The sequence below is a fragment of the Lithobates pipiens genome, unplaced genomic scaffold (genome assembly GCF_037356315.1).
Source record: "Lithobates pipiens isolate NorthernLeopardFrog02 unplaced genomic scaffold, aLitPip1_a1.2 Scaffold_13, whole genome shotgun sequence".
Lineage (NCBI taxonomy): Eukaryota > Metazoa > Chordata > Amphibia > Anura > Ranidae > Lithobates > Lithobates pipiens.
The window spans coordinates 533,238,304-533,362,619 of NW_027507718.1; the positions used below are offsets into that span (position 1 = coordinate 533,238,304).

The 124,316-nt window shown below is 46.0% G+C and overlaps 3 protein-coding genes across 4 annotated transcripts; all 3 read right to left on the reverse strand.

Annotated features, from left to right (window-relative positions):
• Positions 1–614: 614 nt before the first annotated feature.
• LOC143975703 (resistin-like beta) lies at positions 615–14,637 on the reverse strand. Its single transcript, XM_077478198.1, has 4 exons — positions 14,407–14,637; positions 13,261–13,458; positions 2,255–2,332; positions 615–968 (listed from the first exon to the last, which is right to left on the reverse strand). The coding sequence occupies exons 2-4, from the start codon at positions 13,376–13,378 to the stop codon at positions 835–837; spliced, it is 330 nt and encodes a 109-aa protein (XP_077334324.1). The 5' UTR covers positions 13,379–13,458; positions 14,407–14,637; the 3' UTR covers positions 615–834.
• Positions 14,638–57,631: 42,994 nt separating this feature from the next.
• LOC143975704 (uncharacterized) lies at positions 57,632–117,891 on the reverse strand. 2 transcript variants are annotated; one of them, XM_077478199.1, is made up of 9 exons: positions 117,744–117,891; positions 110,879–111,199; positions 106,395–106,586; positions 105,158–105,352; positions 102,603–102,642; positions 84,558–84,706; positions 84,107–84,159; positions 72,444–72,512; positions 57,632–60,986 (listed from the first exon to the last, which is right to left on the reverse strand). In XM_077478199.1, exons 1-9 carry the CDS (start codon positions 117,784–117,786, stop codon positions 60,903–60,905), a joined length of 1,146 nt encoding a protein of 381 aa, XP_077334325.1. In that variant the 5' UTR covers positions 117,787–117,891; the 3' UTR covers positions 57,632–60,902. The 2 variants fall into 2 exon arrangements, with proteins under 2 accessions (XP_077334325.1, XP_077334327.1); XM_077478201.1 differs by lacking the exon at positions 72,444–72,512.
• Positions 117,892–119,493: 1,602 nt separating this feature from the next.
• On the reverse strand, positions 119,494–121,549 carry LOC143975961 (CMRF35-like molecule 7). Its single transcript, XM_077478489.1, has 2 exons — positions 121,430–121,549; positions 119,494–119,858 (listed from the first exon to the last, which is right to left on the reverse strand). Exons 1-2 carry the CDS (start codon positions 121,470–121,472, stop codon positions 119,494–119,496), a joined length of 408 nt encoding a protein of 135 aa, XP_077334615.1. The 5' UTR covers positions 121,473–121,549.
• Between the last annotated feature and the right edge of the window lie 2,767 nt (positions 121,550–124,316).

Sequence of the window (124,316 nt, forward strand, 5' to 3'; positions counted from 1 at the left end):
TTTAATATTTTCTAGCAAAGAGCGCAGTTTAGGGAAGTTGGTACAAGTACAGATGTCAGTGTGCCCATCAGTGAAAAGTACAGGACCAGTGCAGGGACCCGGAGGTATGTGTGAGGGAGGATGGGGCACTCCATGATATTAGGGACACCTTACTTTTTCCCCATATCTGACCCCAGTGACCTTCATGCCTGACCTGCCACCGTGTGGTGGTAGTGAGGAGGTCAAACAAACTTCAGAAGGAACTTTTCTACCCCGCTACTACAGTGCCTGCAATATGTCGTACACGACCATTTCACAGAGACGACACTTGTAGGATATTTAAACCAAAGCATCTGTAAAGGGATGGACGGCACACCAGACACAAATAGGAGGTGCAATGGCTCCATATTTTACCTAACAGATGATAAATATGAATTCAGACTGAGGGCCGTGCAGTGATCTGATAGCTGATTGGTACACACATTTCATCCAGTCAGATACAATGTAATGTGCAGCTTCTGGGTGTGTCCACATACGCCCAGCTAAAACTGAGGAAAACCTGTGATGTCACCCCGACTCCACCCTCCCACTGTTAGGAAGAATAAAAAAGAATCCAAGTTTAGGGCAGAAGAAAATGAAGGACAGTTTCAGGAAAACTTTATTTGCAGCAAAATAAATCACAAACTATAAACTTTTATAATCGGACACTGTAAGCTGTCATATAATAGGTGTGATGTGCAGCTCCGGGCCATGGAGAGCAGAGATATATACCTTCAGTGAAGTTGATTATGATAGAAGAGATTATTTAGCGGTGTCACTCCCATGTCTGAGTGTCCACCCTCTGGTGGTCAGACTCTACTTAGATCCGACCTTGCAGCAGCGGGCCGTTGTCCAGTCCATGGGTTTACACTGACAGTGACAAGTGTTCTGAGACTGGATGTCCCACGAGCCACATCCCATCCCACAGGCACACCCCGTGCAGGCGTAATCTGACAAAATTGAGAAAATATCTGATTATAACTTTTCTACAACCATACATATATATATATACACAGCAATATGCAGAAGTTTGGAGCCCCCGAGGTTTACCCCAAAATGACCTCATATGGAGGCTTTGGGTGAATGTCCAGCACTCCCCTCATCTCATTCATTATGTCTTCTGGGGGGTGATAGCGGTCCTTCTTCTCATATTGGGTGTGAGATCTCTAGGACCTCAGGGGTGGTGTGAGATCTCTAGGACCTCAGGGGTGGTGTGAGATCTCTAGGACCTCGGGGGTGGTGTGAGACCTCTAGGACCTCATGGGTGGTGTGAGATCTCTAGGACCTCATGGGTGGTGTGAGATCTCTAGGACCTCATGGGTGGTGTGAGATCTCTAGGTTCCTCATGGGTGGTGTGAGATTTCTAGCAACTCATGGGTGGTGTGAGATCTCTAGCAACTCATGGGTGGTGTGAGATCTCTAGGACCTCATGGGTGGTGTGAGATCTCTAGGACCTCATGGGTGGTGTGAGATCTCTAGGACCTCATGGGTGGTGTGAGATCTCTAGGACCTCATGGGTGGTGTGAGATCTCTAGGACCTCATGGGTGGTGTGAGATCTCTAGGTTCCTCATGGGTGGTGTGAGATCTCTAGGACCTCATGGGTGGTGTGAGATCTCTAGGTTCCTCATGGGTGGTGTGAGATTTCTAGCAACTCATGGGTGGTGTGAGATCTCTAGCAACTCATGGGTGGTGTGAGATCTCTAGGACCTCATGGGTGGTGTGAGATCTCTAGGACCTCATGGGTGGTGTGAGATCTTTAGGACCTCAGGGGTGGTGTGAGATCTCTAGGACCTCAGAGGTGGTGTGAGATCTCTAGGACCTCAGGGGTGGTGTGAGATCTCTAGGACCTCATGGGTGGTGTGAGATCTCTAGGACTCTCATGGGTGGTGTGAGATCTCTAGGACCTCAGGGGTGGTGTGAGATCTCTAGGACCTCAGAGGTGGTGTGAGATCTCTAGGACCTCAGAGGTGGTGTGAGATCTCTAGGACCTCAGGGGTGGTGTGAGATCTCTAGGACCTCATGGGTGGTGTGAGATCTCTAGGACCTCATGGGTGGTGTGAGATCTCTAGGACCTCAGAGGTGGTATGAGATCTCTAGGACCTCATGGGTGGTGTGAGATCTCTCGGACTCTCATGGATGGTGTGAGATCTCTAGGACCTCAGGGGTGGTCTGCAGTGAAGTATATGTCTCTCTCACACTGATACTGAGCTCTATTCTATTCTTATGGTCATTTACCTGTAGGACAAGTAGCGTATGCTCCTGTATAGTGGGCATCAATGCAGACAATTTTACTGTTTTCCAGGACCTCAGAAGCTGAAAGAAAAGACAGAGATATGAAGAACCTGCAAATGTAAATGGTCAGACAATATGGCTGCCTCCCAATACTATCATTTCCCTTATTGACTATGCAACCAAACATAACCTACCCTTACACACGTTATCTATCAATGCCTAAAAGGTGTTGGATCATCTTGGCTGGACCTTTTTGTGTTTTTACCCTCCAACAGATTTGGATCCTGCTGGGTTTCTCAACAAAATCTCTGTATGACTAGCCAATGCCCGTACTGTGAGTATACGGCTCAGTTTCAGGCCCTGTCCATATGAATAATGGCACACGTCAAGGCTGCTCACCTTTAGCCATGGAGTACTGGGCTAGCACCCCTTCTACACAGGACATACTGTCATTCTGCTGAATCATTGTCACATACAGTTGCCAACGGATGACCTACTGAAATATATACTTTATAATCAACCCCAAATTAGCATGTCCTTCTTTACTGAAGGATTTCCAAATCGTTGGGTGTTTCAGCAATTTTAAGGTCAATTCTGCAAAAGTCTATTGCACTTGACATCTCGAGTTCAACTAGAAGAACACCAACATCTCCAAACTACTTTTCCCCTTCAGTTGGGCTCTTTAGCCATTAGGTATCTCGGGGTTCACATTCCCACTAATCTTGAAACACTTCTGGTTTGGCCACATGGCCCCTTTCAAGATGGAAAATCCATGGAATATCATTGTCTCTTGTATACTCTACATCTTTCAAGCTATGCCATTTCTGCTCCATAAAAGTTTCTTCCTATATTGTAAAACCACAGTACTGAAATATATCTGGGCTTACTTATGACACCCCCCCCCACTCCCACTCCCAGTTGTGATATAATATCTTTGCCGGGTAAAAGTCTACTGGTGGTGTTTGGACTCCCTCACACGAAATCCGTGAATGGATACATCATTGCAAGGACAAGTTATGGCTCACAATTGATAACCATTTATCACTGATCACTGACTTCTCTTCTTTGGAAATCACCCCAAGAGCTCCCCCAACTTTTCACTTGTACCATTGGGATTTCTCCTCTCCTAAAGGCATGGGACACCTTTTTTAAACTTCAATATTCGTACCCATATGTAAGACCATTCACTCTTAGCCCCTGTACACACGGGTTCGGAGATTTTGCCAGCCAAATCCGTCGGATTTAGTCCGTCGGATCTTGTCGGAAACTGTTGCATACACACGGTCGGACAAAGTTGGCGAAAAATCTGATCTTTCAGAACGTGATGACGTAATTTAGTTACGATGGGACTACATTCAGGCTAGTAGCCAATAGCTTTGATGTAGGAATTTGATCTGAGCATGCGTGGCACTTGGTCCGATCAAAATGCTCTACACATGATCGGATTAGGTCCGACCGGCCCAGTTGGTCGGGAAATATTTCCAACATGTTGGAAAATTGGGTCAGACGGAGATTCGGACGGAATCAGTCCGATGCATACCACACACAGTCGTATTATCCGATGACACGGTCCAATAGGACACATTCCGACGGATTCTCCGACCGTGTGTACAAGGCTTTATCCTGGGCAATCCCAAGTTCTCACCAGGTCTCAATCCTGCTTTCTTAAATGGACATGTACAAGTCTCTACCCAATCTCTAGAGCCACTCACCACAATAAATGTCCATCTTTTATACTATCACATCCAACTACAATTCACCCCTTGATGTTGGCTCCAGTACTTTCAACTGCATGGTTTTGTTACCCAACTTAAGTAAAGTTTAAACCTCTAGAGCAGATTTTCATAACTTTTTCAAAGCAGAAGAACCCTTGAAATAACTTTCTGGTGTTAAGGGACCCCTACTAAAAATGACTACATCTACAACTCATGATAGTGTGATGGTTAGTGGGAAGAATGTTCCTTGCTTTTATGGTCATTGGGAAGAATTCCCCCGTTACAGAGAGCTAAAAAGATCAATGGAGTCAGTGGGAACTTATCTGAAAGGCAGATATTGCTCATGGAACCCAGAGAAGCTACTCGAGGAAACCTGGTTGTGAAACCTGCGCTAGGGACTCATTTTGAATAGAGCACACACTGCTTTAGCACCTTATAACAGAACTATACAACATTCTATTACACAACTTCTACTCCCCTATCCTATACTAACTCTTAGGCCGCGTACACACGGGCGGATTGTCTGCCCAACTTAGTCCGCTGAACCGTGTTTCAGCGGACAATCCGCTCGTGTGTGGGCTTCAGCGGACTTTTTCAGCGGACAATCTGACGGACTTAGTCTTTCGGAATTTCCGTAATTTTGTCCGTCCAAACTTGGTTTTGTCCATCCAAACTTGGTTTCAGCGGACAGTCCGCTCGTGTGTAAGCAAGTTGGACGGACTAAGTATGGCGCATGCTCAGAAAGGATTTACACGGCCGAAGGTTGCATTGCAGTGTATTGGACGTCGTTTTTCTAGTCCCGTCGTACGTGCTGTACATGTCATCGCGCAAGTTTTCAGCGGGCTGTCTGTTCATCGTGTGTGGTCAAGTCCGTTCATTCAAAATTTGGACGGACTGTCTGTCGGATTGTCTGACGAACTTAGTTGGGCAGACAATCCGCCCGTGTGTACGCAGCCTTAGAATGGGAAAAATAAATGAGCCATCTGTTTCAGGAGCACAACATATTCAAGACTTTTACTCTCACCCGTAAGACCAGTATCACCAGCCCGGTACAAGAACATAACTACAGACACAACTACAGTATAAAATTCAGACACATTGGTAACATTGCTGTTATAACTTAAATACATTTTCCCTAACCACATCTGATTACTGTTGGAGAATGGAGATGTAATATGACAGTAGGGACAATGCTTTACATATAGTGGCAACACCCTTTAATCTATCATTTCTGGACCAAAATCATCAATATTGATAGGCAAGCCACTAGCTCTGACATCCCCATATTTCTTCCCCCTCTATCTGTTCTCATGGGGTCTATCTCTAAAGCCAAATATGACTTCTCACATTCTTCCTGTAGACAGCACAAGCTGTGGTCCTCCACTATTTGAAATCCACCCAATCCCTGACTATCTCCGAGATACTCTTCTAATATGGCTACACGGGGTGTCTGGGTAGTTTCTTTGGGTTCTACTCAAATTATGGCCACTTAACTACACCTCTATGCAGTTGGGGTCATCAATTTTCCCTGTTTGTACTCCCTCACTCTTTGCTCTGACTTTCCTGTCTTCCCCTATCATTTTCTATATTTCCCATAAACCACTTTGAGCTATCCACCCTACAGATCACATCTCTCAATCACATCGAGGGTCTCTGTTTCTTACTGACTAAGAAACTTTTACCATTTAAAAAAAGATGAAAACAAATGTAATTCTTTCAAGTTATGTGGTATATAGTTTTGTTTAAGAATACATCTGAGAACATTCTGTTGAAGCTCTGAGGGGTCTATAGATCAGTGCTTTCACACAAAATTCCCATATTTTTTCTGATGAGGTCTTGGATGAACGTTGTGTGAATCTTGGATACAAACTGATAAATATCACCAAAGGATAGCTAAAATTTCTACAAGAGAAGCAGCCCCCTCATTTTCCAGCATAGGCTACCATGGGCTCATGCATATGCATCTATTGGGAATGACCAAAAATCAAACATTTCTGGATCGGTGTCTACCAAATCATTGGCTCAGTCATGGGTAGAGGCAATCAGGAAAACCCCCTGGGAAGCCCTCCTGAACTAAATCCTTAAGACTTTATTTTGCAGCAGCCAAACAAACCCTAGCAAAAGCATGAAAGCTGGCTATGTCAGCTGTTTTATAGGTCAAATTGAAAATATTTTGGTACTCAGCTAAAAACTGTCATCAATATTAAGTGACTCCATGTAAAAATTCCAAAAAGTTTGGACATGATGGGTCTCCTCTATATGCCTCCAGACCTTTGCAGGATATTTATACCACCTAGCTTGTTGAAAACAATATGACTGCAGATTTTGGTTCCCCTGGGCCCTTCCTCTCTTTGCCTTACCTTCTTTAGTCCCACGTTTTCCTTCTCCCCCTACCCCCTTTTATACAGTATCTACTACTAGTGATGGACGAACGTTTCGCCCGGCGGTCGTTTCGCGGCGAATTTCCGACTTTCGCCGTCCGCGGGTTCGAACGCCTTTTTCCGTCGTTCGCCCCGGCGGACTTACGTGTTTAATGTATACAAGAACTTTAACCTTTCGTGACACGTTTATCATGTGTTACAGGACAACCAATTGAGACATGACAGCTCATGGACACTTGGACATTCCCCCTAACCTATAAATACACCCGATCCGGTGGCCATTTTACATTCTTTCTTCTGTCACTGTAGGGAAAGGATCCTGTGTGGAGTAGGGACAGAGAAAACGCTAGCTATTTGGTACACAAAAGTTCTTTTCAGGACTGGTATAGGTGTTAGGTCAGCAGCCTGAGTTTCTTTTGTCAGTTTAGATAAAGGGACAGAGCGCTGTATGCTGCTATTTTAGGGACAGCTCAGCCAGATTAGTCTTTCTTCATCATCATCATCATCATCATCATTAGCTGTTACTATCAGGTCCACAAAAGAGCTGTTCCAGCTAATCGTTCCAGCCTACTCTTTTTTGCCAATTTGTATAGGGACAGGCAGGAAGCAGTGTGTCAGGCAGTGAGGATAATTTTAAAGACTTGCTGTTACTATTAGTTCCACAAAGGTTCTTTTCAGGACTGGTATCAGTGGTACGGTAATAGGCTTGTACACGTATAATATTCTTTCTTCCAAATATAGAAAGAATATTATACTTGACTGCTGCCCTTCTGCTGCAGTCTGCTAATCATTCACAACTCACTTGTTCCACAAAGCTCTTTATCAGGACTGGTAACTTGGTCTGTCTAGGGTGCTACGGTACATAGGCTTGGGTGCGGTACAGTCTGCTGTTCTGTAAGGACCGCTATCGGTCCACAATACATAGGGTTGCCGTGCACTACTGCTGACCGCTGCCCTATACTGCAGCAGTCCTTCAGCGGTATAGGGACTGACGCACAGTCTGCTAAACACTAATACACAACCTGCTTGGTCCACAAAAGTTCTTATAAGGACTGGTAACTTGGTATAGGGTGCTACGGTACATAGGCCTGAGTGCGTTACAGTCTGCTGTTCTGTAAGGACCGCTATCGGTCCACAATACATAGGGTTGACGTGCACTACTGCTGACCGCTGCCCTATACTGCAGCAGTCCTTCAGCGGTATAGGGACTGACGCACAGTCTGCTAAACACTAACACACAACCTGCTTGGTCCACAAAAGTTCTTATAAGGACTGGTAACTTGGTATAGGGTGCTACGGTACATAGGCCTGAGTGCAGTACAGTCTGCTGTTCTGTAAGGACCGCTATCGGTCCACAATACATAGGGTTGCCGTGCACTACTGCTGACCGCTGCCCTATACTGCAGCAGTCCTTCATTGGTATAGGGACTGACGTACAGTCTGCTAATCACTAACACACAACCTGCTTGGTCCACAAAAGTTCTTATAAGGACTGGTAACTTGGTATAGGGTGCCACGGTACATAGGCCTGAGTGCGTTACAGTCTGCTGTTCTGTAAGGACCGCTATCGGTCCACAATACATAGGGTTGCCGTGCACTACTGCTGACCGCTGCCCTATACTGCAGCAGTCCTTCAGCGGTATAGGGACTGACGCACAGTCTGCTAAACACTAACACACAACCTGCTTGGTCCACAAAAGTTCTTATAAGGACTGGTAACTTGGTATAGGGTGCTACGGTACATAGGCCTGAGTGCAGTACAGTCTGCTGTTCTGTAAGGACCGCTATCGGTCCACAATACATAGGGTTGCCGTGCACTACTGCTGACCGCTGCCCTATACTGCAGCAGTCCTTCATTGGTATAGGGACTGACGTACAGTCTGCTAATCACTAACACACAACCTGCTTGGTCCACAAAAGTTCTTATAAGGACTGGTAACTTGGTATAGGGTGCTACGGTACATAGGCCTGAGTGCGTTACAGTCTGCTGTTCTGTAAGGACCGCTATCGGTCCACAATACATAGGGTTGCCGTGCACTACTGCTGACCGCTGCCCTATACTGCAGCAGTCCTTCAGCGGTATAGGGACTGACGCACAGTCTGCTAAACACTAACACACAACCTGCTTGGTCCACAAAAGTTCTTATAAGGACTGGTAACTTGGTATAGGGTGCTACGGTACATAGGCCTGAGTGCAGTACAGTCTGCTGTTCTGTAAGGACTGCTATCGGTCCACAATACATAGGGTTGCCGTGCACTACTGCTGACCGCTGCCCTATACTGCAGCAGTCCTTCAGCGGTATAGGGACTGACGCACAGTCTGCTAAACACTAATACACAACCTGCTTGGTCCACAAAAGTTCTTATAAGGACTGGTAACTTGGTATAGGGTGCTACGGTACATAGGCCTGAGTGCAGTACAGTCTGCTGTTCTGTAAGGACCGCTATCGGTCCACAATACATAGGGTTGCCGTGCACTACTGCTGACCGCTGCCCTATACTGCAGCAGTCCTTCAGCGGTATAGGGACTGACGTACAGTCTGCTAATCACTAACACACAACCTGCTTGGTCCACAAAAGTTCTTATAAGGACTGGTAACTTGGTATAGGGTGCTACGGTACATAGGCCTGAGTGCGTTACAGTCTGCTGTTCTGTAAGGACCGCTATCGGTCCACAATACATAGGGTTGCCGTGCACTACTGCTGACCGCTGCCCTATACTGCAGCAGTCCTTCAGCGGTATAGGGACTGACGCACAGTCTGCTAAACACTAACACACAACCTGCTTGGTCCACAAAAGTTTTTATAAGGACTGGTAACTTGGTATAGGGTGCTACGGTACATAGGCCTGAGTGCAGTACAGTCTGCTGTTCTGTAAGGACCGCTATCGGTCCACAATACATAGGGTTGACGTGCACTACTGCTGACCGCTGCCCTATACTGCAGCAGTCCTTCAGCGGTATAGGGACTAAGAGTTTTGTCACAGGGTGATTTAAAAAATGACAGGCAGAGGAAGAGGCAGGCCCTTCCGCAGGGGTGGTAGGGGTAGGGCAGGAGCAACAGCCTTGAGCCAAAGTGGGAAGTTGCAGAAGGTGCGTTCAATTACTTTAAAGGACGCACCAGACTTGGTTGAGTGGCTCACTCAGCCTTATTCTTCTGCACCCTCCTCATCCTCTCGATCTGCACCCTCTTCTTCACTCTCTGCTATGTGCACCCCCAAAGACACTACCACCAACAACACCACCACCACCACATACCTTCCGCTTGAGTGCAAATGGGGGCCTTCATGCTCCAGTGTTTTAATAGGGACCCCCGTATAAAAAGCATGAGGGTCAAGGACCAGTACTGGGTGGCAACGTACTTAGATCCCCGGTACAAACACAAAATGGCGGAAATGTTACCGCCGTCGCAGAGGGCTGTCAGAATGCAGCACTTCCAGGCCTTGCTTCGAGAAATGCTGCATTCTGCTTTTGCGTGCGCTGGCAGAGGAGCAATTCCCACTCCCAGAGAAGGATTTGCGGGTACCAATCCAACAGCGCCTGCAAGAAGAGGCCGGTTTGAAGATGTGTTGGTGACTTCGGATATGAGGTCATTCTTTCAGCCGACCCATCGACAGGTGTCATCCGGATCCAGCATCAGGGAACGCCTAGACCGTCAGGTGTCCGACTACATTGGGTTAACGGCCGATGTGGACGCTCTGAGGAGTGATGAACCCCTAGACTACTGGGTGGGCAGGCTTGACCTCTGGCCAGAGCTTGCCCAATTTGCAATCGAACTGTTGGCTTGCCCCTCATCCAGTGTCCTGTCCGAAAGGACGTTCAGCGCAGCAGGGGGGATTGTGACCGATAAGCGTACTCGCCTAGCTCACGACAGTGTTAACTACCTCACATTTCTAAAAATGAATGAGGCATGGATCTCGGAGGAATTCAACACATGTGATCAGTAGACCATGTATATGTCTATAAACAATTTTTGGAATCAAGCACACAGACCTTCTTAATTCATTTGGCTCACTTCCCTGACCCAAAAAAGCACACCGTACTATATGCCCCTACCCTCCTCTTTGAAGAGGTTGAGCGGTGTCATATTTCTACTGGGGCTGCTTATTATGAGGGGTTCCCACCATCCCTGTGCTGTGCTGACTTCCTCCTGGGTGTTCTTATTATGAGGGGCTCCCACCATCCCTGTGCTGTGCTGACTTCCTCCTGGGGGTTCTTATTATGAGGGGATCACACCATCCCTGTGCTGTGCTGACTTCCTCCTGGGGCTGCTTACGGTGCTGCTGTCAGCGCTGTATGTCACGGAGCTGCTGTCAGCGCTGTATGTCACGGAGCTGCTGTCAGCGCTGTATGTCACGGAGCTGCTGTCAGCGCTGTATGTCACGGAGCTGCTGTCAGCGCTGTATGTCACGGAGCTGCTGTCAGCGCTGTATGTCACGGAGCTGCTGTCAGCGCTGTATGTCACGGAGCTGCTGTCAGCGCTGTATGTCACGGAGCTGCTGTCAGCGCTGTATGTCACGGTGCTGCTGTCAGCGCTGTATGTCACGGAGCTGCTGTCAGCGCTGTATGTCACGGAGCTGCTGTCAGTGCTGTATGTCACGGAGCTGCTGTCAGCGCTGTATGTCACGGAGCTGCTGTCAGCGCTGTATGTCACGGAGCTGCTGTCAGCGCTGTATGTCACGGTGCTGCTGTCAGCGCTGTATGTCACGGAGCTGCTGTCAGCGCTGTATGTCACGGAGCTGCTGTCAGTGCTGTATGTCACGGAGCTGCTGTCAGCGCTGTATGTCACGGAGCTGCTGTCAGCGCTGTATGTCACGGAGCTGCTGTCAGCGCTGTATGTCACGGTGCTGCTGTCAGCGCTGTATGTCACGGAGCTGCTGTCAGCGCTGTATGTCACGGAGCTGCTGTCAGCGCTGTATGTCACGGAGCTGCTGTCAGCGCTGTATGTCACGGAGCTGCTGTCAGCGCTGTATGTCACGGAGCTGCTGTCAGCGCTGTATGTCACGGTGCTGATGTCAGTGCTCTGTATTACGGTGCTGCTGTCAGTGCTCTGTATCTCCTGCACCCTCTTGTTTGCCTACCCTGGTCCCTGACCTTCCCTCTCCTCCATTGCCTTCATTAGCTCCATAGTCCTGAATTGTCAGAACAATTTCCCAAATAAAAAAAAAATGCTTGTAGTTATCGATCCCAAATTCACCTCATACATGTATTATGCTATTGTCCAGGTGGTGGGACTACGTGCTACCCCCTAATAATTACCCCGTGGCCGCAAATTCGACCTAAAGGTTTGCGAAATTCGCCTCCCATTGAAGTCAATGGAGCCCGCGGCGAACGGTCGTTTTCGCGAACGTTTGTGTCCGTTCGCGTTTCGCGTTCGCGAAACGTCCCGTCGGAAGTTCGTCCATCACTATCTACTACTATTCTTGCTCTCCTACATGTTTTACCTTCACCCTTCTGTTCTCTTTGTAGCACCATGCCCCAGTTAAGTTAAATCTCGTTTTTGGCTCCGCTGTACTCAGTGGAGTAGTAATCTGTTTTTTTGGTCAGGTCCGGTTTCACTAAGCTTGATGGTCGACCTCTCCTGTGAGCTTCTGGAAGAAGCTTCCAGAAGATAGAGTAGAAGGATCAACCACTGAGTTATGAATATTTAGCAGACCTCAGCCAAACCCTGGGAATGGGAACCCAGAAGGTAGCTGGAGAGATGATAAATGTGTTAGACACTTGTTCAGGGGGTCTTCTTCTCCTTGGGTTGCTGCCCCTGTGAGGCAGCTGTGCATGTTCTCAGAAGACTTTCTCCTGGGTCTCAACATGTGCCTAGCTGGGGGCCTGAAGGAGATGTGATTAAAGGGACATTTGTTGTAAGGTATCACCTATGGAGGCTGGTCTGGGGAAAGATCATTTTCTCTCTCACTGAAAAGTGGGAGTTGGAATGGGCCACAGCTTTGCTAGGACATTGTGAGTAAGACCTTGATTTGGTTCCCAGGTGTGCCTGTGCTCAGGGAAATACGTGCCAGACATTTCTGTAAGGACTGGGACTTCTAACATCGGGTCCTAGATTACCTGGCCCATTCTCTTTTACCCCCAACAAAGTCCACTACCAGAGGATTCAGCCTGGAATGTGTCCTCCTGATATTTGCTGCTAACATTTTGGAGTATCCTGCACCCTATATCCCTTTCCCTTATTAAAGATCTGCAATAAATCCACAAAAACACGTCCCCTAGACTGTGCCTGTGTTTGTCGATGTGCTTGGAACTGTGTCTGGAGCTAGCAGCCTCTGTACCATTGTGGGAGAACCTATTTTCAGCAGCCCCTTCCGGGGGGACACTATATCTACAATTGTTCCACCAGTCTTCCTCCAGGCACTGATGTTTAACACCCAACTCAATTTATGAGCGCTACATTCAGCTGTCCAACCAATGGAAGTTCACCACCACTGGTTCTACAAGCAACCTCAAAAGTCCTTTCTTGCACTCAGCCTTGTAACCGCCCATTATTCTGGTTGGAATTTCTATTTTATTGAAGAATGTAGGTGCTCTTGTATTGTATTTTAGTACTTTTAAAATCAATAAAAACTTATTGTAAAAGAAAGTTGATCAATAAACCTCTAAGTGATGTAAAAGGATACCTCTGCCTTGTGGGCTCTACCTTCCTCCTAGACCAGTGATGGCAGAACCTTGGCACCCCAGATGTTTTGGAACTACATTTCCGATGATGCTCAGCTACACTTCTGGGTGCATGACCATCATGGGAAATGTAGTTCCAAAACATCTGGAGTGCCAAGGTTCACCATCACTGTCCTAGACAGTATTTTACCAGACGAAAGCCGGGTCTGTCCCAACAAGGTGTAGTAAGCAGATGCATAGCAGATTAAAAAAATGCGTTATCATGAAGAAGTTAAAAGCAGATGACCTACCCATAGATTTCATGAGGTTTGTGAGGGAGACGACATCTCTCAGACAACTTTGTCCAGCGCAGGTTTTGGTGTCTGCCGTGACCACCGACAGGAAAAATAAACAAAACAGAAGCTTCATCTTCCAGAGTCCAGGAACCCCCGAGAGGGATTGAGAATGTGCGGAGAATGGGATGATATATCTCCACAAATAACGATCCTCTATACAAACACAGCCAACAAATATCTGGCATTAATAACAGTTCACATCCATCTATACCAGGATTACGGGTTATAAGAACACTTTTACTTTTTTTACTGCTACATTTTTCCTACTCCATCCCCAACGTGGAGAAGTTTCACCAGGAACTTGAAGCACCAGTTATGGTGAAACGCTCCTTCTTTGGCTTCCTCCATTGAAAATAATTGATGTCACCAACTTTATGGTGGAGCAAAAGGATTGAGCCTGGAGCAGCTTTATAAATGGAGTTTTATACCAGCAGAATACATCTAAGCCTTGTACACACGGTCGGAGATTCCGACAACCAAATCCGTCGGATTCTGTCCGTCGGATTTTGTCCGACAGCTTTTGTCCGAAACTGTTGCATACACACGGTCGGACAAAGTTGTCGGAAAATCCGACGTGATGACGTTATTTCGTTACGACGGGACTACGTTCAGGCTAGTAGCCAATATCTTCGGTGTAGGAATTTGATCTGGGCATGCGTGGCACTTTGTCCGATCGGAATTCTCTATACATGATCGGAGTATGTCCGATCGGAGCATTTTGTCGGAAAATTTTACCAACAAGTTAGAAAACTTGGTCCGTCGGATACTCCAATGGAAACAGTCCAATGGAGACCACACACAGTCAGAATATCCAACGAAACGGTCCGATCGGACACATTCCGTCTGAATCTCCGACCGTGTGTACAAGGGCTAAGAAGATTACAAAGGAGGAATTTGTCTTGTCTCAGGTCTTTGTTGATGTCTCAGGTATAGGTAGTGTTAAGACTTCCAATAAGCGAATAATAATAAGTGACCATGCTCCACTCCTTTAGTAAACCCAACTTGAGCTCTATATATGGTGCTGTAACCCAGTAACTCATCATTATCCCAGTGATATAAAGATTGAGGACTGCACCTTCAACCCCGTCCCATTACACTTACCTGATGGATATGAGAGAACTTCTACATGACCTTGAATGTAAGAGGACACGTATATATCTTATGGGAACCGACCTTCCTCCAATCACAGCCTGTTATTGGGAGTTGTCTTCCCAATGAATCCTTCCCCTGCTGGAGTCCAGCCACCTCTCTTGCATGGAGGTGGATGGGATGGGTGTTCCCCAAGAGGTCATCTCCCTTTTGTAAGCCCACAGGACCGACATGCCAAGATTTCACATAAACAGGAGGGTGCAAATCATGGTGGGGGTGCAGCCAAAAAAAAAAGAAAATATAGAAATACAGTTAATAAAGAAATGTCCAGTAATTCTGCTTGGGGAGGAAGGGATTTTTTTTTAAAAAAAAATCCCCTTTTGGGAGTTAGATTCAGATTTTCTGGCCATTGTTTAGGCTAATAGGCAAGTGGTTGCCAAACAGATAAAATGGGGGAGCTGAGCGCCGCCCTGGGGACATGTACCAAAGCAAAACTATGTTTTAAAACATTTTGTTTGGCCGGGGCCCGGGAGCAGTGTTTTTAGTAATGCTTGAAGTCAAATATTAAAAATTCCATTAAATAACATGTCTGGGGGTTACCCCCGCCCCTGTCTGTGAAGTGGCTCATCTGTACAATGTATACAACCTACAACAACACACAAAAATCAAGAAAAAAAAGCATGAGATCCCCCAAAAATCCACACCAGACCCTTATCTGAATGTGCAGCCCAAGAAAGGAAGAGAAGATTGGCCATTCCCTCTCTTGAACTGTACCAGGCTACATGCCCTCAACATGGGGGTGAATATTGCCAGGAAGGCCCCCTTGTAATGCAACTTTTTTCATGTTGGTATGGATTTTGGGGGGAATCCAATCAATTTTTTCCTTGATTTTTGAATTGGGTTTCTCCCTTAAAGTGGAAGTAAACCCATTGATTTAAACAGTTAAAAAAAAAAGGCATGCCGGGAATGCTAACTGCACATTGGCTGTGCTCTCAGCCAAACTATCAAACCATCCAATGGCTGGTGTCATAACGAATCACATGTGCAGCACCATAGCAGTTGAAGATTAAGCAGAGGCAAAGATGGCAGCTTCCTTGGCTGAAAACGATAGGGGAGTTTACTTCCACTTTAAATCCATACAAGACCTAAATAGACCTCTAACTCTGGAGCAGGCTCCCTCTTTCACTCCATTGATTCCCAAGATTGAGAGGAGCCTCTGGAGCCAGACTATAATTATTCTGACCATTCGTACCCTGACCCTGACTTCTGCTCAGTAATCTGCAAATTACCCTGGCAAGAGTAGTGCCTCCGGAGCTGAGAACAAAACTCCTGCATTGGGCCCATGTCTCAAAGCTTTTCAGGCAGCCAGGTGTCCAAAGAACTCCCATGGTTCTTGTACTGGTGACTAATATCCATAAGGATGTATAGGACTACATGAAAGCTTGTATGATTAGTGCCTGTACCAGGCCTAAACCCGAATTACCAGCAACCTCTGTTCCACTGCTTCCCATTCCCACCATGAACCATGGCACCATTTTTCAATGGACTTCATAATTTATTTCTCACTGTCCTATGACTTTTCGGTACTTTGGGTACAAAGTGTACCTCTTTTGCTGCATTGAGGTGCACTGTGAATCCTCAGACCTCATGGCATGCCTACCTCATGGATTGTGGGGTCGTGTTTACCTCCGTCTTTTGAAAAAGCCTCTGTAAGTCTCTGGACATCTCTTTACAGTTTGTGCTCTGGTGTCTGCCTACCATGATTATTACTGAATGTTGTCAATGTCTCCTTACTTAAACCTTTGGTCCTGAATAGGTTTTCCATCCTATGTCTCTTGCTACACCTTCTGCTAATCCATCACAAGGTTACAAAGTTCATCAAATTCCAAGATTTCTCAAAGAAAATGTCAGTACCTAATTGACTGGAGGGGCTTCAGTACTGAAGAAAGATCCTGCTGTCAGCTTCCCACTTCCATGTCTATTTTCCATTGAAACCAGGACCTCGATGGGGTGGATATACTACATAAAAATTAGGATGTGGGGTTAGGTTACACTCACCTTCTTCTTCTTGATCTAGCTCTAGGACTTCTCTCTGGCACACAGCCACAGGCACTTTCGGTTAGGTTGTGTCTCCAGTGACCCTTGTGGCGGTGCTGTGTCCAGTGACCACCTTTCCTGAATCTTCAGTGCTGTCTTTGTCTCCTGTGATCCCAGTTACTGCTGTGTCTCAAGCAAGGTGTCACTATGCCATAGTTGTGCCCCCTCCTGCATTTTACCTACAGCTCCAGTGACCCCTATGTCTCCAGCAACCATTGTGGCTCTGCTGTCTCCAGTGACCCCCTTTGACTTCTGCATCTTCAGTGCCATCTTTGTCTCCTGTAACCCCAGTGACCCCTGTGTGCCTCTGTGTCTCCAGTGACCCCTGTTTGCTCCTGTGTCTCCAGTAACCCTATTGCCCTCCTGCGTCACCAGTAATTCTATTTCCCTCCTGTGTCTCCTGTGACCCCTCTGTGCTTCGGTGTCTCCAGTAATCCCATTGCCCTCCTGTGTCTCCAGTGACCCTGTGTGCTTCTGTGTCTCCAGTGACCCCTGTGTGTTCCTGTGTCCCCAGTGACCTTATTGCCCTCCTGTTTCTCCAGTGACCCCCTGTGTGCTCCTGTGTCTCCAGAGACTCCATTGCCCTCCTGTTTCTCCAGTGACCCTTGTGTGTTCCTGTGTCTTCAGTGACCTTATTGCCCTCCTGTGTCTCCAGTGACCCCTTGTTTCTCCTGTGACCCCTGTGTGCTCCTGTGTCTCCAGGGACTCCATTGCCCTCCTGTTTCTCCAGTAACCCCTGTGTGTTCCTGTGTCTCCAGTGACCTTATTGCCCTCCTGTGTCTCCAGTGACCCCTGTGTGCTCCTGTGTCTCCAGTGACCTTATTGCCCTCCTGTGTCTCCAGTGACCCCTGTGTGCTCCTGTGTCTCCAGTGACCTTATTGCTCTCCTGTTTCTCCAGTAACCCCCTGTGTGCTCCTGTGTCTCCAGGGACTCCATTGCCCTCCTGTTTCTCCAGTGACCCCTGTGTGTTCCTGTGTCTCCAGTGACCTTATTGCCCTCCTGTGTCTCCAGTGACCCCTGTGTGCTCCTGTGTCTCCAGTGACCCCTGTGTGCTCCTGTGTCTCCAGTGACCCCTGTGTGCTCCTGTGTTTCCAGTGACCTTACTGCCCTCCTGTTTCTCCAGTGACTGATTTCTCTGTGACTTCAGTCTCCAGTCACCCCTGTGCAGTTGTGTGTCCAGAGTATTCTGCGTCAACCTGTGACTCCATTAAAGCCTCCATGACATCCATATCTACATGTAGCCTCAGGTACCCTCCAGTATTTCCTGCACTGTCCTTCTCTCTGTAGATATGGACCTCTGTCCATGACAGGTAGATAGAAAGAGGATTGCAGCTCACACGGAATAGAATAATGCAGTTGATAATGGGTGAGGCTAAAGCGTGATTACAGGAATTTAGTAACATTATTTAATATGAGAACATTATTTACACTGAGAAGCTGTAATGCTGAACAAATAGCCCGCGAATCGCAGCCGTTCTATGAGCTCTTGTGAAATATGAGATCTTGTTCTTGATGGTGTTTTTCCTCATTACTTCCTGGATATTAGAGACAACATCCTTATTATAATTCTTATCCTATCCAACGTCTTTACAATATTTTCTAATATGGAGGATATCTATGACGTGTGTGTATGGGTTGACAGTAGACAGGGGCGTAACTATAGGGGGTGCAGCAATCGCGACTGCAACTGGGCCCTGTGATGCAGGGGGCCCATGCAGCCCCCTCTACATATGGCCGCCAGCAGCATAGACAGCTAGCACACACTATTACATACCCCTTCCATATCCCCCTGGGGACAGGGACCCTTCTCATGTGGGGACAGGGACCCCCACCTCCCCTGGCGACAGGGACCCCTTCTCACCTGGGGGCAGTAACTTCATCCGTCCTGGAGAAAAGGACCTCATTTCTTCTGGGGACAGGGACCCAATCTTGCCTACGGACAGTCCCCCAATGGGGCACCTAAAAATGTAAAAAAATAAATAAATAAAAACTACTGATACCAGTGGTGGAACTACAGGGCTCACAAAGGTCTTACCTGTGACCACGCCCTGGAGGGAAGGGCCCTGGCTTGGGTTCAGGGGGGCCCTTCATGGTTTCTTGCATCGAGGCCCTGAAGGTTCTAGTTATGCCACTGACAGTAGAGGTACCCCAATCTAATGTTGTTTAAAGCACATTATACAAGGTCATAAGAGAAAACCAAAAGCAGTTCAAATTGAATATGTAAGTGTGAGGAACCCTTGTCCGCCAGTCAATGCTTCCTCCGTCCAGAACCAGCACTAAAATTCCAGGGCCCATAATCAGAAGACAGAGAGGCCAGCATTCAGTCCTCTCCAAAAGCCTCCGTCCCTGCTAGGTCTGTCACACATCTCCCCTATCGGGAGGGGACTAACGCAGGAGGAGACCCCAGACCCCCAATGCCGGTATCCACACAGTAACCCAAATAAATTGTCCCAAACAGAGCATTACTTACCCAGCCAACCTCTGCCTCTCTCAGAGAACGTACCCGCTGCCGGGGAGAGGCCTGGACTGGCCCTTCTCCCTGAAGTCCTTTCAGCCGTTGGAGAGAAGACAGGGTGGCTGGGCTCCCTCCATCATGCTGTTGGGTGATATGGGCCGATTGCCCAGCATCCCTGGGGCCAGGGCAGGACTTACCATTGGGCTTGACTGGGCTCAAGCCCATGGGCCTCACTCAATAGGGGGCCCTGCCAAGATACATAGCCGTGTGTACCCGGCTCGGCTCCGCTCACAGTTATGCCCAGTCCCGCCCTATGATGGACATAACACAGGGACTGGGCGTGACTGTGAGGCGAGCCGAGTACACTCGACTACTCTCGGCTCTGCTAGGGACTGCGAGAGGGCCCGAGAGCCGCCGAGATACACACGACTCTGTATCTCGGCAGCACCATTTTTAAACTTCAAGACTGCAATGACAAGCCTGCAAATGACACTGACAAGGCTGCAATGACACTGGACAAGGCTGCAGATGGATGGGCAAGATTGCAGATGGACACTGATAAGGCTGCATTGATGGGCATTTAAATGTACGTTTTTTCCTTAAACTTCCCTCTTAAAAGTTTTTTCCTTAAAATTCCCTCCTAAACTTGGGGCGTGTTATATGCCGATAAATACGGTAATGTATAGAAGGTAGGGCCCGAAAGTGACTCAAGCCCAGGGGCCCCAACCACCCTAAGTCCTGCCCTGCCTGGGGCATACAAGTGGGAACTGAAGTCCCTTCCACTTTTGGTAGGGGAAAATCGCCCAGTGCTTGCAAAGCAAGGCTGACATCCTCCTGTCTCACCAGTTTCTGGGGTTGTTCAGTGGAGACCGAAGTCCCATCCACTACCAGAGAGACTCCCTCTTTTGTTAGTTGAGGGCAGAGGCCAGCAGCACTCTGCCCAGATGCCAGCCTTCTGCTGGGGACTCTACATTAACTGTTGTGGCAGGAGGCTGGCTTCCTCCACTCCCAAATGGTGTAGCTGCCATTGGGGAGGTGAGCCGGCTGCTTCCTTTTCCATTCCTTCATCTGGCTGCTGGGATGACATTTCTCTATCACTGTCTTCCAGGTGCATGGATCCTTGTTGGGGAGAGACCACCCTGAGCCTCCGGAACTGCCGCATGTGTAGGGAAGAGGTCTTGGACCCTCTGTCCGATGACCAGCGCTTCAGCTGGAGGAGTCTCTTGTAACTCCACAGATACTGCTGTTGGTGCTTGGCAGAGCACAGTAAAGTTTGGCCCAAATACCAGCTCTTCTGCTGGAGGCTCACCAAGTTTTTCTTCCTCAGCAGAAAAGTCTATCAAATCCCCTGTCTCTATAACAGGTGTCTGGGGGGTAGAGGTTCACCATCTGTCTGTGGAACCCATAAGATGTTACCGTGTTGGGCAAAGGTTAGCAGAGCTCTGCCCTGTTGTCAGCACTTCAGCTTTGGGGGATGGCAATCTCCAGATTTTCCACTGCTGATTCTCTGGCATGCTGCTGGACAGGCACATTCCTCCATCCAACCTCGTCTTGTGCAGAAACAGGATCATCAAGGTCAGTCAGCACTTGCTGCATCTGCCATAAGACCTCCGCGTTCATAACTGCAGGGGCAGGTTGGCAAAGTACACTGTTACTCTGCCACATTGCCGACTCTTCAGCCAGGATTTCAGAGTTGTCCACTGGTATTTCCTGATAGTCTCAGGCAAAGGGAGCCCAGCCCTGGCATTAAGCAGAGTCTAGCAGCCGTCTGTAGGCGATCTCCAGCTCCCATTTCTGAATGGCCAGAAACTCCAAATCTTCCAGTGCCCAGTGCACTTCCGAGACGTTCAGTCTTTGCTCTCTCTGCTCCATTATTTCCTCCAAACGCCACTCCAGATTACTCCCAAAGTCAGGGTCCCTGGACAGCTTCCAGTACAACAATTCCAGGCCGCTGTAGTCAAAGTCTTCTGTGGGGCTGTCATCCACTGACCACGGGCTACATACCACTGGAGGGCTCTGTAGCTCTCCTCCAACCGCATCTCTGCCCGGATCAGCCTGCTTAACTCCGCTGTCCACTCCTGGTTGGGTTGTTCCCCCAATAACAGCAATCACACCTCATGCTGTGACCAGTACCTTACATGGATGGAGGGGAGAACGTTTCCCTGGTGTCGCTGCTCACGGGCTAGCGCTTCCTTCCAGAGTTTGCAGCGGATAGAATCAAACCATCCCAGCAGGACCTGCTCTGATACCGGTCCTCTGTGCTGTAGCTGCATCTCTCGCAACCTCCTTCTGAATTCCTCTTCCATGGTGGCCGGTATCTGTACCTCTCCTCTCCTGCTATCCGGACCTTGGATCCAGGTGATGGTTTGGATGTGTTCACGGCAAGGAAGCACGATCCCACCGCTGCCACCAATTGTGGAGAACCCTTGTCCGCCAGTCAATGCTTCCTCCATCCAGAACCAGCACTATCCAAGACCCCTTAGATCACCCAGTCACCAGACAACACCGATGTAGAGTGGAAAACAACAAACTGATTTATTATCACACATGGACACAACAGATAAAATAACTCAGAGACTCTTTTCCCCCCACCCTTAGAAAACAAGGTGGGGTAAACTGTCCAATGATAATAGACACACAGGTCAGGTGTGTTCAACTTCTCATCAGTAAACAGTCTTATCAGGGGGGCTGCTGGAGGAATCCCCCCTCCCTCCATAAAGATAAACATCCCATAATATCCAGAGCAGACAGACACAATAGAACATTGGAATACAGCCACACCCCAAACGATCACAGCAAAGAGTGCACAACAAAATGAGACAATATACAATATATACATATATACAAGATTGAGTCCGATTAGTACAGATCAGCCTGGATTTCTCATTCACCTCGCAAAGAGTATTGTTCCCTTACAATCCAGGGCCCATAATCAGGGGCCAAGAGACCAGCATTCAGTCCTCTCCAAAAGCCTCTGTCACCGCTAGGTCTGTCACAGTAAAGTATATAATCTAAAGAAATTAAAAATGTTGAACTGACAGCTGATGTCAGAGTTTGCAAACAGGGGGATAATATCCCGCTCAGTGGGGACCCCCATGTACTTTGCACGCGCTGCGACAATCAAGGAGCACAGAGAAAGAGCGCACAGAAGCGAGTCACACAGAACCCAGTGTGCTGGCGTTTATTGGGGAACTTGAGTGTACGAGAATGGTAGCAACAGGACACAACACAAGGAAGAAATCCATGGAATGGCAATATGGGACAGCAACGGGGGACCCAGGATGACAAGAGGGGCCCTGCAAGGGGGAATGATCCTCAGGACTTTAAAACGGTACAGCAAAGGGGGGCAGGAGGGTTCAGGGACTCGCACTGAGGATGCCCTACGGTTGCTGGTGGGTGGATCTGGGTGCTGGGTGGCTTGTCCTAGAAGGTCCATGGGGGCAGGTGCTTGTGGGCCTGTGTCAGATCCAGGGAGAGAGAGGAGCAGGAGGTGCAGAGGGAGGACGGGGATCACTAATGGAGACCTGACTTCAGTCTGGGCTCCTCACACGCACAAGTAGCACATGAGACGTGGGCTGTTTTCCCCAGATCAGGTAAATATACCTAAATATACCTGAGCTGGGCACAATCTCATAGAATCCCCAAGCAACAGACTCCACCCCCCGCATGGTCGCATCAGGTGTGTGGCTGGGGGTGAGCTCTTTACATAGTTATATAGTAGGTGAGGTTGAAAAAAGACACAAGTCCATCAAGTCCAACCCATGTGTGTGATTATATGTGAGTATTACATTGTATATCCCTGTATGTTGTTGTTCTTCAGGTGCTTATCTAATATTTTTTTGAAACGATTGATGCCCCCCACTGAGACCACCGCCTGTGGAAGGGAATTCCACATCCTTGCCGCTCTTACAGTAAAGAACCCTCTACGTAGTTTAAGGTTAAACCTCTTTTCCTCTAATTTTAATGAATTGCCACGAGCCTTTGTTCTCCAGAAGGTTACAGCACAGGAAGAAGAGCATGCTGTGTTTTATAGACCTGGTGCCTGGGGGGGGGGGGAGGGGGAGTCTGTGGTCATTGTGAAGCAATCAATACACTCGCTGCATAAGGAAATCTGACCGCCTGGTGCCTCACACATGGGAGTTGTGGATCGGTGGGAACTGTGTGAGACGGACCGGGTACCAGATGCATGGTTCCCCACACGTATGTGGCATGGAGAGGTGGGAGGTGTGTGAGAGGGGTGCGGGGAGTAGATGGGGCAGCTGGGGCACATGCCAAAAGCCATAGAGATTCTTTTGAACTCAAAATCTCCAAGAGGTAGAGTTTTTGACATGCAAAATAGAAGTGTTTCCCGTCTCCTGGTGATTTTTGCTGTTTACATCCCATCTCTATTCTTGGCTTGCAGAAAACACAATGAGTTACGCAGCCCATACATGACACAGAGGGGTTGAGTAAATAGAAAGGCCCCCCTTCCCTCAGAATACACTGATGAACACTGTTGGCTCTAGCTGGCAGGAAGTCAGGTGCCGTCTACTTTCTGCACTGTTGGTGGTGCCCGTCTGTAGCAGCAGTGCAGTTGGAGAGGAAGTCAAGAAGAACATGGATCCTCTATAGTTTTCTGGGTCATTAGGGATGCTATCACATTGGATGCTGCTGCCCCATGTGACTCTAGCAGCTATCCTGGATCAGGCACAGCCTATTTAGGGCCCTGGATCCCAGGCTTGGCACCTATTTTGCGCACTTGGTAGCTTGGGGACAGGTGCCCCACCTAGCGGCAGGGGAAAGTTTCCAGATGAGGAGGGAAAGTGTAGAGTCGCAACTCTTCTGGACATCTTCCTTATTTGGTATGAGATTGCCCCTCCTAATGAGTGCTGTCAGATCGGCTGAAACCTGCTCTCTACACGCTGTAGGAAATTGTTCCCTGTTGCGTTGCCTTCCCTCTGGGTTTATTGTGAGCTGTCTTTGCCTTACTTCAATACAAGTTCTTTGCATTGCACCTGGACTGTGCGCGTTATTGCTGGAGCACCGCACTGCGCCCCACCTACAGGCAGTGATGATCCAGAGGAGGACTATCGAATGGCTGGACCGACTTCTGTACAACCAGCCTGCCCATACTGTACATGGATGGAAATATGGCCCATCCCTCCGAAACTGGCCAAATTTCGATCCATGTATGGTCAGCTTCTCTTCACTTCTCTCCCCCCCCCCCCTTTTTTTCTTCCCTCTTTCTATATCTTTGTACATATTCATGCAATTTTCCTACTTCTTCTTTAACCCCCCCCTCCCTTTCCTTCCTTTCCTCCTTTGCCCCCTTCCCCGTCCCCCCCCACCTTTTCCTATTCTCATTTCCTTCCTTTCCCTTTAGAATGTCCCTGCAAGTCACTCACCCTGGCTATCGCCCATATCGGTGCTGGGTGTTTGTCCACCTCAGCTGCCGGTTGGAGCTGTTTTCCGGACCGCTTTTTCAGTCCCATTACCGCATCGGCTACACAGCGAATTCTAGTAAGTTAGCTTTGGTTGGGGTAATTATTTATTCAACCTTGCTTCTTTAGTCATTTATATAAAGAATTTTCTTTATATATTTAATTAATTTTTCTATTCTCATATAAAAAAAATTCCTAGATCCCATATATGCTTGCTCCTGATGAGTGGCGGTTAAGCCACGAAACGCGTAGAGCCACCGGTTTCTATGTATTTACCAAATTGTATTAAGACCTCTATGTCATTATAGAATTCTTACTCCCCCTTCAGTTTTAGTGAGGTCATAGGTCCTGCGGATTTTACCTCTTAAGTATTGTCATATACCATGTCTTTTTGAGACGAATGAGGAAATATTTTATTGTTTACATCATATGAATTCATTATTTTTATCTATATTTATATTGTTTTGTCTATTTTATATTATAAATGCACTTAATTGTAGTGTATTTTAGTGAATTTATTATCATATGTATCATTATATGTATGTTATTTTGCATTACTATTCTGTATTTATTTATTTGTACTATTATTATGTATTTTTGTATATTTAGATTGATGTATCAATAAAACTCCTTTACATTTTATTGTTCTGCTTCCATGTGCTGCATTTAAAGTCCCACCTCCCTTGTAAATTATTCCCCCCCCCACCCCCTTGTTGGTTAGGTAATTGGGATGGATATTCACGACCTTACCAGGCCGTGTTATCATTTAACCACTTCAGCTCCGGACCAATAAATACCTTAAGGACCAGAGGTCTTTTTGCAATTTCGCACTGCGCTGCTTTAACTGGTAATTGCGCGGTCATGCAATATTGCACCCAAACGAAATTTGCGTCCTTTTCTTCCCACAAATAGAGCTTTCTTTTGATGGTATTTGATTGCCTCTGCGATTTTTTTTTTTTCCGATATAAATGGAAAAAGAGCGAAAATTTTGAAAAAAAAAAGATATTTTCTTCTTTTTGTTATAAGAAAAATCGAATAAACTAAATTTTAGTCATACATTGAGGGCAAAATTTATTCAGCCACATGTCTTTAGTAAAAAAAATGTCAATAAGCGAATATTTTTTGGTTTGCGCAAAAGTTATAGCGTCTACAAACTAGAGTACATTTTCTGGAATTTACGCAGCTTTTAATTTATGACTGCCGATCTCATTTCTTGAGGTGCTAAAATGGCAGGGCAGTACAAATCCCCCCCAAATGACCCCATTTTGGAAAGTAGACACCCCAAGGAAACTGCTGATGGGTATGTTGAGCCCATTGAATATTTATTTTTTTTGTCCTAAGGGATTGAATAATGACAAAAAAAAAAAAATTTTTTACAAAAAGTTGTCACTAAATGATATATTGCTCACACATGTCATGGTTATATGTGGAATTGCACCCCAAAATATATTCCGCTACTTCTCCCGAGTATGGGGATACCACATGTGTGGGACTTTTTGGGAGTCTAGTCGCGCACGGCACCCCGAAAACCAATCACCACCTTCAGGATTTCTAAGGGTGCAAATTTTTGATTTAACTCCTCACTACCTATCACAGTTTCGAAGGCCATAAAATGCCAAAATAGCACAAAACCCCCCAAAATGACCCCATTTTGGAAAGTAGACACCCCAAGCTATTTACTGAGAGGCATGTTGAGTCCATGGAATATTTTATATTTTGCCACAAGTTGCGGGAATATTACAAACTTTTTTTTTTTTGCACCAAGTTGTCACTAAATGATATATTGCTCACACATGCTATGGGCATAAGTCAAATTACACCCCAAAATAAATTCTGCTGCTTCTTCCGAGTACGGGGATACCACATGTGGGGGACTTTTTGGGAGCCTAGCCACGTACGGGACCCCGAAAACCAAGCACTGCCTTCCGGATTTGAATATAAAATGCTACCAAAAAACCTGTTAGCGATGGCAGGGATCAGGCCTGACTCTGCGATCGCTGCAGTTATGTGTTTAGTGTTTTGTAAGTGACAGTGATCGATCGATACTGCACTTGGGTGGGCTGGGCGGAGGGGCAAAACGCAGGTGCCAGCAGGTATCTGGGCTGATCCCGCTAACAATGCGTTTTTTTGGAACCCTAAACTGCTGGGGACGCTAGTATAGATCTGATCAGATCAGATATTGATCTGTTCAGATTCTATATCACTACGGGAGGTGTATGCTTTGTGTGTGGGTGTTAGCGGTACTGGCACTAACCTAGCGCTGCCTGGGGCGACGCAGACCCTGACCCTAAAACCTAATTGATATCACCCGCCGGGTGATCAGGGGGTTAAACCTTTATTGGGTAATAAATGGTGGGTGCCCTGATGCTATAAAAAACAAACTAACCAGAGTCACCCGTAACACTTATACGGTGATCAGTGGTGAAAGGGTTAACTAGGAGCAATCAGGGGGTTCAAATTTTTATTAGGTAGTATATGGGGGTCCCTGGCGCTATATAAAAACCTGACGGGGAACCTAAATAACTAACTGGCTAACCAGCGTCACCAGTGACACTTATACTGTGATCGCTGGTGAAAGGGGGTGAAAGGGTTAACTAGCAGCAATCAGGGGGTTAAAACCATTATTGGGTAGTATATCGGGGTACCTAGCGCTATAAAAACCTGGCGGTGAACCTAAAAAAATAACTAGCTACCTAGCGACACTAGCGACACTGATGCAGCGTTCAGAAAAATTATCGCTTAGTGACACTGGCAAAAGGGGGTGAAAGGGTTAACTAGCGGAAATCAGGGGGTTAAAACCATTATTGGGTAGTATATCGGGGTACCTAGCGCTATAAAAACCTGGCGGTGAACCTAAAAAAATAACTAGCTACCTAGCGACTGTAGCGACACTAATGCAGCGATCAGAAAAACGATCGCTTAGTGACACTGGCAAAAGGGGGTGAAAGGGTTAACTAGCGGCAATCAGGGGGTTAAAACCATTATTGGGTAGTATATCGGGGTACCTAGCGATATAAAAACCTGGCGGTGAACCTAAAAAAATAACTAGCTACCTAGCGACACATGCAGCGATCAGAAAAATGATCGCTTAGTGACACTGGCAAAAGGGGGTGAAAGGGTTAACTCTAGGGGCAATAAGGGGGTTAAATCTTTATTGGGGGGTGGTAGGGGGCTACCCTGGACCTAACACTAACTGTCCTGACAGTTTTTACTGTCACAACTGACACTGAATGCATTGATCAGTAAAGAAATGATCAATGCAATCAGTGACACTGTGACTGGGGGGGGGGGGGGATCGGGGGGCGATCGGGGGGGGGGATCGGGGGGGGGGGGGGGGTTTGTGTGCCTGTGTGTACCTACATGTCAGTGTAGTGTTGGTGCACACTTACTTTTACTCTTCTCCTCGTAGTCCGGTCAAAAAGACCGCCCCGAGGAGAATGACATCACTTCCTCCTTCCTGTGTAAACAATACACAGGGGAGGAAGCTTCTCATTGGCCAGGAGCGATCCAGAGGGGGTGGCCGAAAACCAACGGCCATCCCCTCATCACGGAGCGCTCCTGGACCGAATCGGACCGCCGTAACCAGCGGGAGGGGGTCCGATCGGACCCCCCACCCGCTGGAAGGCAATCACGTAGATGTACGTGATTGTGCCTGCCTGTGCCATTGTGCTGACGTACATTGGCAATACGGCGGTCCTGAAGTGGTTAAAGTCCCTAGGGATGGAATTATTGGGCCTTACCAGGCCTTGTTTTCCTTAAAGTCCCTACCTCGTATAAAATGTCTTCATGACCAGCTTTACCTTTAGAGACTCCCCAGCTGCAAATGCTAAAAGTCCAACACAAGAAGATATCTGCTAGCATGTATGGGATGAAAAGTTTAGACATTAACAGTAATTATCTGAAACTGTACGGCACCAATGTGAAGGAGGAAAACGCGGGACTATTGAAGGTGTCATTTCTATATAGAGAGATGTTCTGTATATTATCTTTTTTACTATTAAATAAAAAATGCATTTTACTTGTTGGTTTTTGCAGTATGTTGGATGGTCGCCATGTTCCCTCTGTAGTGTTTTCCTGGCTCAGCTGGGATATTACCCAATACAATGTGTGCCGATAGCAGCAGGACACATCTCATGGTGTTTACCGCCAATTTCCGGGAATTGTTTCTCTGGTCACATGGTCGGTAAGTCTTATCGCTCTAATACGCTCTGCGGCTTTCTCTTCTTATATTTACACATGAGATGATATCATTCTCTGGTATTTATTATATTTACAAAAGGATATAAACAATACAGAGCACTCTATGTACTACTAGACAATACAATACAAATTCCAGTCGGTATGGACTGGGTGGAGGTATGTTGGGCAATCAGGGCAGGGGGTCAGTTTGGAAATAACAATAAGCCCTCAGTCTGGGTTGCACAATCAGGGTGATGTAGAGGATACGGCATCTTTATACACAGCACACAGAAGATCTATAGTAGATGAAACACCTTCATACCACCATATCATAGAATGGAAAAGATTTATTATTCCTTTGCAGATCTCCTCATGGTTCAAAAGAAGATTTAGACCTCATTCACACGGGGTGTACTATATCCTATTCCCAAGAAAGGCCGTGCTTACCCATTTGGGGATGCACAGATCTTCTGTTATCTTCAGGTTACCATCCTGGATCTTGTCATATTCGGTATACTACAGGTTACCTTTGGGTTGCCACCCTGGGACTTTGTCAGAAAGTGTCGCCTCTATAGATTAATAAGATATAGAGTAGTGGGTACCATCATCCTATAATAATGTAATAAGGAAAAGGGGGGATTGGACAGGGGCTACTCCAAAAATTGCCCTCAATCACCTATGATGATGTTGTTATATCTCTTGATATACTTTGTTATAAACTCTACTCTTATCAATGTTCTTCTGTATATTTGGGTACCGTGATAGTCCTAATCATCATAGGTGATTGAGGGCAATTTCTGAAGTAGCCCTTGTCCAATCCCCCCTTTTCCTTATTACACCCTGGGACTTTCATTATTTGTCATACCCCAAGTTATCTTCTAGTTACCACTATGTCACTTTCCATATTTCTAATACCCTGGGTTATCTTCGGGTTATCACCCTGGGACTTTACATTTTCATCATACTCCAGGTTAGCTTCAGGTTACCACCTTGAGTCTTTCCATTTCTATCATACTTTGGGGGACCACCTAGAGTCTTTCCATCTCTATCATACTTCAGATTACCATCTAGAATCTTTCCATCTCTATCATACTTCGGGGGACCACCCTATGTCTTTCCATTTCTATCATACTTCAGGTCACCACCTTGAGTCTTTCTATTTCTATCATAGCCCAGGTTAATTTTGGGTGACTACCTTGAGTCTTTTCATTTCTATGATAATTTGGGTAACCACCTAGAGCCTTTCCACTTTTATCATATTTCAGGTTACCGCCTTGAGCCTTTCTATTTCTATCATGCTTCGGGTTACCACCTGGAGTCTTTCCATTTCTATCATGCTTCGGGTTACCACCTTGAGCCTTTCTATTTCTATCATGCTTCGGGTTACCACCTATAGTCTTTCCACTTCTATCATACTTTGGGTTACCACCTAGAGTCTTTCCATCTCTATCATACTTCAGGTTACCACTTTGAGTCTTTCTATTTCTATCATAGCCCAGGTTAATTTTGGGTGACTACCTTGAGTCTTTTCATTTCTATGATACTTTGGGTTACCACCTAGAGCCTTTCTACTTTTATCATATTTCAGGTTACCACATGGAGCCTTTCCATTTCTATCACACTTCGGGTTACCACCTGGAGTCTTTCCACTTCTATCATACTTCAGATTACCATCTAGATTCTTTACATTTCTATCATACTTCGGGTTACCACCTTGAGCCTTTCTATTTCTATCATAGCCCAGGTTAACTTTGTGTGACTACCTTGAGTCTTATCATTTCTATGATACTTTGGGTTACCACATGGAGTCTTTCCATTTTTATCATACTTCGAGCTACCACCTTGAACCTTTCTATTTCTACCATACTTCGGGTTACCACCTTGAATCTTTCCACTTCCATCATACTTCAGGTTACCACCTGGAGTCTTTCCATTTCTATCATACTTCAGATTACCATCTAGAGTCTTTCTATTTCTATCATACTTCGGGTTACCACCTGGAGTCTTTTAATCTCTATAATACTTTGGATGACCACCTTGAGTCTTTCCATTTCTATCTTACTCCAGCTTAGCTTCAGGTCACCACCTTGAGCCTTTCTATTTCTATCATAGCCCAGGTTAACTTTGGGTGACTACCTTGAGTCTTATCATTTCTATGATACTTTGGGTTACCACCTTGAACCTTTCCACTTTTATCATATTTCAGGTCACCACCTTGAACCTTTCTATTTCTATCATACTTCGGGTTACCACCTTGAGTCTTTCCATTTCTTAGCTGCAGGTTATCACATTGAGTCCATTTCTATCTTACTCCAGGTTAGCTTCAGGTTACCACCTTGAGTTTTTCTATTTCTATTATACCCCAGATAAACTTTGGGTTACTGCCACAAGGCACCACATAGATGCAGGAACTCCCCTTTGCTGAGTCATCCCTTTTCTCTGCCCCTACCCACCTCCGATCACCGCTCCTTGGTTCCACCCCCTACCGACCTCCGATCACCGCTCCTTGGTTCCACCCCCTACCCACCTCAGATTAGTGCTCTTTTAGGGAATAGGGAACCAAGTATCCTTGTATGGTGATAAGTAATTTGTATGGAATTTGTTAATGATAAAAAAAAATCTGTAAAATGGATTTCCTGTAGCCAGTAACAAAAGAGCCCCCTCCAGCAAGAATAGATCCCCCGACATCAATGTATAGTGTATATACCTGAGTATACAGTATACACTCACCGGCCACTTTATTAGATACACCTGTTCAATTGCTAGGTAACATAAATTGCTTTTCAGCCACTCACATGGCAGCAACTCAATGCATTTAGGCATCTAGGCGTGGTGAAGACGACTTGATGAACTTCAAACCGAGCATCAGAATGGGGAAGAAAGGGGATTGAAGTGACTTTGAAGACGGGCCGGTCTGAGTATTTCTGTGATTTTGGGATTCTGGGGAAGTTGGTGGTGGCAGACGGGCTGGTCTGAGTATTTCTGGTATTTTCACACACAATCATCTCTCGAGATTACAGAGAATGGTGGGAAAAAGGAGAAAATATCCAGTTACGCCTTGTTGATGTCAGAGAAGAATGAGCAGACTGGTTCCAGATGATAGAAAGGCAACAGGAACTCAAAAAACCTCTCGTTACACCCAAGGTATGAAGAATACCATCTCTGAACACACAACACATCCAACCTTGAAGCAGATGGGCTACAGCAGCAGGAGACCACACCAGGTGCCACTCCTGTCAGCTAAGAACAGGGAACTGAGGCTACAATTGGCACAGAAATCACTAAAATCGGACAATAGAAGATTGGAAAAACTGTTGCCTGGTCTGATGAGTCTGGATTTAATCTCCGACATTCAGATGGTGGGGTCAGAATTTGGCACATAGATCCATCCTGCCTCGTATCACCGGTTCAGGCTGGTGGTGGGGGTGTAATGGTGTGGGGGATGGGGTATCAATGGTTCAGGCTGGTGGTGGGGATGTAATGGTGTGGGGGATGGGATATCACCGGTTCAGGCTGGTGGTGGGGATGTAATGGTGTGGGGGATGGGGTATCACCGGTTCAGGCTGGTGGTGGGAGGTGTAATGGTGTGGGGGATGGGGTATCACCGGTTCAGGCTGGTGGTGGGGGGTGTAATGGTGTGGGGGATGGGGTATCACTGGTTCAGGCTGGTGGTGGGGGTGTAATGGTGTGGGGGATGGGGTATCACTGGTTCAGGCTGGTGGTGGGGGTGTAATGGTGTGGGGGATGGGGTATCACTGGTTCAGGCTGGTGGTGGGGGTGTAATGGTGTGGGGGATGGGGTATCACTGGTTCCGGCTGGTGATGGGGGTGTAATGGTGTGGGGGATATTTTCTTGTCACACTTTGGGCCCCTTAGTACCAATCGAGCATGGTTTCATCACCACAAGCTACCTGACTATTGTTGCTGATCATGTCCATCCCTTTATAACTACAAAGGAAAAATAAACTGCGCTTGGGTGAAACAAAAACAAACAAAAATTACTAATAATCTATAAAGAAGGCAGCAGCAATAAATGGGATACAAACACCTAACAGCAATAAGAAAATACAAAAAGCTGCGCCAACAAAAATAATCTATAAGTAAACTCCCCAAAAAGAAAAATATAAAATGAAGAATGTGAATAGTTGATATATTCAAAACTTATAAATAAAGAATAACAATTAATATGAATTTATCATAAAAGAGTCCATAAATGATCAACAGTTGCGGTCCTAAGTGAAAACACCACGGTGGTTGAACACACTGAGATGTGCACAAGTGCCCGTCACCATATAGTGAGTGCGCTTACCAGATGGAACCTTGGTTAGAGCGTTGTAACTATATCCTCAATCACATCAGAATATTCCTCCTTTTAGTAGATCAGCTCACCGAAATGAACAACAGCACTCTTAAGGCCCGTACACACGATCAGACTTTTTGACAACAAACATGCAAATTAGCTGTTTTGGAGCAACATCCGACCGCGTGTACGCTCCATCAGACAAACTTTTTTGGTTTTCATCTGACTTTTGTTGGCTGTGCGAACGGACAAACTTTCTGGCAACAAAAGTCAGATGGAGCAAAGTCTGATCGTGTGTACAGAAAACCATAGGACTTTTGTACAAAGTACAAACAGGCATGCTCAGAACCAATGCAAAAGATCAGACAACAATACAGAAGTTGACCAAAGGTGGCGGTAAAGAGCAGAAAAACCACATGATTTGGTGAAAGTTGGCTGAAAAAGTCCTGCTGTGTGTATGCAATACAAGTTCAGGGCCGACGCCCTTTGTACAAAAATCCAAGGGAAAGTTTGTACAAAGTCCTATCGTGTGTATGAGGCTTTATAAGCACATCTTAATCAACGATCCCAAAAATTACTATCAGTAGCTCGAGGGAAGAAGAGGAAATCAACATAGTGTGATACTGTTTGGAGGATTTATTGAAGTAAAAAGTAGCGCACTTACATGAGCATCGAATCAATACAGCATGCATAAATGGAACATAAAAAGCCGGCCCATTTATGCATGCTGTATTGATTCGATGCTCATGTAAGTGCGCTACTTTTTACTTCAATAAATCCTCCAAACAGTATCACACTATGTTGATTTCCTCTTCTTCCCTCGAGCTACTGATAGTAATTTTTGGGATCGTTGATTAAGATGTGCTTATAAGAGTGCTGTTGTTCATTTCGGTGAGCTGATCTACTAAAAGGAGGAATATTCTGATGTGATTGAGGATATAGTTACAACGCTCTAACCAAGGTTCCATCTGGTAAGCGCACTCACTATATGGTGACGGGCACTTGTGCACATCTCAGTGTGTTCAACCACCGTGGTGTTTTCACTTAGGACCGCAACTGTTGATCATTTATGGACTCTTTTATGATGAATTCATATTAATTGTTATTCTTTATTTATAAGTTTTGAATATATCAACTATTCACATTCTTCATTTTATATTTTTCTTTTTGGGGAGTTTACTTATAAATTATTTTTGTTGGCGCAGCTTTTTGTATTTTCTTTATAACTACAGTGTCCCCATCTTCTGATGTCTCCTTCCACCAGGATAATGCACCATGTCACAAAGCTCCAATCATCTCACCACCGGACAATGAGGTCCCTGTCCTCCAATAGCCTCCACACTCACCACTAGGGATGAGCCGAACACCCCCCTGTTCGGTTCGCACCAGAACCTGCGAACAGACCTAAACTTCGTGTGAACTTTAGAACCCCATTAAAGTCTATGGGACTCGAACGTTCACAATCTAAAGTGCTCATTTTAAAGGGTAATATGAAAGTTATTGTCCTAAAAAGTGTTTGGGGACCCGGGTCCTGCCCCAGGGGACATGGATCAATGCAAAAAAAAGTTTTAAAAACGGCCGTTTTTTCAGGAGCAGTGATTTTAATAATGATTAAATTGAAACAATAAAAGTGTAATATTCCTTTAAATTTCGTAGCTGGGGGGTATCTATAGTATGCCTGTGAAGGGGCGCATGTTTCTGGTGCTTAGAACTGTCCCTGCACAAAGTGTCATTTCTGCAGGAAAAAAAGTCTTTTAAAATCACTTGCGGCTAAATTGTCGGGTCTCCGTAATACAGAGAACACTCAATGAGTGTTCTCTGTATTAGCCGACAATTCATTTATTCATTGATTAAAAAAAAAAAAAGCGTGGGGGTTCCCCTAAATTCAATTACCAGGCCCTTCACGTCTGACATGGATATTAAGGGGAACCCCGTGTCAAATAAAAAAAAAAATTGACGTGGGGGTCCCCCTAAATATCCATACCAGACCCCTCAGGTCTGATATGGATATTAAGGGGAACCCCGCATCAAATAAAAAAAAAAAATTGACGTGGGGGTCCCCCTAAAAATCCATACCAGACCCTTTATCCGAGCACGCAACCTGGCAGGCCGCAGGAAAAGAGGGGGGGACGAGAGAGCGGCCCCCCCTCCCTCCTGAACCGTACCAGGCCACATACCCTCAACATTGGGAGGATGCTTTGGGGGTCTGTGACCCCTCAAAGCACCTTGTCCCCATGTTGATGAGGACAAGGGCCTCATCCTCACAACCCTGGCCGGTGGTTGTGAGGGTCTGCGGGCGGGGGGCTTATCAGAATCTGGATGCCCCCTTTAACAAGGGGACCCCCAGATCCCGCCCCCCCCTGTTTGAAATGGTAAGGGGGTACAAAAGTACCCCTACCATTTCACAAAGAAAGTGTCAAAATGGTTAAATAAGACAAACACACTTTTGAAAAATTCCTTTATTAAAAATAAAAAAATAAAAAAAAGATTCCAGCAGTGCTAATCCACTCTTGCTATCCAGCGACGGGTCTCCGGGGTCTAGCGATGGATGATCATATCCAGCGACGGGGGATCTCTCAGTCCAGCGATGTCCATACATCCGTCTTCTGTCTCCACTGTGGAGACACTGCGGAGATCCCAGCGCTGACGTTTCTTATATTAGGAGGGCAGGCCACCCGTCACCTGACCCCGCCCCTCTGACGCTGGTGAAGGGAGTCAGGGGTTCCCCAGTGACGTATGGGTGACCCCGCCCCCTCTGATGTAACGGAAACCTGCGTTACATCAGAGGGGGCGGGGTCACCCACACGTCACTGGGGAACCCCTGGCTTCCCTCTCCAGCGTTAGAGGGGTGGGGTCAGGTGACGGGTGGCCCCGCCCTCCTAATATAATAAACGTCAGCGCTCGGCTCTCTGCAGTGTCTCCGCAGTGGAGACAGAAGAAGGATGTATGGACAGCGCTGGACTGAGAGATCCCCCGTCGCTGGATATGATCATCCATCGCTGGACCCCGGAGACCCGTCGCTGGATAGCAAGAGTGGATTAGCACCGCTGGAATCTTTTTTTTATTTTTTTTATTTCTAATAAAGGAATTTTTCAAAAGTGTGTTTGTCTTATTTAACCATTTTGACACTTTCTTTGTGAAATGGTAGAGGTACTTTTGTACCCCCTTACCATTTCAAACAGGGGGGGGCCGAGATCTGGGGGTCCCCTTGTTAAAGGGGGCTTCCAGATTCTGATAAGCCCCCCGCCCGCAGACCCTCACAACCACCGGCCAGGGTTGTGAGGATGAGGCCCTTGTCCTCATCAACATGGGGACAAGGTGCTTTGAGGGGTCACAGACTCCCAAAGCATCCTCCCAATGTTGAGGGTATGTGGCCTGGTACGGTTCAGGAGGGAGGGGGGGCCGCTCTCTCGTCCCCCCTCTTTTCCTGCGGCCTGCCAGGTTGCGTGCTCGGATAAAGGGTCTGGTATGGATTTTTAGGGGGACCCCCACGTCACTTTTTTTTTTTAATTTGATGCGGGGTTCCCCTTAATATCCATGTCAGACCTGAAGGGCCTGGTAATTGAATTTAGGGGAACCCCCACGCTTTTTTTTTTTTAATCAATGAATGAATGAATTGTCGGCTAATGCAGAGAACACTCATTGAGTGTTCTCTGTATTACGGGAGCCGACAATTTAGCCACAAGGGATTTTAAAAGACTTTTTTTCCTGCAGAAATGACACTTTGTGCAGGGACAGTTCTAAGCACGGGAAACATGCGCCCCTTCACAGGCATACTATAGATACCCCCCAGCTACGAAATATAAAGGAATATTACACTTTTATTGTTTCACTTTAATCATTATTAAAATCACTGCTCCTGAAAAAACTGCCGTTTTTTAAAACTTTTTTTTGCATTGATCCATGTCCCCTGGGGCAGGACCCGGGTCCCCAAACACTTTTTAGGACAGTAACCTGCATATTACCCTTTAAAATGAGCACTTTAGATTTCTCCCATAGACTTGTATAGGGTGTTCCGGCTTTTCGAATTTGCTGCGAACAGCCCAAATTGTTCACTGTTCGCTGAACAGGCAATGTTTGAGTTGAACATGAGTTCGACTCGAACTCGAAACTCATCCCTACTCACCACATCTCATTCAATAAAGCACCTTTGGGATTCTATCATGTCATTATGGACCAAAACCTCTGAGGAACGTTTCCAACACCTTGTTGTATCTATGCCACCAAGAATGAAGGCAAAAGGGGGATCCAAGCCGGTACTAGCAAGGTGTACCTAATAAAGGGGGATCCAACCCGGTACTAGCAAGGCATACCTAAGGGATCCAACCCAGTACTAGCAAGGCATACCTAATAAAGTAGGTCTAACCCGGTACTAGCAAGGCATACCTAATAAAGGGATCCAACCCAGTACTAGCAAGGCATACCTAATAAAGTAGGTCCAACCCAGTACTAGCAAGGCATACCTAATAAAGGGATCCAACCCAGTACTAGCAAGGCATACCTAATAAAGGGATCCAACCCAGTACTAGCAAGGTGTACCTAATAAAGTAGGTCCAACCCGGTACTAGCAAGGCATACCTAATAAAGTAGGTCCAACCCAGTACTAGCAAGGCATACCTAATAAATGGATCCAACCCAGTACTAGCAAGGTGTACCTAATAAAGTAGGTCCAACCCGGTACTAGCAAGGCATACCTAATAAAGTAGGTCCAACCCGGTACTAGCAAGGCATACCTAATAAAGTAGGTCCAACCCGGTACTAGCAAGGCATACCTAATAAAGGGATCCAACCCAGTACTAGCAAGGCGTACCTAATAAAGTATGTCCAACCTGGTACTAGCAAGGCATACCTAAGGGATCCAACCCAGTACTAGCAAGGCGTACCTAATAAAATAGGTCCAACCCAGTACTAGCAAGGCATACCTAATAAAGGGATCCAACCCAGTACTAGCAAGGTGTACCTAATAAAGTAGGTCCAACCCGGTACTAGCAAGGCATACCTAATAAAGTAGGTCCAACCCGGTACTAGCAAGGCATACCTAAGGGATCCAACCCGGTACTAGCAAGGCATACCTAATAAAGTAGGTCCAACCTGGTACTAGCAAGGCGTACCTAATAAAGTAGGTCCAACCTGGTACTAGCAAGGTGTACCTAATAAAGTAGGTCCAACCCGGTACTAGCAAGGTGTACCTAATAAAGTGGCTGGTGAGTGTATATTTAAGCTTGAAAGTTTTGTAGCCACTGGAAAGTTCAGACACTTTTGGGCATTTAGCCAGATTGGCGTCTCACAATATATCTGTATATACAGGACGTCTGTCTGATGTATGGCACACTTATCAGATGAGAATCAGCCCACAAGGAAATGACGTGTTTAATATTGAACCATAACTCCCATATTACTCACATCGGCTTTCAGACGCCGGATTCCGGTACAAAGCTTTGCAACCCCTATCTACAAACCAAATCAAGACTTCATTTTTTTATTTTTATTTTATGGAAAAGAATTACCGAGTTCACACTGAAGGCATGCATGATCAAAGCAAGGCCTAACTAATCTCCACGCAGGGAGAGGAGGACAATGGCCACATCCATGGAGGAGATAGAGAATGACGGAATCAGCATTGTCACCTCATATCCAACATAAGAGATTTCCCATATTACTCCCAACATTCTGATAAAATCCGATCAATGTATCCTTTGTATTGCTTCTAAAACCCATTTCTTTTCATTTAAAAAAATGGTAAAATAGAAGAAAAGAAAATTTCGCAACACGTCAAACTTAATTAAAGTGGAAGTAAAATCCCCTCTACGATTTTTCCTTGTAGGTAAGTCTATAATAAGGCTCACCTACAAGTCCAGTAAATATCTCCTAAACTTTCACAGTTTCTGAGATCTCTACTTTACATGCAGCCGGTGACATCAACAGTGCCATAAACAGTGACATCATCGGCGGCTCGGCCATTCATATCGCGGAAGCCTGCAAACCCGGAAAGGAAGACTAGGTGAGGATCAGGGATTGGGTGAACAATTTGGCCTGGGCATGAGTTCGGACTTAACATTTGCCTGTTTGGCCGTTTGCCGAAAAACAACCGAATCTGCGCGGTGTTCACTGGGATGAACACCCTGCAATGCCTTGAGCCCTGCACAGTGCATTCTGCGCCCTGATTGGGCAAAGCAGCTTTTTTGCGTAAGCTGGTTGTTAAAGCGGAGGTCCACCCTAAAGTGGACCTTCCGCTCATCGGAACCCTCCCCCCCCTCCGGCCCCACAATTGGCACCTTTCAGGGGGGAGGGGGGTGCAGGTACCTGTACAGTACAGGTATCTGCACCCACTTCCGGCATAGCTATCTGCGGAAAGGGGCGTAGATTACACCCCTTTCCGAAAGTCCCCCGCTGCCTGCTGGGAAACACACGGGTCCCAGAGACAGCGGGGACCATCCTTATTGCGCAGCGCGACTCGCGCATGCGCAGTAGGGAACCAAGAAATGAAGCCGAAAGGCTCCACTTCCTGATTCCCATACCCAAGATGGCGGCGGCAGCACCCGAGAGACGATCGAGAGATCGGCTTCGGGTGCCGACATCGCGGGCGCGCTGGGCGGGTAAGTGTCCTTATTTTAAAAGTCAGCAGCTGCAGTATTTGTAGCTGCTGGCTTTTAAAAAAAAAAAAAATGGCGGACTCCCGGCGGACTCCCGCTTTAAGGAGCTGGTGCGGGAATCCAGCTGCGGCATCGATGAGTCATCAGCTGTCAATGTGTTTCCCCACTGACAGCTGAATAAAAAAAACAAACAGCATTGGCGTCCGCCTCCCACCACCCAGTCCATACCAGGCCCTTCCGGTCTGGAATGGATTTTAAGGGGAACCCCATGGCAAAAAAAACGAGCGTGGAATCCCCTATAAAATCCATTCCAGACCCTTATCCAAGCATGCAGCCGGCAGGCCAGGAAGGGGGAGGGGACGAGCAAGCAACCCCCCCCCCCCTGTCCAGAATCATACCAGGCAAAATGCCTTCAACATGGAGGGGTGGGTGCTTTGGGGCAGGGGCACCCCCAAAGCCCTTTGTCCCCATGTTGATGGGGAAAAGGGCCTCTTACCAACAACTGTGGCCAGTGGTTGTCGGGGTCTGTGGGCGGGTGGCTTATTGGATATCGCCCCCCCCACCCCTATGTGAAAGGGTATCAGGTACATCGTACCCCTACCCATTTACCAAAAAAGTGTAAAAAAAGACTAACCACAAAAGACAGTTTTTGACAAAGTAAAAAATTATATCCCACGATGTAAATCCACTGTCATTCGCACTGCCCGCCGAACCCAAAAAACAGAACGTGGCATCAGAAGGGGGGCGGTGCCACCAGGTGACGTAGATGGGTGGCCCCACCACTTGCCTATATAAGAACTGTCAAAGCACAGAGCGGGCATAAAGCGCAATGCCTCCCATAGACTTCAATGAGGTTCGCTGTTTGGATCGGAACATTTCCTCTGTTCCGCAGTTCTGCTGCGAACCAAACAGGGGGATGTTCGGATCATCTCTAGTGAAGATGAAAGCGCCTACAGCAGTGACATCACGACGCTGGAGGGCTACCTTCCCAGGTAAGTCTGTCATAATCTGCAATGCATACTAGCACATTATGACTTAAGCTGCCTGGTGGCTATTTTTTATGTGGCCACTTTTAGTAACAAGTGAAGTATAGCAATCTAAGTGGTTGTTAGGTGCCCCTCCCCGGCCATAGCTGGGGGCACGTCAGGGGCAGATAGTCACCAGGAAAGATCCAGGGTACAAAGTAAATAAGGATGGGAGGTGGGGTGGGGGTCACTGTGGGTTGTTCAGGTTGGTGTCACAACTTAAGGCTCTAAGTAAAGATTTTTTTTCCATTTTTGCATGTACAGTATCTCACAAAAGTAAGTACACCCCTCACATTTGTTGTAAATCTTTTCTTCTCTCTTTTCATGTGACAACACTGAAGAAATTACACTTGTCTACAATGTAAAGTAGTGAGTGTACAGCTTGTATAACAGTGTAAATTTCCTGTCCCCTCAAAATAACTCAACACACGGCCATTAATGTCTAAACCGCTGGCAACAAAAGTCAGTACACCCCTAAGTGAAATTCTCCAAATTGGGCCCAATTAGCCATTTTCCCTCCCCCGGTGTCATGTGACTCGTTAGTGTTACAAGGTCTCAGGTGTAAATGGGGAGCAGGTGTGTTAAATTTGGTGTTATCGCTCTCACTCTCTCATACTGGTCACTGGAAGTACAACATGGCACCTCATGGCAAAGAACTCTCTGAGGATCTGAAGATAAGAATTGTTGCTCTACATAAAGATGGCCTAGGCTATAAGAAGATCGCCAAGACCCTGAAACTGATCTGCAGCACGGTGGCCAAGACCATACAGCTTTATAACAGGACAGGTTCCCCTCAGAACAGGCCTCGCCATGGTCTACCAAAGAAGTTGAGGTCACGTGCTCAGCGTCATATCCAGAGGTTGTCTTTGACGTATAAGTGCTGCCAGCATTGCTGCAGAGGTTGTAGGGTTGGGGGGGGGGGGGTCAGCCTGTCAGTGCTCAGACCATACGCCGCACACTGCATCAAATTGGTCTGCATGGCTGTCGTCCCAGAAGGAAGCCTCTTCTAAAGATGATGCACAAGAAAGACCACAAAGAGTTTGCTGAAGACAAGCAGACTAAGGAGATGGATTACTGGAACCATGTCCTGTGGTCTGATGAGACCAAGATAAAGGTATTTGGTGTCAGATGGTGTCAGGTGTGTGTGGGGGCAACCAGGTGAGGAGGACAAAGACAAGTGTGTCTTGTCTACAGTCAAGCATGGTGGTGGGGGTGTCATGGTCTGGGGCTGCATGAGTCCTGCCGGCACTGGGGGGCTACAGATCATTGAGGGGACCATGAATGCCAACATGTACTGTGACATACTGAAGCAGAGCATGATCCCCTCCCTTCAGAGACTGGACCGCAGGGCAGTATTCCAACATGATAACCACCCCAAACACACCTCCAACACCACCACTGCCTTGCTAAAGAAGCTGAGGGTAAAGGTGATGGACTGGCCAAGCATGTCTCCAGACCTAAACCCTATTGATCATCTGTGGGACATCCTCAGAGGGAAGGTGGAGGAGGGGAAGGTCTCCAACATCCACCAGCTCTGTGATGTCATCATGGGGGAGGGGAAGAAGACTCCAGTGGTGACCTGTGAAGCTCTGGTGACCTCCATGCCCAAGAGGGTGAAGGCAGTGCTGGAAAATAATGGCGGCCACACAAAATATTGACACTTTGGGCCCAAATTGGAGATTTTCACGTAGGGGTGTACTCACTTTTGTTGCCAACGGTTTAGACATTAATGGCTGTGTGTTGAGTTATTTTGAGGGGACAGGAAATTTACACTGTTATACAAGCTGTACACTCACTACTTTACATTGTAGACAAGTGTCATTTCTTCAGTGTTGTCACATGAAAAGAGAGAAGAAAAGATTTACACAAATGTCACGGAGGGGTGTACTTACTTTTGTGAGATACTGTACATGATGAGGGGAAACATGCAAAAAAATAATGTACAAAAAAAAATGAAAACAAAAAAAAAAAGATTATAGTGGTTGTAAACCTCAGACATGAAATCTGAACAAAGCCTATCCCTCTATAGTGTGTACTTGTCTCAGTCCAGAGCTCTAAGTGTCATTTCTGTCTGCTGCCTTCTTCCTCTGCTATCTGCATGAGTCAATTCTGACAAGTTTTCCTGACACCAAGAGATGAAAGGTGACAGGGGAAGGGAGACCCAGCTAAATGAAAGCCTCAGCTCTGTTCCTGTGAGCTGTGTGGAGGGGGGCGTGTCTTTTCCCTCTAATCAGCTGTCAGAGCTCTCCACACCGAGCTCTGTAGAGTATGACTTGTTGTGGAAAATTTTGTGAAGATGTATTGGATGTATTTTAATATGTATCGTCATAAGAGTCCCCCCCCCCCCAGTTTTCATTCTCCCCCAGGCCGCTCTAAAGAGCTGACTGGGGCAGACTGACGCTGGGTGAGATCCATTAGGTAGTGGAGAACTTCCTGGGATTGGAGAGAGGTGATTGCGGAGTGGGGGGTATGTCCGCCAGCGAAGGGCCCCTGTGCATTGCACAGACGATCGTCTGGGGGGATAGGTTTGCTCTGCACAGATGGGTTATGGGCGGAGGTACGCTCATTGTCTCTGCTGTGTCTGATCAGCACATGTCGGGATTCGCAGCTTACATCTGCAGATCACCTTCCATCCACAAGGAGGTGTAGAATAATCCAGGTATAGATTGTTCTCTGGAACAATGTATATTAAGGATCACTATCAGCGGAATTGTAGTCATCGTTCATTGGTTATTGTATAAATGCATTTATTCTGTGTCATGTCCTTATATGGTCATGCCCTTATATGGTCATTAACATCCTGTGTTGTTCATCTTCCTGTGAGGTCACAAACTGTGTAGGAGGGGTTTAGCTGTTGAAGGCACACCCTCCAGGGCGTGGCTTCCTGTTTATGTGTAAATAAAAGGAGATGCACGGCTCAGGAAGACAGAGATGCTGACTGACCACTGACCATGCTGAGATGAGGACGTAAGAATGTGGTAATGTCTGATTACTGGGATGAGTGGGTTGATAGGTAAGGTGTTATATCATTAAGACGAAATATTATTATTATGAGAAACAGGAGATGTGGCTGTGTGCATAGCATACATCCAAGTCTCCATGACAGACTCAGCTCTCTGCCCCCCCCCCCCCCCATTTTCCTGCAAGCCCAGACAAGCCTTAAAAATTCAGAACTTTGAATGGATGTAGAGAAGAGAAGACAGAGAGTCCCGGAGCAGAAGGAGAGGAAAGGATTGGCGTAGGGACGGCATGACAGGTGTGGACAGCACAGTCATGCTTTTCAGAGAAAAAGTTGTCCCCTTTAAGGAAGGGGGAGTGGCCACAGCAGGGAAGGCGCTCAAGTTAGGAAGCTATGAGGAAGAAAGGGGAGTGACTAGGGTTGCCTTCTGTCCAGGATTCACCCGGACAGTTCGGGTTTTGAATCATGTGTCCGGGTTTCAGTCCACTTGAAACCTGGACACAATATTAAGGCAGTAATGCAGCGCAGAACAGTGAGGGTGAGGGGGCACTATGCAAGCCACATTACTATTCTCCTTGGAGTGCCCAAAGGTGTCCTAGGTCTTTTGCAATCCTTTACAGAATCCCCCCATAATAGGGGCAGTAAGGACAGCTCGTGCAGTGGTTGGGGCTTTGGAGGAGGAGAATATGGATGTTGTATGCTTATATAACATGGTTGGTACAGATCTGTGGTATGGGGTTAACATGGTTGGTACCCATCTGTGGGATGGGGGTTAACATGGTTGATACCCATCTGTGGGATGGGGGTTAACATGGTTGATACCCATCTGTGGTATGGGGTTAACATGGTTGGTACCCATCTGTGGGATGGGGGTTAACATGGTTGGTACCCATCTGTGGTATGGGGTTAACATGGTTGGTACCCATCTGTGGGATGGGGGTTAACATGGTTGGTACCCATCTGTGGGATGGGGGTTAACATGGTTGGTACCCATCTGTGGTATGGGGTTAACATGGTTGGTACCCATCTGTGGTATGGGGTTAACATGGGTGGTACCCATCTGTGGTATGGGGATAACATGGTTGGTACCCATCTGTGGGATGGGGGTTAACATGGGTGGTACCCATCTGTGGTATGGGGTTAACATGGTTGGTACCCATCTGTGGTATGGGGTTAACATGGTTGGTACCCATCTGTGGTATGGGGTTAACATGGGTGGTACCCATCTGTGGTATGGGGATAACATGGTTGGTACCCATCTGTGGGATGGGGGTTAACATGGGTGGTACCCATCTGTGGGATGGGGATAACATGGGTGGTACCCATCTGTGGTATGGGGTTAACATGGTTGGTACCCATCTGTGGATGGGGGTTATCAGGTACCTTCCGGTTAACGAGGGGGTAACCAGGAAGGGGTAAAAGGTGGGTCACTGCGAAAGTTGAGTACCGTCTCCGGGTCAGGGGGCTTGCGACCGGAGGCCTAAAGTTAAAGGAAGTTTGGCGCAGTGACCAGTGGTGGGCGTTTCCCTCAAAAGACCCTAAATGTATATAAAAGTTGGTTAAGAGTTATTTAAAATGTTATTTATTTAATTGTTAATAAAAGGCCGTCAAGGCCATTTACTCCAAAATCTCGTCATGTCATTTGTGGGGGGGATTTGGAGGGGGGTTAAATATTATGTTTAACGGGTGGCTGAAGTGACTGTGGGTTAGATCCTTCACATGTCATGCAGATAAACAGGTACAACTTGTGTAGGAGGATTAGTTTCATCTCTGTGCATAACCTGAGGGCCAGTCACTTCACTGGGGATATGGAGGGTTAACAACCACTTTATATATTAAGGGTTAAAAATGGGAAAATAGCATAACAATAGCTGAAGGCCAAGAGGAAGAAGTCATCAAATAAGGTTTATTAAATAGGAAGATGTTTCATTTACATTCATATTTACTAAACGTCCTTATTTAGGACACAACTCAATAAATGACAGACATTTGGACACATCGTTGCTCCAGAGGAAACAATGAACAACGGGCTGCATTGTGTATTAAGCATCAACATCCTGGTCCCTCATATATCTAATACGAGATTTGCATATATGTCTGTACTGGTGCCGTTTCCTCGTTCTGTTTTACATGTGGGGAGCGATTGCTCGAGATGTTTGGCAGCAACAAAAAAATCCAAAGACTAATGCCCTGTACACCCGGTCGCAAATTCCGACTGAAAAAAGGTCCGATCGGATTATCTTGTCGGAAAATCCGATCGTGTGTGTGTGTGTGTGGGGGCGCTCTATCGGACTTTTTCCGTCGCAAATTCAAACGGGAAAAAAAAAAAATTTGAGAGTATGATCTAAAATTTTCCCGACAAAAAAAAAATCTGATCGGACTTTTTTCCGATCGTTTGTAGAGAATTCCGACGGACAAAGTGCCGCGCATGCTCAGATTAAATTACGGGGACCAAATCTAATGGCTGCTAGCCTCGACATAGTCCCGTCGTAACGAACGATTGGATTTTCCGACAACTTTGTGCGACTTCGTGCGTGTGCAACACCAGTTTTGGACAAAATCCGTCGGAAAAAAATAAATAAATCCAATGGATTTTGTGGTCGGAATGTCCGACCGCGTGTACAGGGCATAAGACTTGCACGGAGCTCCGCCACCCTCGGCACCCCTGCCACTCGGTGTCCCCACCAAGTCTCTGTTTCCATCTCCAGAGGCTTTAAAGAGGAAGTAAACCCTGATGAGTGTTACTTCCTCTTTCATTCCCTGCAAAGGTAAAGCATAATGGACTACTATGCATCACATCGCATCGCATCGCATCGCATCGCATCGCATAGTAGCCCATTATGTGTCACTTACCTGACACAGGAGCCAGTGATGTCACCGCTGTCCCCTGTAGTCCGGCGCATCCATCTTTTCGGTGGGGTCTCGCAGCTCCGCCGCTGTCATTCGGCGAAGCCGCGGTGACGTCACTCCCGCGCATGCGCACGGGAGCCAAGACACGCGCGTTGTTGGAAATGGCGCGCTCAGTGCGCCTGCGTGCCGCTGTCTACGGCGCATGTGCCTGTCTTCGGGCAAATATCTCCTAAACCGTGGAGGTTTAGGAGATATTTCTTGGACCTACAGGTGAGCCTTAATCTAGGCTTACCTGTAGGCCAAAGTGGTTTGTAAGGGTTTACAACCACTTTAAGGACCCGAGGTGCAAGGGAGGCCTCCCCGCTACTTCGGTCTCACGTCAGGTACGTGGCCCCCTTCGGGACAGCGCCCCCATGGAAACCAGATGTGTCTAAACTTCTCCTCCTTTTTATAAGTGGGGGCGGTTGAGCCTTCAACCTCATAATTTCATTGGTTTTGCCAAACCAGAGAGAGAGAGGCGTAGGGTTCAGGTTGTGGGAATCTTCCATAGGTCAGTGATGTACGTGTATTATTAGGAAAGCTTTGTAGCGTTTTCTTTGGGAACACATTAAGCTGAAGCTGAAGAACTGGTTGTTAGACTTCCTTTCAGAATGGGTGGTCTAAGCAGGGCCCTTTTTAAGGCAGGGCAAAAGGGGCCTGCTGCCCTGGGCCCCATCATCATTGTGGGGCCCAAAGCAGCTGCCTCATACTTGCCAAATATCCCAGTTTAAATTCCCTTATCCCTTGAAGGTTTAGTCCCGCGCTGTGTCCCGATATCTCCGTGTAACGTTTTGTTGCTGCTGCCCAGCTCTGCCATTTTTGCCATGTACAGATGACTCACCTGCAGACCCAGTGTTTACAAGTAAATAACCTGCATTGATATGTAAATAGTCATGGACCGCAGCATTGATATATAAATAGAGGCGACATTCATATGTCTATCATGTTCCCCTGAGGTCATATCTACCATCACTTCTGCTGAATGCTGCCCACTGGGTAGGTAAAGGAGCATGCTTGAAAGTCCTGCCCACAACTATAGTCATTAAGCCGAACATCAGCCTGTTCTGCAAAGTTAAGGAAATTGGAGGTGGAACCCTTTTTCAAAATAAATGCTGCCACAGTACCCTGAATTTTGGTGCATGTGAACAGTCATTGCGCGGTAAAGATATTCAGTAACCTCTAGGAACCAATCAGTGAGCAGTAATAATGTGCAGTAACCTCTAGCAACCAAATAATGAGTGATATAGATGTCCAGTAACCCCCAACAATCAATAAGTGAGCAGTATTGATGTACAGTAATCTCTAGCAACCAATCAACAAGCAGAAGTCATGTGCTGTAACCTCCAGAACATAGACAGTGAACCATAATGTGTGCTGTAACCTCTAGCAGCCAGTCAGTGAGCGGTAACGATACACTGTAACCTCTGGCAACCAATCGCAATCGCTAGCCTGATCTGATTTAGTAAACTGATTTTGAGTCTAGCTGCCATTTATTGTATCAGAGCACGTGGAGAGTGAAATTGCATGGAAGAGAAGGGTCAAGAAAATGTTTGCCCAGGGTCCAATCTATAATAAAGATGGCCCTGGGTCTAAGGGGCAGCTCCAGAAAGTTTGAAGCTGAGGAACATGAAGTAACTTCAGCTCAAGTACAGCTGGACAGGTTCATGGTTGGGCACAAAATCCTGGCGTGAGATCAATACATAGGTGCAGCCTCGCATAAAGTAATCCAGCATTCAGTCCCAGGAGCGCCCAAGTCAAATAGACCCCCCCCCCCCCATATTAGCAAACTGATCCATTCCCTCAGGAGGAAAAAAAAATGCCATCTCCTTAGGGATCCAGACTATTTAACAGCATCCCAGCCACCAACTGGGCACACCCTACCAGAGATTGGTTAGGCCCTGCTCAATATTCAGTCTGTTCATTTGAATTTTCCCTACCCCCAAGCTCCAGAAACTTCTTCTAGAGGCAGGGGGAAGAAATCAAACAGACCAGACCAAACGATTACTGCTCCTTTGGTAAAAAAAAAAAAAAAAAAAAAGGGGGCCAAAAACTAAATTTACCTAGCATCCTAACTAGGAGGGTGCTGCACGTAGTTGTAAATGAGATTTATATTTTACCTTCCCAGTGTGAATGTATGGAGGCGCAAACCCTCCGCGAGGAGCGGATTAAAGCTTGTAATAACAGAGGAAATGGGACAATGGAGAGGTGACCCTACAAAGATGGTTGGTCTCATAAGTAGGTCTTGTCCTCATCCAAGGGAGGAGATGTAAGATTATGGATCTGTTCCTGGCTTGGCCATCCAGTCGGGGTTGGGAAGTGGAAGAGTCAAACTTTGCCTGTGTCCAGGAAGCATTTGAGATGTTTGTCAGAGGGAAGGTCATGATGACCTGGAGCGTGACCCCCTATTGGTGGGTGAGATTTTAACCACTAGAGACCCGCGCTATAGCCAAATGACAGCTACAGCGCGGACCTCCTTTGCCGGGACTACGTCTATTGACGTCGTCCCGTGCACGAGCGGCCTGCGTGCCCCCTGAGGGGAGCATGCAGCGCGCTCTGTGATCGGCGAGTCTACGAGACTCGCCTGATCATGGATCCGTGCAAGGGGACGATCCTGACCCCTTATCACGTGATCAGCTGTCAGCCAATGACAGCTGATCATGTGATACAACGGAGCCGGTAATCGGCGATTTTTCTTCCTTGCGCTGACAGCGCGAGGAGAAAAAAAAAGAGCCGATCACCGGCGGCCGTGATCGGGACATCAGTCCCGATCACAGCCAGCTTACCAGTGCCCACCTGCCCCCTGCCAGTGCCACCTCAGTAATAAATAGGTGCCCCCCATCAGTGCCATCAGTGCCACCCAGCAGTGCCCATAGTGCCACCCAGCAGTGCCCACAGTGCCACCCAGCAGTGCCCACAGTGCCACACATCAGTGCCCACAAAGTGAAACCAATCAGTGCCCACAATCTGCCTCAACAACGGTGCTGCACCCCAGTGCCACATATCCGTGCCCATCAGTGTCATCTACCAGTGCCCATCAGTGCCGCCCATCAGTGCCCAGCAGTGCCACCTATCAGAGCCCCCTATCAGTGGTACCTATCAGAGCCCCTTAGTGCCACCCATCCGTGCCGCCCATCAGTACTGCCTTATCTGTGCCTATCGGTGCCACCTTATCTGTGCCTATTAGTGCCGCCTTAACTATGCCTATCAGTGCCCACCAGTGCAGCCTATCAGTGCCCACCAGTGCAGCCTATCAGTGCCCACGAGTGCCGCCTCATCAGCGCAATTCAATGAAGGAGAAAAATGACCTGTTTGCAAAATTTTATAACAAACTATTAAACATGATTTTTTTATTTTGCATCTTTTTTTGTTTGTTTAGCAAAAAATAAAACTCCGAGCTGTAATTAAATACCACCAAAAGAAAGCTCTATTTGTGGGGAAAAAATGATAAAAATGTCATTTGGGTACAGTGTTGCATGACCGCGCAATTGTCATTCAAAGTGCATCAGCGCTGAAAGATGAAAATTGGTCTGGGCAGGAGGGGGGTTTAAGTACCCAGTAAGCAAGTGGTTAAGGATCTGGTGTTACATGGGAGGCACCAGAGGGATATATGGATACTGTCCTGCTCCAACTGGACCCCTTGTCTGGTGTTTACTATTCAGACAAGATGAGGTGCCTTGTAGTACTGGGACAGGTCAGGAAAGCCTAGGCCTCTGTTGTGCTTAGTGCTTGTGAGTAGAAGTAGAGAGGAATGTGTACAGTGGGGTTGTGGTCTTAATACCACAGTGGGGTTGTGGTCTTAATACCACAGTGGGGTTGTGGTCTTATATAAATGTCAGTAGCAGAGAATGTAAGTGGGAGAACTAGAACGGCAGACTATGGTAAGGTACCATTGTGATAAGGTATAAGATTTGGGGTAAAGTCACCTTCAAGGTGCTACTTCTCCCGATCCATGTACAAGTCAGTGATTGCCAGTGTCAAATGGCCTTGTGTTAAAAAGTTATCGTCACACAATTTACTTCACTGGTATGTAGGACTACAGTAGAAAGTTCCCAACAGAAAGGGATGTCCTTCTTCAATATCTATAGTCTGTCTAAGGTAAAATAAATGTTATGGACCTCCAATCTGGGGAAATTGATTGTCAAATTGGAAATTGTCTCCATGTTGCTTACAAAGCACCAGTAGGTTAGGAGAGATCAATCTTTGGGTTGGATATGAAAAAGAGAAGGGTGTCAGCATATACTGCTATTGTATGATGTGCATGAGGCAGTGACAGACCTTGACTGGTCTGATTTACTCTAGAGGTGCATAAAGTGGTTCCAGGGTAATGTAAAAATAAATGGGAAAGTAAACATCCCTGGTGAGCACCATTAGAGGGGACAAAATAGTCTGGACAAGTCTCGTTAATTCGGACTCCTGCCTTAGGGATTGGAACAGAGGGATGAAATCTAGGACATGAGTTCCCAGGCCAATGTATGACAGGGTGGACTTTAAGAAGGGACTTTACTCCCCTGTACATTGTTCCCCCCCCACCTTGTCTGCTGGGTTGTGCTCAGAAAACATACATACCCAATGAATCTTGCGTTGTCCTGCTGTGATGCCTTGCTACATGCTGGGTCCCATGCCACCATCTTGCTTTGTGATGTCATCGGGAGGTGGCTGTCTCCTTCCGGTTCAGGCATTTGGCCCCCTGATGACACGTCCCCTCTCCTGAGCCGATGCGTTCCTGGGATTTTTGATGTGCATATCCCAGGAGGCTTCAGGAGTGGAAGAGGCTAGAGTGGAGGCAGGGGGCGAGATAGAGTGTGTAGCGGATGACATTTTGGACAAAGTGTCATTCATGTGTAAATTTAGTTTTTTGCCTCAGAACGGTAATGGGGTTCTGAGGGTTAATTATGTAGGTGTAACTTTGACGTCAGTTTGGGTGGGCTGTGTTAGAGTTCTGCCTGGTCATGTGTACAGTGAGGGGCACATGACGGGCCAGAACCAGGCCTGGTTGGACGTTTTGGGTATCAGCTTCCTCTGAGCCAATCAGTGGGTGTGCCGGGCTGAGGAGTCTGGGGAGGGGTACTTAAGATGTTGAGGTCACGTGTTAAGGGTAGTTCGTTCGTAAGGCCCTAGCGGTCTGTTCCTGTTTCTAGACCGGGGTAGCCTGCGAGGGGTCCCGGTCATGGGAGCATTCATCGCTTTGGTTGTTTACCCCCAATAGACCCGCCTCGTCTGGAGTAAGGATCCATCTGTTCCCGAGTCTCGGAACCGGCTGGTCCGAGGCGCAGTAACTGAGGGAGGATTTAAGGAGTCCGGTTGTGCTCTTGGCTTGGAGGGGCACCACAGCTCGTGCAAGTGACCGGGGGAGGACTCTTCGGAGGAGGAGGGCCAACAGGCTGGCATCCTGAGAAGTGCCTGGTTACTGAGTTGTGAAGCACATTGACGAATGCGCACTTTTTTCAGTACTACCAAGGAGACAGAGAACGTTCCGGGTACTGAGGAAAAAGGTTCCTGTTCACTTTCAGTTACAACTTGTTCAAGGTCAGAGATTTCACAAGTTCTGAATCAAAGTGCTGACTGTCATAATCTCTGGCTAGAGATTTGTTCAGCTTTAAAGCGCCCAGCTGCGAGTGGCTACTCTCTGGGTGGTATTAGAGACTTTGTTATATCTGCAGTTCAAGGTGCCTGAGTTCTTCACCCCGTGCCCTCTCTTCCCATACGAGACTGTGTTGTTGGACGTTACCCCTGCAAATAAAGGGGCTTTATTATTGGTTTCAGCATCCAAAGTTGTTGGGTACCAACCCTGGGAACCCCTAGACATGTAAGAACAAGCCAAGCGGAGGTAAAAAAAAGTTATGGCTGCCCTGCAAAGGGTTATGGCTGCTACAAGTGTAAAAACAAAAGTAAGAAACAAAAAATGTTTTTTCAGATTGTGGAGAGGGGAGGATTGAGGTGTTTTATATAAGGGAAGGTCTGATTTAAAGAAAAAGTCTCACTGTAATATTTTCTGTGCATCCAGGAGACGTTTGTATATCATTTAGTCCCATTCTGTCTGTGTTAGCTGTCAGCTCCACCCCAGACTGAAACCCAATTTATGGTCATTCTTATTGATGAACTACTAACCCCCACCCCCTCTCCACTGTGTACTATATGTGACCTTATTGTGTGCTCTACGCTGGTAGTCTCTGATTTACTCATTACCATTATTATCTCAGGAGAGGCTCTGAATCAGGGATATCCTAGCTGGTACAAGTCTAAGTACAGTTGTTACTGAATCTCTAGGCTTAAAATATTATTAGGCTACTGAAATAGAAAAGAATATATTTAGAGTACCTTCGTCCTATAAATGTAATAGAAGCCATTCAAAAAATGAAGAGCGCTGGGTAGGCTCTGAGAACCGGATCTCTGTATCGCTGGGTCAGCAGATGGAGGCATAGCCGGGACGTAAGCCAGGAGGTTATCAACGGCCAAAAAGAGCAAGTACCAAGATGAGAGGCAGAATCTGGACACAGGCCGGGTTCAGTACACAGATGGGCAGCAAGGTAAGGAACATCGGGCAGAAGCAGAGTCAAACACAAGCCGGGATCAGGTAGGTAGGCAGAGGTCAAGGAGAAGGTTCAGATGAAGCCGGGTCAAGACACAGGAAGCTGGAACAGAATCAGGTAAACAAACACTAACTGAAAGACCACTCAGCAATCTTCAGTGTTCAGTTTACATAGGCTTACTTGGCGCCCATACGTGCACGTGCTCCTGTGCGCGCCCGTGCATGCGCCAATACAAGTCCATCTTTTTACACACACTGGTGTGCCTATGCTTGTGCGCAGATGCGTGTCCGTTAGCCGGACTTCTCTTATGCCGCGTACACACGTAGCCAACTATCCGGCGGACTTAGTCTGGCGGACTTCCGGCCAGACTGTCCGTCGGACTTTCCGAACGGGCTACTTGCCCACACACGGTACTTTTTCAGCGGACTAATACGGCGTACTAAGTCTGGCGTACTAAGTCTGCCGTACTATCCGCCGTACTTTTGAAATGAACGGACTCGCCCACACACGCGGAGGTAAGTCCGCTCATTTCGAGCGTGTCTCCAGGTAGGCGGGGCCCGCGAAGGAGACGTCGCTGGCCCCGCCACCTCGTATGGACTTAAAGGGGAACCCCAACGCCGAAAAATATCGGCGTGGGGGTCCCCCCAGGTCCACATCAGACCCTTGTCTGAGCACACTGCCCGGCCGGCCAGGAAAGGGGGGGACGAGCGAGCGGCCCCTTTAAGTCCATACCAGGTGGCGGGGCCAGCGACGTCTCCTTTGCGGGCCCCATCTACCTGGAGACCCGCTCGAAATGAGCGGACTTTTCTCCGGGTGGGAAAAGTCCGTTCATTTCAAAAGTATGGCGGACTGGCATACACACATGGAAGATTGGAGTGCAAAACTACTTTCTAAGTCCGCCGTACTTTCGGGTCAAAAAAGTATGCCGGAGGCTACACACGGTGGGACTTGAGTTTGCCGGACTTTTCCACCCGATTGTTTGATCGTGTGTACGTGGCATTACAGATATAGACTCGCAATACTGAAACAGTTTTATATAAAAATACAAATTTATTAAACAAAAAACGATTTAAAAAAAGGTATATCCTCAACAATGGACATATAATATACAAAGGGTTCCAATTATCCCATAACAGAGGGCACATATAACAATTTTCTCTGACATAAACTGGAAAATAATAAGTGTGTTAATCCGTAATAGAAAATATGGTATTCGTCTTTATCCAGTTGTAGACTCTACATGTTTTTCGGGGTGACCCGCTTCTTCAGGAAACTGATTCGGAGAAATATTGTTCACCAAGGCCAGTACCAACAAAACGAAGCGTCTCAAGGCCAAAATTTGCAGTCTCCCGGGCGAGTGTGGGAACCAGGTGAAGGTAAGATGGTATAACGAAAACCACAGTATCTTCATAAAATGATATGTAGCAAGGGCAGGGCTGAGGAGAAAGCAGTCCTCATTGGAGGGCTTGGAACTAGTGGTAGACTAAAGGCCAGTAGAAATTGAAGGTTCTAAATCAAGGGTTTCATGAGTAAGAAAATCGGTCATTCAACTTGGACCGGGAAAGTATATCATAACTAGAAACCAAGTGTCCAACCAGGGGTCTATTAGCAAATGGTAAGTACTGAGGCTAAGGATCACTTTAAGCCATGCACATAGCAACCATCAATACCAAGAAGCCTACTCCACAAAGAAACCCCGCCGCCATGCAGACCGCCGCTCACCATACGTTTTTGAAGATACTGTGGTTTTCGTGATATCATCTTACCATCACCTGGATCCCACACTCACCTGGGAGACTGGACATTTTAGCCTTGAGACGCTTAGTTTTGTTGGTGCTGGCCTTGGTGAACAATATTTCTCTGAATCATACTCCTGAAGAAGCGGGTCACTGCGAAACATGTAGAGTCTATAACTGGATAAAGACTAATACTGTATATTCTATTATGGATTAATGCACTTATTATTTTCCAGTTTATATCAGAGAAAATTTTATTGTTATAGGTGCCCTCTGTTATGGGATAATTGCCACCCTTCGTATATTACATGTCCATTGTTGAGGTTATATATATATATATATATATATATATATATATCTTTTTTTTGTTCAATAAATTTGTAATTTTTATATAAAACTGTTTCAGTATTGTAAGTCTATATCGTACCATGAAAGTCCAAAATGTCCTAGATTTTTTGTGGTTTCGGATCTCTAGGCTTGTCTGTGTACAGTGACAGCATAGCTCCCTATACGGCTCAACAAGCATGTAGGCAGGTGGAGTTAGCAGCTTTCCAACTAGTTGGCTCTGTATCAACATAATGTCAGTCACAACAGCCAGTGTAATCAGGTGTTAGTCCCCTTTTAGGTAGATCCCTCCTGCAGTGATATCAGGGGTGAGTTAGCACCCATATAGAAATCAGGTAGGGAGCACACACAGATTTGGGGCACACCTATGTGGATTAAACCAACACATGTAGGCCCTGGGAAGGACGGGAGGCCTGGAGGAATAGACCTGCACCCAGGTAGTCGAGCTGTAGACTTTCTGTCCCATATGGAGGTAGGGGCTAGGGCGGATTGCAGAAAGCCTTGTGGGTCAGTCCAAGAGTTCCCTGTATGAGGTTGCTTCCCTGGAGGGTCCCAGGAGAGGTGTACCTATGGAGGAGGTGCCCCCTGGGAGAAAAGTCCTATGAGTACTAATAACACCGGAAGCCTCCCTGATGACCAGAGGTGGCCAACACCTGTTTATACTATGTGGAAACCTTGCATGTGTACAACAAAGAAATGCTGACATTTCATAGCAGATCACCTGTGTAGTCATCCAGTGCAAGATCTTCTCCTTCATCAAATCACCTGTGCAGTCATCCGGTGCAAGATCTTCTCCATTATCTCCAATTAGGGGTACACCTGTGACGGCACCTCTGGTTTCTCTGTTCTCTCCAGTGCTGTGTCACTGCTCTAGACATGTGCTATTTGTTTCGTTCCAAATTCGTTTTTTAACAAATTTTGACAAATTAGTTAATTCCCGAATTTCCGAAAATTAGTAACTTGGAAATTTCGTATCTTGGAAATTTCAGAAATTCAGAAATTGGAAATTCAGAAATTAGATATTTTGGAAATTCTGAAGTTCGGAAATTCGAAAATTCAAAATTAGTAAATATGAAAATTCTAAATTTCAGAAATTTGAAAATTTGAAAATCCAAAAATAAGAATGAATATCTGAAAATATTGGAATTTACTTTCAAATTTGGCTGTTAGTGAACGTAATGAGTACGAATTTATCCAAAGTCACGAATTATCTGAAATATCAAATGATGTATATAAACAAATGTAATGTAATGATCTAATAATAATAAATAACAATAATAAAACCTATTATTATTATTTATTATTAATTTGTTCCATTCCATTTGTTTAGATGCGGCATTCATTATTTTGGATAAGTCGTAACTTCGGATAAATTTGTATTCGTTACGTTCACTAACAGATAAATTTGAAAGAAAATTCCAATACCTATAATTTAATAGTTAGTTATTATTAGTTATTATTTCAGATTTTACTGATTTTCTCCATTTTTTGGGGGATTTTCAAATTTTCAAATTTTAGAATTTTCAAATTGTGGAATTTCTGAATTTTTGAAATTTTAAAAATGTGAAAACTTGAAAATCCGAAAAAAATGGAGAAAATCAGTAAAATCTGAAATAATAACGAATAATAACTAACTAATAAATGATAGGTATTGCAATTTTCTTTCAAATTTATCTGTTAGTGTACGTAACGAATACAAATACAAATTCGAAATCAGAAAATTTCAGAAATTCAAAAATTTTAAAATCCGAATTTCTGAATTTCCGAATTTTTTAAAAAAGCAAAAAAACAAATGAAACGAAAATGAACAAATTTTTTGTCAGTTCACATGTCTACACTGCTCCCCCCTCCCCCCGTGTGCTGTCTGTCCCTATATCTAATTATATACAGTATTCATCGCCTTCTGAGCAGCATGTTCAGAATGGGCTGCCCTAATACAACACGTTAATGTTCCTTATAATAGGTTCTATTGCATATGCACCAAGGCAGTGTTTCTCAACTCCGGTCCTCAAGGTGCCCAGACAGGTCGTGTTTTCAGGATTTCCCTCAGATGAAACGGCTGTGGTAATTACTAAGGCAGGGAAACTGATCAAATCACCCGTGCAAAATAAGGGAAAGCCGGAAAACATGACCTGTTGGGGCGCCTTGAGAAAAAACTGTACTAAGGCACTGAATGTTTCAGAAGTCAGCTGAAGGTATGCAGGGATTTCCTACTTATGTTTACTGAAAATTTGCCGTTTCTTTCTGTTCAAATGATTCTTTTTCTTTTTATTGTTTGGCCTTTTATGTTTTATTTGTTTGTGGTTTTCTCCATACTCCATGAGCGTTCCTTAGTAGGATTGATGAGATAATAAAGTGGAGGAGCCTATCAGAGAATCTCTGCAACTGTTGGCCAAGGTTATTATATACGCTCCACAAGCCCCCCACCCAAAGTGACTCCCGTCACATACTCAGTACATAGAATTGTCACATTCTGTTATTATGAAATAATAAAAATACTTTATAGTGAAAGAAGAAGAACCTACAAAACATAACAAAATCCCAAACAAACATAACAGAGTGATGACTGGAAAAAAGGGGAGGACACTTGGGACTTTAAAAGGGGGCGGTGACCTGGTGAAGTCTGTTGCCTCCATACCTATCTAAATGAAACGCGTGGGTGGGGGGGGGCAAGGAGTTGGGACTTTGAATGAAGCACATAGGTAACAAGTACAATTTTATTGGAAATCGGTATAGTAATAGATAATAGTGATCATCAAAGACACAACATATAATGTCCAATACAATTCATAAAGATCAATGTACATACAATAAGGGCAGCCACATGATTGCAAACAATTGGTAATACATATACTAAAAATGATATATCCAGTAAAACATGTAATACATGAGAACACGGCACATAATAGATCAGGGATATGCAATTAGTGGACCTCCAGCTGTTGCAAAACTACAAGTCTCATCATCCCTCTGCCTCTGGGTGTCATGCTTGTGGCTGTCGGAGTCTTGCTGTGCCTCATGGGATTTGTAGTTCGGCAACAGCTAGAGGTCCGCTAATTGCATATCCCTGTAATATCTCTATGCATTTTGTGGATGTATCCACTCTCCAGGAACATAGACGTGAATTGGATGAATGTAATATGATGGAGATAAATTCCCTGCCAAGGAGAAAAAGGTATAAAATAAATAGACTATAAATAAAAAAACTGTATAGACTCCACTCTCTGAAGTATTTACAAAATATACCTGCATGATAGAAGTGTGGCACTAAGAGCCAGAGATCCCCCAAGGTAGGGTGACCACCAGACGTCCTCAGTTTCCGGGGACAGTCCCCTGGACTGGGGGCGCTGTCCCCGGAGCCGGTCTGTCCCCGGATCTGTCCCCTGGATCTGTCATCTCAGCGGGGGGGGGTCCAGAGGTAGAGAGCGGGCGGGGACTCCCAAATCCTGTCCCCCAATAAGCTAATCCCCCATGGTGTGGCTTTTTTACAAAACGAACGTTTGCGGGCCCCCTGTGCTCAGTGGGGGAGGGGGGGACAGTAAGCGGAGTATTTCTTTGTTTTCGGGTTTAGAGGGATTAATCCGCCACAGCGCGCTACACAGTTGAAGCCCCGCCTCTTCAATATGAATCCGCCGCAGAGACCCCTTTTATCTGAAAGCGGAACGCCCGTTAAAGAAGAAGATACCGGGGTTATGCTAGCTGCTGCCATAGCATCCTCTTCAAACCGCCGACGTATAAGGATGGCGGCGGTCCATAAGTGATTAATCACAACGTACAATATGTCCTTGTCATGGTTATGCAATAGAGTTGGTCTGCTTACCTGTCTCCATGTGTTCATCTCTAGAGACCAGCCGACCCTCACCTGACTGCTTTTGTAATCCATCCTCTGGCATGGCTCCACCCTAGCTCCTATCAGAGAACTCTATATTAACCTGTGCACTGCAGGCCAGCCCTGCTAATCAACCATTGTGTATTCCTTTGTGTGTTTGGCTTCCTGTTACCTGCCGTGTGCTCTTCTGTTGTTCCGTTACTGACTTTGGCGTGTCCTTGACTATCCCTGTTTGCCTGTGATCCTGACCTATTGGCGTGTCCCTGACGATTCCTGTCTGCTTGTGGCCCCGACCTTGGCTTTATCCCTCACTATCCCTGTCCTCCTGTTGCCTACTGTGGGTGCGAGCTGGGGGATCCTGGGGGTCGCTACCTGGAGCCAGTTGCAGCCAAGTCCATCCTCACCACTAGAGGCGCTGGTGAACACCTGCTGGCTCTTAGACTCCGTGCCCCAGGGAATCTTATGCTCTAACCTCGGTGGGATCGGTCTCCCGTCCGCAGCAGTCAGCCGTAGGGTCCACAACCTTGCGGTGCACTCCGGATCCCTTCGGTGTGCATCTGTCACCTCGCCTCAAGGTGACCTGACAGTCCTATACTCGGCAAAGGATAGCACAAGGGGAAAGTGAAGAGTATCAGTCCGGTCCGAGCTAGTATAGGTTTAAAGTGTTGAAATAATTAGAAATGAGAAACAAAATCACCAAACAAAAGAGATAAGAATCAACCTAAACGTGCCAATAAAAACTGATGATAAAAATGAGTGATAATTTACCTGAGACTAGCGCATAGAGCCCTAAAGTGATACATAGGAGTAAACCAGTGTGATAACACTGCCATTGTGAAACACCCGCCCCGGATGAAGCCTATAAGGGCACAGCCGCCACGCCCACCAATGCCACGCTGGCGAGTAATTGTGGAGGAGAGGCGCCTACAACTGGGTGGACAAGCCGCCCAAAACCGGCACCAATGTCATTGATAGAAACAGCCACGAGGGGGGGGGTAAAACAACTCTGCGTGACATTGATGCACGGCGGGAGGGACGTCCACCCACCCTGGAAGGAGGGGGGAGGAGGAAGGCCTGCGGGACTCATTGCAGCTCCCGGAAATGATGGAGCCGAGGACTCCTACCTGGGCAATGCACCACACAGAGATAGCTATATCTAATAACGGGATGGGAGATGGCAATAGGCGGGGGAGATGGGGTTAACCCAAGAGAGAGAAGACAATAGGCAAGTTAATGAAGTCATATAAAATAAAAATCTGGATTAATCAGACCAAACTAGAAAGAGACGATGTGCTTCCACCCCTGTATGAATGAAAAAAAAGAGACTTCAAATGAGGCGATGACCTGGTAAGGTTGGTTGCCTCCATCCCTATCTAAATGAAATGGGGGGCAAGGAGCTGGGACTTTGAATGAAGCAACGCAGTGGTGATGTCCATCGGTGACATATAAGTCACATCCAACGGTGACAGATGAGTGACATCCAACGGTGACAGAAGAGTGACATCCAATGGTGACAGACGAGTGACATCCATCAGTGACAGAAGAGTGACATCCATCGGTGACATATAAGTCACATCCAATGGTGACAGATGAGTGACATCCAACGGTGACAGAAGAGTGACATCCATCAGTGACAGACGAGAGACATCCAACGGTGACAGAAGAGTGACATCCATCGGTGACATATAAGTCACATCCAACGGTGACAGAAGAGTGACATCCATCAGTGACAGAAGAGTGACATCCATCGGTGACAGATGAGTGACATCCATCAGTGACAGAAGAGTGACATCCATCGGTGACAGACGAGAGACATCCAACGGTGACAGAAGAGTGACATCCATCAGTGACAGAAGAGTGACGTCCATCAGTGACAGAAGAGTGACGTCCATCGGTGACATATAAGTCACATCCAATGGTGACAGATAAGTGACGTCCATCGGTGACAGACGAGAGACATCCAACGGTGACAGAAGAGTGACATCCATCAGTGACAGAAGAGTGACGTCCATCAGTGACAGAAGAGTGACGTCCATCGGTGACATATAAGTCACATCCAATGGTGACAGATAAGTGACGTCCATCGGTGACAGACGAGTGACGTCCATCGGTGACAGACAATTGGCTCTACACAAGGAGACACGTAAACATCTCAGGATGGGGTCACCTCCATGTTCTCATAGATCAGATCCGGATCATCTTCTGTGCCCGTGGAGATCTTCTGATCTTCAGTCACCTGGAAATAAATAATGATGATAAAATCCTGAGCCTCGTAGAGAGGAGACAGAACTCCGGCGGTGAACATGTTATTCACACATATGTAGAATAAGAGAGAAACTCTGTCAGGAAGAAGCTTCTCACAGCAAAAAGAACTGTCTGTGTTGCCCGTAGCAGCCAAAGTCTCCCTTCCATTTCTTTGTGGCAAGCTGGACAATGAAAGGCTTAGTACAGTATCTGACAAAAATAAGTACACCCCTCACATTTGTGTAAATCTTTTCTCCTCTCTTTTCATGTGACAACACTGAAGAAATGACACTTGTCTACAATGTAAAGTAGTGAGTGTACAGCTTGTATAACAGTGTAAATTTCCTGTCCCCTCAAAATAACTCAACACACAGCCATTAATGTCTAAACCGCTGGCAGCAAAAGTCAGTACACCCCTAAGTGAAAATCTCCAGATTGGACCCAATTAGCCATTTTCCCTCCCCGGTGTCACGTGACTCGTTAGTGTTACAAGGTCTCAGGTGGGAATGGGTTGCAGGTGTGTTATATTTGGTGTTATCGCTCTCACTCTCTCATACTGGTCACTGGAAGTACAACATGGCACCTCATGGCAAAGAACTCTCTGAGGATCTGAAGATAAGAATTGTTGCTCTACATAAAGATGGCCTAGGCTATAAGAAGATTACCAAGACCCTGAAACTGATCTGCAGCACGGTGGCCAAGACCATACAGCGGTATAACAGGACAGGTTCCCCTCAGAACAGGCCTCACCATGGTCCACCAAAGAAGTTGAGGTCACGTGATCAGCGTCATATCCAGAGGTTGTCTTTGGGAAATAGACGTATGAGTGCTGCCAGCATTGCTGCAGAGGTTGTAGGGGTGGGGGGGGGGGGGGTCAGCCTGTCAGTGCTCAGACCATACACCACACACTGCATTAAATTGGTCTGCATGGCTGTCATCCCAGAAGGAAGCCTCTTCTAAAGATGATGCACAAGAAAGACCACAAACAGTTTGCTGAAGACAAGCAGACTAAGGAGATGGATTACTGGAACCATGTCCTGTGGTCTGATGAGACCAAGATAAAGGTATTTGGTGTCAGATGGTGACAAGCGTGTGTGGGGGCAACCAGGTGAGGAGGACAAAGACAAGTGTGTCTTGTCTACAGTCAGGCATGGTGGTGGGGGTGTCATGGTCTGGGGCTGCATGAGTGCTGCCGGCACTGGGGGGCTACAGATCATTGAGGGGACCATGAATGCCAACATGTACTGTGACATACTGAAGCAGAGCATGATCCCCTCCCTTCAGAGACTGGGCCGCAGGGCAGTATTCCAACATGATAACCAATCCAAACACACCTCCAAGACCACCACTGCCTTGCTAAAGAAGCTGAGGGTAAAGGTGATGGACTGGCCAAGCATGTCTCCAGACCTAAACCCTATTGACCATCTGTGGGACATCCTCAAATGGAAGGTGGAGGAGCGCAAGGTCTCCAACATCCACCAACTTTGTGATGTCATCATGGAGGAGGGGAAGAGGACTCCAGTGGTGACCTGTGAAGCTCTGGTGACCTCCATGCCCAAGAGGGTTAAGGCAGTACTGGAAAATAATGGTGGCCACACAAAATATTGACACTTTGGGCCCAATTTGGACATTTTCACTAAGGGGTGTACTGACTTTTGTTGCCAGCAGTGTCATTTCTTCAGTGTTGTCACATGAAAAAAATGGAAGAAAATATTAATACAAAAATGTGAGGGGTGTACTTACTTTTGTGAGATATTGTATAGTGTATGTATATATCTTATCTTTATTTGTTACAGTCGGGACTGAACAATATTACATAAATAAGGCAAATATGAAATATTGCTCACCAATAATATATATAGTAATGTCCAGCCAGCTGGGGGGGGGGGGGGGGGGGGGCTGCTGACTCTCTCACGTGTTCTCCAGTCTCTCCAGGCAGGTGTCTTGGCAGGCAGCAGAGCAGTCAGGTCCAGGAAAGGGTTTTAGCAGGTGGCAGGCAGAAGAATAGTCAGGTCCAGGCAGGAGTCTTGGGAAGCAGTAGGCAGAAGAGCAGTCAGTTCCAGGCAGGCAGACAAATAGTCAGGTACAGGAATGAGTCTTGGCAGGCAGCAGGCAGAAGAATAGTCAGGTCCAAGCAGGGGTCTTGACAGGAAAAAAGCAGACAGAAGAGTAGTCAAATTGAGGCAGGGGGCTTTACATGAAGCAGGCAAAAGATGAATTAGATCCAAGCAGGGGTCTTGGCAGGCAGCAGATAGGAGAGTAGTCAGGTCCATGCAGGGGTCTTTACAGGGAGCAGATAGAAGAATAGTCAGGTCCATGCAAGGGTTTTGACAGGCAAAAGAGTAGTCAAGTCTAGACATGGGTCTTGGCACGCAGCATGCAGAAGAGCAGTCAGGTCCAGGCAGAAGTTGTGGGAGGCAGCAGGCAGAAGATCAATCAGGTCCAGGCAGGAGTCTTGGCAGGCGGCAGGCAGAAGAATAGTCAGGTCCAGGCAGGAGTATTGGCATGCAGCAGGTAAAAAATAGTCAGGTCTAAGCAGGGGTCTTAGCAGGAAAACAGGGAGAAGAGTAGTGAGATACAGGCAGGAATCTTGGCAGGAAGTAGACAGAAGAGTAGGTAAGTCTAGGTAGGGGTCTTGGCAGGCAGCAGGCAGAATATTATTCAGGTTCAGGGAGGGTTTTGACAAGATGCAGGAAGAAGGGTAGTCAGATTTAGGCAGGGGCCTTTGCATAAAGCAGGAAAAAGAGATAGGAATAAGAAGACCCCTGGAGCTGCCTAATAAACTACTTTAAAATCCTGTGTTGTGTTCTTTTTATTTATACACTTTTTTCTCCCAGGTGTACCCCATACTCATTCACATAGGGTGGGGGGCCGGGATTTGGGGGCCTTTTTGTTCCTCAGATTCCCTCGGATTCCGATAAGCCCCCCGCCCGCAAACACCGCAGACCCCGACAACCAACGGCCAGGGTTGTCGGGAAGAGGCCCTTGTCCTTATCAACATGGGGACAAAGTGCTTTGGGGTGGGGGGGCTACAGGGCCCCCCATCCCCAAAGCACCCCCCCATGTTGAGAGCACGCGGCCTGGTACAGTTCAGGACAGGGGGCCACTCGCTCGCCCCCGCCCCCTTTCCTGACCAGCCGGGCTGCGTGCTTGGATAAGGGTCTGGTATGGACTTTGGGGGGACCTCCACTCCTTTTTTTTCGGTGTTCCAAACCAGGAGGCGGGGCCAGCAAAGCGTCAATCTCGCCGATGGAGGCAGAGACATTAACTTCCTTCGCTAGTCCCGTCTACCTGGAGTCACGTTCAAAATGAACAGACTTTTCTCCGTGTGCGGGGAAGTCCGTTCATTTCAAAAGTCCAGCAGACTAGCACACAGACAGGCGGAGTCACAATTTTGAGTCAAGTCTTATTTCTAAGCCTGCCGAAATTTTGGGAAGAAAAAGTCTGTGGGAGCCCACACATGATAGACAAGTGACGTCCATCAATGATAGACAAGTGACGTCCATCAATGACAGACAAGTGACGTCCATCAATGACAGACAAGTGACATCCATCAATGACAGACAAGTGACGTCCATCAATGACAGACAAGTGACGTCCATCAATGATAGACAAGTGACGTCCATCAATGACAGACAAGTGACGTCCATCAATGACAGACAAGTGACGTCCATGAATGACAGACAAGTGACGTCCATCAATGACAGACAAGTGACGTCCATCGGTGACAGACAAGTGACGTCCATGAATGACAGACAAGTGACGTCCATCAATGACAGACAAGTGACATCCATCGGTGACCGACAAGTGACGTCCATCAATGATAGACAAGTGACGTCCATCAATGACAGACAAGTGACATCCATCAATGACAGACAAGTGACATCCATCAATGACAGACAAGTGACGTCCATCAATGATAGACAAGTGACGTCCATCAATGACAGACAAGTGATGTATATCAATGACAGACAAGTGACGTCCATCAATGACAGACAAGTGACATCCATCGGTGACAGACAAGTGACATCCATCAATGACAGACAAGTGACGTCCATGAATGACAGACAAGTGACGTCCATCAATGACAGACAAGTGACATCCATCGGTGACCGACAAGTGACGTCCATCAATGATAGACAAGTGACATCCATCAGTGACAGACAAGTGACGTCCATCAATGATAGACAAGTGACATCCATCGGTGACAGATAAGTGACGTCCATCAATGACAAACGAGTGACATCCATCGGTGACAGACAAGTGACGTCCATCAATGATAGACAAGTGACGTCCATCAATGACAGACAAGTGACGTCCATCAATGACAGACAAGTGACGTCCATCAATGACAAACGAGTGATATCCATCGGTGACAGACAAGTGATGTCCATTAATGACAGACAAGTGACGTCCATCAATGACAGACAAGTGACGTCCATCGATGACAGACAAGTGACATCCATCGGTGACAGACAAGTGATGTCCATCAATGACAGACGAGTGACATCCATCGGTGACAGACAAGTGACATCCATCGGTGACAAATAAGTGACATCCATCAATGACAGACGAGTGACATCCATCGGTGACAAATAAGTGACATCCATCAATGACAGACGAGTGACATCCATCGGTGACAGACGAGTGACATCCATTGGTGACAGACAAGTGACGTCCATCAATGATAGACAAGTGACGTCCATCAATGACAAACGAGTGACATCCATCGGTGACAGATAAGTGACGTCCATCAATGATAGACAAGTGACGTCCATCAATGATAGACAAGTGACGTCCATCAATGACAGACAAGTGACGTCCATCGGTGACAGATAAGTGACGTCCATCAATGACAGACAAGTGACGTCCATCAATGACAGACAAGTGATGTCCATCAATGATAGACAAGTGACGTCCATCAATGATAGACAAGTGACATCCATCAATGACAGACAAGTGACATCCATCAATGACAGACAAGTGACGTCCATCAATGATAGACAAGTGACGTTAATCAATGACAGACAAGTGGCGTCCATCAATGATAGACAAGTGACGTCCATCAATGACAGACAAGTGACGTCCATCAATGACAGACAAGTGACGTCCATCGGTGACAGATAAGTGACGTCCATCAATGACAGACAAGTGACGTCCATCAATGACAGACAAGTGATGTCCATCAATGATAGACAAGTGACATCCATCGGTGACAGACAAGTGACGTCCATCAATGATAGACAAGTGACATCCATCGGTGACAGACAAGTGACGTCCATCAATGATAGACAAGTGACATCCATCGGTGACAGATAAGTGACGTCCATCAATGACAAATGAGTGAAATCCATCGGTGACAGACAAGTGACGTCCATCAATGACAAACGAGTGACATCCATCGGTGACAGACAAGTGACATCCATCGGGGACAGACAAGTGATGTCCATCAATGACAAACGAGTGACATCCATAGGTGACAGACAAGTGACGTCCATCAATGATAGACAAGTGACGTCCATCAATGACAGACAAGTGACGTCCATCGATGACAGACAAGTGACATCCATCGGTGACAGACAAGTGATGTCCATCAATGATAGACAAGTGACATCCATCGGTGACAGACAAGTGACATCTATCGGTGACAAATAAGTGACATCCATCAATGACAGACGAGTGACATCCATCTGTGACAGTCGAGTGACATCCATTGGTGACAGACAAGTGACGTCCATCAATGATAGACAAGTGACGTCCATCAATGACAAACGAGTGACATCCATCAGTGACAGATAAGTGACGTCCATCAATGATAGACAAGTGACGTCCATCAATGATAGACAAGTGACGTCCATCAATGATAGACAAGTGACGTCCATCAATGACAAACGAGTGACATCCATCGGTGACAGATAAGTGACGTCCATCAATGACAGACAAGTGACGTCCATCAATGACAGACAAGTGACATCCATCAATGATAGACAAGGGACATCCATCAATGACAGACAAGTGACATCCATCAATGAGAGACAAGTGACGTCCATCAATGATAGACAAGTGACGTTAATCAATGACAGACAAGTGACGTCCATCAATGATAGACAAGTGACGTCCATCAATGATAGACAAGTGACGTCCATCAATGATAGACAAGTGACATCCATCAATGACAGACAAGTGACGTCCATCAATGACAGACAAGTGACGTCCATCAATGACAGACAAGTGACATCCATCAATGACAGACAAGTGACGTCCATCAATGACAGACAAGTGACGTCCATCAATGACAGACAAGTGACGTCCATCAATGATAGACAAGTGACGTCCAGCAATGATAGACAAGTGACGTCCATCAATGACAGACAAGTGACGTCCATCAATGACAGACAAGTGACGTCCATCAATGATAGACAAGTGACGTCCATCAATCCATCAATGATAGACAAGTGACGTCCATCAATGATAGACAAGTGACGTCCATCAATGACAAACGAGTGACATCCATCGGTGACAGATAAGTGACGTCCATCAATGACAGACAAGTGACGTCCATCAATGATAGACAAGGGACATCCATCAATGACAGACAAGTGACATCCATCAATGAGAGACAAGTGACGTCCATCAATGATAGACAAGGGACGTCCATCAATGACAGACAAGTGACGTCCATCAATGATAGACAAGTGACGTCCATCAATGATAGACAAGTGACGTCCATCAATCCATCAATGATAGACAAGTGACGTCCATCAATGATAGACAAGTGACGTCCATCAATGACAAACGAGTGACATCCATCGGTGACAGATAAGTGACGTCCATCAATGACAGACAAGTGACGTCCATCAATGATAGACAAGGGACATCCATCAATGACAGACAAGTGACATCCATCAATGAGAGACAAGTGACGTCCATCAATGATAGACAAGGGACGTCCATCAATGACAGACAAGTGACGTCCATCAATGACAGACAAGTGACGTCCATCAATGATAGACAAGTACTGTCCATCAATGATAGACAAGTGACGTCCATCAATGATAGACAAGTGACATCCATCAATGACAGACAAGTGACGTCCATCAATGACAGACAAGTGACTTCCATCAATGACAGACAAGTGACGTCCATCAATGATAGACAAGTGACGTCCATCAATGACAGACAAGTGACGTCCATCAATGACAGACAAGTGACGTCCATCAATGACAGACAAGTGACGTCCATCAATGACAGACAAGTGACGTCCATCAATGACAGACAAGTGACATCCATCAATGATAGACAAGTTACGTCCATCAATGACAGACAAGTGACGTCCATCAATGACAGACAAGTGACGTCCATCAATGATAGACAAGTGACGTCCATCAATGACAAATGAGTGAAATCCATCGGTGACAGACAAGTGACGTCCATCAATGACAAACGAGTGACATCCATCGGTGACAGACAAGTGACATCCATCGGGGACAGACAAGTGATGTCCATCAATGACAAACGAGTGACATCCATAGGTGACAGACAAGTGACGTCCATCAATGATAGACAAGTGACGTCCATGAATGACAGACAAGTGACGTCCATCGATGACAGACAAGTGACATCCATCGGTGACAGACAAGTGATGTCCATCAATGATAGACAAGTGACATCCATCGGTGACAGACAAGTGACATCTATCGGTGACAAATAAGTGACATCCATCAATGACAGACGAGTGACATCCATCTGTGACAGTCGAGTGACATCCATTGGTGACAGACAAGTGACGTCCATCAATGATAGACAAGTGACGTCCATCAATGACAAACGAGTGACATCCATCAGTGACAGATAAGTGACGTCCATCAATGATAGACAAGTGACGTCCATCAATGATAGACAAGTGACGTCCATCAATGATAGACAAGTGACGTCCATCAATGACAAACGAGTGACATCCATCGGTGACAGATAAGTGACGTCCATCAATGACAGACAAGTGACGTCCATCAATGACAGACAAGTGATGTCCATCAATGATAGACAAGTGACATCCATCAATGATAGACAAGGGACATCCATCAATGACAGACAAGTGACATCCATCAATGAGAGACAAGTGACGTCCATCAATGATAGACAAGTGACGTTAATCAATGACAGACAAGTGACGTCCATCAATGATAGACAAGTGACGTCCATCAATGATAGACAAGTGACGTCCATCAATGATAGACAAGTGACATCCATCAATGACAGACAAGTGACGTCCATCAATGACAGACAAGTGACGTCCATCAATGACAGACAAGTGACATCCATCAATGACAGACAAGTGACGTCCATCAATGACAGACAAGTGACGTCCATCAATGACAGACAAGTGATGTCCATCAATGATAGACAAGTGACGTCCAGCAATGATAGACAAGTGACGTCCATCAATGACAGACAAGTGACGTCCATCAATGATAGACAAGTGACGTCCATCAATCCATCAATGATAGACAAGTGACGTCCATCAATGATAGACAAGTGACGTCCATCAATGACAAACGAGTGACATCCATCGGTGACAGATAAGTGACGTCCATCAATGACAGACAAGTGACGTCCATCAATGATAGACAAGGGACATCCATCAATGACAGACAAGTGACATCCATCAATGAGAGACAAGTGACGTCCATCAATGATAGACAAGGGACGTCCATCAATGACAGACAAGTGACGTCCATCAATGATAGACAAGTGACGTCCATCAATGATAGACAAGTGACGTCCATCAATCCATCAATGATAGACAAGTGACGTCCATCAATGATAGACAAGTGACGTCCATCAATGACAAACGAGTGACATCCATCGGTGACAGATAAGTGACGTCCATCAATGACAGACAAGTGACGTCCATCAATGATAGACAAGGGACATCCATCAATGACAGACAAGTGACATCCATCAATGAGAGACAAGTGACGTCCATCAATGATAGACAAGGGACGTCCATCAATGACAGACAAGTGACGTCCATCAATGACAGACAAGTGACGTCCATCAATGATAGACAAGTACTGTCCATCAATGATAGACAAGTGACGTCCATCAATGATAGACAAGTGACGTCCATCAATGATAGACAAGTGACATCCATCAATGACAGACAAGTGACGTCCATCAATGACAGACAAGTGACTTCCATCAATGACAGACAAGTGACGTCCATCAATGATAGACAAGTGACGTCCATCAATGACAGACAAGTGACGTCCATCAATGACAGACAAGTGACGTCCATCAATGACAGACAAGTGACATCCATCAATGATAGACAAGTTACGTCCATCAATGACAGACAAGTGACGTCCATCAATGACAGACAAGTGATGTCCATCAATGATAGACAAGTGACATCCATCAATGATAGACAAGGGACATCCATCAATGACAGACAAGTGACATCCATCAATGAGAGACAAGTGACGTCCATCAATGATAGACAAGTGACGTTAATCAATGACAGACAAGTGACGTCCATCAATGATAGACAAGTGACGTCCATCAATGATAGACAAGTGACGTCCATCAATGATAGACAAGTGACATCCATCAATGACAGACAAGTGACGTCCATCAATGACAGACAAGTGACGTCCATCAATGACAGACAAGTGACATCCATCAATGACAGACAAGTGACGTCCATCAATGACAGACAAGTGACGTCCATCAATGACAGACAAGTGATGTCCATCAATGATAGACAAGTGACGTCCAGCAATGATAGACAAGTGACGTCCATCAATGACAGACAAGTGACGTCCATCAATGATAGACAAGTGACGTCCATCAATCCATCAATGATAGACAAGTGACGTCCATCAATGATAGACAAGTGACGTCCATCAATGACAAACGAGTGACATCCATCGGTGACAGATAAGTGACGTCCATCAATGACAGACAAGTGACGTCCATCAATGATAGACAAGGGACATCCATCAATGACAGACAAGTGACATCCATCAATGAGAGACAAGTGACGTCCATCAATGATAGACAAGGGACGTCCATCAATGACAGACAAGTGACGTCCATCAATGATAGACAAGTGACGTCCATCAATGATAGACAAGTGACGTCCATCAATCCATCAATGATAGACAAGTGACGTCCATCAATGATAGACAAGTGACATCCATCAATGACAGACAAGTGACGTCCATCAATGACAGACAAGTGACGTCCATCAATGACAGACAAGTGACATCCATCAATGACAGACAAGTGACGTCCATCAATGACAGACAAGTGACGTCCATCAATGACAGACAAGTGATGTCCATCAATGATAGACAAGTGACGTCCAGCAATGATAGACAAGTGACGTCCATCAATGACAGACAAGTGACGTCCATCAATGATAGACAAGTGACGTCCATCAATCCATCAATGATAGACAAGTGACGTCCATCAATGATAGACAAGTGACGTCCATCAATGACAAACGAGTGACATCCATCGGTGACAGATAAGTGACGTCCATCAATGACAGACAAGTGACGTCCATCAATGATAGACAAGGGACATCCATCAATGACAGACAAGTGACATCCATCAATGAGAGACAAGTGACGTCCATCAATGATAGACAAGGGACGTCCATCAATGACAGACAAGTGACGTCCATCAATGATAGACAAGTGACGTCCATCAATGATAGACAAGTGACGTCCATCAATCCATCAATGATAGACAAGTGACGTCCATCAATGATAGACAAGTGACGTCCATCAATGACAAACGAGTGACATCCATCGGTGACAGATAAGTGACGTCCATCAATGACAGACAAGTGACGTCCATCAATGATAGACAAGGGACATCCATCAATGACAGACAAGTGACATCCATCAATGAGAGACAAGTGACGTCCATCAATGATAGACAAGGGACGTCCATCAATGACAGACAAGTGACGTCCATCAATGACAGACAAGTGACGTCCATCAATGATAGACAAGTACTGTCCATCAATGATAGACAAGTGACGTCCATCAATGATAGACAAGTGACGTCCATCAATGATAGACAAGTGACATCCATCAATGACAGACAAGTGACGTCCATCAATGACAGACAAGTGACTTCCATCAATGACAGACAAGTGACGTCCATCAATGATAGACAAGTGACGTCCATCAATGACAGACAAGTGACGTCCATCAATGACAGACAAGTGACGTCCATCAATGACAGACAAGTGACATCCATCAATGATAGACAAGTTACGTCCATCAATGACAGACAAGTGACGTCCATCAATGACAGACAAGTGATATCAAGGATAGCCAAGGGTCGTCTATCAATGACAAACGAGTGACATCCATCGGTGACAGACAATTGGCTCTACACAAGGAGACACGTAACATCTCAGGATGGGGGTCACCTCCATGTTCTCATAGATCAGATCCGGATCATCTTCTGTCCCCGTGGAGATCTTCTGATCTTCAGTCACCTGGAAATAAATAATGATGATAAAATCCTGAGACTCGTAGAGAGGAGACAGAACTGTAGAATAAGAGAGAAACTCTGTCAGGAAGAAGCTTCTCGCAGCAAAAAGAACTGTCTGTGTTGCCCGTAGCAGCCAAAGTCTCCCTTCCATTTCTTTGTGGCAGGCTGGACAATGAAAGGCTTAGTACGGTATCTGACAAAAATAAGTACACCCCTCAGTCACATTCTTGTAAATCTTTTCTTCTCTCTTTTCATGTGACAACACTGAAGAAATGACACTTGTCTACAATGTAAAGTAGTGAGTGTACAGCTTGTATAACAGTGTAAATTTCCTGTCCCCTCAAAATAACTCAACACACAGCCATTAATGTCTGGAAACAAAAGTGAGTACACCCCTAAGTGAAAATGTCCAAATTGGGGCCAAAGTGTCAATATTTTGTGTGGCCACCATTATTTTCCAGCACTGCCTTCACCCTCTTGGGCATGGAGGTCACCAGAGCTTCACAGGTTGGCACTGGAGTCCTCTTCCCCTCCCCCATGATGACATCACAGAGCTGGTGGATGTTGGAGACCTTGCGCTCCTCCACCTTCCCTCTGAGGATGTCCCACAGATGATCAATAGGGTTTAGGTCTGGAGACATGCTTGGCCAGTCCATCACCTTCACCCTCAGCTTCTATAGCAAGGCAGTGGTGGTGTTGGAGGTGTGTTTGGGGTGGTTATCATGTTGGAATACTGCCCTGCAGCCCAGTCTCTGAAGGGAGGGGATCATGCTCTGCTTCAGTATGTCACAGTACATGTTGGCATTCATGGTTCCCTCAATGAACTGTAGTTGCCCAGTGCCGGCGGTTTAGACAAGCTGTACACTCACTACTTTACATTGTAGACAAGTGTCATTTCTTCAGTGTTGTCACATGAAAAGATAGAAGAAAAGATTTACACAAATGTGGGGGGTGTACTTACTTTTGTGAGATACTGTATAGTGCACGTATATATCTTATCTTTATTTGTTACATCCGAGACTGAACAATATTACATAAATCAGGCAAATATGAAATATTGCTCACCAATAATATATATAGTAATATCCAGCCAGCAGGGGGGAGCTGCTGACTCTCACACATGTTCTTTGGTCTCTCCAGGCAGGTGTCTTGGCAGGCACCAGGCAGAAGAGCAGTCAGGTCAAGGAAAGGGTTTTGGCCGGTGACAGGCAAAAGAATAGTCAGGTCCAAGCAGGAATCTTGGGAGGCAGCAGGCAGAAGAATAGTCAGGTCCAAGCAGGGGTCTTGGTAGGAAACATGCAGAAGAGTAGTGAGGTGCAAGCAGGGGTCTTGGCAGGAAACAGGCAGAAGAGCAGTGAGGTGCAAGCAGGGGTCTTGGCAGGCAGAATAATAGTCAGGTCCAGGAATGAGTCTTGGCAGGCAGCAGGCAGAAGAATAGTCAGATCCAGGCAGGGGTCTTGGCAGGCAGAAGAATAGTGAGGTACAGGAATGAGTCTTGGCAGGCAGCAGGCAGAAGAATAGTCAGATCCAGGCAGGAGTCTTGGCAGGTGGCAGACAGAAAAATAGTCAGGTCTAAGCAGGGGTCTTGGCAGGAAACAGGCAGAAGAGTAGTGAGGTGCAGACAGGGGTCTTGACAGGCAAAAGAATAGTCAGGTCCAGGCAGGGGTCTTGGCAAGAAACAGGCCGAAGAGTAGTGAGGTGCAGGCAAGGGTCTTGACAAAAAGCAGGCAGAAGAGTAGTCAAGTTGAGATAGGGGTCATGGCAGGCAGCAGACAGAAAATAGTCAGGCCCATACAGGGGTCTTGACAGGGAGAAGACAGAAGAATAGTCAGGTTCATGCAGGGGTCTTGACAGGCAAAAGAGTAGTCAAGTCTAGACATGGTCTAGGCACGCAGCAGGCAGAAGAGCAGTCAGGTCCAGGCAGGGGCAGGCAGAAGAATAATCAGGTCCAGGCAGGAGTCTTGGCAGGCGGCAGGCAGAAGAATAGTCAGGTCTAAGCAGGGGTCTTGGCAGGAAAACAGGAAGAAGAGTAGTGAGGTACCGGCAGGAGTCTTGGCAGGAAGCAGATAGAAGAGTAGTCTAGGAAGGGGTCTTGGCAGGCAGAATATTATTCTGGTTCAGGGAGGGGTTTGACAAGATACAGGCAGAAGAGTAGTCACCTTTAGGCAGGGGCCTTTGCATGAAGCAGGCAAAAGACAAATTAGTCCATGCAGGGGTATTGGTAGGCAGCAGACAGAAGAGTAGTAAGGTCCATGCAGGGGTCTTGACAGGCAGACGAGTAATGAAGTCTAGACATGGGTCTTGGCAGGCAGCAGGCAGAGGAGTCATCTTAGCCAATCCAAGTCAGCAACAGTCAAGTCAATATCATAGGTACAGTAAGTATTAGAACACTTACAAGGGGTATCTGGTGAGCAGACAGTGTGAGCCACTCTAAGGGCTGCAGCCGAAATACACTTTGGGTCAGAGAACACACCTAGCATTGTTCCAGCAAACTCTAAAAGTCCTATCAGGGATTCTGCAAGCACTATAGGATCTACTGGCAGGGTTTCTGAAGTCCCTACAGGCAGAGTGTCTACAAATGCCAGAGGAAATCCTGGCAGAGATTCTGGAAGTCCTGGCAGGGATTATGTGAGTATCATTAGAAGTACTGGCAAAGATTCTGTGAATGCCATGGCGGGTATTCCAAAATTGTCCCACCAATACTTCCTATATACTCCCATGGAGGTGGACCTTTGATTCATGAAGCAAAGTTATCCTCTGGCCATCTGTCAATCTTTCTGTGAGATTTTGATATCAGCTATGTTGTACGTTGTGCACAATCAGGGGCGTATTTTTTAAGGAGGGGGCGAAGCCGTCCTCCAGGCAGAAGGGCAGGACCGACTCTTTAATTATGCCTCGCTGCTGCCTAATTTGCCTGATTAAAGTGCCCCCTCTGCTCCTAAACAGTCAGGACAGCTCCGTCCTCTGCCAGTGTCCGTGTGCCAGCCTTTGATTGTCATCTCCTGTTCCCCTGACCCCTCCCTCCGCTGCGGGGGTCTGGAGGTCACGGCTAAGCAGTGTTGCCAACCTCCCGTAGATTTACGGGCAGCCCGTAAATATAACCACTTTTTTGAGCTGCCCGTTAAAGTCCGTTACGGGCACCGGTGCCCGGAAAAAAAGCTGACCATTCAACTGCGCATGCGCTGTTCCGAAGCTGGCCGGGCTCGGGAAAGCTCGTACGTGCTTGGCCGGCGCCATTTTTTAATAGACCGAAAGACCATGGGTGCCGGCGCAGAAACTTCTGTCCTGCATTCTGCAGGTGTTGGGAAACTGTCTACTAGGTACTATAGAGCTACACACCAAATCATTCCTAGCTGTGCTTGTTAAACGGTTCTCGACCGGCCTATAACAAAATGATGGCCGGGCGGTGGACTGGGCGTCATATGACTTCCTGGTGCGTCATGTCATGTCCGCAGCCTCTGTCCACCTCCTGTATCATGTCCGCAGCCACTGTCCACCTCCTGTATCATGTCCACAGCCACTGTCCACCTCCTGTATCATGTCCGCAGCCACTGTCCACTTCCTGTATCATGTCAGCAGCCTCTGTCCACCTCCTGTATCATGTCCACACTCCGCAGCCTCTGTGTCCACCTCCTGTATCATGTCCGCAGCCACTGTTCACCTCCTGTACCATGTCCGCAGCCTCTGTCCACCTCCTGTATCATGTCCGCAGCCTCTGTCCACCACTTGTATCATGTCCGCAGCCACTGTCCACCTCCTGTATCATGTCCACAACCTCTGTCCACCTCCTGTATCATGTCCGCAGCCACTGTCCACCACTTGTATCATGTCCACAGCCTCTGTCCACCTCCTGTATTATGTCTGCAGCCTCTGTCCACCTCCTGTATCATGTCCACAGCCACTCTCCACCTCCTGTATCATGTCCGCAGCCACTGTCCACCTCCTGTATCATGTCTGCCGCCACTGTCCACCTCCTGTATCATGTCCACAACCTCTGTCCACCTCCTGTATCATGTCCGCAGCCACTGTCCACCACTTGTATCATGTCCGCAGCCACTGTCCACCACTTGTATCATGTCCGCAGCCACTGTCCACCTCCTGTAATATGTCCACAGCCACTGTCCAGTGTGTCCACCACCTGTATCATGTCCGCAGCCACTTTCCATCTCCTGTAGTATGTCTACAGCCACTGTCCACCTCCTGTATCATTTCTGCGGCAACTGTCCACCTCCTGCATCATGTCCGCAGCCTCTGCCCACCTCCTATATCATGTCCGCAGCCTCTGTCCACCTCCTATATCATGTCCACCTCCTATAACATGTCTGCAGCCTCTGTCCACCTCCTGTATCATATCCGCAACCTTTGTCCACCTCCTGTATCATGTCCACACTCCACAGCCTCTGTCCACCTTGTATATCATGTCCACAGCCTCTGACCATCTCTTGTCTTTTATCATGTCTGCAGTCTCTAATGGGATCCTAGAAAGGAGTGAAGAGTGGGAGTGCTGCCGGGATGGGGGTTACGGGAAGAGACAGACGTGTGGACTGTGGAGAGGATAGAATAAAACCAGAGCTGCCAAACTGGAGCTGTCTGACTGAGCCCTGCAGGGTGAACCTGAGAGGAAGGTAGTGACAGTGCTGCCAGGCCAGTCTGAGGTGGGTCACTGATGTAAGGAGGGGAGTGAATACAATAATGTAAGGGGGGCACTGATATAAAGGTTCCCCCCTATATTAGTAATTCCTCCTTACCTTAGTGTATTCACTCTACGGAAGGTGGTCTCTGGTCACAATCCTGCAGACTCTGATGTAAGGGAAAACTCTGTGCTGGCTGGGTTATAGTATCATATGACTTTTATTTAACTTAAACACATTTCTAATAGCACTAGCTATGTGTTTACAGCCACGCCCCTGTCCAAGTATACCACGTCCACATCCACCCCTCTGTCCAAATATACCACGTCCACAGCCACCCCTCTGTCCAAATATACCACGTCCACAGCCACCCCTCTGTCCAAGTATACCACGACCACCGTCACTCCTCTGTTCAAGTATATCACATCCACCGCCACCCCTCTGTCCAAGTATACCACATCCACAGCCACCCCTCTGTCCAAGTATACCACATCCACAGCCACCCCTCTGTCCAAGGCTTTACTTATCTCTTCATAAAAAGAAATCAGATTTGTTTGACAACTTCTGTCTTTCATGAATCCATGCTGTCTGTTGCTTAAAATATTTTTTCCAGCAAGAACTCGTCTATGTGGTCTTTTATTAATCCCTCCAGTATCTTCCCAATTATAGAAGTAAAACTAACAGGTCTATAATTACTTGGTAAAGACTTTGTTCCCTTTTTATATATAGGCACCACATTGGCTGTGCGCCAATCCAGTGGTACTATTCCCGTCATTAATGAGTCCCTAAAAATTAGAAACAATGGCTTTGAAATTACAGAGCTCAATTCTTTTAGGATCCGTGGGTGGATGCCATCAGGTCCAGGTGCTTTATCCACCTTTATTCTGTCCAAATATTTCTGGACTTTTGAGTCATTGTGGATTTGGGGCTGTGTCACTACTACCCCCATTATGGACATGACCTCCCCCATGCTTATTTGTATACACAGTCAGGACCTGGAGCTTGAACCTGGGACCATTTCTGTGTCTGGCATTGATTCTTCCCATTGAGCTATCTGGGATGCTGGACAACCTCTGCCTCATCCATTGGACAACCCTACCTTGAGTCTTGATTACTGTTGAACCTTGAACTCCTTGCTCCTCCCACGAACTTCCTATATAAGCCTTGCCTCAGCACTTCCTCTTTGCCAGGTTATTGTGCCTTCTCAGCCAGTGCCTAGCTCTCATCGTCCCTGCTGCCGTCCGTATTTGCTATCACTCGTGATTGACCCTTGGCTTGTTCCTTGACTACTCTACTGCCTGACTCCAACTTGCAACTACTCATTATCGACCTTTTGGCTTGTTTACTGACCATGCTGCTGTTTAATCCTTATCTGCTCGTCCTCTATTGGACCCTGGCTTGCTCACACCCTGGTGGGGCAAACCTGAGGACCGCGACCTGGTACTAGCACGCAGCTAAATCCATCTCCACCATCAAGAGCTCTGCTGAACACCGGCTAGTACTTAGATTGCGCACCTCAGGTGAGCCCGTGTCACCTGCCAGAGTGACTGCCTGTGTACCTATCCTGCTGTCCAGTGGTAGTCCTGCAACTGCTATAGCAATTGGTCTTCAAGCCCGACACCTGATAGTGACAGCTCTTTTCTTATAGTTTATAGCTTTTTTAACTTTGGCCGTGGGCCACATCGGTTTTATTTTTAGCCTTTTAAACTTATTGCCCATGGGAATATACTTTGCCATGAGATCACAGACAGTCTTTATGAAGAATTCCCATTTCGGTCCTGTGCCCATTGATGCCAATATTCTCTCCCAGTCTGGAGAGCAGCCCTCATCTTTGGAAAATTTGCTCTCTTGAAGTTAAGTGTCTTAACCACTTGCTTACTGGGCACTTAAACCCCCCTCCTGCCCAGACCAATTTTCAATTTTCAGCGCTGATGCACTTTGAATGACAATTTCGCCCTTCTGCACCAGTGTTAGTGAGCCGCTGTAGGTCATTACAAGTCACACTATCACACTCAACATCATTTAGCTGTGGGGCTGTGGACAACACATCTGTGATGCCAGTGCCCTGAACTGTTTCTTCAGAGTGGAGGGCAGCAACCTTTGCAGGGACCAAGATGCCCTCAACCACCGGCCGGCTCTGCGATCCCCCTGTCTGGCATAGCAGTTGTGTCCACACCCTTGTTACTTAAGCTAGCCTTACCCAGCATGGCTAGCAATTGTTTGGCCCAGCTGTCCCAGTCCATTGTGGTTCCACCATGGGCGTTCCACAGCGTTGCATCACCTGCTGTAGAAGGCGGCACAGAAACCTGGGAGTCATTTGCTTCAACTGCACATTCGTCACTTCTATATACATCATTTTGTGACACCGCACTTTTACCAATGTTGCATTGGGGTGATGCTTCATCATGTTGCCTTATGAGGAGTTTATGAGTAATCTCCATTAGCAACTGGGAATATTTGTATTATAGATGTATATATTAGGATAAGAAATAAAGAAGGTTTATAATAGTTTTAGCTTAACCTGCCCAGATGGTTTGATTTTACAGGAACAGACTTCTGGTCAGCGTATATAATTCAATTAAAAATACCTTTGTCTTACAGGTATGCTAAGTGTGGGTGTGAGGGAGATGTCCTGCTGTTTACCTAATGTAATAGTCAAAACCCCGGAACAGATACCATTTGGGTGTGTAGTCGGTACGGAGCCGAATTCATTTGCTAGATAAAGGCTTGTGTATTCTTCCGTGCTAATCAACCATTTATCCATTTCAAAGGGTGGTTGATATGCTTAAAATATTTCTTTGATCTGTTCAGGAATGGACAATTTACCCCGGCTGGGACTATGCATAGTTAAGTGCCCTATTCAAGAGCAAACTTCCTCTTTAATTAAGTGGGCTTCAGACTAATTATCACTAACCAATTAAACCCAAAAGAGGAGGTGCTATTGAGGGGAGGAGAGGGCTAACCAATCAGGGTGGTCCTAGGCAAGTCAATGAGAAATGGCCCTTCTTAAGGGGACCCCAAACCCAGGATAATGGCAGATGAGACTGACCAGAGATTAGGTAAATTATCAGATCATCTCCCAGCACTTACAAGGTATACCTGCTTGTCATATGTCCTGTTTTGTATTGTAATGAATGTATTGTACTCTTGTTGTATTTTAACCTAATATTTTACTCCCTCACTTAGACTATAGATATTTTCTGTGTATTAGATAGACCTGTAACTTACTCTAATAAATGGTGTTATGTTAAACCTTTCTTTCCTTTGTCAATAAGAATTCTCTTTTCAACCCATATCATATCTTCTGATTAATAAATCAGAAATATAGATTTTGAAGGTTAACAATCACCTAAAGCTTGGTGCAGCACACCATTCTGAACACCTTTTTCTGGTGGCACTACGGACACATCCAGCTTTGTACACTCAGCTTTTGCAGGCTGAATTAACCCCTTGCCCACTGGGCTACACGTAGGGTTGTGGGGCTGCGCCCACACGCTCTCACTGTGTGACTCAGTCATAACATTACAGGAAACACATTTTTCATCATCACCAATAGCATCACATTGGCCAACACTATTGTCGGCATGACCATCAATATTCTCATTACATGGAGACATAGCTACTGCATTTATGGGTTGTCTATGAGCCTCCACAATCTCTGAGTGACTCCTCACAGCGCCCGTTCTCTGTAAGGGAGCACTCTTACCTACTTGGGCAGCTCCATAGCTGACCTGGAAAACTCTCGGCTCCATCACTATGGGCTTCTTGGAAGTTTCCCTGGGCAACCCTGCAGCAGCTGTCACTAGGGAACATGGTACCAGCACTGTTTTGGTCACCCCTAGCTCATTTTTCCCAGCCATCTGCTGGATCATAGGAGGCACATGCAGAGTCCCCATGTCCTTTTCAGTCTTTAGCCCTGCGTCTAGTTGGGCTTTACGCTGCGCCTCCCCACTGCTCTGGGTAGCACACTTCAGCAAGTCTATGTCCATTTGTACTGCAGATCTCCCCACTGGAGATACTCCCACTTCACTGGGTTCAGCACCATAAACTGAAGCAGTCTTACCAGTTCCTGCAGCTGATGTCATAGCCTTCACTTGAGTGCATTGTCTCCACAGGCTGACTCCCCCATGTGGCCATGGAGCAACACTACAGCCTTTCTGGACCCACGGACGCTCCCTGTAGGTAACACAAGATCCCTGTTGCTAGGAGTAACTGCAGACTTGCACTCCAAATCTGGTCGGCTATACCTCATGCAGGATTCAGGCTGATGTGCTCTCCTTTCTGGGCTGACCCCTTTCCCTAAGCGGACATGACAGAAAACCTTGCATTTCTCTGGATTTCCAAAACCTAGGTCTTCCGGTGACACTTCTCCCATCCTGGAGCATTGCTGGTGGCCCATGATGATGGAACTCTCCTCTAAGAAGGATTTCCTCTTTAAACTTGCGGTAGTTATCCTGGTCCCCATCCATCAAATGGTAAACTGATCGTGACTCTATCTGCAATAAGGTTTGCAACAATTTTGGCCACCGGTCCCTAGGCCATTTTCTCTTTACAGCAACTTTTTCAAATCTTACAAGGAAGTCCCCGACCTCCTCTGTAGGCAGCATGGGTTGCATATAGTCAGAGGCCAAGATCTGAGCCCCTTCCACTGTGCCCGACTCTTTGCGATTCCGCTTGAACCATTCATTCACTGTCTCACACATCACTGGCCCCTTTTGACTGGTCCTACATGGTGGAGACATCTTCTCAGGCCACGCTGAGCTCATGTCTTGGCATCTCCTCCATGACTGGCTTTCACTCGTTGCCATGGGATACCACTTCTGAGGACACAGCTGATCACAATCATTAGTAGATGAGTTCCAGAATTCAACAACCTCCCGTCCAGCTTGGTTATTCCCCGAACATTCCTGGGACAAGGGCAACAGCATGTCCCCACCCACTACAACGCATGCAGGGCAGAGGCCTCCTTGCCTCATGCTGTGGCGCCTTTGGGCTCAGGCTGCCAGGGACAACATCCTCTTTCACTTCCCCTTTAACTGGGGGTGGCATGATCAATTTACCCAGGGTGACAGCGGTGTCACACTCAGACCAATTCTTTGGTGTGGCTGGTGCATGTGGTGAAATACCCTCTAGCCACAATAGCCGCTCCCTGGCTTTAGCAAGGATTGCTTCCTTTTTTTGCTTTGACCGCCCCATCCTTGCGGTCTTGCATACAGCAGCTTGTAACAGTTCTCAGCATAGGAGAAAAAAAAATGATGTTTGATTCTTCCTTCACAGGTACACAACCTGCATGCAACACAGTCCATCAAATAAACCTATGCGCAATACTGTTTGCCTGGCTGCCACACACAGCTAGCAGTAGTTCCTGATGCGACTCACCATGGAGCAAGGACCCGGATTCCACCGTCTACATGCCCGCATTCTCCACCACTTGTGACATTGGGGTGTTTAGCTCAAGTGGTTAGATGCATTTTCTGTACAGTGAGTCCACATCAGACGGGCATTTCTAGTTAAGGGCCTGGTAGCCCACGTTTATTGAAGGGAAAACAAAACAACAGTCCATCCAGGAATCCCACGCAGGGGTTTAACTTCATTCAGCACACATAAATGAAAACATACCAAGCCACCTGGCTCTCTCTCGTCAGCAGTTCCTCTGCTTGCTCCTAGCAGACTTATCGGTTCTTTCCAGCCCCCTGGACTCACTGGCTTCCGTAGTCTTCCCGACTCTCAAGGCTGTCCAGCCTTTCCCAGTCCCTGAGCAAAGAATCCCCCCCCCTTACACGTTACAGTCTCCCACAGGGCAGATCACTCTTCAAACAGCAGCAGCAGCAAGCTGCTCATACTCCACCATCCTCCACTCTCTACTCTCACCAGCCCCTCGTTATATGGGCTGTGTGCAGCTGGGCACACACCCTGCTCGCTATCCTCAAGACCCGGACACAGGGTTGGAGATCCCGTCCCAAACCCATGACTCTCAGGGATCTCCAAACTACAGAATCCCATCCGGAACTAGGAAAACCTGGAGAAAACTCACAGAGCAGTTTTCTCCATTTAAACTCTACACTCTGTAGTCCTGCAGTCCGCAGATATGCAAACTCTGTGTCTCTTTTACCTCCAATTTCATAGGGACAAAACCTCGCACTGCCACAATATATATATATATAAAATGTGAGTTCTCCTTCATGAACACTTTCCACCCAATCTGTGGACCTCATTGACCTTCCACTATGAGAATCTCCTGTAATCTTCTTATCGGTATGTAAGAGTCAGTAAATACCGGGCCCGGACTGGTGATCTGACAGCCATGGCACGGGTCAGAGTGATTGGTGTCTATGGGTTTATTTGGTGATGTACTGCAAGAAAACAGCAGTGGTGTAGTGGGCGGCACAGTGGTGTAGTGGTTAGCACTCTCACCTAGCAGTAAAAAGGGTTGCTGGTTCAAATCCCAACCACGACACTACCCGCCTGGAGTTTGCATGTTCTCCCTGTGCCTGCATGGGTTTCCTCCGGGTACTCCGGTTTCCTACCACAATCCAAAGACATGCAGGTAGGTTAATTGGCTTCTGTCCAAAATTCGCCCTAGTATATGAATGGGGACCTTGGATTGTGGGCTCCCTGAGGGTAGGGACCAATGTGAGTGTGCAATGTACAGGGATGGGGACAATTGTAGACACTCACTCAGGTTGAACTGGATGGACTGGTGTCTTTATTTAACCTTACTAACTATGAAACTATGAAAACAGAGCAAGCGAATCCTTCCTGAACTCATAAACCAGCAATGGTCACTGCTTATTCTTCACCGGAGCTCGGGAAGATCGGTCCTGGAGACAAGCCATAGACCGTTCTGCTCTACCAAGTTTAGTTACATTTGGCCACAGAGCCAATCAGAGGCTTTCTTACATTTTATATTGTCCTGTTATCAAAAGAAAAGTCAGCTGCTGGTTGGTTGCAGCGATGGAGGTCTCACCTTAAAGTAGAGGTTGGTCCTTGCCCGGTGTGACGGTTTCATAATCTTTACATCTGATGAGAAAAAAAAAAAACAATTTCAGCTCATTAATGGAGAGGGGAACCAATAAATGGGCGGACAGGACTTCCTGTACACTTATAGGGACAGGGGACTCGGGATGGGGGTGGCGGAGAGGGCAGGAAAAGGGGGGGAAAATGTAGGGGAAAAAAAATGACTCACAGGTCAGAGCCAACATTGTGAAGACTGTAGAGGATCCTCACCTGCTTCTGTTCTGCAGATAATAAGGGCTAAATTGGAGGGTCTTCCCCTACTATAGTCAATAATGTTATAAAAAAAACACAAACAGCATTGTCTCCCTGATAAAGGAAGTGGAAATAGAACAATTCTACTGGTCAGACCAAGAGGTGATAAAACCATATTATAGGGGAAACATCTCCTGTGTCGGGATTACCTGTCTGACTTTGGCTGGGACTCTTCTCCACTGATGAGGATCTTCTCTTTACAAAGACGGAGAACTTGGCAGCGAGGATCACCAGAATGGTTATCAGCTTCACCGCCATCGGAGGAATGACCCCGAGACAGCAGGAAACCCCCATATTCCTGAGAGGAGAGAAGACCGGGGGGGATCAGTATGATGTAATGGAACAGGATGAAGAAATACAGATTCCATCCTCCTCTACTCCACCAACAGAACGTTCTACTATCAACATTTTTTTTATTCTGAAGAACTTTCCAGCCAATCAAACTGCTTTCACGCACGTTCATTATCAATGGCCCCCCCGGGGGCTGATTTGTGCAAAAACGCGACAAACGCAGCTAAATGCGCCAAAGTTAGAAAAGTTAAAAAAAAATTGCAAGTTTGTACAGTCTGTTACATTGTATTTACTGACAATGACTTCAGATGTGAGGAAGGAAGGAGATCTGTTACATTGTATTTACTGACAATGACTTCAGATGCGAGGAAGGAAGGAGATCTGTTACATTGTATTTACTGACAATGACTTCAGATGTGAGGAAGGAAGGAGATCTGTTACATTGTATTTACTGACAATGACTTCAGATGTGAGGAAGGAAGGAGATCTGTTACATTGTATTTACTGACAATGACTTCAGATGTGAGGAGGGAAGGAGATCTGTTACATTGTATTTACTGACAATGACTTCATATGTGAGGAGGGAAGGAGATCTGTTACATTGTATTTACTGACAATGACTTCAGATGTGAGGAGGGAAGGAGATCTGTTACATTGTATTTACTGACAATGACTTCAGATGTGAGGAGGGAAGGAGATCTGTTACATTGTATTTACTGACAATGACTTCAGATGTGAGGAGGGAAGGAGATCTGTTACATTGTATTTACTGACAATGACTTCAGATGTGAGGAAGGAAGGAGATCTGTTACATTGTATTTACTGACAATGACTTCATATGTGAGGAGGGAAGGAGATCTGTTACATTGTATTTACTGACAATGAGCTCATATGTGAGGAGGGAAGGAGATCTGTTACATTGTATTTACTGACAATGACTTCAGATGTGAGGAGGGAAGGAGATCTGTTACATTGTATTTACTGACAATGACTTCAGATGTGAGGAAGGAAGGAGATCTGTTACATTGTATTTACTGACAATGACTTCAGATGTGAGGAGGGAAGGAGATCTGTTACATTGTATTTACTGACAATGACTTCATATGTGAGGAGGGAAGGAGATCTGTTACATTGTATTTACTGACAATGACTTCATATGTGAGGAGGGAAGGAGATCTGTTACATTGTATTTACTGACAATGACTTCAGATGTGAGGAGGGAAGGAGATCTGTTACATTGTATTTACTGACAATGACTTCAGATGTGGGGAGGGAAGGAGATCTGTTACATTGTATTTACTGACAATGACTTCAGATGTGAGGAGGGAAGGAGATCTGTTACATTGTATTTACTGACAATGACTTCAGATGTGGGGAGGGAAGGAGATCTGTTACATTGTATTTACTGACAATGACTTCAGATGTGAGGAGGGAAGGAGATCTGTTACATTGTATTTACTGACAATGACTTCAGATGTGAGGAGGGAAGGAGATCTGTTACATTGTATTTACTGACAATGACTTCAGATATGAGGAGGGAAGGAGATCTGTTACATTGTATTTACTGACAATGACTTCAGATATGAGGAGGGAAGGAGATCTGTTACATTGTATTTACTGACAATGACTTCAGATGTGAGGAGGGAAGGAGATCTGTTACATTGTATTTACTGACAATGACTTCAGATGTGAGGAAGGAAGGAGATCTGTTACATTGTATTTACTGACAATGACTTCAGATGTGAGGAAGGAAGGAGATCTGTTACATTGTATTTACTGACAATGACTTCATATGTGAGGAGGGAAGGAGATCTGTTACATTGTATTTACTGACAATGACTTCAGATATGAGGAGGGAAGGAGATCTGTTACATTGTATTTACTGACAATGACTTCAGATGTGGGGAGGGAAGGAGATCTGTTACATTGTATTTACTGACAATGACTTCAGATGTGAGGAGGGAAGGAGATCTGTTACATTGTATTTACTGACAATGACTTCAGATGTGGGGAGGGAAGGAGATCTGTTACATTGTATTTACTGACAATGACTTCAGATGTGAGGAGGGAAGGAGATCTGTTACATTGTATTTACTGACAATGACTTCAGATGTGGGGAGGGAAGGAGATCTGTTACATTGTATTTACTGACAATGACTTCAGATGTGAGGAGGGAAGGAGATCTGTTACATTGTATTTACTGACAATGACTTCAGATGTGAGGAGGGAAGGAGATCTGTTACATTGTATTTACTGACAATGACTTCATATGTGAGGAGGGAAGGAGATCTGTTACATTGTATTTACTGACAATGACTTCAGATGTGGGGAGGGAAGGAGATCTGTTACATTGTATTTACTGACAATGACTTCAGATGTGGGGAGGGAAGGAGATCTGTTACATTGTATTTACTGACAATGACTTCAGATGTGAGGAGGGAAGGAGATCTGTTACATTGTATTTACTGACAATGACTTCAGATGTGAGGAGGGAAGGAGATCTGTTACATTGTATTTACTGACAATGACTTCAGATGTGGGGAGGGAAGGAGATCTGTTACATTGTATTTACTGACAATGACTTCAGATGTGGGGAGGGAAGGAGATCTGTTACATTGTATTTACTGACAATGACTTCAGATGTGAGGAGGGAAGGAGATCTGTTACATTGTATTTACTGACAATGACTTCAGATGTGGGGAGGGAAGGAGATCTGTTACATTGTATTTACTGACAATGACTTCAGATGTGAGGAGGGAAGGAGATCTGTTACATTGTATTTACTGACAATGACTTCAGATGTGAGGAGGGAAGGAGATCTGTTACATTGTATTTACTGACAATGACTTCAGGTGTGGGGAGGGAAGGAGATCTGTTACATTGTATTTACTGACAATGACTTCATATGTGAGGAGGGAAGGAGATCTGTTACATTGTATTTACTGACAATGACTTCAGATGTGGGGAGGGAAGGAGATCTGTTACATTGTATTTACTGACAATGACTTCAGATGTGGGGAGGGAAGGAGATCTGTTACATTGTATTTACTGACAATGACTTCATATGTGAGGAGGGAAGGAGATCTGTTACATTGTATTTACTGACAATGACTTCAGATGTGAGGAGGGAAGGAGATCTGTTACATTGTATTTACTGACAATGACTTCATATGTGAGGAGGGAAGGAGATCTGTTACATTGTATTTACTGACAATGACTTCATATGTGAGGAGGGAAGGAGATCTGTTACATTGTATTTACTGACAATGACTTCATATGTGAGGAGGGAAGGAGATCTGTTACATTGTATTTACTGACAATGACTTCATATGTGAGGAGGGAAGGAGATCTGTTACATTGTATTTACTGACAATGACTTCATATGTGAGGAGGGAAGGAGATCTGTTACATTGTATTTACTGACAATGACTTCAGATGTGAGGAAGGAAGGAGATCTGTTACATTGTATTTACTGGCAATGACTTCAGATGTGAGGAAGGAAGGAGATCTGTTACATTGTATTTACTGACAATGACTTCATATGTGAGGAGGGAAGGAGATCTGTTACATTGTATTTACTGACAATGACTTCAGATGTGAGGAGGGAAGGAGATCTGTTACATTGTATTTACTGACAATGACTTCAGATGTGAGGAAGGAAGGAGATCTGTTACATTGTATTTACTGACAATGACTTCATATGTGAGGAGGGAAGGAGATCTGTTACATTGTATTTACTGACAATGACTTCAGATGTGAGGAGGGAAGGAGATTTGTTACATTGTATTTACTGACAATGACTTCAGATGTGAGGAGGGAAGGAGATTTGTTACATTGTATTTACTGACAATGACTTCAGATGTGAGGAGGGAAGGAGATTTGTTACATTGTATTTACTGACAATGACTTCAGATGTGAGGAGGGAAGGAGATCTGTTACATTGTATTTACTGACAATAACTTCAGATGTGGGGAGGGAAGGGGATCTGTTACATTGTATTTACTGACAATAACTTCAGATGTGGGGAGGGAAGGAGATCTGTTACATTGTATTTACTGACAATAACTTCAGATGTGAGGAGGGAAGGAGATCTGTTACATTGTATTTACTGGCAATGACTTCAGATGTGAGGAAGGAAGGAGATCTGTTACATTGTATTTACTGACAATGACTTCAGATGTGAGGAGGGAAGGAGATCTGTTACATTGTATTTACTGACAATGACTTCATATGTGAGGAGGGAAGGAGATCTGTTACATTGTATTTACTGGCAATGACTTCAGATGTGAGGAAGGAAGGAGATCTGTTACATTGTATTTACTGACAATGAGCTCATATGTGAGGAGGGAAGGAGATCTGTTACATTGTATTTACTGACAATGACTTCATATGTGAGGAGGGAAGGAGATCTGTTACATTGTATTTACTGACAATGAGCTCATATGTGAGGAGGAAAGGAGATCTGTTAAATTGTATTTACTGACAATGAGCTCATATGTGAGGAGGGAAGGAGATCTGTTACATTGTATTTACTGGCAATGACTTCAGATGTGAGGAAGGAAGGAGATCTGTTACATTGTATTTACTGACAATGACTTCAGATGTGAGGAGGGAAGGAGATCTGTTACATTGTATTTACTGACAATGAGCTCATATGTGAGGAGGAAAGGAGATCTGTTAAATTGTATTTACTGACAATGAGCTCATATGTGAGGAGGGAAGGAGATCTGTTACATTGTATTTACTGGCAATGACTTCAGATGTGAGGAAGGAAGTAGATCTGTTACATTGTATTTACTGACAATGACTTCATATGTGAGGAGGGAAGGAGATCTGTTACATTGTATTTACTGGCAATGACTTCAGATGTGAGGAGGGAAGGAGATCTGTTACATTGTATTTACTGACAATGACTTCAGATGTGGGGAGGGAAGGAGATCTGTTACATTGTATTTACTGACAATGACTTCAGATGTGAGGAGGGAAGGAGATCTGTTACATTGTATTTACTGACAATGACTTCAGATGTGGGGAGGGAAGGAGATCTGTTACATTGTATTTACTGACAATGACTTCAGATGCGAGGAAGGAAGGAGATCTGTTACATTGTATTTACTGACAATGACTTCAGATGTGAGGAGGGAAGGAGATCTGTTACATTGTATTTACTGACAATGACTTCAGATGTGAGGAGGGAAGGAGATCTGTTACATTGTATTTACTGACAATGACTTCATATGTGAGGAGGGAAGGAGATCTGTTACATTGTATTTACTGACAATGACTTCAGATGTGAGGAGGGAAGGAGATCTGTTACATTGTATTTACTGACAATGACTTCATATGTGAGGAGAGAAGGAGATCTGTATTTACTGACAATGACTTCAGATGTGAGGAAGGAAGGAGATCTGTTACATTGTATTTACTGACAATGACTTCATATGTGAGGAGGGAAGGAGATCTGTATTTACTGACAATGACTTCAGATGTGAGGAAGGAAGGAGATCTGTTACATTGTATTTACTGACAATGACTTCAGATGTGAGGAGGGAAGGAGATCTGTTACATTGTATTTACTGACAATGACTTCATATGTGAGGAGGGAAGGAGATCTGTTACATTGTATTTACTGACAATGACTTCAGATGTGAGGAGGGAAGGAGATCTGTTACATTGTATTTACTGACAATGACTTCAGATGTGGGGAGGGAAGGAGATCTGTTACATTGTATTTACTGACAATGACTTCATATGTGAGGAGGGAAGGAGATCTGTTACATTGCATTTACTGACAATGACTTCAGATGTGGGGAGGGAAGGAGATCTGTTACATTGTATTTACTGACAATGACTTCAGATGTGGGGAGGGAAGGAGATCTGTTACATTGTATTTACTGACAATGACTTCAGATGTGAGGAGGGAAGGAGATCTGTTACATTGTATTTACTGACAATGACTTCATATGTGAGGAGGGAAGGAGATCTGTTACATTGTATTTACTGACAATGACTTCATATGTGAGGAGGGAAGGAGATCTGTTACATTGTATTTACTGACAATGACTTCATATGTGAGGAGGGAAGGAGATCTGTTACATTGTATTTACTGACAATGACTTCATATGTGAGGAGGGAAGGAGATCTGTTACATTGTATTTACTGACAATGACTTCATATGTGAGGAGGGAAGGAGATCTGTTACATTGTATTTACTGACAATGACTTCAGATGTGAGGAAGGAAGGAGATCTGTTACATTGTATTTACTGACAATGACTTCAGATGTGAGGAGGGAAGGAGATCTGTTACATTGTATTTACTGACAATGACTTCATATGTGAGGAGGGAAGGAGATCTGTTACATTGTATTTACTGGCAATGACTTCAGATGTGAGGAGGGAAGGAGATTTGTTACATTGTATTTACTGACAATGACTTCAGATGTGAGGAGGGATGGAGATCTGTTACATTGTATTTACTGGCAATGACTTCAGATGTGAGGAGGGAAGGAGATCTGTTACATTGTATTTACTGACAATAACTTCAGATGTGGGGAGGGAAGGGGATCTGTTACATTGTATTTACTGACAATAACTTCAGATGTGGGGAGGGAAGGAGATCTGTTACATTGTATTTACTGACAATAACTTCAGATGTGAGGAGGGAAGGAGATCTGTTACATTGTATTTACTGACAATGACTTCAGATGTGAGGAAGGAAGGAGATCTGTTACATTGTATTTACTGACAATGACTTCAGATGTGAGGAGGGAAGGAGATCTGTTACATTGTATTTACTGACAATGACTTCATATGTGAGGAGGGAAGGAGATCTGTTAAATTGTATTTACTGACAATGAGCTCATATGTGAGGAGGGAAGGAGATCTGTTACATTGTATTTACTGACAATAACTTCAGATGTGAGGAAGGAAGGAGATCTGTTACATTGTATTTACTGGCAATGACTTCAGATGTGAGGAAGGAAGGAGATCTGTTACATTGTATTTACTGGCAATGACTTCATATGTGAGGAGGGAAGGAGATCTGTTACATTGTATTTACTGGCAATGACTTCAGATGTGAGGAAGGAAGGAGATCTGTTACATTGTATTTACTGACAATGAGCTCATATGTGAGGAGGGAAGGAGATCTGTTACATTGTATTTACTGGCAATGACTTCAGATGTGGGGAGGGAAGGAGATCTGTTACATTGTATTTACTGACAATGACTTCAGATGTGAGGAGGGAAGGAGATCTGTTACATTGTATTTACTGACAATGACTTCAGATGTGAGGAGGGAAGGAGATCTGTTACATTGTATTTACTGACAATGACTTCAGATGCGAGGAAGGAAGGAGATCTGTTACATTGTATTTACTGACAATGACTTCAGATGTGAGGAGGGAAGGAGATCTGTTACATTGTATTTACTGACAATGACTTCATATGTGAGGAGGGAAGGAGATCTGTTACATTGTATTTACTGACAATGACTTCAGATGTGAGGAGGGAAGGAGATCTGTTACATTGTATTTACTGACAATGACTTCATATGTGAGGAGAGAAGGAGATCTGTATTTACTGACAATGACTTCAGATGTGAGGAAGGAAGGAGATCTGTTACATTGTATTTACTGACAATGACTTCAGATGTGAGGAGGGAAGGAGATCTGTTACATTGTATTTACTGACAATGACTTCAGATGTGAGGAGGGAAGGAGATCTGTTACATTGTATTTACTGACAATGACTTCAGATGTGAGGAGGGAAGGAGATCTGTATTTACTGACAATGACTTCAGATGTGAGGAAGGAAGGAGATCTGTTACATTGTATTTACTGACAATGACTTCAGATGTGAGGAAGGAAGGAGATCTGTTACATTGTATTTACTGACAATGACTTCAGATGTGGGGAGGGAAGGAGATTTGTTACATTGTATTTACTGACAATGACTTCAGATGTGAGGAGGGAAGGAGATCTGTTACATTGTATTTACTGACAATGACTTCATATGTGAGGAGGGAAGGAGATCTGTTACATTGTATTTACTGACAATAACTTCAGATGTGAGGAAGGAAGGAGATCTGTTACATTGTATTTACTGACAATGAGCTCATATGTGAGGAGGGAAGGAGATCTGTTACATTGTATTTACTGACAATAACTTCAGATGTGGGGAGGGAAGGGGATCTGTTACATTGTATTTACTGACAATAACTTCAGATGTGGGGAGGGAAGGAGATCTGTTACATTGTATTTACTGACAATAACTTCAGATGTGAGGAGGGAAGGAGATCTGTTACATTGTATTTACTGACAATAACTTCAGATGTGAGGAGGGAAGGAGATCTGTTACATTGTATTTACTGGCAATGACTTCAGATGTGAGGAAGGAAGGAGATCTGTTACATTGTATTTACTGACAATGACTTCAGATGTGAGGAGGGAAAGAGATCTGTTACATTGTATTTACTGACAATGACTTCATATGTGAGGAGGGAAGGAGATCTGTTACATTGTATTTACTGACAATGACTTCATATGTGAGGAGGGAAGGAGATCTGTTACATTGTATTTACTGGCAATGACTTCAGATGTGAGGAAGGAAGGAGATCTGTTACATTGTATTTACTGACAATGACTTCAGATGTGAGGAGGGAAGGAGATCTGTTACATTGTATTTACTGACAATGACTTCATATGTGAGGAGGGAAGGAGATCTGTTACATTGTATTTACTGACAATGAGCTCATATGTGAGGAGGGAAGGAGATCTGTTACATTGTATTTACTGACAATGACTTCAGATGTGAGGAAGGAAGGAGATCTGTTACATTGTATTTACTGGCAATGACTTCAGATGTGAGGAAGGAAGGAGATCTGTTACATTGTATTTACTGACAATGACTTCAGATGTGAGGAGGGAAGGAGATCTGTTACATTGTATTTACTGACAATGACTTCATATGTGAGGAGGGAAGGAGATCTGTTACATTGTATTTACTGACAATAACTTCAGATGTGGGGAGGGAAGGGGATCTGTTACATTGTATTTACTGACAATAACTTCAGATGTGGGGAGGGAAGGAGATCTGTTACATTGTATTTACTGACAATAACTTCAGATGTGAGGAGGGAAGGAGATCTGTTACATTGTATTTACTGGCAATGACTTCAGATGTGAGGAAGGAAGGAGATCTGTTACATTGTATTTACTGACAATGACTTCAGATGTGAGGAGGGAAGGAGATCTGTTACATTGTATTTACTGACAATGACTTCATATGTGAGGAGGGAAGGAGATCTGTTACATTGTATTTACTGACAATGAGCTCATATGTGAGGAGGGAAGGAGATCTGTTACATTGTATTTACTGGCAATGAGCTCATATGTGAGGAGGGAAGGAGATCTGTTACATTGTATTTACTGGCAATGACTTCAGATGTGGGGAGGGAAGGAGATCTGTTACATTGTATTTACTGACAATGACTTCAGATGTGAGGAAGGAAGGAGATCTGTTACATTGTATTTACTGACAATGACTTCAGATGTGAGGAGGGAAGGAGATCTGTTACATTGTATTTACTGGCAATGACTTCAGATGTGAGGAGGGAAGGAGATCTGTTACATTGTATTTACTGACAATAACTTCAGATGTGGGGAGGGAAGGAGATCTGTTACATTGTATTTACTGACAATAACTTCAGATGTGGGGAGGGAAGGAGATCTGTTACATTGTATTTACTGACAATAACTTCAGATGTGAGGAGGGAAGGAGATCTGTTACATTGTATTTACTGGCAATGACTTCAGATGTGAGGAAGGAAGGAGATCTGTTACATTGTATTTACTGACAATGACTTCAGATGTGAGGAGGGAAGGAGATCTGTTACATTGTATTTACTGACAATGACTTCATATGTGAGGAGGGAAGGAGATCTGTTACATTGTATTTACTGGCAATGACTTCAGATGTGAGGAAGGAAGGAGATCTGTTACATTGTATTTACTGACAATGAGCTCATATGTGAGGAGGGAAGGAGATCTGTTACATTGTATTTACTGGCAATGACTTCAGATGTGAGGAAGGAAGGAGATCTGTTACATTGTATTTACTGACAATGACTTCAGATGTGAGGAGGGAAGGAGATCTGTTACATTGTATTTACTGACAATGACTTCATATGTGAGGAGGGAAGGAGATCTGTTAAATTGTATTTACTGACAATGAGCTCATATGTGAGGAGGGAAGGAGATCTGATACATTGTATTTACTGACAATAACTTCAGATGTGAGGAAGGAAGGAGATCTGTTACATTGTATTTACTGGCAATGACTTCAGATGTGAGGAAGGAAGGAGATCTGTTACATTGTATTTACTGACAATGAGCTCATATGTGAGGAGGGAAGGAGATCTGTTACATTGTATTTACTGGCAATGACTTCAGATGTGGGGAGGGAAGGAGATCTGTTACATTGTATTTACTGACAATGACTTCAGATGTGAGGAGGGAAGGAGATCTGTTACATTGTATTTACTGACAATGACTTCAGATGTGAGGAGGGAAGGAGATCTGTTACATTGTATTTACTGACAATGACTTCAGATGCGAGGAAGGAAGGAGATCTGTTACATTGTATTTACTGACAATGACTTCAGATGTGAGGAGGGAAGGAGATCTGTTACATTGTATTTACTGACAATGACTTCATATGTGAGGAGGGAAGGAGATCTGTTACATTGTATTTACTGACAATGACTTCAGATGTGAGGAGGGAAGGAGATCTGTTACATTGTATTTACTGACAATGACTTCATATGTGAGGAGAGAAGGAGATCTGTATTTACTGACAATGACTTCAGATGTGAGGAAGGAAGGAGATCTGTTACATTGTATTTACTGACAATGACTTCAGATGTGAGGAGGGAAGGAGATCTGTTACATTGTATTTACTGACAATGACTTCATATGTGAGGAGGGAAGGAGATCTGTTACATTGTATTTACTGACAATGACTTCAGATGTGAGGAGGGAAGGAGATCTGTTACATTGTATTTACTGACAATGACTTCAGATGTGAGGAGGGAAGGAGATCTGTATTTACTGACAATGACTTCAGATGTGAGGAAGGAAGGAGATCTGTTACATTGTATTTACTGACAATGACTTCAGATGTGAGGAAGGAAGGAGATCTGTTACATTGTATTTACTGACAATGACTTCAGATGTGGGGAGGGAAGGAGATTTGTTACATTGTATTTACTGACAATGACTTCAGATGTGAGGAGGGAAGGAGATCTGTTACATTGTATTTACTGACAATGACTTCATATGTGAGGAGGGAAGGAGATCTGTTACATTGTATTTACTGACAATAACTTCAGATGTGAGGAAGGAAGGAGATCTGTTACATTGTATTTACTGACAATGAGCTCATATGTGAGGAGGGAAAGAGATCTGTTACATTGTATTTACTGACAATGACTTCATATGTGAGGAGGGAAGGAGATCTGTTACATTGTATTTACTGACAATGACTTCATATGTGAGGAGGGAAGGAGATCTGTTACATTGTATTTACTGACAATAACTTCAGATGTGGGGAGGGAAGGGGATCTGTTACATTGTATTTACTGACAATAACTTCAGATGTGGGGAGGGAAGGAGATCTGTTACATTGTATTTACTGACAATGACTTCATATGTGAGGAGGGAAGGAGATCTGTTACATTGTATTTACTGACAATAACTTCAGATGTGGGGAGGGAAGGGGATCTGTTACATTGTATTTACTGACAATAACTTCAGATGTGAGGAGGGAAGGAGATCTGTTACATTGTATTTACTGACAATAACTTCAGATGTGAGGAGGGAAGGAGATCTGTTACATTGTATTTACTGGCAATGACTTCAGATGTGAGGAAGGAAGGAGATCTGTTACATTGTATTTACTGACAATGACTTCAGATGTGAGGAGGGAAAGAGATCTGTTACATTGTATTTACTGACAATGACTTCATATGTGAGGAGGGAAGGAGATCTGTTACATTGTATTTACTGGCAATGACTTCAGATGTGAGGAAGGAAGGAGATCTGTTACATTGTATTTACTGACAATGAGCTCATATGTGAGGAGGGAAGGAGATCTGTTACATTGTATTTACTGGCAATGACTTCAGATGTGAGGAAGGAAGGAGATCTGTTACATTGTATTTACTGACAATGACTTCAGATGTGAGGAGGGAAGGAGATCTGTTACATTGTATTTACTGACAATGACTTCATATGTGAGGAGGGAAGGAGATCTGTTACATTGTATTTACTGACAATGAGCTCATATGTGAGGAGGGAAGGAGATCTGTTACATTGTATTTACTGACAATGACTTCAGATGTGAGGAAGGAAGGAGATCTGTTACATTGTATTTACTGGCAATGACTTCAGATGTGAGGAAGGAAGGAGATCTGTTACATTGTATTTACTGACAATGACTTCAGATGTGAGGAGGGAAGGAGATCTGTTACATTGTATTTACTGACAATGACTTCATATGTGAGGAGGGAAGGAGATCTGTTACATTGTATTTACTGACAATAACTTCAGATGTGGGGAGGGAAGGGGATCTGTTACATTGTATTTACTGACAATAACTTCAGATGTGGGGAGGGAAGGAGATCTGTTACATTGTATTTACTGACAATAACTTCAGATGTGAGGAGGGAAGGAGATCTGTTACATTGTATTTACTGGCAATGACTTCAGATGTGAGGAAGGAAGGAGATCTGTTACATTGTATTTACTGACAATGACTTCAGATGTGAGGAGGGAAGGAGATCTGTTACATTGTATTTACTGACAATGACTTCATATGTGAGGAGGGAAGGAGATCTGTTACATTGTATTTACTGGCAATGACTTCAGATGTGAGGAAGGAAGGAGATCTGTTACATTGTATTTACTGACAATGAGCTCATATGTGAGGAGGGAAGGAGATCTGTTACATTGTATTTACTGGCAATGACTTCAGATGTGAGGAAGGAAGGAGATCTGTTACATTGTATTTACTGACAATGACTTCAGATGTGAGGAGGGAAGGAGATCTGTTACATTGTATTTACTGACAATGACTTCATATGTGAGGAGGGAAGGAGATCTGTTACATTGTATTTACTGACAATGAGCTCATATGTGAGGAGGAAAGGAGATCTGTTAAATTGTATTTACTGACAATGAGCTCATATGTGAGGAGGGAAGGAGATCTGTTACATTGTATTTACTGGCAATGACTTCAGATGTGAGGAAGGAAGGAGATCTGTTACATTGTATTTACTGACAATGAGCTCATATGTGAGGAGGGAAGGAGATCTGTTACATTGTATTTACTGGCAATGACTTCAGATGTGGGGAGGGAAGGAGATCTGTTACATTGTATTTACTGACAATGACTTCAGATGTGAGGAGGGAAGGAGATCTGTTACATTGTATTTACTGACAATGACTTCAGATGTGAGGAGGGAAGGAGATCTGTTACATTGTATTTACTGACAATGACTTCAGATGCGAGGAAGGAAGGAGATCTGTTACATTGTATTTACTGACAATGACTTCAGATGTGAGGAGGGAAGGAGATCTGTTACATTGTATTTACTGACAATGACTTCATATGTGAGGAGGGAAGGAGATCTGTTACATTGTATTTACTGACAATGACTTCAGATGTGAGGAGGGAAGGAGATCTGTTACATTGTATTTACTGACAATGACTTCATATGTGAGGAGAGAAGGAGATCTGTATTTACTGACAATGACTTCAGATGTGAGGAAGGAAGGAGATCTGTTACATTGTATTTACTGACAATGACTTCAGATGTGAGGAGGGAAGGAGATCTGTTACATTGTATTTACTGACAATGACTTCATATGTGAGGAGGGAAGGAGATCTGTTACATTGTATTTACTGACAATGACTTCAGATGTGAGGAGGGAAGGAGATCTGTTACATTGTATTTACTGACAATGACTTCAGATGTGAGGAGGGAAGGAGATCTGTATTTACTGACAATGACTTCAGATGTGAGGAAGGAAGGAGATCTGTTACATTGTATTTACTGACAATGACTTCAGATGTGAGGAAGGAAGGAGATCTGTTACATTGTATTTACTGACAATGACTTCAGATGTGGGGAGGGAAGGAGATTTGTTACATTGTATTTACTGACAATGACTTCAGATGTGAGGAGGGAAGGAGATCTGTTACATTGTATTTACTGACAATGACTTCATATGTGAGGAGGGAAGGAGATCTGTTACATTGTATTTACTGACAATAACTTCAGATGTGAGGAAGGAAGGAGATCTGTTACATTGTATTTACTGACAATGAGCTCATATGTGAGGAGGGAAAGAGATCTGTTACATTGTATTTACTGACAATGACTTCATATGTGAGGAGGGAAGGAGATCTGTTACATTGTATTTACTGACAATGACTTCATATGTGAGGAGGGAAGGAGATCTGTTACATTGTATTTACTGGCAATGACTTCAGATGTGAGGAAGGAAGGAGATCTGTTACATTGTATTTACTGACAATGAGCTCATATGTGAGGAGGGAAGGAGATCTGTTACATTGTATTTACTGACAATGACTTCACATATGAGGAGGGAAGGAGATCCGTTACATTGTATTTACTGACAATGACTTCATATGTGAGGAGGGAAGGAGATCTGTTACATTGTATTTACTGACAATGAGCTCATATGTGAGGAGGGAAGGAGATCTGTTACATTGTATTTACTGACAATGAGCTCATATGTGAGGAGGGAAGGAGATCTGTTACATTGTATTTACTGGCAATGACTTCAGATGTGAGGAAGGAAGGAGATCTGTTACATTGTATTTACTGACAATGACTTCATATGTGAGGAGGGAAGGAGATCTGTTACATTGTATTTACTGACAATGAGCTCATATGTGAGGAGGGAAGGAGATCTGTTACATTGTATTTACTGACAATGAGCTCATATGTGAGGAGGGAAGGAGATCTGTTACATTGTATTTACTGGCAATGACTTCAGATGTGAGGAAGGAAGGAGATCTGTTACATTGTATTTACTGACAATGACTTCAGATGTGAGGAGGGAAGGAGATCTGTTACATTGTATTTACTGGCAATGACTTCAGATGTGAGGAAGGAAGGAGATCTGTTACATTGTATTTACTGACAATGACTTCATATGTGAGGAGGGAAGGAGATCTGTTACATTGTATTTACTGACAATGAGCTCATATGTGAGGAGGGAAGGAGATCTGTTACATTGTATTTACTGGCAATGACTTCAGATGTGAGGAAGGAAGGAGATCTGTTACATTGTATTTACTGACAATGAGCTCATATGTGAGGAGGGAAGGAGATCTGTTACATTGTATTTACTGGCAATGACTTCAGATGTGAGGAAGGAAGGAGATCTGTTACATTGTATTTACTGACAATGAGCTCATATGTGAGGAGGGAAGGAGATCTGTTACATTGTATTTACTGGCAATGACTTCAGATGTGAGGAAGGAAGGAGATCTGTTACATTGTATTTACTGACAATGACTTCAGATGTGGGGAGGGAAGGAGATCTGTTACATTGTATTTACTGGCAATGACTTCAGATGTGAGGAGGGAAGGAGATCTGTTACATTGTATTTACTGGCAATGACTTCAGATGTGAGGAGGGAAGGAGATCTGTTACATTGTATTTACTGACAATGACTTCAGATGTGAGGAGGGAAGGAGATCTGTTACATTGTATTTACTGACAATGACTTCAGATGTGAGGAGGGAAGGAGATCTGTTACATTGTATTTACTGGCAATGACTTCAGATGTGAGGAGGGAAGGAGATCTGTTACATTGTATTTACTGACAATGACTTCAGATGTGAGGAGGGAAGGAGATCCGTTACATTGTATTTACTGACAATGACTTCATATGTTAGGAGGGAAGGGGATTCGGTGGACAGATTACTGGGAGGGGGTGGGGAAGACCCGGCTGTCTTGGTGCACGTTGGCACCAATGACAAAGTCAGAGGCAGATGGAGTGTCCTAAAGAACGTTTTTAGGGACTTGGGAGCTAAATTGAGGAAAAGGACCTCCAAGGTGGTATTCTCAGGAATATTCTCAGGAATACTGCCGGTACATGGAGCCACACCAGAAAGGCGGAGGGAGATTAGGGAAGTTTACAAGTGGCAGAGGAGCTGGGGTAGTAAGGAGGGGTTTGGTTTTCCTGGAGAAATAAGGTGACTTCTCAGTCGGCTACCAGCTCTACAGAAGGGACGGACTGCCCCTAAATGTGGAGGATCTGGATCTGCTGCGAGTGAAGATGGCTGAAAAGTTAGAGGGGCTTTTAAACTAGGCGATGAGGAGGAAGGGTCCGGAGGTAGCGATAGTCAGCATGGAACATATTCCAGAGGGTAGTACTGGGGACATTAGTGGTAGGTTGACTAAAGCACCTAGACCCGAGGTAAGTACAGTAACAAGTCCTATTTGCAAGCCCAGAGCACCCAATAAGAGGATAGTATGTGACCGGTCTAAATTACGTGGCATGTTCACCAATGCCAGGAGCCTGGCGGACAAGATGGGGGAAATGGAGATACTGTTGTACGAGGAGGATTTAGATTTTTAAGGAATTACAGAGACTTGGTTTGACAGCTCTCATGATTGGCTGGCAAGTGGTAACCATTTAAGGCTATTCCCTATATCAAAGGGATAGAAAGGGTAAAAAAAAGGGGGAGGGGTATGCCTGTATATCAATAATAATGTACAAGTGAATGTGAGAGATGACATCACTAAAGGTGCTAGGGAGGAGGTGGAATCCTTATGGGTAGAGCTCCAAAGGGGTGACGCTAAGGGGAAAATAATACTGGGAGTATACTATAGGACCCCTAACCTGAGGGGGGAGGGGGAGACAGACCTCCTATCACAATTTGGATTAGTAGCAAGGATGGAAAGTGTTATCATAATGGGGGATTTTCATTATCCAGACATAGACTGGGGGGAGGGAACCGTGCATTCATCTAAGGCTCGCCAGTTCCTAAATGTCTTGCAGGACAATTTCATGGGTCAGATGGTAGATGCACCAACTAGAAATAAAGCGTTACTGGATCTACTGATTACCAACAATACAGACCTGATCACGGATGTGGAAATACAGGGCAATTTAGGGAACAGCGATCACAGCTCAATTTAATTCCGTATAAATCATAGAAATAGGAAACATAAGGGGAATACAAAGACACTGAATTTCAAAAGAGCCAACTTCCCTAAACTACAAACCTTACTAGAAGACATAAATTGGGATAAAATCTTAGGAACAAAGAACGCTGCTGCTAACAAAGCAAACAGAATATTGGCATTAAAAAGGGATCAACTCCAGAGATAAAATGATAATTCTCCCCTCTACAAGACTCTGGTCCGGCCGCACCTGGAGTATACTGTCCAGTTCTGGGCACCAGTCCTCAGGAAGGATGTACTGGAAATGGAGCGACTACAAAGAAGGGCAACAAAGCTAATAAAGGGTCTGGAGGATATTAGATATGAGGAAAGGTTGTGAGCTCTGAACTTATTCTCTCTGGAGAAGAGGTGAATCCGAAAGCACCGAGGCCATTTTATTCCCAGAGCAGCCAGGCAGTTGGCATTTCCAAAAGGAGATTAACAATGGCCGACCCCCTCTCTGCACTTTATTGTAATTTCCCAAATATATCCATATCAAATCATCATCTTATTTCAGAGCCCTCTTCTTGTATTGTCAGGGGGGATGCTGTCTGCACACTGTGGAGGACTACAGGAGGGGGCTATAGACAGAAGACACCCAATGGCCGGACTAGATGTCAGATGTAAGTCATACTCACTTCCAGGACATCGAGTGATTGGAGATGATCGGAGTAACGGCTGGAATGACAGAAAACACAGTGAGAGAATCAGATAAGGAATCACCTGCAGCTAAATGTGGAGATAGGATGTACTGCACACACCCCACATACTGCATGGAAGTAAACAAGGCGTGTGCAGTACATCGTATGATTATACCCCAATCTCACTTCCCAGCATCTCCCAACTCTCATCCGTGATACTCGCCATGTAAATAGAGCAGCTGTTAAAATAGACTGGCACAATGTTTATAAACATTGATCAGACAGGAGATAGAGAGATACAAATTAACATTGTTTATAAACATTGATTAAATGGGAGATAGAGAGATACAAAGTAACATTGTTTATAAACATTGATCAGATAGGAGATAGAGAGATACAAAGTAACATTTTTTATAAACATTGATCAGATGGGAGATACAAAGTAACATTGTTTATAAACATTGATCAGACGGGAGATAGAGAGATACAAAGTAACATTGTTTATAAACATTGATCAGACACAGATATGGAGATAAAAAAGTAACATTACTAGAATCAGAATCATAATAAGTGTGATTTTATACAGGACACATTAGAGAACAAAAGTTTTAATTGCTAACTACAGCCACACTTATTTTTTCAACCCCTTCAATACCGGGCACTTCCTGCCCGGCCTGCCTTTCAGCGCTGTCATGGTTTCAATTGCGCGGTCGTGCTACACTGTACCTAAACAGTATAATTTTGTTCCCATAAACAGAGATTACTTTTGGTGGTATTTGATCTCCTCTGGGGAATTTTTAGTTTCTGCTAAACAAATAAAAAAGATACATTTTTGAAAAAAAAAAGTTACTTTTAAGGCAGCACCGATGGGCACTGATAAGGTGGCACTGATGGGCACTGATGACGGAGCGCTGTGATGGACTCTAATATGCGGCACTGATAGATGGCTCTCTTATGGGCACTGATAAGCGGCATTAACGGATACCGATAGGTGGCACTGATAGGTGGCACTAACTAATACTGATAGGTGGCACTAACGGATACTGATAGGTGGCACTGATAGGTGGCATTAACAAATACTGATAGGTGGCACTGATAGGTGGCACTAACTAATACTGATAGGTGGCACTAACGGATACTGATAGGTGGCACTGATAGGTGGCACTAACTAATACTGATAGGTGGCACTGATAGGTGGCACTAACTAATACTGATAGGTGGCACTAACGGATACTGATAGGTGGCACTGATAGGCGGCACTAACGAATACTGATAGGTGACACTAACGAATACTGATAGGTGACACTAACGAATACTGATAGGTGGCACTGATAGGCGGCACTAACGAATACTGATAGGTGACACTAACGGATACTGATAGGTGGCACTGATAGGCGGCACTAACGAATACTGATAGGTGACACTAACGAATACTGATAGGTGACACTAACGAATACTGATAGGTGACACTAACGAATACTGATAGGTGGCACTGATAGGCAGCACTAATGAATACTGATAGACGGCACTAACGGATACTGATAGGTGGCAATGATGGACACTGATTGGCATCCGTGGCGGTCCTGGTGGCATCCCTGGTGGGGAATGTGATTGGACACGGCTGATCACGTGGTAAAGAGTCTCCGTCAGAGATCGGAGTTGCGGTTTGTCTGACTGGCACGCCTCACCACCGATCCCCGCGGGCACATGCCGGCTCGTTGTCCTGATCACTTCATATGACGTCCAGTCAGGATAACCAAACCCCTTCACGCACATCATATTGCTATATGGCGGGCAGGAAGCGGTTAATGAATGCTTATCAGACTAGAGAAAAGGTGTTCTTTTAGACTTTGTTACTTTTCTGTCGATGGATTGTTTATAAAATAAAATCATTTTTGCAACACAATATCCTTTGTTTTAGACCCCTCTCCCACTGGGGCGGTTTTCATGCGTTTTAGCGCTGGAAATATCCTCTGCTAAGCGCCTGAAAAACCGCCTCCCATTCATTCCAGTGTGACTTTTCACATCGGGGGCGGTGCGCTTGCTCGGGGGTGTTAGGAAAAGTCCTGCAAGCATCATATTTTGGGGGGGTGGGACCGATGTATTTAGCGCTCCCAGAACGCCATGCCCAGTAAAATGAATGGGCAGCGCTTTCCCAGCGCCTGAAAAGCGATTTGTAAACGCCGTAAAACTGGAGTTTTGGTGTTAAAGGCACAAAAGCGCCGCTTAAAAGGCGCTAAATCGCCGCTAAAACGTGCAACGCTTTAACGCTAATGGCTGGCGCTATCTGAAGTAATGGCAGTTATTGCCGAATATTCATTCCCATAGCTAACATGTAAGGATTGCGCTGCTCCATGGGGGGGGAGGGGGTGTACAGGGTGGGGGAGGGGCTAAGCTCTGATTGCACTGCTTCATCCACACTGGATTTCGTTGAGTTTTGGAGAAATGAATAAAATATCCTCCATATTGTCAGACGGGTCGGTGAGGGGAGATTATGAGTATGAGGCGGGATCTGGCCATTGAGCTCCAGCCAATTAGAAGGGATGACTTACTTGGTGAGTAGATACAGAAAACTTCGGTCACATTCCAGACATTGGTGCCGTTGGCTCTCATACATCGGATTTTGCTGTGATTGGGTGAATATCCTGCGGGACACGTTATCGTCACTTCCTCATCCTGATCATAATGTTCCTTCTCTGGATACATGCTTATATTCTGCCCCGAATAAGTCAACCTTCCACATTTCCCTGGAATAGAGAAGATACAATGCCCATTACTGGTGGGGTCACCAGGGTGATTAATCTGAAGCCAAAGGCCTAACAAGGTTTAGGAGTAATATGAGATCAAACCATGGCACGCACAGATGGTAGAATGGCTGGATGAAACAGTAGAGGTGGAATCACCAGTAGGGTCTCGCCAAGAGGACTACAGACCACCAGGAGCTACTAGTAGGGGACTGATGACACTCCTGTGGCCCTCACTGATGACACAGCTGAGACAGAGGGTGACGGGGGGCCCAGTGTAATACAAGGCCAGACTGGAAATGAGCAAGGAACTCTGGAGAGTTAAAGTGGAAGTAAACCCTTCTATCGTTTTCAGTCAAGGAAGCCGCCATCTTGGCTTCTAGTGATTCTTCAACTGCCATAATGCTGCACATGTGATCAGTTTTGAAACCAGCCATTGGATGGTTTGAAAGTTTGGTTGAGAGCACAACCAATGTGAAAGTTAGCATTTCCGGCATGCCGGGAATGTAAGTGTTTTTTGAAACTGGGTTTACTCCCGCTTTAATAAAGGAATGGTCTGGAGCCGAGGTGCAGAAGATAGGAAACCGCAAAGCGAGCAGCAGATGGCTGAGGAGTGGAAGGGGTTAATGGATCAGCTCTTTGTACAAAGTTGGGATTAGTTCTGGGTTGAGAGACACTTTATTAGCCAGAATGAGAGTCGGTTGTTTGAACACCCCGGGTACGTTTTGAAAGCAGCAAAGAAAACTTCTGACTAGGGATGAGCTCAGGCATGTTCGCATGGAACACGTGCAGAGCCCGCCAGGAAGTGAGCGCAGCGCTGCGCTAATCACAGGCAGTGAGACATTTCCTGATCTCTGCAGCTGCATATCGAGGCAATGTCTCACTGCCTGTGATTAGCGCAGCGCTGAGCCGACTTCCTGGTGGGCTCTGCACGTGTTCCATGCGAACACGCCTGAGCTCATCCCTACTACTGACCAAGGAGAAGACAAGATCTCTGACATATATGTAGCTCAGCCAAGGTCTGTAATAAGTGAACGGATCTCACATGTACACGGTGCCGACTCAGAATGAGGATAAAACTGGAAGACGTCTGACTCCTTCACACATTTCAGATGGAACGTCCTTTTCTCATACTGCTCCTTACATGACACCTCCACCGCTTTGTTCTCCTCTATGGTCTCAAATCCAGGAGGGAAATCCACTATGGAGGCCCAGAGTGGAGTCTTCTTGCAGAGCCCTGAGAAGACACAACACACCGATATTATTATTACGTCTATATCTATGGGGTCAGGTTTGGAAATGACCAGAGAAATAATAATTTTTGGTGTGCGTAGAGTTTGTACGTCTTTTGATCTTAGTACGTTAGAGTGGAGATACTTCACCATCCAGATATTGACCAGTGACACATGGTAGGCCTTGTATTGCTCCCTCCTCGCCGTTCAGACCTGTGATCACAAATTGTAACCAATGTAAATCTTCCAGCACTGACTTTCTTAGCAGCTCCGAGATGCCAGGCTGATTGCAGAGAGTCGCAAAGGAAGCCAATGTTGATAAATGTCCAAAAGTGTCTCAATAAACCATGTCCTGTTGGGAACACCATTCACCATAGCATTGTATCGGGGCCGGGACAAGGGGTGGGCAGGAGGGGAAGCTGCCCTGGGCAGTGTGGTATCATGTGAGGTAGTGGGGCACCACCAAGAGATTGGGGGAAGGAAACTTGTGTTGGGAGGGGAAATTTGGGGGGGTGGTAGGTGGGTAAGAATTGTTCTAGGAGGGGTAATTTAGGGAGGAGGGGGTGCTGAGAGTGGTGCTTTGGGGGGATTTGTGTTGGGAGGGGGGATGGGTGAAGAGGATGTATGCTATGAGGGTTTATTTGGGGCATTTGTGCTAAAAAAAGTAATATGGAGGGAATGTGTAAAAAGATTGGAAATGTATTTGTTGGGGATGTTATGCTGGTAAGGAGGATTGGAATGTGTTTGTGCTAGAAGGAGGGGATCTGGAGGGGGGGGGCTATTTGAGGGGTAGAGGGGGAAGTTTGTTTGTTTTTGGAGGGGGGCAATAATTTGTGCTGAGGGCATATGGGGAGAGAGAGGATTTGAGCTGGAGGGGCAAAGATTTGTGCCAGGAGGGGGGATTTTAGCAGTAGTGGGGTGGATTTGTGCTGGGAGGAAGGGAGGATTAATGCTTATGGAGGGAACAGATTAGTGCTCAATATTTATCCAGATACAGGATGAGTTATAGGATGTTCAGTTTTACTGACTGGACCAGGAAGACTTTCCACCTCCACCCAGCTGGATTTTAAGGGGCAAGAGACAGAAAATAGTTCCATTGTATGGCCTGACATGGTCTTCTGGCATAGAAACTGGATGACCTGTACCCCCTACTCCATGTGTACCTAACTTTATCAAACATGACTGATTCTTGAGGGTTCTTCTGACAGATGAGCCTACAGACATGAGAATGTAGAGATCCTAGATGGGACACAAATAGGCAATGGTTTATACAGATATAGAAGACCAAGATCACCTTCCACTTCCATCTAGCTGGATTGTGAGGGACAAGAGACAGACAGGAGTTGATCCATGAACCGGCTTCATTTTCTGGCCTAGAATCTAGGGACTCGTACCTTCACCATGCTTAAGTTTACCAAGCTTCTGCCACAAAAGCCTAAATGAAAAGGGATGAGATCCTAGAGGGGATCGACATGAATGAAGTTTTATACAGATACAGAATGAGCAGGACCACATTTTAAATGCTTCACATGTTCTATCTTTCGGGATGTTCATGGAGTTTAAGGTGCCCACTTGGGGTCTATGTAGATATTTCATAGTTCAATCTGTAGGGATCCCAAGGGGTGCCCATTGCCGTTCCACCCAGGTATTTTATATCCAACGGCTTCCACTAAAACTGAGCAGCAATTTTTGTTGTGCATTGGAGATATTTATGGGATACACCTCTATTTTATTCAGTTTCATTTTGAAATCTGGATAAAAGTGTAACATTTATCCAATATTGAGAACGTCGGGTATTGGCATTAAAGGGTATCTAAGCACAAGGGGAAAAATGTTATATATTGCAGCTTGCATGACGTAGTGGCTGCATTCGTTTGAGTTGTCTGTCATTTTTTTCTTCCTTTCACCCGGTGATCCTGCCAGTAACACGCTTCCTGTTTTTAGGGTGACAACGCTCACTTACTGCACTGTATCCATGGAGTTGTCACCCCCAGGACAGGAAGTGTGTTAGGACTACAGTACACCCTTCTATTTATTTGCGTTACAAAGGGGGAGGGGGATTTTTAGGTCACAGAAGACAGCTGGGGAAGTCCATAGTTTGGAGTTTCAGTTTATGGCCTGAGAAAAGAAAACAAATACGGCCGCTACATGTGAGGACTGACAAGCTGCATTGTGTGTAATGTCCTTCTTCTCAGGGTTAGATATGCTCTAATGATATAAGGAAGTATGAAGCCATTCCTCACCGGCTGCACCACTTCAAGGAAATGTGCTGCACTATAGAGAAGGGAAGTGAGTAGAATAAAAAAAGGGAAACTCAGGAGGAGAGAAAAGGGAAGGAAACGAGATATACGATGGAAGGTGAGATTAAAGCGTATTTATACTTTTGCGGTCAAATTTGTGAAAACCCCTCCATATGTCTGCTATGAGTTCCTATTCACACAGCAAAAGAACGTTTTGAAAGAATTCTTACCTTTTATGCCGCGTACACACGGCTTGACTTTCCGGCAGAAGAGGTCCGATGGGATCAGTCCGTCGGATAATCCGATTGTGTGTGGGATAATCCGATCGTTTTTCTTTAAAAAAAATCCGAGAAACATGACCTAGAAAACATGTTTCAAATCTGTCCGACGGACTCAATTCCTATCGGGAAAACCGCCCGTCTGTGTGCTGGTCCGACGGACCAAATACGAAGGAAAGGCAACTATTGGCTACTGGCTATTGAACTTCCTTTTCTAGTCCCGTCTTACGTCATCACGTTCAAAACAAACGGACTTTCGAAAAGGACTTTAGGCCGTCTTCGTGTGTGTGGGCACACAGTCCGTTCGTTCAGAAGTCCATCGTAACTCCGCCGAAAGTCCATCGGGAAGACCGTCGGACCTTTTCTGCCGGAAAGTCCGGTCGTGTGTACGCAGCATTATAGATGTTTCTCAGGAGGAGGTGTCATGGCCGACTGCAAGGTTTATTTTAACGATGTTAGAGTGAGTCTGTCCCAAGTCTGTCCTCATTGACATACAATGGAAGAAGCCTTGCCTCTAAACCTCTAACCATTTGTTGGGACAAACGGGGAAGGGGAGGGGGGATTTTCTAAAAGTGGAGAGAGCAAAATCGGTTGCAGATCTGCATGGAAACCAATCAGCTTCCAGGTTTTATTGCCAAAGCTTAACTGGACAAGCTGAAGGTAGAAGCTGATTGGCTACCATGCACCCGTTTTAGTAAATTCCCCCCCCCACAATGTTCACATTTATTTACAAATGATAATGAGATCTGTCAGCACAGTACTGACAGGGTTAATTATGGAAAACGCTGCTGGCTCATGTTTGGATTGAGGCGCATACACACCATAGAGCAGGGGGTCTCTAAACTGCGGCCCCAGTGCCAGATCCAGCACTTTACTTGATTTTATCTAGTACTTGGGGCATACTTGGGGCCCCTGCCATCATAGATGGGGCACTGTTCCTGCCACCAATGATGGGGCACTTCCCCTGCCACCAATGATGGCGTACTGTTCTTGCCACCAATGATGGGGCACTTCCCCTTCCACCAATGATGGGGCACTTCCCCTGCCAGCAATGATGGGGCACTGTTCCTGCCCCTGCCACCAATGATGGGGCACTGTTTCTGCCCCTGCAACCAATGATGGGGCACTATTACTCCCACTGACACCAGTGATGGGACACTATTCCTCCCACTGACACCAATGATGGGCCACTATTCCCCCCACAGACACCAATGATGGGGCACTATTACTCCCACTGACACCAGTGATGGGACACTATTCCTCCCACTGATACCAATGATGGGACACTATTCCTCCCACTGACACCAATGATGGGCCACTATTCCTCCCACTGACACCAATGATGGGCCACTATTCCTCCCACTGACACCAATGATGGGGCACTATTCCTCCCACTGATACCAATGATGGGGCACTATTCCTCCCACTGACACCAATGATGGGCCACTATTCCTCCCACTGACACCAATGATGGGCCACTATTCCTCCCACTGACACCAATGATGGGGCACTATTCCTCCCACTGACACCAATGATGGGGCACTATTCCTCCCACTGACACCAAGGGGCAATGAAGCAGAAAATGGTCCATAGTCTCCTCCTCACCTTCACACTCCTCCCGAGGACAGCTACGATCCACCCCACTGCATGGAAGCACAACCAGGCCAGATCCCTAAATTTAGGGGGTACTCTGTCCAATCAGTCTGTGCCGGTGGTGGGGTGGCGATGTGCGACATCATTGTAACAAGAAGACCCGACAAACAGTGAAGAGGACGTTACCTGGGAGGACGGTCACCTTCACCACGTGCATTTCATCAATCCCATTTCTCTCGATCCCGCAGTGGTACGTGTCGGAATTTTCCGGTCTCATTCCTCTGCCGGTGACGGTGAAGTTGAGTGATGACGGATTGTCCTCTATGGAATATCGGTGTTTGGACTTCTCATCACTTGATTTGACAATGATCTGACAGGTTTTCCAGTGGGCTCCTCTACACCAATACTTCTCATGAGGTTTATAGCCGCCATTGTAATGACACGTCACAGATAACTCCTCTCCGTAAGGGACGGTGACTTCACCAGGGCCCCTGAGGGCCCCGACTCCTATTGTGAAAGAAGAGAACATCTCCCGTAACGTCCCTGTGAGGTCCCGTTGTATGATTCTCTTCCAACAGACCAGACAATGAATGATACAAAATGTCCCCAACATAGAAAAATCCAACGGAACCATTTCATCTACTCAGATGAGTATCACCCCCCGGTGTGGGGTACAAGTACAGCCAAATATCATGGAACCATTCATTCCAACCCGCACATGGGGGGTTCAAGCTTCTTGGCCACCATCAGTGCAGTGTATGGAAACCATCATTCCTATGGGGGGAGGATTGAGACCCTACAAGACAATATAACCATCCAGATTACACCGTCCCATTGGGACCCAAGACTGACCGCCATGTGCACTACTGGTCCTAATAATGATGGAGCTCCTCATCCTAGATATTGCTAAAGAGAAGGGGCCTGAGATGACTTCTGAGACCCTCATCCCAGACACTGAGGAAGAGAGGGGCCCCAGATCACAATGGACCCTCTCATCCCAGACACTGATGAAGAGAGGGACCCCAGATCACAGTGCAGGAAGAGAGGGGCCCCAGATCACAATGGACCCTCTCATCCCAGACTCTGATGAAGAGAGGGACCCCAGACCACAATAGACCCCCTCATCCCAGACACTGATGAAGAGAGGGGCCCCAGATCACAATGGACCCTCTCATCCCAGACTCTGATGAAGAGAGGGACCCCAGACCACAATGGACCCCCTCATCCCAGACACTGATGAAGAGAGGGACCCCAGACCACAATGGACCCCTCATCCCAGACTCTGATGAAGAGAGGGACCCCAGACCACAATGGACCCCCTCATCCCAGACACTGATGAAGTGAGAGACCCCAGACCACAATGGACTCCCTCATCCCAGACTCTGATGAAGAGAGGGACCCCAGATCACAATGGACCCCCTCATCCCAGACACTGATGAAGTGAGGTACCCCAGATCACAATGGACCCCCTTATCCCAGACTCTGATGAAGAGAGGGACCCCAGATCACAATGGACCCCCTCATCCCAGACACTGATGAAGTGAGGGACCCCAGATCACAATGGACCCCCTTATCCCAGACTCTGGTGAAGAGAGGGACCCCAGACAACAATGGACCCCCTCATCCCAGACACTGATGAAGAGAGGGACCCAAGATCACAGCGGAGCCCCTCATCCCAGACACTGATGAAGTTACATAGTTACATAGTCAGTCAGGTTGAAAAAAGACACAAGTCCATCCAGTCCAACCACAAAAAAAATAATAGTAATAATATTATACAATCCCATATACCCAATTCTATACCCACAGTTGATCCAGAGGAAGGCAAAAAAAACCAGCAGAGCCATGATCCAATTTGCTAAAGCAGGGGAAAAAATTCCTTCCTGATCCCCCCGAGAGGCAATTGGATTTTCCCCGGATCAACTTTACCTATAAATGTCATCCAGATATATTCTGTACACTTAGGAAATAATCCTGACCTTTCTTACAGAAATCCACTGAGCCGACCAGATCCACCTCTGCAGGAAGTCTATTCCACATTTTCACAGCTCTTACTGTGAAGAAACCTTTCCGTATTTGGAGATGAAATCTCTTTCCCTCTAGACGTAAAGAGTCCCCCAATGTCCTCTGCGATGACCTTAAAGTGATTAACTCGACACCAAGTTCCCTATATGGACCCCTTATATATTTGTACATGGAGATCATATCCCCCCTTAATCTCCTCTTCTCAAGAGTGAATAAATTCAGTTCCTCTAATCTTTCCTCATAGCTGAGCTCCTCCATGCCTCTTATCAGTTTGGTTGCCCTTCTCTGCACTTTCTCCAGTTCCCCGATATTCTTTTTGAGAACTGGTGCCCAAAACTGCATATTCCAGATGAGGTCTTACTAATGATTTGTACAGATGATATCTCTCTCTCTGGAGTACATACCTCTCCTATACAGGAAAGGACTTTCCTCGCTTTGGAAACCGCAGCTTGGCATTGCATGTTATTATTGAGCTTATGATTTACCAAAACCCCCAGATCCTTCTCCATTATGGATTCCCCCAGATCCTTCTCCACTATGGATCCCCCCCAGATCCTTCTCCACCATGGATTCCCCCAGATCCTTCTCCACTATGGTCCCCCCAGATCCTTCTCTACTATGGACTCCCCCAGATCCTTCCCCACCATGGAGCCCCCCAGATCCTTCTCCACTATGGATTCCCCCAGATCCTTCTCCACTATGGATTCCCCCAGATCCTTCTCCACTATGGATCCCCCAGATCCTTCTCCACTATGGTCCCCCCAGATCCTTCTCCACTATGGACTTCCCCAGATCCTTCTCCACCATGGAGCCCCCCAGATCCTTCTCCACTATGGATTCCCCCAGATCCTTCTCAACTATGGACCCTCCCAGATCCTTCTCCACTATGGACTCCCCCAGATCCTTCTCCACCATGCAGCCCCCCAGATCTTTCTCCACTATGTATTCCCCCAGATCCTTCTCCACTATGGACCCCCCCAGATCCTTCTCTACTATGGATCCCCCCAGATCCTTCTCCACCATGGATCCCCCAGATCCTTCTCCACCATGGATCCCCCCAGATCCTTCTCCACTATGGGTTCCCCCAGATCCTTCTCCACTATGGGCCCCCCCAGATCCTTCTCCACTATGTACCCCCCAGATCCTTCTCCACCATGGATCCCCCAGATCCTTCTCCACCATGGATCCCCCCAGATCCTTCTCCACTATGGATCCCCCCAGATCCTTCTCCACCATGGATCCCCCAGATCCTTCTCCACTATGGATCCCCCCAGATCCTTCTCCACTATGGATTCCCCCAGATCCTTCTCCACTATGGATCCCCCCAGATCCTTCTCCACTATGGATCCCCCCAGATCCTTCTCCACTATGGATCCCCCCAGATCCTTCTCCACTATGGATCCCCCCGATCCTTCTCCATTATGGATCCCCAGATCCTTCTCCACTATGGATCCCCCCAGATCCTTCTCCATTATGGATCCCCCCAGATCCTTCTCCACTATGGATCCCCCAGATCCTTCTCCATTATGGATCCCCCCAGATCCTTCTCCACTATGGATCCCCCCAGATCCTTCTCCACCATGGATCCCCCAGATCCTTCTCCACTATGGATCCCCCCAGATCCTTCTCCACTATGGATTCCCCCAGATCCTTCTCCACTATGGATCCCCCAGATCCTTCTCCACTATGGATCCCCCCAGATCCTTCTCCACTATGGATCCCCGATCCTTCTCCATTATGGATCCCCAGATCCTTCTCCACTATGGATCCCCCCAGATCCTTCTCCATTATGGATCCCCCAGATCCTTCTCCACTATGGATCCCCCAGATCCTTCTCCACTATGGATTCCCCCAGATCCTTCTCCACTATGGATCCCCCCAGATCCTTCTCCATTATGGATCCCCCTAGATCCTTCTCCACTATGGATCCCCCCAGATCCTTCTCCACTATGGATTCCCCCAGATCCTTCTCCACTATGGATCCCCCCAGATCCTTCTCCATTATGGATCCCCCCAGATCCTTCTCCACTATGGATCCCCCCAGATCCTTCTCCACTATGGATCCCCCCAGATCCTTCTCCACTATGGATTCCCCCAGATCCTTCTCCACTATGGATTCCCCCAGATCCTTCTCCACTATGGATCCCCCCAGATCCTTCTCCATTATGGATCCCCCTAGATCCTTCTCCACTATGGATCCCCCCAGATCCTTCTCCACTATGGATTCCCCCAGATCCTTCTCCACTATGGATCCCCCCAGATCCTTCTCCATTATGGATCCCCCCAGATCCTTCTCCACTATGGATCCCCCCAGATCCTTCTCCATTATGGATCCCCCAGATCCTTCTCCACTATGGATTCCCCCAGATCCTTCTCCACTATGGATCCCCCCAGATCCTTCTCCATTATGGATCCCCCCAGATCCTTCTCCACTATGGATCCCCCCAGATCCTTCTCCACTATGGATCCCCCCAGATCCTTCTCCACTATGGATCCCCCAGTTGTACTCCCCCTAGTATGTATGATGTATATTCTTAGCCCCCAAGTGCAGAACTTTACATTTCTCAACATTAAACCTCATCTGCCACATAGTCGCCCAATTAGACAGAGCATTGAGGTCGGCTTGTAAATTGGAGACATCCTGTAAGGAGGTTATTCCCCTGCATAGCTCGGTGTCATCTGCAAAGACGGAAATGTTACTTTTGATCCCAGACCCAATATCATTTATGAAGATATTAAAAAGTAAGGGTCCCAGCACTGAACCTTGGGGTACACCACTGATAACCTCACACCATTCAGAGTAAGAATCATTAACCACTACTCTCTGAATTCTGTATTTTAACCAGTTTTCTATCCATTTACAAACTGATATTTCCAGGCCTGTAGACTTTACCTTCCACATGAGCCGTGTGTGCGGAACTGTATCCAAGTATACCACATCCACCGCCACCCCTCTGTCCAAGTATACCACGTCCACAGCCACCACTCTGTCCAAGTATACCACGTCCACAGCCACCCCTCTGTCCAAGTATACCACGTCCACCGCCACCCCTCTGTCCAAGTATAAGAGGTCCACCGCCACCCCTCTGTCCAAGTATACCACGTCCACAGCCTCCCCTCTGTCCAAGTATACCACATCCACCGCCACCCCTCTGTCCAAGTATACCACGTCCACCGCCACCCCTCTGTCCAAGTATACCACATCCACCGCCACCCCTCTGTCCAAGTATACCATGTCCACAGCCACCCCCCTGTCCAAGTATATCACGTCCACAGCCACCCCCCTGTCCAAGTATACCATGTCCACAGCCACCCCCCTGTCCAAGTATACCATGTTCACAACCACCCCCCTGTCCAAGTATACCACGTCCACCGCCACCCCTCTGTCCAAGTATACCACGTCCACCGCCACCCCTCTGTCCAAGTATGCCACGTCCATCGCCACCCCTCTGTCCAAGTATACCACGTCCATCGCCACCCCTCTGTCCAAGTATATCACGTCCACTGCCACCTCTCTGTCCAAGTATACCACGTCCACCGCCACCCCTCTGTCCAAGTATACCACGTCCGCTGCCACCCCTCTGTCCAAGTATACCACGTCCACCACCACCCCTCTGTCCAAGGTTTTACTTACCACCTCATAAAAAAATCAGGTTTGTCTGACAACTTCTGTCTTTCATGAATCCATGCTGTCTGTTGCTTAAAATATTTTTTTCCTGCAAGAACTCGTCTGTGAGGGACCCCAGATCACAGTGAAGCCCCTCATCACAGACACCGATAAAGAGAAAGACCCTAGATCAAGGCAGAACCCAAAACCATGACATTGATGAAGAGAGGGACCCCAGATCATATAGGAGCCCCTCATCCCAGACTCTGATGAAGACAGGGACCCCAGATCACAGCAGAGCCTCTCATCCCAGACTCCGGTGAAGAGAGGGACCCCAGATAACAGCAGAGCCCCTCATCCCAGACTCTGATGAAGAGAGGGACCCCAGATCACAGCAGAACCCTTCATTCAAGACTCCGATGAAGAGAGAGACCCCAGATCACATAGGAGCCCCTCATCCCAGACTCTGATGAAGACAGGGACCCCAGATCACAGCAGAGCCTCTCATCCCAGACTCCGGTGAAGAGAGGGGCCCCAGATAACAGCAGAGCCCCTCATGCCATTCTCTGATGAAGAGAGGGACCCCAGATCACATAGGAGCCCTCACCACAGACATTGATGAAGAGAGGGACCCCAGATCACATAGGAGCCCTCACCACAGACATTGATGAAGAGAGGGACCCCAGATCACATAGGAGCCCCTCATCCCAGACTCCGATGAAGACAGGGACCCCAGATTATAGCAGAGCCCCTCATTTCAAACTCTGATGAAGAGAGGGACCCCAGATCACATAGGAGCCCCTCATCCCAGACATTGATGAAGAGAGGGACCCCAGATTACAGCAGAGACCCTCATCCCAGACTCTGATGAAGAGATGGGCCCCATATCACATAGGAGCCCCTCATCCCAGACTCTGATGAAGACAGGGACCCCAGATCATAGCAGAGCCCCTCATCTCAAACTCTGATGAAGAGAGGGACCCCAGATCACATAGGAGCCCCTCATCCCAGACATTGATGAAGAGAGGGACCCCAGATCACAGCAGAGCCCCTCATCCCAGACATTGATGAAGAGAGGGACCCCAGATCACAGCAGAGCCCCTCATCTCAGACTCTGATGAAGAGAGGGACCCCAGATCACAGCAGAGCCCCTCATCACAGACTCTGATGAAGAGAGGGACCCCAGATCACAGCAGAGCCCCTCATCTCAGACTCTGATGAAGAGAGGGACCCCAGGTCACATATGAGCCCCTCATCCCAGACATTGATGAAGATGGGGACCCAACATTACAGCAGAGACCCTCATCCAAGACAATGACATACCTCTGTACCTCTGGACCCCAATTTGTGGGGGATCCCCTCACTCTATATCCCTCTCACCCCTAATATTAATGTATTGATGAATCTTCCTGAACTTACCAATAAGGCAGAGGGACCCCCAGATCACAGAGGAGACCCTCATTCTGGACGATGGTACGCAGGTGGACCCCCAGGAGACAGCGGTGCCCCTCTGACACTGATGAACGGTCTGTGATGTGAAGTGAGAACAGAAAGGAGAACATCGGGTCTCAGTGTCAGGAACACAATTATATGAGATGAAAATAACTCAATGCTGACTTCCCGTCTATTGGCCACATTATCAGTTGTGGTGACCAAATACAGAGACTCTGTTATGACGTCGGAGAGTCAGTGAGACTACAGGGTGCTTGGCTCATAGTACCACCACCGTGATTAAGGGGGGAGGGCGGTCAGATGAGGTGAGAGAAGCACAATGAGAGAAAGAGGGAGAGAAAGAGGGAGAGAAAGAGGGAGAGAAAGAGGGAGAGAAAGAGGGAGAGAAAGGCACAACAATTAAATCATTCAAAAAAATCTATACTCATTTTTGCTGGAGTTGGGCTTTAACATAACAATCTGCAACCTGCTGCCATCTAGAGATCACATCAGGTATTGCAATGTGTCAGGGACTGCAGAGAAGACACAGGCCAAGGATGAGAACTTTGCTGCCATCTACAGCTCAGATCAAATATTGCAGAATGTCTCAGGTTTTACATCTGGAGCTCAGATCAGGTATTGCAATGCGTATCAGTTACTAAACAGAACTTGCAGACAGAGGACGGGAACTCTTCTGCCATCTAAAGCTCAAATCAAGTACTGCAGATGGCCCCCCCATCCCCCTCATTTTACTTACCTGACCCCTCGAAAGTCCCGAGCTCGCCCCCGACGTCCTCTTCGCCGCTCACCCTGGCCGTTGATTGGCTAGAGTGGATGGATTGAAACCAGTGCAGCCATTGGCTCGTGCTGCTGTCAATCACATCCAATGATGCGGCGCACAGTGGAGGTAAGTATAACATGTTTATAATTTAAAAAAAATAATAATAATTTCCTTTAGTGACCCTTTAAGTATTTCAAAGAACACACAGGCAGAGGATGGGATCTCTGCTGCCATCTGGAGTTCAGATCAGGTATTGCAGTGTGTGTCAGGGATTGTAGAGAAAGGCAGAACATTTCAATCTTTAAAATATATATATATATAAACGTTGTAGCTGGTGTAGGGTTTTAACACAACAAATTGTAACCTGCTGCCACCTAGAGTGCAGATCAGGTATTGCAATGTGTCAGGGACTGCCGTGAAGACACAGGCCAAGGATGAGAACTTTGTTGACATCTACAGCTCAGATCAAATATTGCAGAATGTGTCAGGTTTTACAGCGAGGACATGGGCCAATATTGGGAACTTTGCTGCCATTTGGAGTTCAGATCAGGTATTGCAGTGTGTGCAAGTGGCTACATAGTGTACACAGGCAGAGGATGGGATCTCTGCTGCCATCTGGAGTTCTGATTAGGTATTGCAGTGTGTGTCAGGGATTGCAGAGAGCACACAGATGTTGAGGGTGGGAATTATGCTGCCCTCCGGAGCTCAGGTTTGGTATTGTAGTGTGTGTCAGGGGGGTGCAGAGAACACCCCTCCCCCTCTTCTACCTGTCCCTATACAATGAATTGCCATCCACTGGGCACAGCGGGATACAGCGGGTGGCGCTCCCATCATATGATGTCCACCCAGGGTGGCAGCACTCCCGCTCGGCCATCATTCTGTTATAGGCCAGGCGGTGAAGCGGTTAATCAAACATCAGTCTGCTCTGTGCCGGTGGTGGGGTGGCGATGTGCGACATCATTGTAACAAGAAGACCCAACAAACACTGAAGAGGACGTTACCTGGGAGGACGGTCACCTTCACCGCGTGCATTTCATCAATCCCATTTCGCTCGATCCCGCAGTGGTACGTGTCGGAATCTTCCGGTCTCATTCCTCTGCCGGTGACGGTAAAGTTGAGTGATGACGGATTGTCCTCTATGGAATATCGGTGTTTGGACTTTTCATCACTTGATTTGGCAATGATCTCACAGGTTTTCCAGTGGGCTCCTCTACACCAATACTTCTCATGAGGTTTATAGCCGCCATTGTAATGACACGTCACAGATAACTCCTCTCCGTAAGGGACGGTGACTTCACTAGGGCCCCTGAGGGCCCCGACTCCTATTGTGAAAGAAGAGAACATCACCCGTAACGTCCCTGTGAGGTCCCGTTGTATGATTCTCTTCCAGCAGACCAGACAATGAATGATACAAAATGTCCCCAACATAGAAAAATCCAACGGAACCATTTCATCTACTCAGGTGAGTTTCACCCCCCGGTGTGGGGTACAAGTACAGCCAAATATCATGGAGCCATTCATTCCAACCCGCACATGGGGGGTTCCAGCTTCTTGGACACCATCAGTGCAGTGTATGGAAACCATGATTCCTATGGGGGGAGGATTGAGACCCTACAAGACAATATAACCATCCAGATTACACCGTCCCATTGGGACCCAAGACTGACCGCCATGTACACTACTGGTCCTAATAATGATGGAGATCCTCATCCTAGATATTGCTAAAGACCTGAGGGACCTGAGATGACTTCTGAGACCCTCATCCCAGACACTGATGAAGAGAGGGACCCCAGATCACAGTGCAGGAAGAGAGGGGCCCCAGATCACAATGGACCCTCTCATCCCAGACTCTGATGAAGTGAGGGACCCCAGACCACAATGGACCCCTTCATCCTAGACACTGATGAAGTGAGGGGCCCCAGATCACAGTGCAGGAAGAGAGGGGCCCCAGATCACAATGGACCCTCTCATCCCAGACTCTGATGAAGTGAGGGACCCCAGACCACAATGGACCCCCTCATCCTAGACACTGATGAAGTGAGGGACCCCAGACCACAATGGACCCCTTCATCCTAGACACTGATGAAGTGAGGGGCCCCAGATCACAGTGCAGGAAGAGAGGGGCCCCAGATCACAATGGACTCCCTCATCCCAGACACTGATGAAGTGAGGGACCCCAGATCACAATGGACCCCCTCATCCCAGACCCTGATGAAGTGAGGGACCCCAGATCACAGTGAAGACCCTCATCACAGACACTGATAAAGAGAATGACTGCATAGCAAGGCAAAACCCTAACCCCAGACATGGATGAAGAGAGGGACCAATTAGTGCCCCTCATCCCAGTCTCAGATGAAGAGAGGGACTCCAGATCACAGCAGAGCCCCTAATCCCAGACACTGATTAAGAGAAAGACCCCAGATCACATAGGAGCCCCTAATCTCAGACTCTGATGAAGAGAGGGACCCCAGATCACAGCAGAGCCACTCACCTCAGACTTTGATGAAGAGAGGGACCCCAGATCACATAGGAGCCCCTCACCACAGAGATTGATCAAGAAAGGGACCGCAGATCACAGCGGAGCCCCTCATTCCAGACTTTGATGAAGAGAGGGACCCCAGATCACAGAAGAGCCACTCATTCCAGACTCCGATGAAGAGAGACCCCAGATCACAGCAGAGCCCCTCATCTCAGACTCTGATGAAGAGAGGGACCCCAGATCACATATGAGCCCTCACCACAGACATTGATAAAGATGGGGACCCAACATTACAGTGGAGACCCTCATACCAGACACTGATGTACCTCTGGACCCCAATTTGTGGGTGATCCCCTCACCCTATGTCCCTCTCACCCCTAATATTAATGTATTGATGAATCTTCCTGAACTTACCAATAAGGCAGAGGGACCCCCAGATCACAGCGGAGACCCTCATTCTGGACGATGGTACACAGGGGGACCCCAGGAGACAGTGGTGCCCCTCTGACACTGATGAGCGGTCTGTGATGTGAAGTGAGAACAGAAAGGAGAACATCGGGTCTCAGTGTCAGGAACACAATTATGAGATGAAAATAACTCAATGCTGACTTCCCGTCTATTGGCCACATTATCAGTTGTGGTGACCAAATACAGAGACTCTGTTATGACATCGGAGAGTCAGTGAGACTACAGGGTGCTTGGCTCATAGTACCACCACCGGGGGAGGGCGGTCAGATGAGGTGAGAGAAGCACAATGAGAGAAAGAGGGAGAGAAAGAGGGAGAGAAAGAGGGAGAGAAAGAGGGAGAGAAAGGCACAACAATTAAATCATTAAAAAAAAACACTATACTCATTTTTGCTGGAGTTGGGCTTTAACATAACAATCTGCAACCTGCTGCCATCTAGAGGTCAGATCAGGTATTGCAATGTGTCAGGGACTGCAGAGAAGACACAGTCCATGGATGAGAACTTTGCTGCCATCTACAGCTCAGATCAAATATTGCAGAATGTCTCAGGTTTTACAGAGAGGACATGGGCCAATATTGGGAACTTTGCTGCCACTTGGAGTTCAGATAGGGTATTGCAGTGTGTGCAAAGGGCTGCATAGTGTACACAGGCAGAAGATGGGCTCTCTGCTGCCACCTGAAGTTCAGATCAGGTATTGCAGTGTGTGTCAGGGATTGCAGAGAACACACAGATGTTGAGGGTGGGAATTATGCTGCCCTCCGGAGCTCAGGTTTGGTATTGTAGTGTGTGTCAGGGGGGTGCAGTGAACATACAGGCAAAGGATGGCAATTCTGCTGTCATACTGAGCTCAGATTGGATATTCCTGTGTGTGTCAGGGATTGCAGGGAAGATAAGGACAAGTATAGGAACTCTGCTGCCATCTAGTACTCAGATCAGGTATTTCAGTGTGTGACATACAGACAAAGGATGGGTACTCTGCTGCCATCTAGTGCTCAGATCAGGTATTGGAGATTGTATTAGAGACTACAGTGAACACACAGGCAAAGGATGGGTACTATGCTGCAACTGCGGAGGATGCACACGTAGAAGATGGAAGCTCTGCTGCCATCTAAAGCTTACATAGGGCATTACAAATTGACTTAGTGGATGCAGAGAACACTCAGACAGAGGATGTGTACTCTGCTGCCATCTAAAGCTCAGATCAGGTATTGAAAATTGTATCAGGAGCTGCAGAGAACACACAGGCAGAGGTGGGTACTGTGCTTCTATCTAGAGATCACATAATGCTGCTGCCATCTAGAACTCACTTCAGATATTGCAGTGTGTGTCAGTGACCGCATAGAGCACACAGACAGAGGATATGAACTCTGCTGCCATCTAGAGCTCAGGCCAGGTATTGCTTCATGCATCAGGGACTGCAGAGAACACACAGACAGAGGATAGAAACTCTGCTTCCATCCAGATCTCAGATAGGGCATTGTAGTGTGTTCAAGTGACTGCATAGCAGACACAGGCAGAGGAGGGAATCTCTGCTGCCACCTGGAGTTCAGATCAGGTATCGCAGTGTGTGTCAGGGATTGCAGAGAACACACAGATGTTGAGGGTGGGAATTATGCTGCCACCCGGAGCTCAGGTTTGGTATTGTAGTGTGTGTCAGGGGATGCAGAGAACATACAGGGAGAGGATGGGAATTCTGCTGTCATACTGAGTGTCAGGGATTGCAGGGAAGATAAAGAACAAGTATAGGAACTCTGCTGCCATCTAGTGCTCAGATCAGGTATTTCAGTGTGTATCTGTAACTGAAAAGAACTTACAGACTGTGCTGCCATCTACAGCTCAGAACAGGTGACGATTGTATTAGAGACTACAGTAAACACACAGGCAAAGGATGGGTACTATGCTGCCATCTAGAGATTACATAGGGCATTTCAGAGTGTGTCAGTGACCGCACAGAGCACAAAGGCAGAGGATGGGTACTCTGCTGCCATCTGCCATATATTGTAGTGTGAGTCCGAGACTGCAGATAGGGCATATTCTGAGGATGGGAATTCTGCTGCCATCTAGGGATCAGATCAGGTATTGCAGTGTGTGTCATTTATTTATTGAACAAAAATAACACACAGGAAGAGGATAGGAACTCTGCTTCCACATAGAGTTCAGATCAGGTATTGCAGATTAGACTGCAGAGAACATACAGGCAGGGGATGGGTGATCTTCTGCCATCTAAAGCTCAAAAGAAGTATACAAAATTGTATGAGGGAACGCAGAGAACATTTAGGCAACAGATTGACATTATGCTGCCATCTAGAGCTCACATAAGATAATACAGAGTGTGTCAGGGACTGCAGAGGACACAGAGACAGAGGACGGGGACTTTGCTGCCATCTAGAGCTCAGATTATGTACTTCTGATCGTATCAGGGAGTACAGAGAACACAAAGGTAAAAACTGGGTACAATGCTGCCATCTATAGCTCACATAGGGCATTGCAGTGATTGTCAAGGACCACACAAGACACATATGTGGTGGATGGGAACTCGGCTGTCATGTAAAGCAGTGTTTCTCAGCCTCTTTCAGTCATGGCACCCTTTACAATTATTAAACAGCTTAGAGGAGCCCCATTCTACAATGTGAAACAATGAAAGTAATTGGTTCACGTCGCACAGCGACAGCCACACATATAGAAAAACAAGGTGTATGTATAGCCATGTGCTGAGGGTTCATTCAGAACTTGTCACCACACACATAGGACACCCAACATTACAGGGGACTTATTCTTCCAGAGCAAATACACCTTTGTACAATGGTACTAATCAGCATTCTAGTCTAGTTCTC

Bases quoted from the DNA above. Each gene is read 5' to 3' on its own strand.
- LOC143975703 (XM_077478198.1), bottom strand. From the start codon at position 13,378: ATGAAGCTTCTGTTTTGTTTATTTTTCCTGTCGGTGGTCACGGCAGAC. The intron at 2,333-13,260 runs GTAGGTCATCTG...CTTTTCTTTCAG, and splicing joins AAACCTCATGAAATCTATGG to CTTCTGAGGTCCTGGAAAAC. The intron at 969-2,254 runs GTAAATGACCAT...CAATTTTGTCAG, and splicing joins ATACGCTACTTGTCCTACAG to ATTACGCCTGCACGGGGTGT.
- LOC143975704 (XM_077478199.1), bottom strand. From the start codon at position 117,786: ATGAGGGTCTCCTCTGTGATCTGGGGGTCCCTCTGCCTTATTG. The intron at 72,513-84,106 runs GTGAGACCTCCA...ATTTATTTCCAG, and splicing joins GGACCAACCTCTACTTTAAG to GTGACTGAAGATCAGAAGAT. The intron at 60,987-72,443 runs GTGACCCCCATC...ATTTATTTCCAG, and splicing joins TGATCTATGAGAACATGGAG to GTGACTGAAGATCAGAAGAT.
- LOC143975961 (XM_077478489.1), bottom strand. From the start codon at position 121,472: ATGAGGGTCTCCGCTGTGATCTGGGGGTCCCTCTGCCTTATTG. The intron at 119,859-121,429 runs GTAAGTTCAGGA...CTTTCACAATAG, and splicing joins GGGGTCCCTCTGCCTTATTG to GAGTCGGGGCCCTCAGGGGC.